The 142,617-nt window shown below is 51.0% G+C and overlaps 2 protein-coding genes across 5 annotated transcripts in view; one reads left to right on the plus strand and one right to left on the minus strand.

Moving 5' to 3' along the window:
• Positions 1–484: 484 nt before the first annotated feature.
• On the minus strand, positions 485–96,446 carry GRIP2 (glutamate receptor interacting protein 2). 4 transcript variants are annotated; one of them, XM_036073645.2, is made up of 24 exons: positions 96,373–96,446; positions 29,278–29,358; positions 28,872–29,007; positions 27,875–28,020; positions 27,150–27,236; positions 26,571–26,646; positions 25,233–25,378; positions 24,210–24,357; positions 23,927–24,096; positions 21,667–21,792; positions 21,181–21,330; positions 18,606–18,792; positions 17,970–18,115; positions 17,089–17,169; positions 15,841–15,907; positions 15,603–15,748; positions 14,585–14,729; positions 12,607–12,746; positions 11,744–11,923; positions 10,551–10,725; positions 8,786–8,891; positions 5,073–5,216; positions 4,156–4,302; positions 485–3,128 (listed from the first exon to the last, which is right to left on the minus strand). In XM_036073645.2, exons 1-24 carry the CDS (start codon positions 96,425–96,427, stop codon positions 2,970–2,972), a joined length of 3,144 nt encoding a protein of 1,047 aa, XP_035929538.1. In that variant the 5' UTR covers positions 96,428–96,446; the 3' UTR covers positions 485–2,969. The 4 variants fall into 4 exon arrangements, with proteins under 4 accessions (XP_035929538.1, XP_035929539.1, XP_035929541.1 ...); XM_036073646.2 differs by lacking the exon at positions 96,373–96,446 and adding an exon at positions 58,876–59,016; XM_036073648.2 differs by lacking the exon at positions 96,373–96,446 and adding an exon at positions 42,690–42,764.
• A 34,856-nt stretch (positions 96,447–131,302) lies between these two features.
• Positions 131,303–142,617, plus strand: part of CCDC174 (coiled-coil domain containing 174) — a 24,668-nt gene continuing 13,353 nt past the window's right edge. The window contains exons 1-5 of the mRNA XM_036073644.2: positions 131,303–131,432; positions 134,290–134,394; positions 135,060–135,160; positions 139,564–139,622; positions 141,617–141,794. Of these exons, the coding sequence (XP_035929537.2) occupies positions 131,391–131,432; positions 134,290–134,394; positions 135,060–135,160; positions 139,564–139,622; positions 141,617–141,794 (485 nt within the window). The 5' untranslated portion in view covers positions 131,303–131,390. The remainder of the gene's footprint in view (positions 131,433–134,289; positions 134,395–135,059; positions 135,161–139,563; positions 139,623–141,616; positions 141,795–142,617) is intronic.

The following is a 142,617-nucleotide window of genomic DNA, read 5'->3' on the forward strand; positions in this document are numbered from 1 at the left end:
CCAACCTGGTCTCCCCACTCTGCTTCTGGGCCTCCTTTCTCTTCCTTGAACCGACCAAGCTCATTCTCACCTCCGAACCTTTGCACTTGCTGTGCCCTCTGCCTGGGACACTGTTCTTCCCGGTCTCCCCAAGGGACTCCTGTCTTGAAGGTCTCAGCCCAAATATCACCTCTTCAGAGAAGTCCCTCCTGACCCCTGAGCTAAAGCTCTCGCCCCCCACTTTATCCCCATGACTGGGTTTTTTTCACTGCACTCCATACCTCCTGAAATAATCCTTTACAATTTGCTCCCTTGTTCACTGTCTGTCTTCCACCGGAGAATCTAAGCCCCATGCAGGCGGGACCTCCCTCATCTGTCGTGTTCATGTTGTTTTCCCAGGGGCTGGAATGATGCAGAGCCCAAGCAGACCTTTAGAATGGATGAATTAATTGAAAGTAGGGAAGATGTCATAAGATCCAAACAGAAGTTGACTATTGCCAGCCTATGATTTAAAAAAAAAAAAAAAAAAAAAAAAAAAGCACACACCACAATCTAGTTGCATTTAAATAATTTTATTTAAAAAAATCATCCCAACAGCAGCACCCCCCCCCCACCTCCTAAGTCACTGCAACCCCTGGCAGAACAGATTTATACACGGGCCCCAAAGAGACCCCAAATGGCCTTTGCAACACAGCCCCTTGGCATGTGTTTCCAAGAGCCCTAAGAAAACCCCATGTAGAAAAATACTTTACAAGGAATATGCTCTAATCTCAGCCAGAGAAAAATACAGCTTTTGGGGGTGGGAGGGGCAGGTCACAGGAGCTGTACCCAAAATGCATAGGCAGGCAGGACGCTCACCGGGGACGGGCATCGGGAAATGTCAAGTCTGGGATCTACGACCCCCATGAGAAGCCAGAATATTGCATATGAGAAGGCTGGCCACGGCTAGGGGCCACCTGCCGGGCCTGGTTGCATACGTCTGGGAGATGGCAGAGGCCTCAGCCGGAGGAGGCAGGGGGCACTGGTCGGGGAGGGGATGCTTCTTCCCACCGCCAGTCGAAGGCAGCTCTCCTGAGCAGAGAGGCCCTGGGAGTGCGGCCTGTCCAGCCCCGTCACTTGACAGAGGCCCAGAGAGGCTAGGCAACTTGCCTAAGCTCACACAGCTGCGGCTGCCAGTGGCCATGTCTCTGCTGTGGCACCCCCTGGCCCCCCAGGCTGAGGGCTCTTGGCTTTTGCTCGGTACCCCTGTGATGGGGGGGCAGTACCTTTTCACCCTGGGGCGGGTGTTTACACAGGAATCCAAGATAGCAGAGGCATTGGGCAGTCCAGCCCTGGCATGGAGGGCTCTCCAGGGAACGCAGGGAGCGGCAGGGTGTGGGGAAGTGGAGGGAGAAGAGGGAATGCAGGCCCTCAGGGAGAGTGTGAGCAGGGTGCCCAGTGGGCATGGTTCTGGCCCTGACAGGGAGGCCCGGACCTGCTCAGAAAGACTATCCACCCCTAGACTGTCCAGAGAAGGGCAGACTGAGAGGGGTCACAGAGCAACCAAGCAGCAGCCCAGAGCAAAAAGAACAAGCCTCTTGACTCCCCATCTTGTCCCTCGAGTGGAAGAGGATTTGGGGGCCTCCAAGGGACGGAAGCATGGAGGATGCAGGCGGGAGTGCATGCCCCGTTTTCCTGAGACCCCCGTTAAGAGCAAAGCAACCCCCCAGCCCTGACTGAATCCTGCCTGCCCACCTCCATCCCTGGGGCCGCAGCCCAGACCACCAGGTGAAGGCCTATGCCCTTCTCAAAATCAAAAGGATTTCTGGTCTGCGGAAAATGAGGACAACGACTTTAAGGGATGCTGGTGCTTTCAGATTTCAAGTGGGAATAAACTTCCTTAAATGACCTCTTTGGACACTGTCACCTCTGGGCATGAGAGAGAATGGCCCATTGCTTTCCTGCCTGCCTCCGTCTGTCTCTGTGCCTCCCTCTCCCTGTCTCTCCTCCTTCATGGATTTGGAGATCGAAGAGGAGCTGTATCATCTTATATGTGATACTTCTATGGTTTTCCCATCTCCACCGAAATGGTGAACGAAAACTCCTAGGTCTTCTGTCCCAGATGACTCCCTCCCATCGCGAGGGGCCTGGCCTGAGAGGGGTGTATTCATATGGATCTCTGCCTGCCCCTCCTACAAAAGAAGGAGGAGGGGCTGAGAGCCCAAAGCCTGACACCCAGCTGGCCCAAAGGGCCCAGAACTGTGGGTCTCAAATCCCGGAGGCTTCAGACCAGAGCTGCCAAAATGAAAGAATCACTCACTTTCAGAATCAACAGGCCAATGTCTCCTGGGATTCAGCCATCCCAGCTCAAGAGCCTCTTAAGCGGGGATGCCAGCAAGCCCCAAACACCAGAATTCTGGAGTAGGGAAGGGGCTAGGCTGCCACCCTGAGTGGCATCCCTCTTGGGGGGAGGCTGTCCAGAAAAGGTGGCCCCCCAGCTGCACCCTAAATGCTCCCCCTATGGGGAAACTAACTACCTGAGCCTGTGTGGACCCATTGCCCGGATGCCTCACACCTCAGTCCATGACTGCACTGGGGGTATCCGGTTCCCACTTGCCCACCTCCTGTGACAGGGAGCTCACTCCTCCCTGGCAACTCCATAGCTCTGCTGGGAGAAAGCACTCCCTATAGTAGCTGGGCTCCCTAGCCCCCAGGGCCCCTCTTCCAGCTGAGCAGCCTGTCTCAACCCCTACTGAGTGGGGCTCCTCTGGACATCTTGGAGTCCCAACATGGAGAAAGACCTAGATGTCACTCCAGTTGGGGCAGGGACCTCACTGCCTGGTACTCCAGGCACCAGAGAACCAGAGAATAGAGACAGATTCCAGTCCATGGCTCAGAGCCTGCCAGACGGACAGATGGATAAGTGAGTGGCCAGGTCTCCAGCCCAGTTACAGGTCTGGGGGCCAGGACCTACTCCCGAGGCCCCTGGGTGTCCAGACCACGTGCTGACTTCAAAGCATCCGGGGGCTGTTGGGGCCTGGTGCTCGTGGGGCTCGGCCGCTCTGGGCCAGCGGGTTGCGGCTGATGACCAGCGCCAGGACGTCACCTGCCTCCGCCAGGAGCGGCACGGCCAGGCAGCAGTCAAAGTCCCGTGTGCGAACGTGGTTGACCTGCAGGGAACACAGCCAAGGGGACAGACGGGCATCAGCTGAGCCCGGGCTGAAGTAGGTAGGAATCGTTGAGATGTCCTCCAGTGTGGGCCCGGCCCCAGCCCAGATACAGGGTAAAACTAGAGCACACACAAAGAGAAGTCCTCCTTCATGGAGCTCTCTTTCAATCCTTCTGGTTAGGTTTTATCAAAGAGAAACCCCGAAGGAGGTGCCAGGACATCCTTCCTGCTCCTCTAACACCTACTTCTCTCCTTTTCTCATGAAAGAGCAGACCACACACTCAGCTTCCTGCCTAGAATTGGCGACATTGCTTTGTTTCTGTTTTATTTTTATTTCACACTGACCTTCTATGTCAAGCAAGGGGTGCTGGTCTTTCATTCCTAAATGACACGAAAAGCTTCTTTTCAAAATAAATTTAAGTCAGAAAAACTCCACCAATTTAAAGGAAACATATTCAGTAAATGTAGCGCTAACATAGCAGAAATCACACCAAAGGAACAAAAGTAGCTGGGGCGAGGGAAAAGCAGCGGAGTGCGGCTGGGCCAGGGCTGTCCCAGAGCTTTCCCTGGGCTCACCCGCATTTCCCAGGCTCCCTTGCAGTTAGCGAGGTCACGTGACTGGTTCCGGCCAATAGGCCATGAAGGGCAGTGGCAGGTGTTGCTTCTGGGTGGAGGCAGGAAAAAACCCACGTGTGGTTTTCCAGATTCGGTTCCTAGGTCACGTGGTCGAAGGCATTTGCAGAGGGTAGAGCCCCCACCAGCCTGGCGGAGCAAGCCTATGCCGCCCCCCAGCGGACAAATAAAGGTTCGTGTGTTAACCACTAAGATTCGGGGTCGTTAGTGCAACATAACTGAGCCTAACGGGGCCCATAGGACTGGTGGTGTTACTCCCTTCGCACATGAGGAAGCCGGGGCTCAGAGAGAGAAGGTGACCGGCCTAAGGCCACTCAGCCAGGGTGGAAGTGGGGCTCTTTCCCCCGAGGCAAGGAAGGGCCACACTATCCATGGTGCCCCCAGCCCAGCATTACCTGAAGAACCCTGTCGAAGGGCCGGAGGCCCCCACGTTGGGCTGGCCCATCAGGGCGCACAGTGTGGACATAGACACCCTTCTCCAGGAGGCCGTCAGAGACGCTAAAACCAAAGTCATTCCGCAAGGGGTCCTTGTGCAGGGTCACCTGGGAGCAGAAGGAGGAGGAAGTCCCTGGAGCTCTGACATTTGTCCCCAGCTCCCCACAGCAGCCCACATCCCTTGGTGTGGGACCCACGCCCAGCCCACTGCCCAGCCGCGCTCCCTGCCACTACCACATAGCGCCCCCTCGCGTTCTCCATGGCAGCACAACCTCCGGTTCCCGGCACCAGTCACAGTGGGGAAGCCGGGGAAGGGGTTCCTTCTCTGTTCTTCTTCAATCCTCTCCCTTCCCCCCAGGAGAAAGTCTCAGTGGGGTATCGACGGGTTTTCACCCCTCTAACACTTGCTCATCTCTCAATTAACAAGAGGCTCTGAGCCTTCTGAGGGCTACTGGCTGAGAGGTTTCTTCTCCTTTGTTTTTCTATATAGTAACCTACAGATGGCAAGGGAGGCTGGCTTCTCCTTTAAGGAACTGATAACTGATATATATGATATATATATACACACACACACACACACAAATACATATACATGTATCATATATAAACGTGTTCCTATTTTATATACACACACACTATCTTAAGTGGGGAAAAAGTCTACTTAAAGAAAAATATTCATAGCAGCCCAGTGTGTATCACAGGGGTGTGTGTGTATCACCCAAATGGTGAGAATTTGACAAGTTCCACCTAGTACAAAATTGTGTTTGGTGGAGGAAAATGAAGCCCAGAGAGGGGTGGGCCCATCTGGAGCCCCTGGTGGGTCCTCACGACACCAGGCCACGCATCCAGGCTTCCCATGCCCAGCCCCAGCGCCCACCTTGTGCATCTCTAAGGGTGTCGGCAGCAGCAGCTCCTGCATCTCTTCAGGGGACGCTCGTACCTCCTGGCCCCTCCGCCAGGGCCGGTGGCTGGGCCTGCCCTCGAGGGCCACACTCTGCACCGTGCCCGTCATGATGGATGCCTGCGGACACAGAGCCCTTCACTCGGATGCTTGTTTGCTCGCTGTTTGTAGTCAGCATCTGTGGACACCTACTATGTATCAGCCTTCAAGGTCACAATGGTGCACAGCATAGACAGGGTCCTTGCTCTCCAGGGGCTCCAGTCTGATCGTGGGCGCGGGGGGGGGGTCCTTGATCACACCCACGATCAGAATACTAATTGTTGGCACTGAATGGTTAACACTTACTCTGTGCTGAGCTCAGTTCTACTCACTATACACACACAACTCATTTTGTCCTCTACGATACTACAAGAAAGACAGGCAAATACCATTTTGGGGGTCCATTTTACAGGTGAGGAAACCCAGGCTAAGAGAAATTATGATTTGAACTCAGAATCTGGTTTCAAAGTCAAGGGTCTTAACACTCTGCTATCTTGCTGATCATAAAAATAAATAAGATAAAATCACACACAAAACCTAGAAGAGTTTACCACCCCAAGATTGTCACTAAAAGATCTTAAAGATGAACTCAGAAGCAAAAAGTAGAATGCAAAAAGCAACAGTGAGCAAAGAAATTAATTGCCTACAACCCTAATGAGTACTGACTAAAATCCCACATTAACTAACTTCGAGCAATTTGTAAACAAGCAGGGAGACTAGAGGAGAGAGTTTAGAGGGAAATGGAAGCATTCTACAGGCCCTGTCTCCTTCAGAAGGGGGGCCAAAGGCATTGATTCGACTTTGCTAGAAAAAGCAAAGCGAAGATAGTGAAAATTCAAGGCCAAGTCAGTTGCGCCTAGTCTTTTCAAAAAGTTAGCGACATGGTCTACCCATAGAATGGAATATTATTCGGCCATAGAAAGCATGAAGTACTGATACGTTCTACAACATCAAGCTAAATGAAAAAAGTCAGACATGAAAGGCCACATACTGCATGACCCCATTTATAAGAAATATCCAGAACATGCAAATCCATAGAGACAGAAAGCAGATAGCAGTTGGGAGATGTGGGGTTTCTTTTTGGGATGTTAGAAATGTTCTGGTCATGTATACGCAACATCATGAAAACACTAAAAGCCCCTGAATTATTCGTGATTATCCTTAATTAATTCTTTTTACTTTTATTTTTTTTAAAGATTTTATTTATTTATTTGACAGAGAGAGAGAGCACAAGCAGGGGGAGCAGCAGGCAGAGGGAGAGGGAGAAGCAGGCTTCCCGCTGAGCAGGGAGCCCGATGCGGGACTCGATTCCAGGACCCCAGGATCATGACTGAGCTGAAGGCAGATGCTTAACTGACTGAGCCAACCAGGCACCCCTACTTCTTTTTGCTTTTAATATTCAATTTACTTTAACATGGTAAATTTTATGTTATGTGAGTTTTATCTTGGTAAACAAAAATTTTAACTTAGCATCATTAAAAAGGCACTGGACTAAAATTAAGAGAGACTGAAAAAGCATAACAACGAGGTGCCAAGCTTTGATTGGGCACCAGCTTAGCCAGACCAGGTATAAAGGGAAATTTGGGGTCAACTGTGAAAACCTGCATATGACCTTGGTATTAGAAGAAATGAAAATGTATCAGATAGTTATTTCCATATGTGGGGGAAAAATGGGGTAGCTGACAGAAAAAATGCACGAAAGAGCATGTACATCATGGTTTCACTATCCTAAAAATACATATACACTCACTTAAGCAGTAACAGTCATGATCTATGTGTAGTGGGAATGTTGTGTTCTTATGTTTTATTTTGCTTATTTTAGTTTTGATTTTATTTTGTTTATCTAATTTTGCACCATCCACATATATGGCTCCTGTAATAATAAAAAATTTGAAATTTAAAAACTGAATATTAAATGAATTAAGGATAATCACTAAAAGAATAAAATTATAAAATGTCCATTTTGGTGGTGGAGAGAGTAAACAGGAATAAAAGATTTATCAATACAAGAACAGGAAAGATAGATCAGAAGTATAGAGTAAGTAGGATACATAGAAAGTATAAATTATATGCTAGAATTAAGTTTAATTATATTAGTAATCACAATAAATATAAATGAACTAGCTTAAAAAGGAGACTCTTGGATTGGGGGAAAAATAAGCTACATACAGCATATAACAGATACATTTAAAATGATAAATGTACACACTTAGTAATACAGTAAGCTTGAAAATAAATAAATTGGAAAAAAGACAGGAAACACTGCTAAAATAAAGCTGATGGAACCATATTATTATGAGGGAAAATGGAATTTAAAGTGGAAAGCACATAGATCCAGATAGAGATACTGATTAATAATAAAAAGAAAAATTCGCCAAGAAGTTATAGCAAGCATGAATTTATATGAAACTAACAATATAACCTCAAGGGATAGAAAACAAAAATTGACAATGTCAAAAACTTGCCAAATCTCCACTCATGACGGGAATTTTATCATACCACTAATAAAAAAACTATAAAGATAAAGCATATAACATTTCATAAGGATGCAAACTCCAAAGAATTCATAGCAAATTGAACATATTTTCTGGCCACAGTATATATGAATTAAAAGCAAATATGAATTGGTTTTAAAATGTGGGTTAAAAAAAAAAAAACTCTCCACTTCTGTGTAATTCAAGGGCTTAACTAAAATCGTAATAGAAATTTTTGAAATATTTGGAATTGAATGATCAACAAAAGCATCACAAATCAAAATTTGTGGAATGCAGCCAAAGCAGTGCTTATGGGTAAAATCATAGCTTAAGATGCACTATGGTAGAAAACAAGGAAGACTGAAAATGAAGGAGCTAAGAAACCATTTGTGTTATTTAAATAACACAAATAAAGTAGAAGCTAAACACAGAAATGAGTAAGATAGAAAACAATGAGAATTAACAAAGCCAAAAATCAGTTCTTTGAGGAGCCTAGTAATTGGCAAGACTGATGGAGGAAAAAAATGGTACCAATCAACAATTTAGGGGCAAAAGCACAGATAAAGTGGAAGTTTAAATTATTGCTCTCAGAGCATGAAAGAGCTTCTGAAATGATCAGTCGGATCCTTCCTAGACCTTCCCGGGCAGCCTGTTCCAAAGTGGGCCATGCTGACCTCACACAAAGCTGTATTCACTTCTCAGCTCCCCTGACCCCTCATCCCCTGTGCTGCCTGTCCCTGATGCTCACATCCACATGCTTCCACGGAGCATGCCCACAACCACGTCCCCAGACTGCACCTGCACACACACACACACACCAAAACTGCCCCTCAGCATCCAAATGGGCGCTCAGACACACCTGTTCTGAAAATACCCTCAGCATTTGTGGATACATGAGCATGCTCACACACATGCACACACGCATGCCCCCGGTGCGCACATGATGATGCCAGACACGTCCGTATGTGCACATACCTCCACGTGCCATACCATGGTGCTCTCAATCACACCTGCACGTGGGTAAAGACGCCTTTACACGGAGGGTGCCGAGTGAGTGCATGATACACACTACACATGAGCAGGATCCCATCAACATGCTTGCTTCCCACGGGCACGCACGTCGGTGTGTCCATGCACGGGGGCCCCCAGGAAGGTCTGTGGGGTGGGTGGCCCTACCTCCAGTTCCCTCAGCAGCTCTGACTGACCACATGACTCCAGGTCTTCGAGCGCTTCCCCGAACATGCGCCAGAAGCCCTCCTCACGGGCAGGGCCAGGGGCTGGGCTGTAACGTAGGAACCAGAGAGCGTCAACTCCTGGCAGGCGGGTGGGTGGGCAGGCGGGCTGGGGCCTGAGGAGTCTTCGGGGCCCCGGGGCCCAGCGTTGGGCTCGAGGGGCCATAGGGTGGGCGGGCAGGCGGGCGGGCAGGCAGGCGGGCGTCCTCGGTGGCAGTGCTGGGGCCCCGGGGCAGTGGTTGGTGACACGGAATGGGGGGAAGACGCAGTTAGGGGCGACCAGGACTGTCGGTGGCCAGTTAGAACAGGGGCAGATGAGACGGGGTGGAGAGCGGTGACACAGGACGCCTGGGAAGAGAGACAGACGGACGGACAGACAGACAGACAGACAGAGAGGAGATCCATGGTGTAGCCCCAGAGGACGGCCCCTGGCCCCACCCAGACACATGGCATCATAGCACAGTGACAGGGACAGAGCTGGAGCCAGCGAGGACACAGATGGATGGAGAGGAGAGTGTATCTGCGCTTGGGGAAGGGTCCAGGCCACCCCACAGCTTCCGTCACAGGCTGTACGGGCCCGTCATCAGCTCTAAAATCGAGGCTCGTTAGAATGGTAACAAGTCACACTTGCACACTTCATAGTTCACAAAGCCAACTGCCACCTACAAAGTCCTGGCCGCTTAGAAAGGATGGTTTGCAAAGCACTTTCTTACAAAGGCCCACGAGCTTTTCTCTGCTAGGGAGACTCAGGGAGGATGACGGGCAATAGTTGCCTCCTGTCCTTCCCATTTTATAGATGAGAAGACTAAGGCTGAGGATATTCTCTCCATTCAAACCAATTCTACGAACATTCCCCAGGCCAGGGCTCCGCAGGGCCTGGGGCTACGGCAGTGAGTAAGGTGTAGCCCCTGTTCTCAAGGAGCTGGTGAGTCAGTCACAAAGTGTGCAGCAGTCCCCACTGGGTGCCAGGCACTCAGCGAGGGGCGCTACGCAGAAGGGACCGCAGCCAGGTCATGAATCAGGTGGGCACAAGGCAGCCAGTGCCACGAGGAGGCTCGCAGTGGCGGCTTGGGGACCAGCAGAGGGAGGGATGCCTTCTGCCTGAGAAAGTCGGGGGAGCCTCCCGGAGGAGGCGGGAGAATGTGAGCTGGGTTTGCACGGCCGCACAGGCCTTGGCCAGGAGACAGAGGGAAAGGCATTGGAGGCAGAAGGAAGTGCCCGATCCAAAGCACAGACACTGGAAGGGTGGCTAGGGCTGGGTGAGGAACAGCATTTCTCCACAGGGCCTGCTCTCTGCGAGAGCCTCCTCCAGGAGTGATGCGGTGTCCTTCAAAGCCAACCGCTACCAAACCCACCACATCCACGGCCAGGGCGGGTGCCTGGGACCCGAGGGCCCTTGCAGGAGGCCATCAAGCAATCTGGGCTAAGTTAGGAGGGTCAGGTTCAAGTTCTGAGCTGTTCTGAGAATGGGAGATTACCAGACTCTGGAAAGGCAAACACCTTCCACGCCTTTGCCACTGCTGTGCCCTCTGCCCGGCACACCGTTGTCCCCATCTCAGCCTGGCTGAGGCAGCTCTGCCCGATGCTTCCTCCCCTCTCCCGGGAGGCGCCCCTCCTCGGGAGCCGGACAAGACCCCTCTGCTGCCCCACCGCTATGGAGACCAGGAGACCATGACTGCCTCCTCCCTCGTGGCATTCCCACCACAGACCTAGTTGGTGGCTCCCAATCCTCCTCTTCCTCCTCCTCGGGGAAGCTCTCGTCCGTGGGGGCCGGGGTATAGCTCGTCCTCCGGGGCTCGGTGGGTGGGGGGCTGCTTCTCAGCCGGCTGGGCCGCCACTCCTGGGGGGTCACGCCCCGAGCCACCGTCTGCGGAGTGTAGGAGCCTGCCAGGTGGAGAGGTGGGTGTCTGTATCCACTTCAGCTTGCCCTCCTTCCCACCCCTTTTCCAGCTGTGCTAGATGACCCTGGATAGGTCTTGGCCCCCTCTGGCCTTGCGTGACTACCCAGAGTCCCCTGAGGGCCCTGCCACCTAGTCCCTACCCCCAGAACCCCCCAGAACTCCTGATCCCCCAGCAGAGGAGTTCATGGCCAGGGCTCCAAGACCCTGTCCCGGCTCCATGGGCTTAGCCTGGCTGCGTCCTACCTGGGGAGGAGGCTCACCATTGTAACCATTCCTCTCTGCCTGCCTTTGGGAGCTCTCAAGACCCTGCCCCAGGGGTCAGCTAAGAGATGCTTATCAAGTACGAGAGACGGGGAAGCGGAGACCCAGGGAAGGCAGATAGATATACAGCCAGTGAGGACCAGGGCTGGGAGCCACCTGAGGCCACTTAGAGGCCTTGCTCCACTAGTTCTCTGAGCCGGGCCTTACAGAGGCCAGAAGGCCAGCTGCTAGATTCAAATGCCCCCCAAACCCCGAGGCCACCCATGAGTCTCAACATGCCCGGGCAGGGGAGCTTGCGTCCTCAGAGGGCAGCCTGGACGTGTCCACCTTAAGGCAGGGTCTTGCGGGACGGGGTGGGAAGGGGCTTTCTGCCTTCCCATCTTCAACTGGATGCAATAAACACTGCTTGGGCGCCTGCTGTGTACAGGGCACCGGGCTAGGAATGAGAAAGACAAAGGTGAGGCCAGCTTGGTCCCTAACCTCAAGGTGGGGAACTCCATGGTGCTATGGATGCTAATCAAAAGATGTATGAAGGCCTGAGGTCCATGCTCTGAGCAGTGAGGGGCCCTGCGAATGGCTAATGGGGCCCAGGCGGGTCTGCCTCCAGGAAGTGTCCCTGAAGGATGGAGCAGGGAGAGGAGGAGGGAGGATGAGGCCGAGGGAACAGCCCCTGCAAAGGCCCGGCAGCTGGGGCAGCCCAGAGAGAGCATGTCACTTGGCCTAGGGCCCCGAGGCGTTACCTGGGCCCCCGAATCCACCCTCTGTGGCCGAGCTGTCCCAGGACTCCACAGCACTATCCACACTGGGCACAGCGGATGAGAACCGGGCTGCCATCAGGCCTCCTTTGAGTGCCTCTGGTGGGTCCTCATCTGCATCACTGGCCTCGCTGAGGCTGCCCGACTTGCGGCATGGGAGGGGGCCTGGGACAGAAAAGGGGTGTCACCACCACTGGCCTCTGACCTCAGAGACACAGAGACACTCAGTGAGCCTCAGTTTCCCCACTTCAGTCTGGTTTGGGAACTCACAGGCACTGAGCGCCCCCTCCACACTCCCCGAGCCTGCTACTGAGCAATCTGATAGGAGGAGAAGGGGCACACTAACGGGCAAACCCATTTCACAGACAGGAAAACTGAGGCTGAGTTCTCTGAGCTGGGCCCTGGGGAGTCCCTGAGGTTCTGGGTCTGCACAACACGCCCAAGGTCACATGGTGAACAACAGTGGAGCCCAGATTAGAAGGAAGACCCAAAAGCTCAGGTTCCTTCCCTTGCAGGTGGTGGCCTCCCTGCCAAGGTACAGGGTGCAAATTCAGGGGAACTGAGGAATGTACAAACTTCGGCCCTAAGGCAGAACAAGCAGCCTTGAGAGGCGGGAGGCGATGGAGAGGGTGGTTCAGACCCAGACTCTGCCCTACACAAGCTGTGACCTTAGGACCACCACTCCCCTCTCTGAGTCTGGCCTCCTCAGCTGTCCCAGGTGTCTCCCCACCTGCATAGGATTTGGTGAGGATGCCATGGGGTTGGGCACATGAACCTGGCACAGAGGCACAGAGGGATTTCCCTTCCTAAATGGGTGGATGGCCCCGGGGGGAGGGGGGGAGGCTCACGGTCTAGCTGCTTCTTGATCTTCAGTGTGACAGTCTCGCCAGCCACCTGTAGGAGGTGGATGGCCTCACTCAGAGGCCGGCCCTTGAGGCTAACGCTGTTGATGGCCAGGATACGATCCCCAACGTGGATAGCGCCAGTCCTGGGGAGGGGGCACAGGACAGAGAATGAGAGACATTCAAGGCTTCAGGGAGGGGGTCTGCCCTCAGGGAACTCAGGAACCCCAAGGCACAAGCCTGACTGACCTCAGTTAAACCCAGCTGTAGCAAAAAGCAAGTATCATCTAAGGTGGCATTAACAAAGGTATAATGTCTAGAATTTGGAGGATGCATGGTGGCTAAGTCGGCTAAGCGTCCGATTCTTGATTTCGGCTCAGCTCATGATCTCAGGGTCGTGAGATTGAGCTCTGCATTGGGCTCCGTGCTGGGCATGGAGCCTGCTTAAGATTCTCCCTCTCGCTCTGCCCCTCCTCCCACTCTCTTCCTCTCTAAAAAACAAAAAATTTAAAAAAAAATTAAGTCTAGAATTTGGGGCGGGGGAGGGGACTGTTCTGCCTGACTCTAAAGTTAGGTTCTGGAATCAGTGTCAAGCATGATCTGGGGCCCCGTTTCTCAACTTCCCTGAGTCTCAGTTCCTTCATGTGTAAAATGGGAGTGATAAACTTACTTTATCTAATTGTAGTTGAAAGATGGCTGGGTGGAAGGGATTCGTGTTTCCCTCCAGCAGAAATCCATGGGGAGCCTTTCCTTTCCCTGGGCCTGTTTTCTCACCCAGAGAATGAGCACAGGGTGCCCAGCTGACCTCACAAGGGGGTGCGAGGGGCTGATAGGGCCAGGCAGTAGCCTTGCTCTGGCCCAGTGGGGTCTCTACCTGGACACCATTAGAATTACCTGAGGAGCGTTTTTAAAAATGTGTGCTGCCTGGCCCTGACCCCTGGCCGATGAAATGGTATCCCTGGGAACTGGGCTGGGGAAGGTGATCGTGAGACACCAGCCCCATGTGGCTACTGGGTCCCGAAACGTGGCTGGCCCAAACTGAGATGGCTTGACTATAGAAAATACACAACGGGTTCTGAAGACACAGTATGACAAAAAAGAATGTAAAACATCTCGTTATAATTTGTATCTTGACTACACATGTTAACATAAATACGTATTTAAGATTCATGTTATTCTTTTCCTTTTATTTTTCTAATATGGCCACCAGAAAGTTTATACCGAAACGTGGGGCTCGCATTACATTGCAGTTGGTCAGCACTGAGCTAGATCAGCCCGGTGAGGGCAAGGGCACTGTCTGTTGCGTCCTCAGCTCCCAGAACGGGCTGGCACCCGGTAGGTACCCAGTCAAGGTGGGAGTGGATGAATACACTTGAGATAGGAACCGTCCACACTGGCCTTTGCAGTGGGCCAGCAGGGGGCGCTCCAGGAACAGGGAGCCCTCCACCGAACCTCAGTCCCCTCCATCCTATTGCTGCAGCCCACCACCATGTGGGCCCTCCTGCTTTCATCCTCCTCGGGGGGCCCAGCCTGTCCCACCCAGGCCTGGCATCCCTGTGACCCCTGTGGGGCCCTGTTCCACCTCTGGGCCCCAGATTCACCTGCTCCCCCCAGGCTGGACAGCCTGCGACACCCTCTTTCTCACAGCTTTCCCAGAGGAGAGGACAGCAGGGCGGCCCCTAATGCCTCCTGAAAAGCCCCAGGCTGTGCCAGGATTGAAGGACACAGCAGGCGCTCCAAAATGGCTCACAGTGCTGACTTTCCAGACGCGCGAATCTCCAGGTTGGGAGGGAGGTCTGCCAGGGGGGCTGGTCTGCCTCTGTGGAACTGAGGCTCAGCGAGGGAAGGGACAGGCCTGATGTCACCCAGGACATCGACGTTGGAACCGAGGTCAGAATCCACTTTGACCATTCCCAAAGCCCAACCCCTGCCCCATGAGGGTCCCCAGGCCTGCCCTGTGTGTCCCCACAGAACCCCAGCTCACCTCTCAGCGAGACCACGCTTGGTGAGGCCTGAGATGACAATGGGGTCAAAAGGCTCCTCTGTGCCCGAGATGGTGATGCCCAGGGGACCCCCGTAACGTTTCAGTTCCACTGTGTAGCTGATCGCCCCTGTGGTCTCCTGCTCATCTGCAAAGGTGGCAGCCATCAGGTGGGGCGCAGTGGAGCAGGACCCAGGGGAGCTGGATGCCCCCAGCCCCCAGGGTCCTGATGTACTTATCCCTCAAACTCATCCATCCACTCATTCGTTAATCCACCTATCTGCTCGTGCCATGACTTCAGATGGCACTGCCCGGGGATCCTGAGGCCACCTTCTGCCTCCACAAATGTTTTCTTGCACCCAAACCCCATGGAAAAAAGAAGAAAGAAAAGAATCGTGAAACCAACATTCTAAACTATAGATTTCACCCAGGACACAAAATAACAATCATGAGGATAAGAAGAAACCAGACTTCCAGCTTTTCTTTAAAAAAAGATGAAGAAGAATCTGCCCACAAGAGACCATCCTTCCCAGGGCAGGAGTCGGCAGCTGCCCCTCTGAATAAGGGATTGGCTCTCCAGGGGCCACAAGCCTCACGCCTCCCTTCTGCCTCCCCAACCTGCATCATTTTTTCTTACCTTCTGTCCAGGTCACTCACTTCTGTCACCTGTCTGGCCTCAGAGGTGTTAGAGTTGGCAGTCTTTACTTCTTCACTCACACATCACCCACGCAGGATGTATCCCCCTGCGGCATCCCTGCCCCACCAACCCCTCTGCTCACTGCTGCCCCCTGTGGGCCTCCTCTGCTAGGCATTGTGCTGGCCATGGAGGATCCAGGCAGCCCCGGGGACCAGGAGACATCCGAGTGCGGGGCTGCCTCCCTGCATTTGCTCATTCAAGGAGTCTCCACCAGCAGCCTGCCACCCTCCCTCCTCGGCCAGAGGGAGCCCCACATTGCAAGCTGGAAACTGCTGATCCCGTGGGGGGACCGAGAGAGGTGGCAGGGCCGGGTGAGGGCCATACCAGAGTTGTCCTCATCCTTCCGGATCTTCAGCTTCACCAGGTCCTCACACTGCCGCAGGATCTGCACAGCATCCTCCATGGGGCAGTTGTCCAAGCGGATGTTGTCGATGGCCAGCAGCTTGTCGCCTGGCTCGAGGGTGCCAGTCCTGCAGGAGCAGGGGTGGGGGACACAAAGAGCCTGGCACATGTTACTCCCCATGGACGGCTCCCCTTACCCTGTGTCCAGGGCCATCCCTACCTGTGTGCCACACTGCCCTTCTTGATGTCAGAGATGATCAGGGGCTCTCCTCGCTTCCTGCTGGTCGCTGGGGGGAAAGAAGCCATGAATCCAACCTTTGATGGCCTCAGCCTCGAGGAGGGGGGCTGGGAGGGCCCAGGAGTTGGGGCATGAATGCTGAGCCACATGCCCTGCTCTCACTGCTTCCTGCCTGGTGACCATGAGTAAATCAGCCCCCCTTCTGCCTCACTTTCCCCACTGCAAAATGGGGATGGCACCACAGAACTCATGGAGATGTCACGAGATTAAACTAGACAAGGCAAAACCTAACGTGGATCCCGGCACATAGTAGGTGCTCAATCCACATCAGCCCTTTGCCCTTCTGCTCAGCCCATCCCCCAGCAAACTGTGAGCCCCTTCAGGGGCTGTGTCTGGCTGGCACTCCCACCTAGCACAGGGTGGGCCCCAGAACTAGGTGACCCATCCACAGTTGAGTTTTCCCTTCTCCCAGCTGCAGGGAGTGCTGGCTGAATGGCTCCCAGGGGCCTCCGTCTCTGGGAATTGCCTTTGGCCGAGAGAACGGCCTCACCCAAGGTTGTACAGCTCCTGGGAGCGGCCTGGTCCACACAGTGGTGCAAAGGCCTGGCTCCCAGCCTCATTCACGACAACTTCCAAAGCCTTCCTGGCCCAAGAGCTCTCCGTGGGACCGGCTGCATCACAACCAGCTTCTCCGTCCACCCAGTCCCACATCCCTCACCTGGCACAGGTGTTGATTCCAAGGGCCCTTCTCAGTAAAACCCCCCCGAATGTAACTTTGTCTAAGAAGCTCTTTCTGGGGAAATGTGACCTAAGACAATGGGTGTTACATGAGTAGCTACATTTTCTTGCAAAAAAAGTCCATCTGGGCTAATGGGTTTTCCCATTAGTGACCAGATGGTAGGAGCCCTTTCTAGCCCATGTGGCATCTTTGCAGATAAGACAAGGGCGCCCCTTCCAATTAGTCCATTGAGGAAATGATGTAATAAAATGGTAAGTCTACCTCAGATGGGCACCCTAATGTCATGTACAACTTGTGCAACTGTATCTGGCAGCCCTATCTGGAGTTTCCTGGGCTAGGAGCAGCTTCTCCCCTCCCAGATTGCTTAAACTCCCACCTCCATTGACTGTGGAGTCTGGGGTAGGAAGGGGCTGCACCAGGAGCATCCCCCTCCTCCAGGCTGGAGGTGTGGCTCGCTGGGGGTGGGGACTGGACAGCGGGGAGGGACTCACAGCCAATGGTGATGCCCAGCTCCACGCCTCGCCTCTTGGGCAGCTTCACGTGGAAGGTGCCACTGCTCGGGATGACGGACTCTGCATGCAAACACACGTGGACGCGTGTGAGACCCAAGGGAGGAGATGCAGGGAGTCCCAGCTCCCCACCCATTCTAGGCCAGCTGGGAGAGAATGCAAAGTCACCATCCCAACCCTATCCTGACAGAGGAGGAAACTGAGGCATGGTGAGCTGACATCTGTCTCAGACAATCAATCCGATCAGAGCAGATTTGGGGCTGGCACCTAGACCCCATGACTGCCATCCAGGGGGTTCCCCAGAGGCAAACCCAACCCAGTTCAGATCCAACAACAATTTACTGAGCACCTACTACGTGCCAGGCGTTAGCTGGGTGTTTTCACACGATTGATCTCATCTAACTCAAACAATATCCACTGTAGTAGAAGGACTCTATTCAGTATTTCACAGTTGGGGAAACTGAGGATGGTGGTGGGCAAGAAAGTCCTGTCCAAAGTCACAGAATGTCCAAATCACAGGACCAGAGTTCTAACCTGAGTTTGTGTTTGGGGTTCTTTACCTAAGGCCTGCCGAGGGGCATGGGATATTTTCAGCTCCCCTCTGCCCTCCCTTAGGTCCTGTTTTGGCACAAAAATCCCTCATCAACCCTCAGACTGGCGTGTGGGATTCCCGCCTCCCCGGCCAGGGCCTTCCCTGCCACCACTAGTCCTCAGGTACACACCGCAAACGCTCTGGCAGAGGGTCACCAGGCAGGGAGTGGGATGGGGCTGGAAGAGCATGTGCCCCGGGCAGGAGCAGGATAAAGAGAGGAGGGAGCACAGGGTCCCAACGCATGAGGAGGTGGGTAGGGACACTCACTCACCTGCCACATCAAACTCGACCTCCAACACGACCTTGTGGGCCAGCGCCGCGTCCCGCAGCAGCTGGTTGGCTTCCTCCATCGTCCCGTCCTCGGTGGCAATCCCGTTGATGGACAGGACCCGATCCCCGACCTGCAGCAGCCCACACCTGAACCCAGCCCCACAGAAAGAAGCAGCTCCGTTACCATCACGGCTATTCCTGGGGCACAGGAATGCCATGTGTGGGCAAGCCTGGGTCTGACTCACAGCTCAGCCCTGGGCCGGCTCTAGAGCCTCAGGCAACTAACCCCGTGACTCTGGCTAAGGGGGTAAACTCGCTGGGCCTCGGTTTCTCTGTCTGTCCAAGGGGGATGACGCTGTGCCTTACGAGATGTGTGTATAGAGAACGCTGACTTCAGACAGACAGGGGTTCAAGTCCTGGGTCACTCACGAGCTGTGTGACCCTGAGCAAAGGAATCAGCATCTCTGCGCCTCAGTTTCCTTATCTGTAAAGTGGGGTTGATGATGGAGTGGATGGGATGGTTAGGTGAGAGACCCTCGTGAAGCCAGGCTTGGCATATGACTCAGTTTCCCTGGCTGTCTGTGAGCCCCCTGAATTGGAGAGTGGCAGGCCCAGGGGGCGGGGGCAGTTGGCTCACCTCTCTGCCGGGCTGTCGGGCTCGATGAAGCGCACGAGGGGCGGGGAGGACAGGGTCTCGGTGGCGAAGATGCCTCCCTGGAGCTGGAGGCCAAAGCCGCTGAGGGGGTCTCCGCAGAGCACGACCTCCGTGGTCTCCGTGTGCACGATCTGTCCCCCAGGCCCCACCGTGCTGGAGGCCAGTGACACTGCGGGACAGGCGGGCACGGCTCTCAGGTGGGCAGTCCCAGAGAGCCCTTCCTGCCAGCACCAACCCACGCCCAGGCCCAAGGACCTAGAATCAGAGGGGCGAGTGGGTGGGAGCCCTGCCTCGCCCTGCGGAGTGCAGAGTCAAAGTGCACTCTGAGCCGTGCTCTCCCCGTCTGGCCCGCGGGTGAGTCCCACCCAGCAGGGCCGTGACAAGGATGAAGGAAACCAGCTCCTGGGACTGCCACGTTATAAACAGAGCTTCTGAGGGTTGTGCTGGTACGTGATGTTAGCTTTGTCAGAACGCTCTCATAATACCACATAGTATGCTAATTTTGGTGCAGCTTTATTGAGATACAATTTACCTATTTTTAGAGTGTACACGTCAGTGGTTTTTTAGTATATTAACAATGTTGTGCAACCATCAGCACAATCGATTGTAGAACACTTTCATCACCTCAAAATAACAAACCCTGGTCCCTTTAGCTATTGCCCCAAATCCTCCCATCTCTCCTGGCCCTAAGCAACCACTAACCTATTTGCTTCTGTGTAGATTTGCCTCTTCTGGGCATTCCACATAAATGGAATCCTATAATCTGTGGCCTTCTGCGTCTGGCTTCTCTCACTAAGCATAATGTTTTCAAGGTTTCTCCATATTGTAGCATGTCTCTGGAATTCGTACCTTTTTATGGCCAAATAATATCCCATTATATGAATACACCACATTTTATTTATGCATTCATCTCTTAATGGACATCTGGGTTGTTTCCACCTTTTGGCGAAAATGAATAATGCCGCTAAGAATATTCATGTGTAAGTTTTTGGGTGAACATGACATATGTTTTCATTTCTCCTGGGCGTATACCTAGATATGGAATTGCTGGGTCATATGAAAACCTTCTATCTATTTGATATGTTACTTAATGTATATCGTTTTATATTCCATATATAAAATACATTTGTATTATTAATATGGACATTGGATATCATTTATTAAATATAATTTACCATATTTAATTCTACTACTAATTATATTAAACTATTATATCTTTATTACTATTTTGTTATATTTATATTACACATTACAATACACATGATATATTATATTGTTACATATGTTGCGTTATTGTATTTATATTTATTATATTTTCACAGTTACATCCCTAATAATAAGAATGGTGCCTGGTACATAGGAGGTGTTCAAATTGTTCAATTAAATAATTATCATCAACAATAATAATGATAACATTTTATTTGTCATCCATCCTAGGAAAAGGACAGATAAGTGGTCACGAGAGCCCCCAGCCTCCACATGCCCCTGCCTATGAACAGCATTTCTGAATCTTTTCACCTACACACTCCCAGCTTTGGTGGTTGACAAAGGTGGTTGGTAAAGGCATATTTTACCTCTCATCTGACTCTGAAATCTGTTTCCCTTTTCACCTTGGCTTCCAGGAAGCTCATAACCATATTTCAGGTGCCAGGTGATTTGTACTCCTCGTTTCCCTCTTTTGGCTCAATTCCAAATGGCCCAGTTTGACCTTTCATCCTTCCTGGAGGCCTCTGCAGTTCACATGGCAGGAGGCTGGATAGACTTTCTACATCAGCAAAGCAAGGACTTTTCCCAGGAGACTTCAAAATTCTTGGCATTCTCGTGACTTTTGCTACCTCCACATTATCATTCACTACTATTTGTCTTTCCATTTATTCACTTTGTAAAATTCTTAAATACCTTCATTTCAAAAGGGAATTATAGACATAGTGATCATAAATAAAGAGAAATGCCTATAAACAAAAGGGAAGTAGAAATATATGTGTGTATGTGTATGTGTGTATATATATGTAAGTGTAGTATATATATACATGTACATATATATACACTATATATATGAGATATATATAATAAAAGTGAAAATTATTATAAACTATTACATCCTGGATGGCTAGTCTCAGGCCTATGTGTCTTTGTTTTAGGGGAAATTAAAAAATGTCAGAGAAGTGGTACAGACACAGCTACACCACACTCAGACTTTCTCTTTGAATGCATCAGAATGAATCATAGAATGAAAGAAAATGAAATGGAGTTACTGTGAAACCTTTATGCACATCTGAAAAGGTATCCTTTCCTGAGACACTGTGTCATCACCTGCTGGGAATTTTCCATAATCAAAATATAAGACTAAAATGTACAAAGTGACTGACACCCCTCAGGTGCGTCCTTGTGCAGCACACAACCTGCCCAACCGTCCATGGCAGCCTGGTGGACCACTCATGCTATTTAATGAGCCTACACACACCTGGGACCCTGTCCCAAATACCCCCATCCTTTGGCAAATCTCTCAGCCATACAGGCAGCCCAAAGAGGAGGGAAGAGACCATGGCTTACTTACATGTGCTCTTGTGTTCCCTTCTTCGCTGCCTCCTCCGCCCCATTGTAGTCCGGGGGCTCATGGGGTGGGATCCACGGGGAAGGGTGCTGGGATTGGTGCAGGGAAAGGCATGATTCATGGTCGGCGAGGAAAAGGGAGTCGAGGACAAGGCTGGGGAGATGAGAGCACAGCCCCGTGAACCCCAGAAGGGTCCCCCACCCTGCCACACAGTGGGTGCCAGGCAACCACCCCACGGAAGAGAGACACTGGGACGCCTTCCCCCTTTCACCTCAAACACTGGCTGTGTGACCTCAGACAGGTCTCGCCCGCTCTGGGCCTCAAAGACCGCAGGGTTTTCACAGACATGGTGAAACCCAGCTGCCAGGGATAGGGGCCCATCTCATCACTAATGTGCTAGGTAACGCTGGGCAGACTTCCTAATTTCTCGGAGTCTTGGTTTCCTCCCCTATGAAACATGCACAAGCCACAGTGAGGTGGACACATTACATCGGCTCTGGTCCTGGCCAGCAGGTGTGGCCCAGGTGGGCGTCCTGCAGTGGCCAGGCCGGGGGCTGTGACAGGAGAGCACGCAGGGGTCCCAGCGGTGTGGTTGATCACTCCTCTGCACCTTCACTGTGGCCCAAGGAAGAGGAGAGATAAGTGCAGGCGTCAGAGACTGAGCGAGTCGGGACTCAGCACAGCCCCCTGGAGCCACGCTCCCATCTGCGAGATGAAGTGAGGAAAGCAGGACCAGACAGCCTGAGTTTCCCCCAAGCCAAGCCAAGCCAGGCATTCAGATGCTGCTTGCGTGTCCCGGACGCCTACTATGAGCCAGGCACCGTGCTCAGTGCTCAGCCAAGCAGCAGCAGGGGCGGGAGGGAAAGTAGCCCCGGCCTGAGACCCGGCGCATCAGCTTTGAGCAGTGCAGTTGGCAGAGGCCGTAGGGCCCCTGCACCTTCAGGATCTGCAGTAGTGCTGTAGCCTGGGCAGCCTTGGGCACAGGGGCCAGGGGTCAAGCACCGGGGGCACTAGGGCTTGGCCGTTTCTGCCCCCCGCCCCCTGCGGGGCCCTCGGAGGCAACCTATGCTCCAGGGCCCCTGTGGGGTTGGCCGAAGTTTGCTCAGACCTACGCTGCAGACAGGCTGCTCTGGCCTCCTCCCCTCCAAGCTTTCACACGGTTTCCGCCCAGATGAATTCTCTGCGCTCCTTCTCCATCCCCTTCCCACGGGACCCCAGAGATCCTGCCTCCCCTACCTGCCCCACCTGATCCTCCCAACCACCTGCCATGCAACACCTTCTCCCAGTCTCCCCAGGTCTTGTCTTAGCTCTTCCTTCAGCTTCGGGGCTTTTGAGGGGTCCAGGCTGGTGCAGCATATCCATAGATGGATGAGGGGCTTGGCCAGCCTGGGAGACAGCTGCCTGGTCCCTGAGATAGGTCCCTTGGTCCCTCTGTGCCTCATTGTCATGATCTGTATAACGGGACTAAGATAGTGGCTGCCTCCTCGGATAATGGGAAGGATCTGGGTGTGTTAAGATGTAGGATGTGCCTCGAGCAGTGCCTGGCACCTAGCTGAGGCCACTTAATGAGGGCCAGGAAGACTGTCGCAGCCCTGTGCCCTCATCAGGCACTGTGCTTCTCTGAGCCTCAGTCGCCTCTGTCAAGTGGGATAACAGCAAAACCGCCCTCACAGACTTGTCACGAGGATGAAAAGAGATGACCCATGGGAAGCCCCAGCATTGAGCCCAGCTCACAGCAGGTGCGTTGTAAATGGTGCGAGAATGAGTCACTCTAGTTCAAGCCCCAAAGCCTCCTGTGGCAGGCCCTGGCTGTGGCTTGATCGGGCCTCTGCAGACCCCGGCAGAGATGTGTCTGCACAGAGCCACAGAGACGGACCGTCCCCAAGGCCTGTCTCCCCACATTTTATTTGGGGGATATCTTTCTCTCCCAGATGATCAATTAGGCTTGCAAAGGGTGGGGTGGGCTGACTCCATCCTTGCCCATACACGGTGTCCTGAGGGCTGGAATTCACAGCCTGACCACCCAGACCACAGTCCTGGGCTGTGCTCTGTCCTCTACCTCGTTTGACCCCTCCCAAGGCTGCGCTCCCATCTACAGATGAGGCAACTGAGGCTCAGAGGCATAAAGCACCTGTTCAGCTGGGGCAGGGCTGGCATTTGTACCCAAAGCCCAAGGTTTGGAATGTTGGACGCACTTCCAGGCTCTGAGCGGGAAGCTGCCTCCTTGTGACCACCCTGCCCCGGGTTCGGCTCTGCCCTCTGGTCTCTTAGATCACCGGCTTCCTCTGCTCTTGGACTGCCTAGCCCCCAGCTCCCTGCTCTGGTCTGGGAGACCCCAACTCCTCAAAAGGTAGGGGGGGCCTTAGGCCTTCCTGATTCCCTGGCTGCCTCCTCTGGACCTGCTGAGGACCCCGGAGCTGAGCCCCAGATCTAAGCTCTGAGCACAGAAGGACTGTCCTCTCCCTCGAGCTAGCCCTTATACTGCTATTAACTTAGCAAAGAGTGATGGCGCTAGCTTTGGGGCATCCACACCAGCAGACTGTCAACTCAAACATTCAGGCTGTTCCTCTGCCCCACCTCCCTGCCCTCAGCTGCTGCACTTGACAATCTGAGCTTCCCAACAGGAATGGACATTTGTTCTAATACATTTTAGTCTGCCCAGGGCTTCGGTCCCAGGCCTCTGGGACCTCGTGCACCCCTCCCCATCAGCTGTCAGGTTTGGGTCCTGAGACCTTCCAAGGGGACCCACCTGCCTCTGAGGGCTTCAGGGGCCGCCGACTTTGGGGTGCAGGCAGGATCTCCAGCCGCACTCTCTCCACCACACTGGCCAGGAGCTTGGTGGCCTCAAGCAGCGAGCAGTGTTCCGTGCTGGTGCCGTCGATGGACAGGATGTGGTCTCCAGCATGCAGGGCCCCACTCCTGGCCAGGCGGGAGAGTGAAGGGGGAGGCTGGTCTGGCCAGAGGGAGCTCTGGGCCGCCTCTCCCCCTGTATCCCTGCCCACTATGGTGGCGGCACCCAGCGTGTGCCTCACCTGTCCACCACGCTGGCCGGCTTGATGCGGTCAATGGTGATGACTGGCTTGTTCCGCTGGGAGCCAGTGGTGAGTGAGATCCCCAGGGCTGACCCAGGCATCTTGGTTATCTCCACTATCAAGGGCCCCGAAGCATTGGCCACCGTATCTGGCACAAGGAAGGAAAGAAGGGTTTGAAATGCAAATACTGAGCACTTGCCTCCCCAGCCTCACTCTGCTAGCCTGGTATTATCCTCACTGCTGGGGAGGGACTGTTGCACCCATTTTACAGATCAGAAAGCTGAGGCATGTGTAGGCAAAGGCCTTGTCCAAGTTCACACAAGTCCTCAGCAGCAGAGGCGGGACAGGGATTCGGCTCTGAGGGACTCGGACCCCAGGGCTCTGCCAGACGACACTAACATGCTCACAGTTTTGGAGAGCCTGCAGTTTGCCGGCTCCGAGCTGCATGTTCACTACCACCTTTCTGCATTCAGAAACCACACCCCCAGGAACCCACCCGGTGGCGTGAAAGCAAAACTTAGCTCCTTCTGCTCTTGCCCGCCCCCACCCCCCCAACCCCTGCCACCAGGTCCACATGTCAGCAAATCAGACCCCATTGACTTTCATCATTTCCTGAATGCGACCCTTCTGTGCTTCCTCGGCACCCAGCCTGGTGGGGCCCCCATCACCTCTCTCTCCCCCAGCCTTTCCCTTCCCTCCCTGATTTTTTTTTCCCCAACAGCACTTACTGCCATCTGACAGCCTCTGTATTTGATTTATTCTGTTTACTGTCCCTCTCTCCCAACCAGACGGTGAGCTCCATTAGAACCGAGATCTCGTCTGTATCGTTCTCACCTGGATCCCCAGGGCCTCCAACAGTCAACTGGCACATAGCGCTTACTGCCCAGAGAGGCTCAGAGAGGCTAGGTGACTGGCCCCAGGTCACACCGCCTTTGCAGTGGTGAGGATCTGTGCCCGCTACCCCCTCCCTCAAGCCCTGGGTCTCGTCCTGCCCCAACCCAAGTCCTCGGGCCCCCGACTCACCTGGGATGGCCACGTCGTACTCCACTTGGAAGAGCGCCTCGTGGCTGCATTGCCGTAGCGTGGCCAGGGCAGTGGTATGGCTGGCCCCGTGCAGCGGGATCCCGTCAACGCTGAGCAGCCTGTCCCCCACCTTCAAGGAGCCCTCCCTGCAGGGAAGGGCCCGGTCAGCCAGCCCGGCCCCGTGCGAGCACCAGCCACAGCCCTGGTGAGAGGCTGAGAGGCCGCTGGGAAAGGTGGGGTGGCGGGGGACGGAGAGGAGCAGGCAGTGGGTGAAGGAGGAAGGGGCGGCGCAGTGAGGGAGCGCATGGGGGAGGCTCTGGGGGAGCAGCTAAGTCAATGAAGCGGGGATGCAAACAGAGCTGGGACCAGCTCTGACATCTCCCACCCTGCTCGATGCTTAATACAGTCAGAGCCCCGGCTCAACCCAAGAATGTCTGCGTGGGGATGCCCCGGGGACACTGGGGACTGCCAGGGCCCAGAAAGGACAGCAGCCCTGCCAGGGCCACACAGCGTCAGGGGTGGGGCGGCCTGGAGGCTTCGCGCTGCCCATCTTGAGGTCCCTTCTCACTGCCCCCACTCTGGTTTCTCAGCAGCGAGTCTGGCCTGGTGACAAATGCGCCTGGGAACGAATTCGGCAGGGGCCCCCGGAGAAGGGCTGAGCAGGGGTTCACCTCGGTTTGGGTCAAATCCCCACCCTGGAATGCTTGTTCCAACAGGTGGCCAAAGCTATTCTGGGAGGTTCTATGAATAGCTCGTCACAGGGCCCCGTCCCAAGAACGGGTTTAGACTTCTGACAAGGCTGTTCCAGGCTTCTCTTAAAATGGCCAAGAATCTCCCACTGGGGAGGTCAGGGGGTCGGGTGCTGGGAACTGGACATGTTCCTCTCCCACATTCTCTCCTTTTGGCCCTGCCCGCTCAGCCCAGGCAGCACCAGGCGGGATGGCACAGCCAGGACTCAGAGGCTGCAAGACAGAGGCCACAGTGGTGCTGCTCACGGTGCCCCAAATCTCTCACGGTAACTCCTAGGAGCTGCAGAATCAGACCCATTCCACAGATGGGGGAAGAACAACATAACACCAAGGCTTGCTTCCCTCCCCACCCCTGAGACAGTAGGATGCCAGGGAGGAAAGAGCTTGGGGTCTCTCTCATTTGGGATGGAGTCCTGGTTCCACCAACAATTCTGAGTGACTCTGGGGCAACGGGCATCCTCTCTTTGGGCCTCAGTTTGCTCATCAGGAGAATGGGCACAATGGCTTCTGGTCTGCCTTCTTCACAGGGGATCTGGGCATAGTCAGGGCAGGGAAAGGCTTCCTCCAGCTTCCTCCGGCTCAGGCTCACCTGTCAGCGGGGCCACCAGGCCGGACGTAGGTCAGGACAAGCGGGCGGGTCTTGTGTACATCTTCATGGGCACCCCCTGGACAGAATTCAACAGGAGGTGGCAGTCATCTACCCACTCTTTCCCTGACACCTAGAGGACCTGACTCAGCCCTAAGCCGGCTCCCTTCATTAAATCTGTTTGAGGACCTGTCCTTGCTATTCACAGGCCCTCTTATAAGATTCCAACTATAAATCCCCAGAGTGTGACAGAAAGTAGGGACATGACTGAAATCCTCTCTCTCTCTTAAATGGTTTGCTTCCCTTCCTATGACGCCATCCTATTTTCCTTTTTGCCCTGGTTCCGAGGCAGCTCTAAACTTTATTCTCAATCTCACTCCCAGCAATCATGCACACTTCATTTCTTGGCAAATTTTTCCATTTAACATTTGACTTAATGGTCCTCACTTTTTTAAAGTCAGAAGCAAGAAGCTATCTATCTATTAATCTATCTATCCATATAAAGCAAAACAGAACACACATGGAATAGGCAATAGCCTCCTTCCCTCCCCTTGACCCCAAGTGTGACTCTCTTACACTGACCTCTGAGGACAAAGCCAAAGCTATTGCCTTCCTTGTACAGGGAGACGTCCACTGTCTTTGTGATGATCCCTGGGTTGTTCTCAGGGGCTGGGGAGAAATGGAGGGCTCCTTTGAGTCCCTCAGTCACATCATCAAGCCACAGACATCCCCAAAGCTCATTCCGGGAGAGCTGGGTGACCAGTCACAGAGATTACAGGGAGGGTAAACTCCCCCCACCCCCACCCATTTACAGGTAGGACAAGTAAGACTTCAAGAGTTCTGCTGAACTCAGACTTGAGTCCGTGGCTATGGGTTCAGGCCAGGGTTGAATTCTAGTTATTCAAATCTTAAGACTTTAGACCAACTTTGAAAATTCAGACCTAGGCTAAACCCTAGGCCACTGTACTCAATGCAGGCTGGTAGGGTGGAGAGAGCAGTAGGACAGGGAACAATTTTTTTAGCCAACATTCCCCAAACCTTCCCCCCTGAAGGAAAAGCATCTGAGCACTAAATATACAAAATGACACTGGTTTATAAACAGGGCCCTGCCACCTCCTGGTGACAGCATACTGCAATTGTAGGCAAAGTCCCTAGGTGCGGCTTAGATGTTTGTGGCCAATCCTCAGGTCCCACCCACCCAGGTCCCCAGCTGGCATGGACCCCACCACCCAGGTGCTGGTGGGGAGATGGCTGTATCTACCCACGACTAAGGCAGTGGAGAAAGTTCCCAGTCCAAGGGCACCCACCGGGCGGGGGCAGCTCATACTCCACCTCCAGCACCACGCGCTCGCCCACATTCTTGAGCAGGGTGATGATCTCATCATGGCGGAGCCTGGTCAGATGGATCCCATTCACTGACCGAATATAGTCGCCCACGTTCAGCAGGTCACTCCTGGGAGCAAGGAGGCCAGAGCACATGCATGGTGGCAAGTGCCAGCATCCACACCCGCTCTTCTGTTGAATCATTTTGATCTCTGAATCCCCATTTTACCGATGGGGAAGCTGTGGCTCAGAGAGGTCAGACATCATCCAGGGTCACACAGCGAGTTAGTAAGAGAGCGTGGGTTCTAACCTGGACCTGTCTGACACCCAGGCCTGGCATTTTCCCCTGCTGGGGTGTTACCCGCCTGATGAAGGCTCTGATCAGCCCCAAGGAGCCTGCAAGAGTGGCCAGATCATCTCCCCCTTTGCTAGTTCCTAAAGCACTCACCCTGGCTTCTGACTACTAATCTGTTCTGTTCCACCGGACACTTACCAGCGCCTGCCCTGAACGAGGCCCAGAGAGGCTAACCCCTAGGTCTCATGGAATTCATGGTCTAAGGGAGCCACATAGGTAAGATGACAGGAAAATCCAGAGCAATGTGTCCAGAAGTGGCACCCAGGGCCGTGTGAGCAGAGCAGGGCAGCTGCCTCGCCCTGGGATGGGGGGCCTCCCAGAGGCAGTGTGGGTAGGGGTGGGGGTGAATAGGAGTCTGCCAGTGGGGAACAGGCCTTCCGAGAAGGTAACTGCTCGTGCAAAGTTCTGGAGGGCCTGGCAAGAGTGGGATGCTGTGGCCAAGTCAGCCCCTTACGTAAAGGGAAGAGAAGCTGGGGCCCAGAATTACAGCCTCCACTGGACGCTTCCGTCCGAGAAGCACTTGGGTGCTCCTAGAAACACCCACCTAATCGCTCTGCCTACAGCCCTGGTCCATTTTCCATTGGCCCCTGGCCCTTTCCTACTGCCCCACCAAGCCCCCTCCTCACCTGGCGGCGAGCCCCCCCGGTCTCAGGTTGGAGACCCTGGGCTTCCCATCCTTGTCGGTGCCACCTGAGATGGTCAGGCCCAGCGTGCTGCCTTCCTTCTTGATCAGCTCCACCATGGTGACCCCGCGGAACTCCTCTGTCAACAGATGGGGGGTGAGCAGGCAGCATGGGGCAATTCCGGACCCCCAGCTCCAATACAACTGAGACCAACACTCGGTAAATGGGGCACCTGGCCACAAAATGCTGAGTAAGATCATCTCCCTTTTACACCAGAGGATCAGTGAAGTTAAGTGACTGGCCTAAGGTCACAGAGCGAGTTAGCGGCAGAGCCAATGCCGTCTGACCCCGACTCTGAGCTCTCCGCGCCTCCAGGACAGACAAGGAGGAAGGAGAGGAGGCTCCTTACCTGGAATGCTCTGTCTGCGGCATGCCAGGGCCACGTCCGTCCCTCCCGCATCCTTGCCTCCTTTGGAGTAAGGCCCATCGTCTGCAGGCAAGAAAGAGAAAAGGCCCCGAGTTGCACTTTCATTTCAGTGCAGGAGAACCCTTTCAGCCTTGGGAATCTTCTGGTTCGCGGATGTGGCCTGGAAGAGGGGGTTCCTTCTGCCACCAGCTCCACCAAGTCTCCGCTGGGGCATCCTCATGGCTCCCCCCCCCCCCCCGCCAGAGGCTCCATCTCTGCCCTTGGGCTGAATAACCTTCTGAACAGCGATGATATACAGGGAGCTTCACAGCTGTTCTGTGGGTAACCATCTCCACAACGTAATTATGGGCAGGATTATTCCACCGTACAAATAAAGGAGCTCAGGATCCCAGCGGGACTACTCAGGCCCCCAGGCACACAGCTGGGGAGTTGTGCAATTTGAATTAGAATGCAGGTCTGCGGACTCCACTGCCCGGGGCGTGTTGCACGCCCGCTGGGACAGGCAGCTCTCTCACGCACGGGTACCACCGCACATGTGAGACAGGGCCCACCGTGAGCAAACTCAATCTTGAACGGACCCAGTTAGTGCTCCTTCTTGAGGACTGAACTTTAGGGTTTACAATTCATATTCTCAGACATTCTAGGCAGCCAGAGATAAGTCTGTCTCCTTTAGTTTTAATTCTAGAAAACACTCTCCTATTATTTCTTTAAGTGTTGTTTCCTTCCCTCTCTTACGAAACGCTTAATGGATATTCCTTGGGACTTTGCATTTTTCTCTCCCACGACCCATCACCTCTCTCTATCACATTTCCTACTTCTGTCTCTCTCGGGGATGTCTCATTTGCAGTAACATTAGCCTTTTTAATGCTTGGAGAAGTTTGTCATAGATTTCAAACATAAGGAAAATAGACTAGTACAACGCAGAGGTTCTTAAAGGAGGGTCCCTAGCCCAGCATCATCTGGGCACTTGTCAGAAATGCAAGTTCTTGGGCCCCACCTAGGACGGAGTAAATTAGAAACTTGGAGGGTGGGGTTCAGCAATCTGCAGGTGCGTATGTTTTAGTGTATTACCCTAACTTATATTTTCATCTATTTTTAAAATCTTATAGACATTAAAATTAATTCTTTGTGGTGTGCTTTTCTCTGGGTTTTGGGAAATGTGTCCTGACCACCACCACAGTCAGGATTTAGAACATTTCCATCGCCCCCAAAATTCTCCCTTGCTGCCCCTCTGTAGACAGACCCTGCCTCACCCCCGCCCCCAACTACCAATGGTCTGTTTTCTCTCTAAATAATTCTGGCTTCCCTAGAATGCCATATAAATAGAATCATAGTGTGTGGGCTTTGGAGTCTAGTTTCTTTCATTTAGCATCATCATTTGAGATTCACACATGTTTTTTCATGGATCAGTAGTCTGTTCCACTTTATTGCTGACTGGTGTTCAATTGCAGGGATGATGTACTGTGTGCTTAGCCATTCACCTGTTGAAAGACATTTCCACTCTTTCCAGTTTGGGGTGATTTCATAGGAAGCCGTAATAAATATCTGCATACAAGTTTTTGTTTGAACATCACATTCCATTCCACCTAGGTAAATATCCAGGAATGGGATTCTGGGTCATATGGTAAGGATGAGGTTAACTTTGTAAGAAACTGCCCATCTGGTTTTCAAAGTGGCTGCAACATAGAGGGGAGCATGTCCCCCAGTAATGGATGAATGCTTCACATTCTCACCAGCATTTGGCAATGTTAGTTAGGGTTTTTTTTTTTTTTTTTTTAATTCTAGACATTCTAATAGATATGTAGAAGTTTCTTATTGTGGCTTTTTTTAAGATTTTTTTTTAAGATTTTATTTATTTATTTGACAGAGAGAGACAAAGTGAGAAAAGGAACACAAGCAGGGGGAGTGGGAGAGGGAGAAGCAGGCTTCCCGCTGAGCAGGGAGCCCGATGTGGGGCTCGATCCCAGGACTGTGGGATCATGACCTGAGCCGAAGGCAGATGCCTACTGAATGAGCCACCCAGGCGCCCCAAGATTTTATTTTTAAGTAAACTCTACACCCAGCGTGGGGCTGGAACTCACAACCCTGAGATCAAGAGTCACATGCTCCACCAACTAAGCCAGCCAGGCGTCCCTCTTATTGTGGTTTTAAATGTGCACTTGCCTAATGACTAATGATGTCGTATGCTTCTCCTTATTTGCCATCCATACATATCTTCATTGGTGAAGTGTCTATCCAAAGTTTTTGTCCATTTTTAAGTTGGGTTGTTTTCTTGTTATCAAATTTTTATATATTCTGGATACAAGTCCTTTGTCAGATACAATAATCTGTGTTTGGCAAAGGCGACTCTGTTCACACTGAAGTTTGAGAACCACTGGTATAATGAGTCCTATTTACCCAACATCTAGTTTTAACAATTATTAACACTGTCATACTTATTCCATATATTTTTATCTATGTTGAAATATTTTGTTTTATTTATTACATTTATTATTTTTTAGAGATTTATTTATTTATTTGCTAGTGTGTGTGTGTGTGTGTGTTTGTGTGACCAGGGGAGAGGGGCAGAAGGAGAGGTAGAGAGAGTCTCAAGCAGACTCTGAGCTAAGCACAGAGCCCAAGGCAGGGCTCCATCTCATGACCCTGAGATCATGACCTGAGTTGAAACCAAGAGTTGGTCGCTTGACCCACTGAGCCACTCAAGCTCCCCTCTATGTTGAAATACTTTAAAACAAACCCCAGACATGATGAAATTACACCTCTAAATATTTCAGTATGCATTAAAAAAAATAGGAACATATTTCTTATCCAACAAAAATACCATTATCACACCTTATAAAATTAAAATGATTCCTTAATTATTAATTTAATACCCACTCCATATTCAAATCTTCCCAATTCCAATGAGCTTTTAATTTCAACGAGTACATTTTTGGTTTTGGAAAGCTTTGTTTGGTTCCTTTGCTTATATTCTCATTCTGCTTTCATATGCTGTTCTGTCCTTTTCTATTGTGCCTTTTATGTCTCTAATAATTTTAAATCTTTCCAATGTTCATCTGTTACTCAGCCTTCTATTATCTCAGACTCTTGAGGGCTGTTTCTGCTGTCTGGGACATCTGATGACTCTCCCTCCCAGGGAACTATTTCCTCATGTGTTTGGTAATTGTTAGATTGTGAGCTCATCTTTAGTGGGGCTTTATCTGTGGGAATCTTATTCAGCCTGGTTGCGAGCAGGTCCCTCCAGGGTCCAGACAGCATTTGCAATTCCTTCCCGTCAGTGTCTGCCAAGGCATCATTACCAACACCTTGGCTCAGGGATTCTGGAACCAGGGGCGTAGTGTGAATTACAACCTTCGACAGAACCAAGGGGCACATCTCAGGTCACACATTCTCAAAGGAGACCACCCAAGACCTAGTTGAGACAGACAGGCTCTCTCTTTGGTAGATGCACGGATATTTTCTAAATCCCCACTTTCACTGAGAGTATATCTTTTTAAAGGTCCTGGCTTTCTGCTGGGGTGTGAGTTCCAACTGGGGAAAGTATAAGGGGCATCATCTCCTGTATCCTTAAGCTATTAAAACCCAAGCCCTTGGTTAGAGACCAGCTAACACCCTCATTCCTGCTACCACCCCAAATGGGAAGCCTCAGCGTCAGCCTACACTCATCCTACCATTTTTCAGTTTTCTCTTTGTTTTTTGATGAGAAATGTATAGAATTTATAGACCAATCTGTGGACAGGTGACATCTTTACAATACTGGGTCTTCCAATCAATGAACATGGTCTATTCTTTCATTTATTTTTGTCTTCTTTAATCTCTGCCAAGAATATTATGTATTTTCATGGGCAAAGATCTTGTACATCTTTCTTTAAATATATTTCTAGATATTTGAAGTTTTTTTTTAATAAAGATTTTATTTATTTATTTGACAGAGAGAGACACAGCAAGAGAGGCAACGCAAGCAGGGGGAGTGGGAGAGGGAGAAGCAGGCTTCCCGCTGAGCAGGGAGCCTGATGCAGGGCTCGATCCCAGGACCCTGGGATCATGACCTGAGCTGAAGGCAGATGCTTAACGACTGAGCCACCCAGGCACCCCGATATTTGAAGTGTTTTAATGCTATTGTAAATTGGATTGTTTTTCAAATTTAATTTTCTAATCATTTGTTGCTGGCATATAATAATACAGTTAATTTTGTATTCTGACCTTTAAAATCCCCATATTAATTCTAATCATTTATCTGTAGGTTCTTCAGGATTTTCTGTCATCTGTGAAAAATGACAATTTTATTTCTTACTTTCTAAACTTCATACTTTTTATTTTTGTTATTTGCCTTTTTGCACCGGCAAGACATCCAGTACAAAACTGATAGAAGTGGTTATACAGCCCATGCTTATCTCCTCTCCAGCTCACCCTCTTCATTTCCTGTGAATTCATCTGCGCATCTCAAAGGAGTTTGAAGCTGGAAGGTTTCAGGTTACCTGCTCTGTGAGAATGCCAGAGCCCCTGCCTCCCCTCAGCACCTCCTTATCTTAGGCACCATGCATATTCTGAATTCTCCTGAATGCCCTGACAGGTAAGGGAAAGGGGGCTCATGCGTTATGCACCAACCATCCACACTACCCCCTTCTATCTCCTTCACTTCTCACAGTGGCCCTGGGAGGAGGCAGATGCTATCACCGTCACTTCCACTTGACAGAGGAGAAAACTTGTGACTCAGAGGGGCAAAGTCCTTAGCCAAGGCAGCTTCTGCAAAAAACCAGGACCCGACCCCAGGCCCCTTGCCCATGCTACCCCATGTTCCAGGCTCTCTGGACCAGTTTATTTTTTTCACACTCCTTCTCCAGGTCCTTTCTCAGCACAGGACTGAGCTGAGCAAAGACAAGTGACAAACCATCAGGCTGGCAGGTTCTCCCGTGCTGTCCCAGGGGGCCACTCCTCCCAGCACCAGGTATGCTCCTTGGGCTTCCACAGCTTCCTTGAGCCTCACTTGAGCCTGCACACGCCCCCACCTGCTCTGGAAGAAGAACTCTCCAGCTGCCCTCATCCCTGCAGCTCTACCCTAGCCCAGTGTTAAGATGATGGGCTCAGGGTTCAGCCCAGCCCGAGGGCAAACCCTGGCTCAGCTATTCACCAGCTGTGGGAAGGCCACTCCTCTCCCCAGGCCTCTGGCCATGGCGAGACCTAACTCGCAGGACCTATCTTCCTTCCTCGGTGGAGGCATGAGGAAGCAGGGCTGGAGAGGAAGCAGGGCTGAAGAGGACTCAGTCCTGGCCAGGGGCAGAAGCTGAGTATCCCATCCCAGCCAGGTCCTTTTCAGGAGAGAGAGGATCAGATTGGGTTTCAGTGGGGGGTGGAGTCAGCCTGGGTCAAGGTCAGGGCTCAGCTTGAGGTCAGGGTCAGGGCTCAGTCAGAATCAGGGACAGGGTTCAAACTACAGCAGGTTTCTCGACCTCTGCACTATTGACATCTTTTTTTGCTAGATAATTCCACGTCGTGGTGGTGGGGGGCTCTCTTCTGCATTGCAGGATGGTCAGCAGCATCCCTGCCCTCTAACCACTAGATGCCAGTAGCACCCCACCGCATCATGACAACCAAACATAACTCCAGACATCGCCAAACATCCCCTAGGGGAGCAATATTGCTCCACCCAACCCCCCGCCTTGACAATCACTGCTCTAGAGTCTGGGTGGGGCCCAGGCTGGGACTGGGTCAGGTTCAGCATGAGGTCAGGATCATGGCCCAGCCAGGATCTCAGGAAGATGAGACCCTTCACCACCTGCAGCTCTAACCACTGAGAAACCACCCAGCTCCCCCAGCACTCTGCTTCTGCAGACCAAGGCTAGGCTCCCTTTGCTTTCCAGAAGGTAGTTAATAACAAATCAGACAGCAGTTAAGCCCAGAATCATTTCCAGGGCCCCTGGAGTTGGGCCCCCAGCAGCTTCGCTCACTAGCCCCCCTCCACCTCGTCCCCCAGGCCCCTTATTCACACCAGCCACCAATTCAGGCAACACGCCATTAAGTATAATGCCTCCCATTACGGTTCCCTAATTTGCACTTCATTTAGATTCAACAAGATGTTAGCTAATAAAATTAAAAAGACTGGGTTCTATCAGCTATGTGACAGTGAATATCTCTGGTATTTCACGTGGGCAATTCTGGAATTAAAATTTGTCTTATCCCCTGCAAATGAGATTCTGCCACTGGAAAATCCCTCTCTCCTGGGCTGTCCTGGGAAGACCAGAGATAAGCTTGCTGGCTCCAGGTTTGAGTCTGGGGAGGGGGGAGGGGGAAGATTATCTCCTAAGGAGAGGACAAGAAAGCAGAGGGTCAAGTTCACCAAATTCAGAGCAGTAGGATCCCAAAGAATGGAGCATGAAACAACAGTGAGTTAAATGTGGTGTTTGGAACCCAGATATTAAAAACAAAAAAATCCAGAAACCTAGAGTGAGGAACAGTGGGATCCCCAAATGTGGACCCCCAAAGCCTGCAGGATGTTGGCTCTGAAAGACAGGACCCATGTCCAGGGTGTCTCTGAGGTGTCCTCCACATTTGGCTTCCAGACTGCCCCTCTTCCCCATCTACACCTCAATATTCAGATTTTGCTCCGCGGAAGTGCACGGTGCCGAATTGGGCTGCAATGACTCCACTGGGTCAGAAGTGTCCGGTGTGCTCATCTCAACACTGAGTGATCCCAACTCCCTCCTTTCTACAATTTGTTGCTGGCTTTGGGGGCAGGCTGTGAGCATCTCTTTTCCTGGTCGTCAGGCAGGCTGACTGTGTGCTGCAAACCAGAATTCATACAACTGCGTGCAGACAAAGAGCCGGCGGGGGCGGGGGGGGGGGCGGCAATAAATAGGGAGTGGACGGAGTCCTCTCTAGGGAAGGCACGTGCATTTTAGTGTGTGGCTTTGATGAGCTCTCTTGGAGACTGAGGCCACTCAGGACAGCTAATTGCTAGATAAGAGGCTTCTGGATATCCAAGACCCCCTACCATATTCAGGAAGGCACCCTATGAGGAATGCTACCATGTTTGCAGATGCCTGTTCACCAACACTGCCCCACTTTCATGAGCATCCCAGGGTGGGGGGAAACTGAGGCAGCATTCAAACCAAGAATCAAGGCAGGGCCGGAATTTCCAATTGGCTGTATGATTTGAGTCTCTATCTCTCCATCCATAAAATAGGGGTGTATCCCCCCCATTGCAGGCTCCAGCCAGCCCAGGCTTGAGAATTTGAGGGAATTATTTTATTTATAGAAAACCCCATGGGGGTTCAGACCCCAGTCCTCCTCCCTCACAGAACCTGCTCGCTCTCTCCCGCTCTGTCTCTTTTTTGTTCTGGGACTTGGTAATTATATGCTTAGAGATGAAGGCTTTTCAAAAACATCTTTCCCACCAATTTTCAGCTGGAAACGTGCATAAAAACAGAGATATTTTTATCCGCATGTTTCTTTTTTCCCCGTCTCCTCCTTCCAGCAATGGGCAATTATGAGCTTTTGCCTTCAGTCAATCCGTCCTGTAAGAACCCGCTTCCGAGGGAAATGCATTTCCACAGCGATGCCAGCCTGGCCCGGCAGATGCGGGCTGGCCCTTCGTCGGGGGAGCCGAAGGGAGAGAAGCAGTGCTGAGAACACAGGGTACACCTGGTCCCCCGCCCCGCACTGCAGCCAGGGGTGGGCGGCTGCCTTTCTTTTTTATTTTATTTCTCTTGAAAGCTTTGCTAATTTGCCTTCATTATCCCCGTCTCTCTGGGGCCCCAGGAAGCTATTGAGCTTTGACAAAGGGAAAAGGAAGTCTGCCCCTGGCCAGGCTGCCTTTGCCAGGATCCCGCCTCAGCAAGAGAGGGGCACGGGAGGGCGGGGCCACAGACTCAGCAGTGACTGAGCCCAGCTCTCTGGGCCTCCAGGAGGCAGCATTCCGCATCTTGGGGGGGGGGGGGGCGGTACTGAGAAAACGAAGGCCCAGAGGCTCAACCTGAGGAGAAGAGGAAATGACTGAAGGGAGGGCCAGCCACCAGCGGGGCCAGCCCAGCCCCACGCTGAGGAGGAGAAGGGGGCTCCTGGGTCCACCCTTCACAACTGTTCCCAGTGGCCCACGGCCGCCTCCGGGGGCAGCAGCTGCTCGCTGTGCCGACACACCCCCAAGGGATCTGCCAGTCCCAGCTTGGTTGTTCCACCTCGGCAGGCATTGCAGGGAAAAGGAAGGATGGACTTTGGACTTAGGCCAGCTTCAGATTCTGATTCTAAACCTTGCTGCCCACTGGCTAGGGATCCGGGACAAGTCACTTCTCTCTGAGCCTCAGGCTTCTCCTCCGCACAGTGCGAGGGCTCACCTCCTGGGGCGGTGTGAGGAATTAGTGGGATGATGGGGTATACACAGAAGCCATGAAACTCAGGAGTTCTCTCCCTGCCCCCATCGCTGACCTTGTTAGAACGGTTTTCGTAGATTAATAATGGTAACAACTCCTTCTGATTAAGCGCTGGGTGTTGTGCTAGGTGCTTCATAAGCATTGTCTCGTTTCATCCTCACTACCTTCTGCGATGGTATGATCATTATTCCCATTTTACAGAGGGGCAAACCGAGGCACACAAAGGTTAACTGACTTCCAATGGTAAGGAGCAGGGTCGAGATTTGAACCCAAGCCATGTTCTATGACCTTTAAAATGATTACCACTTTATCCTCACGATAATCCTATGTGGTGGGTGCCATTATCATCCCCATGTGATAGATGAGGAAACGGAGGCACAGAGAGGTCAAGGGAACTTCCCAGCGTCACACAACTCCTAAGTGGCAGAGCCATGGGCCCCCTCCAGCCTCCTCCTCCCACGCCATGACAGTCCTGGGGAGACTCCACCGTCATGCCTATGGCTCTGAGATCCCTGCACTCCAGGCAACAGCCCAGCTCCTTTGGGCACTGCCCACAGAAGGACGCCCCTCAGGCCATTGCAGGCTAGACCAGGGCAGATAGCTGGACGGGGACACATCCGGTACAGGCCGACCTCGGAGGGACAGCCCCGATCCCTGATCCCCACAGCTGACAAGTCTCTCCAGAGGCTGCCTCCCACGGAGAGAGAAGCAAGGAAAGATCAACTTGGCAACAGCATGACCCCTCCTTCTGTTCAATGCATGTTTTTAAGGGAAGCAAGAAATATACCAAGAGATTTTAAAAGTAGATGCCCGATTCACTTGCTGCCAAGGATTGAGAAAAAAGAACATGAAAAAGGAGCGCCAGGCCCACACTTTCCATGCACTAACTCATTTAACTCTGCCGAGAGCGTCGGGAGAGAAGCTCGCCGACTTCCTCATTTTATAGATGCGGAGACTGAGGCCCAGAGAGGTCACTCAGCTGGTGAGCTGCAGAGGAAGGACTGGAGTCCAGATCTTTCTGGCCTCCCAGCAAGCCACATCCTTACCCCTCGGCTGTGCGCTCTCCCTCTAAACACAAGGCTAAGGGACCCAAAGGAGTGGCACCAGGGAAGCCAGGGCCAGCCTCCAGGAGGCCCCGAGGTAGGACTCAAGCACCCAGAGGCTGGGCACAGCAGAGTACCAGGGGCCGTGGGCATGATCTGAAGAGCCTGCCAGTCCACTATCCCCCCTCCATGAGGTGTGTGGGACGCCTGGCACTGGGCCCTGAAGCCACGCTCAGGCTGACATCCCTGCCATGGCCCTAGAGCCCACGGTGACCCCAACATCATGTGGGATGAGGGTGCAGGCTCGAGTCAGGCCTCGGCCTTCTGCCTCTTCTGGGCCGAGGCTCTCCCGCTTCACCCTGAAACCAGCAATATTGAGGAGCATGACCTTAAAACTGGGTCATCAATGGAACCGTTTTATTTCCTGACGGTGGCTGCCTGGGGCAGTAAAAAGATTCATTTCACTCTGTGAAGAATAAAAGCAAAAGTTCTCACCACAATTGACAGTCCCTCGGCCTCCCTGACGTCACCTCCTAACACTCTCCCCTTCGCCAGCTCCATTCCAGTTCCCTGGTCTTCCTACTGTTCCCCACACCAGACTTGTGCCCACCCCAGGGCCTTTGCCTTGGCTATTCCCTCTGCCCAGAAGGCTCTTCCCCAGGATTCACAAATTCCCTCCCTCACGTCCTTCAGGAATTTGTGGAAATGTCATCTTCTCAGGAAGGTCCTCCCCAATAAACTTGTTGCACAACCCCCACCCCCCCCACACACACATACCTCTAGCACCTCTCATACACTCCTTTCCTGCTTTATCTTTTTCATGCACTCAACACCATGTAACAGACCTCACTTTTTAAAAAAATGTCATGCTCTCATTTACTATCCGCCTCTGCCCACCAGGATATCAGGTCCAGAAGGCTGGGTTACGTCTGTCTGCTCACTACCACGTCCAGCATGGAAAGTGTGGCATACGGTAAGTACTCAGTAAATAATATGGAATTCAATTCCTACTTACAGAGTAGGAGGATGGGGATCAAAGAGGTGAAATAAGTTGTTCAAGGTCACAAAATCAGGAAGAGGCAGAGCCAGGATGCAAAGCTGGACCTCCCTGGTTCCACACTGCGGCCTCTGTGATCAAGGGCCTGGGGTTTCCCCGTGGCCACAGCCCCTGCCGTGGGGTAGGAGGTCAGGCCTGCCTGACGATCTAGGCAATTATGGTGAGAGTCCCTCAGAGGATGGGCGGCCCAGGCCACAGCGGAAGGACTACCGTCCCCTACCCCCGTGACATGCATACACAGCCTGTCTGAGCCTTCCCAGGACCTGGCTGGGCGGCCGGTGCTCACTGAGGCCCAGTAGGCCCTGGGAACAAAGACCACTTTGTGGCAGGGAGGCAGAGAGTGAACACTGAGGGGCTGGGGGGTGGAGCTTCCTGCCAAAATCTCTATTCAGGCCTACTGTGCACCCAAGCCTGGTCACATCCCTTTCCGCAGGGGCTTAGGGTTAGTGGGTGGTGAACAAGGCTCCCAGAAGCAAGACAGGACATGTGCAGGCAGGAGTCCATCAGGGGCAGAGAAAGGGCACTGAGCAGTGCGTTTCACAGACCCCAACCCCAAGCCTGGCTCTCACTGAGGAGCTCTGCAAGGGGCCTGACTTCTCGGGGCCTCAGCCTTCCCTGCAAAATGTGGAGAGTGTATGGAGTGGCCACCTGTTGGCTGCTCTTGTCCCCCTTGCTCTTGTCCCCCTCCCCCCAGGCCTGGCTGGTCAATCAGAGGCCTAGTGATCAGGTCAGGGGTGAGCATGTGATCCAAGTTGGGCCAACAAAAGGTGGCCCTGGGATGTTTGCTGGAACAATTGGAAACAGGTTCTCTTTCCTTAGAGATGACTGACCTGGTTGACCTTAAACTCAAGGGTTATAGGGCCCTCTGGGCACCTCAAGGAGAGGAGTGAGTCTGCATGAAAATGAAGCTTACCTAAAGAGAAGCAGAGACCCAGAGTCCTAATGATGTTAACTGAGCACCTGGATCCCACTGTGCCTAAGCTCCATCTTTGGACTTTTCTTAAAAAAAAAAAAAAGTCTCAGTGCTGACATCACCTATGGCAGATGTAATCATAAGGTTGTGTGGCCTGGGGAGGAGACTAGGGTGAGGACTGCAGTGGTGAGGGTGGGCGTCAAGTAAGTCAACAGAGAGAGAAAAAGCCAGGGAGATGAAGAAGGGCCTTGAACGCCAAGACAAGGAGCTGTGTGGGACACCTGGGTGGCTCAGTCAGTTAGGCGTCTGCCTTCGGCTCAAGTCATGATTCCAGGGTCCTGGGATCGAGCCCCACATCGGGCTCCTTGCTCAGCAGGGAGCCTGCTTCTCCCTCTGCCTGCCGCTCCCCCTGCTTGTGCTCTCTCTCTCTCTCTGACAAATAAATAAATTAAATCTTTAAAAAAAAAAAAAAGACAAGGAGCTGTGATCAGATTTGAGTTTTAGCAAGCTCCCTCCCAGAGCAGCATGGGGAGGTGGGGTGGAGGCTAGAAGGCCAAGGAAGAGACTGGGGCAAAGGTCCAGGCAGGCAATGCTGAGGTCTGAACCCAGGTGGAGGCCATAGGCCCATGAGGTGGGGGAAGACACCTCCCCGGTAGTCCTCCAGGGGAAGTCTCCAGGGCACTACTGACCTTGTGGCTCTGACCACAGCAGGACAAGGTCACCCCACTAACCTGAGCCTTAGGTCGACAGAACAGATAAATCCAGGCCAGGAAGGCAGTGCCCCCATTAATAGTGTAGTCCCCAGGAGGGAGCAGGGGCAGACTACATGGGGTCAAATCCCAGCTTTGCTACTTCTGGCTGTGTGGCCTTGGACAAGTCACTTAACACCTCCATGCCTCAGTTTCCCCAGCTGTGAAATGGAGAGAAGAATAGTACCAAACTCACAGTATTGTGAATATTAAGTGAGAAAATGCACAGAAAGAGCTTAGAACAGAGCCTGGCACAAAGTCAGATCTCAACAGCTGTCAGCTACTATTATTATTTGTGTTATTGTCTGGGGACCTGGGGGTGGCCCTGTCTCTGCCCCTGGCCATGGGTGTGGAGTGGGAGACTAAGTTCACTGGGCTATAAAAGTCATCTGGGTGCCAGTCCTGGCTTGGCCGCTTCACCGTAGCTGTGGGGCCTTGAGTGGGCAACACCCCCCCACCCCCGGAGCCTGTTTCCTCATCTGTCCATTGGGACCACAGCCCCTGCCCTTGGAACTGTTTCAAAGAGGTACCATCAAAAGTATGTTGAGTGTGGGAAGGGATCAACAGGGGTAGCTCCAGCGTGACCTGCTGGTGGCTCTTGATAAGCTGGGGGAGGGGGGAGCAAGGGAGGAAGGCAGCCCAGCAGGATGAGGCTGGAGAGACAGGCAGCCAGCCAGATGGATGGAGCAACCACGTTTGCTCCAGAGCCCCTCCCGCGGGGCCAACCCTGGGCCCTCCTAGGAACGGGGCTGCTGGAGGGCTCCTGCCGCATGCATTCCCACCGCCCCGGGCTCGCCAGCCAGACGCCGGGCCAGGGCTCCTGCCGTCTGCTAGCCGGTCCAGCCTCCCGCCTGCTACAGGAGCCCCCCCCCCCCCCCCCAGCCTGAGCTCGGCCTTTGCCCTCACATCGCTGGGCAGGGAGCTCCCTCCCGCCAGCTCATGCCCATGCAGAGGCAGGACGCGCCTCCCTGAGGCGCCTCGGAGGGGTTGAGCGCTGCCCTCTGCAGCCCCAGACCTGCCTGCTGCCCCTGCCGCACGGGACAGGGGACAGCCTGGTGGGCTCAGTGCCCAGCCGCAGGACTGCAGGACGGCAGCCAGGTCAGACAGAGAGTCCTCTCGTGCGCCCACCCGGGGCCAGGGGTCCCGGCCCTGAACTCTCTCCAGGCTTTGGGTCTCTGGCGAGTAGCCGTCCCAGTCTCCTCCCTGGGAGCAGGAGCTCCAGAGGGTTCAGCCCCATCACTCTGCCTCCAGGTCCCCAAGACTTACCCTCCTCTCCAGGGGTCTCCCGGCTGAGCCCACACAGCATGTCCGCTATTGTCTCCTCGGCTGCCCACCAACTCCCAAGGGAGCCACGCTGCTCAGCCCTCCCTCACCCTCCCTCACCCTCCCCCGGGGAGGGGCTGTGGGAGGGAAGCTCACAGCTCCCACTGGCTGGGCACCGAGTCCACCCACTGCAGCGGGCGGCTCTCTGCTTAAAGGGGACACGGCCACTGTGTGGCTGGCTCTCGGAAGTCATCCTACACACCCCCCCATGCCCACAGTCTGAGTCTCGGTGGGGAGCTCAGAAGAGGGCACGCCCGGGTCCTCTTGCTGGGTCCCCAGGCAGACAGACCCGGGGGGCCAGTTCTGCTCCTAACTGGCCCTGGGACTTTGGTAAGTGACTGCTCTCCCCAGGCCTCAGTTTTTCCATCTAGAAAAGAGGAACAGTGCCTTCCAAACTTTTTTTTTTAAGTAGCAGATTCCAACAGAATCTTGCACAGAATGCCAGAACATGAGCCAGATAAAGTGCAGCCATATGCCAGAGAGCGTCTGCAGGTCTCAGGTTAGAAACCCCTGAGCTCAGAGTCCCCTGGGGCTCTTCTGCTGACATTCCAACTACCTCCTCTCGGCCTCAGTTTCCTTTTCTGTCAGGTGGGGAGTGGGGAGGATAAGCCCAAAGCCTGCCACATGGAGCATCCCCCCAGCCTTTGGGGAACACCGAGCAAGATGGGCAGAGGATCTGCCTGCCTTGGGCTTGACGGGCAGGGGCAGCTGGTCACAACTCCAGCCCCAGCTGGGCCTCAGCCCTGCACACTCCTGGATTCCTCCACACCAGCTCAGGACTGACCCTGACAACCCCGATGGACACACAAGGCCCCTCCTCCAGCTGTCCAGCTGCTTGTGCTCCCCATCCCACCAGTGTGTGTGGGCACCAGCTGAGGGCCAGGCACCACATAGGTGCTGGGAAGAAGGGTGGGTGAGAGCCACACAGGGTCAATAGCCCGTACGCCTGACTATACGTCCCCTCCTGCTGAATGCAGGCAGAGCAAGACAGATGAGGTCCTAGCTCCCGTGGAGTTCTTGGATACATGGGAACAAGTGGGGTTCAAATTTGTTCCGTGTGCTGCAGTGAATGAAAATGTACAGCACTGTGGTTAGGGACTGGGTGCCCTTCTAGGTTCCCTCCCGTTGCCTACTTCCCAAGAGTGCCTGCTTCTTTGGGTGACTTCACGTATGTCCCGGGGGCAGGCTCCAGGTTCCAAGCAAAGTTGTTGGGTCGGCAGTGAGGTCAAGGTCTCAGCCATGGAAGGGGTGGTGAGCACTGGGTCAGAGAGAGGGGACCTGCATTGGGAGGAATTTGCTGGGAGAATGGGGGCAGGCAGGGAGGGGGGTGCAGGCTCTCAGTGTGGTTTATGGTGCCCAGCAATAGTTAGGATGAAGCTCTCAGTGAGGACCCTGACCATCAGCAGGACACAAAGGGCCACTTCAGGGTTGTCTCAGCTCCACACCAGGCAGGAAGGGACATGGCCCTTGTCAGCCTGTAAACTGCTCTTAATAGACCCCCAGTCTCTTCCCCTAAAGTCTTGTGCACCAGGCAGCCCTCCGCCCCATATTTACAGCCCCTTCAGGGTGGAGGGCTGCCTGGTGCACAAGATTTTAGAGCTACATCCGTCCCCTCTTGTAAGAAAATATTTGCTCACCCTACAGATGCATTTAAATGAGCGATTAAGATTGGTGATCTGTCTCTCTTCCTGCTCCTTTGGAATTTACTTTTGTGGATGAGAAGCTCCTGGAAAGGTCACGCCATGGGTTATGGGAGAGCTTCCATGCAGCGTTTCTCTGAATGCCTGCTGTGCCAGGCACTGGGGACCGAGAAACCAGGAGACACGTGGGAAACAGTGTCTTCCCCCTGCCCTCTGTCCCTGTAATCCCACGGAGCACGTTTTCACTTGATTTTATCCAAGAGTGGGTTTGGAAGCAACTGTTGGTCCATTTTGGAATAAGGCAGGGTTTAAGTAAACATTTGGCACAAAGGTTAAGCGACTTGCCCAAGGTCACCCGGCTATGGGGTGGAGCCAGGTTCACACCCAAGAGGTCTCTTTTAAAAGGCACTGCTGTGTGCCTCTCAGGATTTCAGGGGTTATAAAGGGGTCTGGAAGTGCCAAGGAGGAGCAGTTAGCTCTGTCGGGGGTCCACCGAGGAGGTAGGTGTTTTGAGTCTGACTTTGAAGGATGAGAGGGAATGAGTCAAAGAAGGGACAATGCATTGTAGGGGTGCGCCCAGGCACGCCGTCCTGTGTGAGCAGTGAGGACACCAAGTGGGACATGCACACAGGGACATGTCCCGGGACAGCCAGGTCACCAAGGGTTAGTAAGGCCTCACTCCTCCAAGGGTAGCCAACAAGCAGCAGCCTCCCTGGGAGCTCCTCAGCAATGCCGACTCTCAGGCCCCACCCTGGCCCCCTGAATCAGAATCTGCATCTGAACAAGCTCCCCAGGGGACACAAATGAAGTTTGAGTAGTGCTCTGTTTGGAGTTTGGCTTTCATCCTGCAGGCAATGGGAGCCAAGGATGGTTGTAGAGCCAGGGAGTAAGAAGGCTCTGCGAGGACCTCAGCCGGGCAGCACCGCCTGAGGGAGAAAGGAGGAGGGCCTGGCAATGAGCAGCAAGGGTCCCTTCTGGGAGCCGAGAGCAGGCGGAGCTGCTGTTGGTCCTGCTCCAGACGACCCCTCTCATCCAATGAACGCTGCCAAACTTCAGGGAAGCAGAGGAAGAGCGGGACAGATTGCTGCTGGGTGTGCAAGGTGGCTGGAAGCCAGGCCTGCCGGGGATCTGGGCCACAGCATCTCCCAGTCAGAGCGTTGGATTGTCCCGCATTTCCAACACTGTGAATGGGCCGAGAGGGAGACTGGACCACGTACGGGAGGTGGAAGGGCCACTGAGCTGGTGGGCACACCTCCATGTTCAGAAGAGGCCCTGCCACCCACACGTCCTCAGGTTTTGTGAGACAACTGGAGGACGGATTGCTGGGCGACCAGGAGCATGCGTCCAACCCTCTCTGGACCTCAGCTTCCTCGCTGTACAACGGGATAATATAAGCACCCACCCTCTAGGGATGGGGAGGCTACGTACTCATGAGTCAGAAAGCACGTATCCATCCATCCTCCTGTCAAGACTCTCATACCAACACTGTGAAACAGACCAGAAGGTGGCTGAGCGCACAGGTCAGGTGCACCCAGGCTCAAATCCCAGCTCTGCCACCCTTAAACTATGTGACTCTGGGCAAGTCACTTCTGCATGAGCCTCCGCTTCCCGCCCGTGAGGGCCAGAGACTTGGAAGGGCTTTGCGGACTGTGACTGTCCAGCACGTACTCCTGACCTCCTCCCTACGCGGAGCCAGGCCTGCGGGGTCCTTCTTGGTGTCTCTTAACGGGGCTCCACGGGCATCATGTTCTCTGGTGTGCCAGGCTGTCCCTGAAGGACTCGCCGCAGGACTCCTGGCATCCCTGCCCCTCCTCCCCCAGGGACAGTGACAGCCACAATTGGGAACCAACTGACCCCATGCCACACAGGTGGGAAAACCGAAATCCAGATGGGGCCATATCTGGGGACCCCCGCCAACACGGGGGGTGGGGCCTGGACCTCAGCCTCCGCCTTTTCTCTCAGACCCCAGGGCTGAGTCCACCATGACCACAGGGGAGCTGTGTGAGCCCGCCCCACCCTGCCCCCCCGTCCCCCGCCCCTGACTGACAGCCGGAAATGAAGTCTGGGTGGGAAGGAGGCAGAGACGGTGATCTGAAGACAAGACAGAGAAACCCTTTACTGCTGTTCTGTTGCTTCTTCCTGCCTCTCTCCTCACACCACCCCAGAGGCCAGGCCAGGACAATTGCTGCCCCCTGCCTGGTTGGTAAACATTTCCACAAGGTGGGTCCCCATTTTACAGATAGGGAAACTGAGACCCGATCTGTGATTCCAGCAGCCGCAGGGGAGGCACTAGCCGACCCCCTCTTAGGAGGTGCTGTTTGGCTGCAGCCCCCACTCCAGCCAAGCTGTTCCACACGCACCCCATTGTCCTTCCCCTGACTTCAGGGTGGGCTGGGGAGAGCTTCAGGGGCGGTGCCACCTCAGCGGGCTGCTCCCAGGCTGCGGCCCCAGACACCTGCCAGTTCCCAGAGCCCCTCACGGCAGCCTTCCCCCAGCCCTGGAGGGCACGGGGGCATCCGGCCAAGGGGACTCAGGTGACAGGCTATGTGCTCCGACCAAGGAAGGGAAGGCTCTGGGATGTGAGAGGAACCACAGCTGACTGTTCTGCAGAACCAGGCGAAGAACGCCTGTGTGCCGGGCCTGACTTTCAACATTTTATACTTATTTCCTCATTTCATCCCACAACATCCCCATTTCAGAGATAAAAAACAAAAAAACAAAAACAGGAGCCCAGAGAGGTGAGGCCACTTGCTCTTAGTCACACAGGGGGTGAAGGGTAAACTGGGATTTGAACCCAGGTCCTCCTAATACCATCCACACTAACACCCCAACCCCGAGCCCCCTGAGAAAGGCACACTCAGAAGCCCTCTCACCAGCCCACCCAGATTCAGGAAGGACAAAAGGTCTATGGGGTGGAGGGGAAGGGCCAAGCTGCAGCTCCTGGGGAGTCTCTGGGAATCTTTTGACTGGAGAGGGGCTAGAGGCACCATCCCAGGCCCAGCTATGGATAGGGCAGCTCCCTAAGGCCCTCTCTTGGCCTCTGTACTTCCCTTGACACCTGCCATGGCTTCCCTCCTAGAAAAGAGGACACAAGGCCACAACCGTGCAGAGGGCCTCTCTGAGCGTCAGGTTCCTCCTCTAAAGTACTGATGATGAAATTGTCCATTCAAAGGACTACTGTTGAGAAACTCAGTGAAAAAATAAAACACCTAGAAAACTGAGTACAGGGCACGCAGAAGCAGCTAGTGTGATCACAGCCCTGCCCCATCTCTCTGGCCACTCATTCATTCAAAGAATATTTATTAAGCACCCACTACCTGCTAGAAACGGAGCTTGGCCCGAGTTTTCTACAGTGAACAAAACAGATGTAGAGCCTGCCTCTCTGGCTGCCAGTTCAGGGAGGAAAACATGCAAATATAGATACATAACGAGATGGTACTGAGGGGAGTCGGGACAGCACAAGGCAGGGGGACCAGGGAGCCTCCCAGGGGAGATGGCTTTCAGGCAGAGGCAAAGGATCAGAAGGGGAGCAGTCAGGGGGCCAGTGTGGCTGAGGTCGCTGGGCGGAAGAGGAGTCAGGATTCTGCTTTGGGCACGAGGGGAGCTGCTGAAGGGTTCTGAGCAGGGTCATGTGTGATCTGACTTTCTTCCAAATGGTGGCCAGACCGAATAGGCTGCGGGGTCAGGATGCGTGGGGGGGGGGGGGGCAGGTGGAGGGAGGAGAGGAAAGAGGAAAGGCACCTTGAAGTAGGAAACCTGGAACCCAATTTTCTCTATACTCCCCGTTAACCCCTTCCTGCTCTGAGCCTCAGTTTCCCCTTCTGCCACACATTAAAGCCCTTCTAAGAACAGCCAGCTGTGCGAGTTTGGGGAACTGCCAGGTGGGAGAGGTCAGAAAGCACGGAGTCAGGATGCATCTTGCAAAACAAGAAGAGATGGAAAAATGGGACATTGTGTGTCAATGATATTCTGATAAAAAAATAATAAAAGAAAAAAAACCATTAAAAGTAAAAAAAAAAAAAAAAAAAAAAAAAAAAAAAAAAAAAACGATAAACGGGCACTGACTGAATAGGCAAGGCACCAAGCATGAAGGCAAACAGCCCCAAGTTCGTGCAGAGCTGTTCCAACCAGAGAAGTGCAAACGGAACGATAAACTCCCACTTGACCCTCATCAGAATGGCGAACATTAGAAATGCAGACAAAATAAGTGTTGGTGATCATGGGGGGTAGGTGGAGAGTCATGGACACTCCTGGTGGGGGGTAAACTGAGGCAGCCTAGAGAGATGAGGTGTCGGTGCATGCTGTCACCCAGCACCCTCACTCCTGGTGGTCATCCGCCACTGCTCAAAGGGGCAGGAATGGGAATGCTGTTGGTGAAGCTGACCTGGGTCTCCATCCCGGGGGAGGGGACAGGTAACGCGTGGCGGCCACTCCCCATGGTGTATGACACAGCAGTTAGAAGCACAGCGGATGGATTTAGGAAGCAAAGGGTCCAGTTAAAGAAAGGAAGGAAGGAAGGCAGAAAAAGGAGAGGAAGAAGGAGAAGGGAGGAAGGGCAGAGAAGGGGAGAAAGGGGGAGGGAGAGGGGAGGAAAGAGAATGAGACCTACCGTGTCATTTCGTTTATATAACTGAAAAATACACAGAAAGCACTGCAAGGGTGCACATGTGTGTAAAGACCTATTTCACAGAGTGACAGTTTCAAGGGACACACTGGGCATGGGGATAGGGGACGAAGGAGAAAAAATTAGATAAAACAGAGCCAGCGTGGGTGCTAGACCACCACAGGACCACGGGTACCACGAACCGAGGAGTTCAGCTCAACCCTTGGAGCCTGAGGTTAAAAACAAAAAATTAATAGGTGCCTCGAATGGATCTCTCTCCTGAGGACACTGGGGAGCCATGGAAGAGTTTAGAGGGAGAAAGGGATAAGTGCTTTAGAAAACTAACTTGAGTCAGTGCTAAGAGTGCCCCTGCATGGGGGCGAGGGCCTCAGCTGACCTCAGTCAACCCTCGGCCATGCTCCTCCCGGGGGCGGGGGCGCTGCTCAGGCTCTGCCCCCCTGCCCTCTCGCTGCCTTCCAAACGGAAAGAGCAAAACATTAAAATAAATGGGCAAGTTGTCAGGGCTCAGCCCTGGGAAAGAGCAGCGTTGTGCGTTCCAATCTCACGATGTCAGTACCACCCTGGCAGTGGCCCCTCCCGTCCTGCCCTGGAGAGAACCCTGGGCTGGGTGTCAAAAGATCGGGTTCAAGGTCTGGCAACTGCTCACACAGGACCTCCTCCATGCCAAGAACATCACATGTGATATCAGAACATCAGCATCTCTTGCAGAAGGAACTATACCCAAAGAGGATCTGCTATGAGCTCAAACATAACAAAGGGGGCCGAAGAGTCAGGGCTGCTCGAAGGAGGAGTCAGGGAAAGCTGCCTGGTAGAGGTGGTATCTGACCTCAGCCTTGAGGGAGAAAGGAACCAACCACTCAAGGATGAGGTTCCCACCTCAGAGGGGCCAGCCTAGGCAAAGGGTGGGAGGTAGAAAGGTGCACAGTATGTGTAGGGAAAGGCACCCACCAGCATGGCTGGGGTCAGAGGCCCCAAAGAGCAGGTGGGCTGGGCAGGCAGGTGGGGCTGGGTCCCGAAGACGCAGGGACCCGCTCTGGAGGAAGGAATGCACAGAAGGGGACACTCCTGGCTCTGTGGCTGCCATGACATTTAGGGAAGAGTGGGCTCTCCTGAGCCCCCTCCAATGAGATGCTTCGGGGGATGGACACAGAGGGCAGCCACCCGGGGACCAAGCTGTCAGGAGCAGTGGCTGGAGCCTCTGCACAGGGGAGTCTGATTACAACGACACCCCCTTGCAGGTGGCAATCGATGAGACTCTGGGAGGGGCAGGCGCAGCCTTCAACCTGTGTCCTCGGGTGACTCAGTGGAGCGGGAGACTGGCCTTGCGCCCAGGTTCAGCCTGTGGCAAACACAATGCCTGGAGTCCCACCTTCCACCCTCTAGATCAAGAATTACCCTTGTCCAAATGCATATGCCCCAGAGAAAGAGAAGGGGCTAAGGTGTATAAAGTGCCTACTGGGTACCTCACATTTGATGTTTAGTGTCTTATGAAATCTTTCAAAAGCCCTGCTGCTCCCATTTTACGAGGAGAAACTGAAGGTCCAGAGAGGAGAAGAGACTTGGCCAAGCCCTTGGGCTAGTATGGGCCGAGGGTCAGATTTCGGAATCAGGTGCTCCTTCCTTGGGTCCTTTAGATGGGCCTTTCCCTCCTTCTGGAACTCTCTCTCCCCATCTAAGGAGGAAAATGCTAAATGCTGCCTCCACCAAGAAGCCCACCCTGACCACACCTCCTTCCAGTCTTTCCTTCAATGCATTTGCTCACCTATTCTTTTCCACTAAACAGGGGACCCTTGACTATCTTGCTCATTGATTTCAACCTGACATCCAGGGGTGGGCTTTGCATGCAGTAAGTGCTAGGATGAATGAATGAGAAATAAATGATGATTATACATAATCTCTAGATTGCTATGTTGGAAAGAAACCGGTAATTCATCCCCTCTAACACTTCAATCCAACATAGAAACCCTTTCTGAGGACATTAGGAGAAGGAAGGGAAAAATGAAGGGGGGGAATCGGAGTGGGAGACGAACCATGAGAGACTATGGACTCCGAGAAGCAAACTGAGGGTTCTAGAGGGGAGGGGGGTGGGGGGATGGCTGAGCCCAGTGATGGGTATTAAGGAGGGCACGTACTGCATGGAGCACTGGGTGCTACACGAAAACAAAGAATCATGGAACACTACATCAAAAACTAATGATGTACTGTATGGTGACTAACATAACATAACAAAATAAAATTTTCTGCTTTCTGACACAGCTAGTATACCTCCACAATTGGGGAGCTCACCAACTCATAAGCAGCCTACCCTATTCCTGAGTAGTTGAGGGATGAGTCCCTCCATTATCCTGAGCTGGAGCCTGCCTCCCTGTGGCCCCCCCAGAGCTCCAGGACCCCCTGCCCCAGAACTGCCCTGCATAGAGTCAGATGCCACATCCGGACACAGGCCATGGCCTCTGAGCCCTGGCAGAAGAGCCCAGAGTCTGGATGTGGCTTCCACCATGTGTCCCACCAGCTCCCCTCCCATCTCGGGGACCTCTCCTGGGTGTATGGCTGGAACGAGTGGGTGGCCACGCACCCCAGTGGTCTGGGGCCATGCTCACACATGTGCCTTTAATCCCAATTTCTGCATGCTTTCACCTCCAGTGCATCTGCACGAGGCCCACGAGGCTGGGATAATCACCTCTTTTTACAGATGGGGAAACTGGAGTCTAGAGGGGCAAGAGACCGAGGAACTCGGGTGTCTGGCTCCAAAGCCTTAATCACAGTCCAGTAGACATATGTTCTCAAAAGGGCTTTGTGTGAGAGCCTCATTTTATTTCGCTTCCTCCTGGTGGACCTGAATATTGAAAGAGAACCCTACAATCAGGGGCTGATGTGAAACCTCAGGCAGGGTCATAATTTGGGAACGTCCACCCAAGGGTCCCACACAGCTCATGAATATGCCACGAGAGCCAGGCAGCAGGTCTCCCACTGGTGGAGCTGTGGGGTGGGAGGGCCCTGCAGGGTTGGGGATGGGACCTGGCAGAGGCCCCTTGTTTGAGGACAAGGCTTGACCCTGAGATTTCTGGGCCCGTGCCTGCTGCCTGCCAGATGAGGCCTCCCATGTCCCATGGCCCCTCAGCACTGTTTAGGAAGAACCACTGGGAGGTTGCCAACCCGTGTCCAGAACTGGCTACCCCCCCTCCAGCGTCGCCTCCCCCCACCCTGTCCCCAGCACCATGTATCCTGAGCCATTTCCACCTCTTCATGGTCCCCCAGGAATGCCCCCTCCCTCATCCCTTGCCTGCCTGGCCAAATGCTGCAAGTCCCCACTGTCTCTTCCCCCAGGAAGCCTTCCCTGATCCTTCAGCTGGCTGATGCCTCACCTGGGTCCCCAACACCCTCGGGTGCCTCTCAGTCCCAGTTCTGTCAACTCAACCAAACATCCCACCCTCTTCTTTGCCCATCTACCCCCAGATGAGCCTGACACCAAAGTGGTGAGGAACATTCTAGACTGTCCCCTCCCAGCTTGTTAGCACCTCGTCCTCCAGCAGTAATGCCATGGGAATCTTAGTGGAGCCCTGGGTTCAAGTCCGGATTCCACCTCCAACTGGCTGGGTGACCCTGAGCCAAAGTGGCCTCAACCTTCTCATGTGTAAAACAGGGGTACATGTGTGGGCTGGAGCCAGAGTTGGACCTGTGGTCTCTGGGGGGCTATTCAGCTCCAACCTCAGCTAGCCTGGGGCCACCTCACCTCAGGCTCCAGCTGAGGCTCTAAATGATCCTCAACCTTTTCCAAACACCTTCCTCGACAGACCCATTCTGCAAATGGGGCACCAAGACTCAGAGAGAGGCAAAGACCTTCCCCAAGGTCACCCACAGGGACCCCAGCTGCCCCAGTTGTGTGGCTGTGAGAGGTTGCAGAGTATGTGGCCCCCCGGCCCGCCCACCTGCCCACACATCTGCTTATGAGTCACCGTCACCTGGGCCAGGACAGCAAAATGCGGGGACTGGAGAGAGAAAGTCAGCCCAAGGAGAGCAAATGGGCAGATGGGGGTAGGTAGCGAGGGGGTTTCCAGCTGCTGGAGAGCATAGCAGGGGCAAAGAGGGGAAACTGAGGCCAGGAGGAGCAGCCACTTGCTCAAGGACCACAGAAAGTGGGGTCGGCCTTGGCCTCCTGTCTAATGGACATTTTCTGCCCCATCGGGCCATTTCCTCAGGGAGGGAGACAGGGCCCACGGCTTTCACAATTATCCGGGCAATTAAGACAGGCAGATGGTCCCGCTGGACTGAACATTCAGGCTGACACATGGAGACAATGCTGGGACGTTAGCTGACAAGATCAGCACTAGTTCCGGCGGTGGGTGACACGGGCAAGGCGAATGAGCCATCGGGACCGTCCACTGCCCGGAATCAGGAAGGGGCCCGGCTATTCCGCCTGCTCAGACTTCCCCAGACGCTGGGCTCAACTCTGAGCTCTGCCCTCCGAGAGGGACCCAGACAGGTGGGGGCATGGACAGAGTTGGTGACCAGGTGGGGAGGGGGGAGACACCCTGAGAAAGGGGGCTGCTCAGCCGGGAAGGGCAATCTTGGGGAGCTCTACTGCTGACTCTGCAGGGCTATCTCGGGGCAGGGGGGGAGCAGAGGGAGGGTGGAGAACCTTGAGGGAGCCTGGGGAGGACAGACCAGCAGCCACACACTGGGCATGCAACAGAGCGGTCCCCTGTTGCTGGCAGGGCAGCCAGAGAACTGACCACTGAGAAATGCTCCTGTGGTGAGACACTTGGGCTTGGAAGTCAGACTGTGAGGGAGGTGGGGGAGGGAGGGCACAGATTCCATTTCCTTCCTAGCTGAGTGACCTTGGAAAGTCACTTCTCTGGGCCTCAGTTTCCTCACCTGCAAAATGGGGCAACTTAGGTCACTACTCACAGGGCCATTGTGAAGATAAGAAAGTACATGTGAAACACTTAGCATGGCACCTGACATACAGTAAGTGCTCAATAAATGCTTGGGGAACAAAGAACAGGTCCAGAAGTTTGTGCCTTATCTCTGCCTTCTTGATTAAAAAAAAAAAAAAAGAAATCCTGTGGTCTCTGAGACACCGCAGTTGATCTGAACCTCTGATGCCCGCCCCCACCGCGGAATCGAGGAGGGCAGGGGCCTGGGAGCCGGGTGCTGCTCGGGCACTGGGGGAGGGGCTGGTTTCCACACCGGGAGTCAGATGTGAGACCTCAGTGCGGCTGCTGCACTGTGAGAAATGCCAGGAGCCGGATGGGGAGGCGAGCTAGAGAGCCTCATTACAGAGGGGAAGGAAGGAGTAAATAATTCATCACAGATGTGTACCATGGAGGGGGCACAGGCAAAGCTCAGGAGGGCATGGCACGGCTGCTCCCTGTGCTCAGGAGGGGCCCTGTAGTCAGCAGGAAGATTACTATCCTCAATCTTGGGATAACCTCCTTATCCCTAAAAATCGCCCATTGCTCCTCCAATACATCCACTGGCCTGGGAGGCCAGATGATACACCCTTGCCCAGAACCTCGCTGAGCCCATGTCCTCCATCCTCCCTCTTCAGCCCTTCTGCTCTAGCTTTGCCAGCCTGGGAACCCCCAACATGTTCAAACCTCAGGACATTTGCACTGGCTGTGGCCTCTGCCAGCCACATTCTTCCGCTGGATAGCCACATGATCTCCCTCACCTCCATAAGGGCTTTGCTCTAATGTCACCTTCTCAGTGTGGCCTTCCCTGAACACCCCACTTAAAACTGCACACCACCACCCACACACCCCAGCCCCTCTTTCTGCTTTATTTTTCTCCACAGCATGCATCACTGCCATACATTTTCCTTGCTCCCCTGCTGTCACTGTTAGCCCCACAAGGGCAGGGATTTAGGTTTGTTTTGCTCCCTACAGTACCCCCAGGGCCTAGAACAGTACCTGGCACATTATAGGTGCTAATAGATATCTGTTGAATGAGTGAATGGCAAAGGGTATTCTGCTGCCTCAACATCCATTGATTCTGCCCCCTATAGCCCTAGCCTCTCACCTCTCACCTGGACCCCACCCCAGCCTCCTCCCTGCATCCTCACCTGTAGTCTGCACAGTAGCCAGAGCCTGTGCTAACACTTGAAGCTGTCCTCCCCTCTCTCCTACTCAGGGACCTTCCATGGCTCCCACTGACCTCAGAACAGAGTTCGAGCTCCACAACCTCCTGCCTCCTCCACCCCAGCTCCCCTCTCTCCTTATACTTTTCACACTGACTAAAGTTCTCAGTTCCCCGAGTCAGATCTTTGAAGCTTCAAGGTATAGCTTCGAGGTATTTGTACAGGCTAGTCCCTTTGCCTAGCAAACTCCTATTCATCCTTAATAACCCCACTCTGGGAGATTTCCTTGACCTCCCTCAAAGCAAAAGCAGTGGACCCATCCACCCCCCACACCCCCCACACCCCACTGAAGTGCTGACATCATCTACACATCATTTCTCCCTCCCCCCAAGCCCTCTGGGTCAGGAACTGCAAGTAATCCCCTCTGGGGCCCTGACACCTAGCACTCTGAAAGTTTCACCTCAGTTGTCCTTGCAGCCACCCAGCAAGGAAGATTCTAACATTAACTGTTTTGCAGACGGGAAAACTGAAGCTCAGAGAGATGAAGGCACTTTCCCCAGCTGCACAGCTGGGTTTATACATGGCAGTTGGCCCCAAGGCCTGTGCTCTGTATATCCGGCCTCCCTCACATCAACACACATCTAATGGAACCCCTCACTCCTTAAATTGAACATGACCATTTTATGCCCCCAGAGGCCAAGCATGGCCCTGAAGGAAACCTCGTTGATCTGATCTCCCAGGGGAGGGGGAAGTGCTGTCATTCTGCCCAGGCTAGGGAGGAAGGCACTGGGAATGTCCGTGTTCTCTGCGGGCCCTGGGGTCCAGCACATGCACGTGAGAGTCAGGCCAGCGCCTCGGGCCCATCCCCTCCCCAGGCCTCCGTTTCCTCACTGTCCAGATGTGGGCGGCAATGACACTATCAGGACTGTCTGAGACCACGCAGTGGTGTGCTCCCATCCGTGCATGCGCAGTAGCTGTCCCCCCTCCTCTTGGACCCCTGACTGAAACCGGGGGAGCTGAGTCAGGACTGAACACTTCCTTCCCCCAGTCCAGCCTGGGTGGGGAGTACGGCTCCCAAGTTTGAGCAAAGCCTCAAACCCCAATCAGAGGGACACAGGAGGGGTGTCATCAGGCCAGAGGGCCCAGGGACCCCCTCTCAAGCAATCACAGGGTAAGGAATATAAGGGTCTTACCCAGAAAAGATGGGAAACAGAAAGGCCTATTAGAAAATATGGGCTGGAAATGGGAAGATGCATCTTCAGACATCTAATACAATAGTTTGGATGCCTGGGCGGCGCAGTCAATTGAGCATCCCACTCTTGGTTTCGGCTCAGGTCATGATTTCAGGGTCCTGGGATTGAGCCCCATGTCAGCTCTGAGCTCAGCAGGGGAGTCTGCTTGAGACTCTCTCTCTCTCTCTCTCTCTCCCCCTCTGCCCCTCCCCACTGCTTGCTCTCTCTCTCTCTCTCTCTCTGAAATAAAACAGTATTTTGGAAATGAAGACTGAAGAAACACCTCCCCTTCCCCCAATCTCTTAAAACCTTCTCCCTTGAGCTTTTATATTTTCACAAACGGTTGCAGAGGCTCACTGTAAGGGCAAACAAGTTCTCTGTGCCGCCATCAGAGCCCCCCCCCCCCCTGCCAAGAAGTGGAGATGCCAGACAGGAGCCTGGCACACACCAGTGCACGGTGTGCCCCCAATCACGGTATGCTCCCCTCTGTTTTGTTAGGGGTTCGCTGGTCCCAGGCATCACCACCCTGGGGTCGGTGGTGTGTATACGGGGGAAGGGGGGAGGAAGCAAGAGGCTGGGCCTCTGATGAGAAGATGGAATTCAAAATTACCAGGTGTCTCCTGTGGGCCAGGCCCCGCCCCAGTCTTCCCAGTCATCACTGCAATGCCAGGAAGGTGGCTTTTCTTGGGTCCATCTTACAGATGCGGAAATGGAGGTTCTGAGTGAGCCACACAGGAAGTAAGAGCTGGGGTAGGATGTGAATCCAGGTCTGTTGGGGACGATACAAGTATTTCTTGCATCTCCAAAGGCGCAGAACCTGAGCCACAGTATTTAGCTGGCTAAATAGTAATACTAGGGAAGCTCAAATCTGGAGCAGCCCTTGATGTATCTATCCCTCCAGCCTGGGAGGATCCCACCAGGTTCTCAGGGTCTGTGGACCTGAAGAGGACAACAGCCTCGAAGGGGGAGGGGCTTCTCCCTTGGAGGTGGTCCCAACACAGGAGTCCCTGGAAAGCCCCAAGGGAAACTGTTTCTGGTACTCTCCAAGCTTCGACTGCTCCGTTGTGTGGAAGGGGCTTCCAAAGACCTCTCGGGTGTCAGACCACCAGCGGCCTTTGGGCCAGTGCAGAGCCTAGAGTCCCTCCGTGGTCCCAAAGACCCTGCTACCCCTCCCTCTGCAGACTCCTGGGAGTCTAGAAAATGTTCATGGCAGTTATGAGAGCGGGCTTGAGAGAGCCTCTGTATGTCACCTGTGTAACCTTGGGCAAGTTACCTAACCTCCGTGTGCCTGTTCCCCCATCCGCACAATCAGGATAAGGATAGCACCAACTTTGCCGGGTTGTTGTGAGGAATTACTAAGTGAATGTACTGCCTGGCACACAGCGGTGCTGACCTGATGGCAGTCACTGTTGTTCGTTGCATGCTGTTGCATGATTATTCTGAGTTCTGAGGCCTGCAGCATAGAAGCTGTGAACCCACCATCTCCCACCTCCCCTCCACATTGTAGATGGAGAGATGGCAGCACACGGAAGCCACAGATGAAACCTGGGGTCACATGGCTTGGGCAGCTTGACTCCCAGCTCGACCCTCCTTCTACCCCGACTCCCACCCCAGCCTTTCTCCCATCCTGAGTCTCCTCCCAGGGCTGCCGGTACAGGATGGGATCCTGCATACAAGGGGGCGCAGCATACACTCCATCTCACCCAGGGTCAAGTCCTGCCTTTGCACGTGACCCCCCCTACCCCGAATGCCCACACACAGCCACTGGCCCTAAACACACACACACACACACACACACACACACACACACACACCCCTGCCGGCCCAGTTCGACCAGGACAACTTCATGCCCCAAAGAGAGGGGAAAGAAAAGACTGTCAGGGACATGCCATGTGAAGGGGGCAACGAAGGGGACTGTGGCACAGGAAGGCAGAGAGGGAGAGGGACACTCAGGTGCAGAGAGGGACCATGACAGAGACACAGAGGGAGAGGGACGGAGAAGAGCAAGACAAAGAGGGAGAGAGAGACAGGGAAAAACAGGTTGGGGCAGAGAGAACCAGATATGAGAGAGAGAGAGAGAACCATACAAAGAGAGACGGAGACAGAAAGAGGCAGAGAGAAAGACGGAAGGACAGAGGGCAACAATCAGAAAACAATATAGTCCATTAAATTAGATTAACAATTAGAAAAAAAAGGACAGAGAGTTAGAGAGACTCAGCGAGACAAAGAGATGGGGGTGGGGGCGGTGGAGGGGGCACAAAGCAGAGAGAGATGGAGAGATGTGGAAGATGGCAGAGCCAGCTGGGCAGAGAGAAGCCAGACACACATACAGATTCAAAAAGAGACCCAGAACCAAAGCGAAACCCAAACAGCACCAGAAGAGATGGGGCGGAGGCAGAGCCAGGGCAGGGAGGGGGGCCCCGAGGCCCCAGGTGCTGGGGAAGGGGGGGTGGGAGCGCCCCCAGCCTCTGCCTTCCAATCAGATCCAGGTCCAGCCGCCCAGCCCCTGGGCAGGCAGCAGGGCTGCCCCGTGCCCGGCCTCCCCCCTCGGTACCTTTGGGCCGCCGCCTCACCACGCCCAGCCGCCACTTGAGGGACACAGCCAGCATCGCCCCCTCGGGCCCTTGGGGCCCAGGGCCAGGGACACACCCGCCCAAGCGTGCTGCGCTCCTGGAACCCGGCGCTCCTCTGTGCACTCCCGAGCCGCTATGCTAACTGGCAGGGGCTGGGCGCTCCCAGCCTCCACCCTCCCGAGTTGCTAAAATAGATAATCCTCCCCAGAGCCAGCCGCGGTGGCATGGGTGGTGACATCTGTGGCAGCGAGTCCCTTCCTCCAACCACAGCCCCAGCCTGGGGAGTGAAGCACCAGGGCGTTCCGAACACTGCGGCAAACCTTCACTGGGTGCTCGCCCCCCACCCGCAGCAGCCCTCTTCCTCCCAAAGAGCTCCCCTCCTGCCCAAACCTGCCAGTCCGCCCTCCCGCCCTCCCCAGGCTGTGCCGTTTGAGGCCCCCAGGCCTTTCCACTCGCAGGGCCCTCCACCTGGGACACCTGTCCTGTCTGGCTTGGCTCCATTGGACTTCTCTGCCTAGGAATGTTCGCTCAGCCTTCAGAGAGCCCTGCTTGCGGAAGTCCTTGCCTGCTGGGTCTCGATAATGCTTTTCAGACCAGGTAGAGGCTGTCCATCTATCCCCGAAACCTGGAGCTCCCAGAAACCAAGGATGGGGTCCACTTGTCCCGTCTCCCCTACAGTCAGCACAGACATTTGCTGGGGTCATCGGTGTACGATGAGACCTAGGCCCTGCCTCTCCACTCATCTCTCCAATTACCCTTGTTGGAAACGTGGGATAACGAGAGAATCCACCCAGCTGGCTGATTGCGTGGAGTGGACAGGAGTACCAGTGAGTGTTCCAGGCATTCAGCAAGAACTCAATAAATGCATCTGGCATCCCTTCCTCTTGCTAGACAGAAAAGCTCCGCCTAGCAGAGAGAGAGTGAGGGGAAGCCTCACAGAACACAAGTCTTTGGAGATGGGCAGACCCGAGTTTGAATCTTACTTCAGTGTGCCCCACGAAGCCTGTTTGCTCATCTGACTAATGGGGCTAACAGTCCCTGTCTCCGATATGGTGGGGCCTGTATGAAATCCTGTGCAAAGAGTACTTAGTTGAGTCTGGCACACAGTAGGTGCTTAATAAATAATAAGTAGCAGCTATTAATATTGTGATTATTCTGCATGGAGCCCAACCCCTGTGTGTGAGTGGAGACAGGAAATTCATTGAGGTGACGGCCTGGCTGAAGTCCGACAAGAAAGTCAGGAATCCAGTGCTTTCCATGAACATCACAGTGCTCCAGGGGTCATCCTCATTTTTCAAGTGAGGAAACTGAGGCCGAGAGAGGTACAAGATAGCCCCGGGCTCATCCAGCGTGCAAGGGGCAAAGCAGGGTCTGATACCACCCACCAGACTACACCACTGCCCACATCCAGGCCGTAATGAAGCTCTTGCTCAACCCGTACTGTGTGCCAGGCTGTGAGGAGCACTCTGCCGGCTCAGCGCAGGGAAGCGAGGCTGCCCACCCAGCGTCATGCACACTGTTGAGCAGCAGACCTGGGGCGGGAGCCCATGCAGTCCGAGCCCAGAGCAAGAACTCTGGCCAAGAACGAGGCTGCTCCCCACCTCCGTCCCTGCCTTTAGTGAGAAGACAAATGGCCCCAACAGTCTCCGGGACCAGTTGAGACAGACACGTGGGAAGTATAGCAAGTATAGCAATAAAGAAGGATGCGTAGAGAGGCGGCACTGGGCACCAGGGTGGGGAGAGATCCAGCAGCCTGGCCCAAGAGGATGTTCTGCAAGTATTGCACGCCCCACAGGGGAGGACGTCCCAGGGGCCAGATCCACACATGGGTAGAGGTGGGTCAGCCCAGCTGGAGGTCCCACTCTGCCCACCCCAGAGCCCACAGGCTGAAGGGCCCACAGCTGGAGCCTTGAGACTGGGGTCACACACACACACACACACACACACACACACACACACACACACACACCTGGGGATGAAACCCAGCTCAGACACTCCCCCTGTGTGGCCTTAGGGAAGTTTCCCTTGGTTTCCTCAGCAGTGAAATGGACACAGTAACTCGCCTCACCTGCCCCCAGGACTGTGCTAGGTCAAATGAAGAAAGGGAGCTCCGAGGGCAGTAGGGGACTGTCCACGACACCTGGCACAGACAGAGGGCCTGAGGGTGTTCAGTGCTATGGAGTGCAGTCACGGAGTGCTGAAGGCCATGCACTGTGGAACCAGCCCACCTGGGTTCAAATCCCAACTCCCCCACTTTCAGGCTGCATGACGGGGCAAGTCACTTAACTTCCCCGAGCCTCAGGTTCCTCACCTGTAAAACGGAGATGATTATAGTGTGTACCTTACATGTTGTGAGGACGAAATGAGCTAAAGCAAACATAAAGCTCCTAGAACAGTACCAGGCACACGGTAAGCACTCAGTAAGTAATACATGTAAGCGTTATCAGTAAGAGGGCTGTGGTGAGGTGTAGCAGGGCTCCAACTTCAGTTTAGTGGAATTCAGGGAGACCTTGGTGCCTTGGGCGAATGAGCAGGGCAGCTGAGCTGCGGGGTGGCCTGGGAAAGAACTGATCCTAAAAAGGAGCCAAGGGAGAGGAGCGCAACCCCAGAGTCCCTATGGGTGGGCCCCTGCACGTTGTGGGGGCTCTAGAGGAAGGACTATGGGAAGGAGTAGGTTTACTTCCTTATCTCTTCCCAAGTCCAGGGCGTCATGGGTCACCCCCATCTAGAGGGCACAGGAGACACCCGGAAGCCATGCAGGCCCAGCCCTTCGGAGCTGATTTGGGAGGTGGCTCCATGAGGCCCAGAAGACCCAGGTCCTACTGAGAAGCTCCCGGCGCTGTGCTGGGTGCCACCCCAAGAGCAGAGCTGAGGAGGACACGATCCCTACGCTCTACGAGCTCCTAACTGAAGATGCTGCTTCTCCCTGAGTCTCCCTCTCCATGTGAAGGCAGGGGACAGGAATCTGCACCTCATGGGGCCACAGGGAGGAAAAGATGATCCCACATATCACAGCATCTGTATGCAGTAGGTGCTCAATATGCACCCCCTTTTCCCCATGTGCAGGCCAACTTCTCCAGGTGGTGAGCTCTCTGACAGCCGGGGGTCTGCACAGACCCCTGGTGTCCCACCTCCTGTTCCTTTTCCCTCCCATTTTCCCTGGGGAGCTGCTCCCCTCCTGCACTCAGTCTGGGTAGAACTTGCCCCCCAGCTCCAGGAAGAGCCCTTGACCCAGAGCTTGCTGACAGCACCCTCCCCACAGTGACTGGCTCAGGGGTGAGCACATGACCCAAGTCAATCCAATGAGAGGCTATTCTGGGACTCAAGGAAATTCCTTCCTCGGGCGGGGGCACAGGGAAGCGGTGTCAGTCTGGAGCTGAGGGTGGTAGAGAGAGAGGAGAGGGAGGACTGAGGCTGTCATCATCAGGCACCCTGATGATGAGGTCCTCCCGGCACCTGCAACCCACCACACCTAAAGTCGGTAATACCCCTTTCCAGCTGCTTTAACCAATAAATCCCTTCCTCTGCTTAAGCCAGTTTGGGTTGGATTTTTGGTAACTTGGACCCAAAAGAGTCCTGGCTCATCCAGTACCCTCCTCATCTCAAGAGCCCCAGATTCCAGCACAGACCAGGGGTTCAGCAAATGCACAATGAATGAATGAATGATGAACAGAATATGGATGGACATGCTCCCTAAGCTGCCTTCAGCGGTGGCCCCTGGGCCCTGCACCTCAGTCAAAGGAGGCCACAGCTGGATGATGGATTCCTAGCCTCCTCCCCTGAGCAGTTTGCCTGGCAGGCCCGGCTGACAGCAGAGTCAGCAGTCAGGAATGGAGATCTGGGGTTTTGGTTTCCAGGCACTTCCCACTTGTCTGTTATCTCGGCCGCAACCTGCCACGTGCCCTCCTTCTGTGGTCCCCAGATTTTCAAAGGGCTCCTTTTACAGAAATGGCAGCCCCAGGGAGAGGGTGGGAGAGCACAGGACCTCTTAAAGGAGATGCGACCAGGGGTGAACAGCAGATCAGCCCAGAGGGAGAGCCAGGAGGCCTGAGTTCAAGTCCAGGCCAGCCCTGGACTACAATGTGGCCCTGGGCAAGTCTCTGCCGTCCTCTAGCCCCCACTGGGTTACACTCCAGGATCCCTGCTGTGCTCACCCTCCAGGTGCCATCTTGCTTCCTCTGTCCCAAGGCCCAGAGAGTTTCCTCCTATGGCTGCCACTGAGCCAGCCAGGTCAGGATTCAAACACAGGGTCATCGGACTCCTCTCAGAAATGAGCTGACAGAACGCAAGGATGGACTAAAAGAAGGACACGAATCACAGAGGGATGCAGACCAGCCTCTAGTCCTCAGATTCTGTTTTTTCCATTCCTGCCTCAGCCTCACAAAGCCCCAGAGGCTGGGGTTGCTGCCACCCCCACCTGCTTCCAGAAACAAATTAACATCTCATCAGACATGCCTTTAATCTTCTCGGGGGCTGGCCCTTTCTTCCCAATGGGCCAAGCGGTGACATTTCTGCTGCCCAGCTCTGCGGATCTAAATAAGACAGAGGCCCCCAGGCTCTGCATGCAGGGGAAGGGGGGGGGCAGACCCCTCTTCACCACTTCTCCAGGCTGGGGGAGGAAGAGGATGAGGGCCATCTATCCATCCATTCACTCATTCAATGAACATTTATTAAGCACCTTCTGTGTGTCAGGCCCAGAGGTACAGCCATGAACAAAATCAAGTCTTTGTGTACATTCTAGTGGGGGAGGCAGAGAAGAAATGACAAATGTAATGATTAGGTAAATGTTGCAATATGTTAGAGCTGAAACATGCTAGAAATAAATAGAGAAGGGTGAGAGGTATCGGGGTACAGAGGGAGATGCTGCTGATTATAAAGGGGTGGTCTCTCCAGAGCCCAGACTGTGGTCTCTAAACACCTTGTCCCACTAAAAGGGCCCCCAGGGCTCCTCAGAGAAGGGGCTGATCCCAGGACTGGGGCGGGGAAAGTTACAAGATGATCCTGGAACACCTTTGTGGCGCCGGAAAGTAAGGAAATGCTCAAAGTCTGATGAGCAAAGGTTGACAGGACACAGAAACCAGCTTGAGGGGCTCCTACTGGCCGACTCTGGGTCACTTGGAGCATCAGAAAGAATAATGACCGCAAAACTATAAAGATCCATGTGCTTGGGATTCTCAGAAGAAAAAAAAATCTGCCCCCTTGGAGGTAGTTATGGTACCAGTTCCTTATTCTATAAACAGAAAATGAAGGTAAAAAATGAAGCATTTATCCTGTCCTTCCGTATGAATAGCATTTGGGGGGAACCTAATAAGGGAAAGTCATTCTGTGCAGAAAAACCACAGCAAATAAGTGTAGAGGAAATGAGAGAATTGGAAAACCACCTTTTTGCAGTCCTAAGGAGATAAAGGATCCAGCATCGACCATCCGTCGAAGGTTGAAAGAGATCCTATGACGGAGAGGCAAGCAGACAGCCCTTGAACCCCTGGACCAATCTTAGCATCACCAAAAGTGGAACATTCTGGCATTATGTGCCTCCTGATAGGATGTGGAAGGAAGCCCACAGCACCATCCATGACATATTCCTGCCTACAAAATTAGACCTGAATCAAATCCAGCTTTAGACTCAAATACCAGTTGACAAGCAAGTACAGGGGACAGAAGAATGTATGAAATGACACCACGAGGCCTTTCTACAGGACAAACAACCCGGTTTCCTCAACAAATAATTAGGGTTAAAAAAACAAAACAAAACAAAAAAACGGGTGGGGTAGGTGGAAATGGTTGTTACAGATTAAGGGAGAATTAAGAGATCCATCAACCAAATACAATCCGGGGAGCTTAGCTGGACCCTGATCTGAATAAACCAAGTGTGACAAGACATTCGGGAGCCAACAGGGGAAACTGCACAAGGATGGAGTATCAACTGATAGGGACGAATCCTGCTTAATTCTGCTGGGTTGATGCTGTTCTCGTAAGTACGTTTAGGGAAAAGTCTATCTGTTGAAGATACAGACGGAACAAAAAAAGTCTGACACTGTGCCTTTAAGATGCCCCAGGGCTATTCCTGTGTCATATGTGCCATTTAGAAGTAAATAAAAATTTCAAATAAAATAAAAATAAATGGGGGGCATAGAAGGGCTCATTGAGAAGGTGACATTTGAAAAAGTCTGAAAAGAAGGAGGGAGCCATGGGAGGGAAGGCGCTGCTCCAAGAGGGAGAGGACAGAATAGGCCCGGAGTATGCGAGCGGTGGGAGAGGGGGTGTAATGCAGGGCCTCCTAAGGCCTCTGGCTTTCCTCTGAGGGAGGTGGGAGCCACTGCAGCATTTGGAGCACAGGAGGGACATGGTCTGACTATGATTTAGCAACATCCTCTGGCTGCTGGCGGGGGAGGGTGGAGGCAGGGAGACAGGGAGGAAGCCACTGCTGGAGGCCCGGGAGCACCAGTGGCCACTGGACCGGGGGTGGGGGGGGGGGTGGAGACAGAAGCAGTGACGACATGGGCAGAATCCGGTTTCTTCTGAAGGTCCAGCCCCTTCCTCTGGCCTTCCTCTGCCAGGGTTAAACGTTGGCAGAATGGCAGACAGTCTTCTTTGGGTCAGGAGCAAGAGCCTTGGGGTCAAGAAAGCCTGTGCTAGCTGAGATGCTAGCCCCTGCTCTGTGTGTGTCCTTCCCCACTCTGGGCCTCAGTTTCCCCACTGGTAAAATGAGGATAATGATTACGGACTCGGACAATCATTAGGCAGCCTTTACTGGGTGCCTACAACAAGCCAGGCACAGAGTTCAGGGCTCTACTGGAATCAAGCCTCACCCTATCACAGGTGATATCACCTGGGGAGCTTAAAACAACTACGGTTGAATCAGAAACTTTGCGGGTACAAGGGTGGAGAATCACCGCTTCCTTGCTGCCCTGTAACACAGATGGGGCACTGATGTTCAGAGAGGGAAAGTGACTACTCCAGCGTCACACAGCTTCCAAGTGGCAGAGGAGGGATTTCCAACAGAGCCCAGCCCCTCTTACCTTCTCCAGAACCCCTCACTTTCACCAGAGCCCCCTCCAAGGCCAAGAGCCAGAATGCAACCCCACAGGAGGCTCAAACCCTGCCAGGAGAAGCAGCTCATCTGTCTGATAGTTCTGAGACGTTTCTGAGCCAAGAAATAAAACGCCACCAAGCATTTTCGGCATGGGCCAGGGTGGCTGTCTGACAGGTGCACCAACAGGGCCACCTGCCAGGAAACAGGTGGCATGCCTGTTAATATTCCTGGCTTTGCCTTCACAGCGCAATAATTAGGAGCAAATGCTTGGGCAGGCACCATTAACGAGGCTGCAGATTAAGCCGTGGGGCACTTGGGCAGAAGTTGCAGAAATGCCGCAGTTATGGCCCCATAGGGACTCCTCGTGCCAGGCCGTGCCAGCGCCAGCCGCCCTTTCCCACCCTGATTCCCGGGCCTCACTCCCCACACCTACCCGCCCCCCCCGCCCCGGTCCTAGGGAGAGGACGGCCTGGTGGGGAGGCTTAGAGTTCGACAGCGCTGGGTTCAAATCCTGCGCTGTTTGGCCCCGGCGCTTGGGTGTCCAGAAAGGGGCTACAGCATCACCCAGGCACCAGGTGGTTGTGCCACCTTCATGAAATAATGCAAGTCTGAGGCCCGGGAGGGCTCTGTGCCCAAGACCTATCTTCTAATTATGTGCCAGGCATTTGCTTTCAAATTGCAGTTTCCTGTCTGAAAAATGGGGATAAAAATAACTAGCATTTATTAAGCATTACTCTGCAGTAGACACTGTTCCAGCTTGTGCACACAATAACCCTCTCTGTCACCCCATGAGGTGGGGACTATGATTAGCTTCATGTTATGAACGTGAAGACCAAGGCGCATGGAGCAGGGCAAAGGGCCAAGGTCACATGGCTCGGAGCCTGAACCCAGGCAGGCTGGCCCCAAGCCCACCCTCATACCCACTCTGCTGTACTTTCCAAACACAGACGCCTCTGTTACGTTCTCCGTGCGAGCGTGTGGGTGGGTGTGATTAAATACAGCAAATGTGGCGAAATGAGCACTGGGGGGCACAGCCCAGCCCACGGCCGGGCTCCGGAAGCTTCCAGCAACACTGGCCTGTGGGCCCTTCCACCTTCTTTCCTACCGCCTGGCCGTCCCTGCAGGCCGAACAGCCAATGTGCCTGGACTTAGAGGCAGACGGGACGGGACCCCTCCCTGACCCTGGGCTCCTCTCCCCATCCACACTGGGGGGGCATCCACTTGGCATATCAGGGATTTGCAAAGGTTCATCCGGGTCAGATGTGGGAGCTGGTATCACATCCACTCTCTCCCCTTGGCACCAGCCAGTGAGACCCACATCTGGGAAACTGAGGCAAGAATCAGTGGAAGGGGGTAAAGATGGGTCCATCCTTGGGGAGACACGGTGCCACATGAGGGGCTCTTGTCTCCATTTGGCAGGTGAGGAACAACTTCAAGGTCATGGAGTCTGTGGAAAGCAGTCAGAACGCAAACCCAAGGTGCTGGGCTCGCAGCAGGGCTGCCCTTCCCACTGAGCAGACGTGCCCAGCGGGGCTGGTGAATCAAGCAGCACCTGGACTCCTTACTGATGGAGGGCTTCTCGGTTCCTCACAACAGACAGGAAAGGCCTCTGCCTCCACACAATAACGGAATGTGCACTGAGGGACCGGCCTGAGGTCCTGTCTGCTCCTTGCCCTCCTAATGGGGTGGACCCTATGCCCCGAGTCCCACAGACCCAGAGAGGCAGGAGAGCAGCCTCCACAAGGAAGAGGCCGTGTAACCCTTAGCTGCTCTGGGACTTGCATCCTGGGCTGTAAGTGGACAACATCACAGCACCGCCCTGGGAGAGAGAGCGGGTGGGTGGGAGGCCCCGGGAGGGAGTGATGTCCGCGGTGGTCAGCAGCGTGTGTCCCCCATCCGGGCGTACGGAAGACTCTGAGCGCACACGATGGGGCAGCAGGGTTTGTCCCCTGCTACCTTGTCACCAGCACAACCCTTATCATGCCATGCACTTCACCCTCAAAAGCCCAACCTCAAGTACAGAGAGAGAAAGGAGGGGACCCAAGGTCACACGGCTGGCTGTTAGCGGCAACTATAGATGGAATGTTTGGGTCCTCCCAAAATTCCTATGTTGAAAACCTAAGGCCCAAGGGGATGGTATTAGGAGATGGGGCCTCTGGGCAGCGATTAGGTCCGGAAGGTGGAGACCCCCATGAATGGGATTAGTGTCCTTATAAAAGAGGCCCCAGAGAGTGCCTTCTCCGTGACTATGGAAAGGTGCAAACCCCACTCTTCAGCACCCCCACCCCCTTCTCTATTTTTGTCCCTTAGCATTTCTCATGTGACAAACCCCTTTCCCTTATATTTATTTATTGCCTGTCTCCCCCACTGGAGTGTCAGCCCCATCACGGCAGAGACCACCTCCACCGTGGGCCCGGTCCCAGCACAGAGTAGGTGCTCAACAATGATGTGTTCAGTGAGGCATCGTCCTGCTCTTCGCTGGCTGAGGGGTACAACATCACCCAGAGATGCACACTTCAGGACCAGAGACACAATTCATTCCTCTCGATGGCCCCTCACATGGGGCAGATATTTGCTCGAGGTCACACAGCAATGAGACAGGGCTGGCATTAGAACCCAGGACCTTTGGTTCCAAGCACCCTTTTGATCTGTTCCGGGACACTGACAAAATATTTACAGGGAAGAAGGAGGAAGGCCCCCACAAGGAATCCTGACCACAAGTCATTCAAAGTCCTGGCCACCACGTGGGTTCCCGTTGAGTGAGGCCAACCATCCGTCATGGCTAGATTAAATGAGTTTATTAAGTGCCACGGCCTTCCCTGGGGACACTGCAGGCCTCTGGGCTGCTATGTCACGTGGCATCCAGGGAATCGAGAGACAGCAAGAGTTTCAGGCTGATGCCACTCCAGAGATAAGGAAAACCCGGGATCAGAGGGGGGGTCACTACTCTTGTCAGGGGGAGGGAGATCTTCTTGTCCCAAAACCAGAGTCTGCCTGGAGCTTGGCCAGCAGAGGCATCGAGAGAAAGATCATAATGATGACAGCAGTAACAATCTGGTACCATTTATTCCCAGAGCCCACGCATTCAACTGTACCCCATCCTTCATTCACTCCCCCACCAAATAGTTGCCGAGCAGCTCTTCCTTTCCAGTGCAGAATAAAACATGTAACACTTACATTCTACTAGGGGAGACGGACAATAAACAGAATATGCAACAGAATATAGGTTGAAATAAGCACATTGAAGAAGAATAAAGTGGGCTGAGAGAATTGTTTGTGGGGTAGACTTCTCTGAGCAAGTCTTTAGACAAATGGAAGAACTGGGGGACCCAGCCCTGCAGAGCTCCAAGCCAGACAGAGGATACAGCCAGTGCAAAGGCCCTGAGGCAGGACTACGCCTGGCATATTTGGAGACTATCAAGGAAGCCAGTGTGGCTGGTGCTGAGTGAGTAGATGTCTCAGAGGACGTCAAGGGGGTCACAGGTGCAGATGACAGATGGCCAGGGTGGGTGCAGTGAGGACCTGGGCTTTCCCTCTGAAGGAGGTGGGAACTATGGGAGGATGCTGAGCAGAGGGATGTGATCTGACTCAGGTTTTAACAGGATCCCTCTGGCTGCTGGGGAAGGATAGATGGTGGGTGGTGAGGATGGAGTCAGGGAAACCAGTAAGGAGGCCACTGCAACCATACAAGTAAGAGATGCTGGGGGCTTGGGCCGGGATGGGGGGGTTGAGATGTGGGGGATCCGGCTATGTTTTAAAGAAAACTGGTGGCTCATTACAGACATACATAGTCCTGTGAGGCCAGGAGATGAACACCCTCTTTATAGGAAAGTAAACTGAGGCTCAGAGAGGTTAAGTCACTTGCCCAACGTCACACAGTGAGGAAGTGTCAGAGCTGGGATTCTAACTCAGCCATCTGGCTCCAAAGCCTCTGCTTTTTCATGGTGACTGTCAAGAGTCTCCTCAGGGCCCATGCCTGACTCACGTGGCAGGAGGTCCAAGGTCTGAGATCAGAAGAAAAGCATCCCTATCCCATCACTAGCTCCTGGGTCCGCTGCAAAGCACAGTTGGGAAGAGTATCAGAGGGATGCTTGTGTGGGAGGGAGGGAGGGGAAGATCGGACAGGTGAGTGAGAGAGGAGGCGGCCAGTGATGTAACTCCAGCTCCCCAGGTCTGTTTGTGAAGGGCAAGGGGAGCAGGGTACAGGACATGTAGGGAGTACTCTGGAAACACCTCCCAAGGGGAGGCAGTATACAATCAGATGACCCGGGCGTCCCATCCCAGCTCTGCCTTCACTCGCTGTGGGACCTGCAGCCTATCACTTAGCCTCTTTGTGCCTCAGTTCCTCACCTACTAAATGGGGCTGCTGTGGGGGGAGATATATGGAAAGTGCTCTGGACAGACAGCAACAAGGCCCTTGGGATCCCAGGCAGGGGACACAGCAAGAGCCTCCTCCCCCGACTGCTGGCTGTCCCCACTGCCCCCTCCGTTGGAGCTTTGCCTCACACCTTTTTCCATCCTTTACAGTGACTCAGGGCCTTCTCCCTGCCCCTAATTCAGGAGTGACAGCCATGACTGCGTCGTGCCTGCCTGCCTGGGATTATGGCTTCAGGAGAAGAAAAAGATTAATGCCCCTTCTGAAACGAGGACATTGACTAAATGACGTAGTTGAAGGCTGGATTCTTGGAATCATCCTGTGCCAGAGAGAGCTCCGGGTCCAAACTGCACCCCACCCATTTTACACATGGGAGACTGAGGCCTGGCCGGGGGGTGGGGGGCGCGGGGAGGGACGTTTCCTGAGCCACCAGACTCCCAGAGACACAGGAGATCCAGGCAGGGTGATGGTGGGGGCCAGTCAGGATAGACAGGGCCTGGCTGGGCCACGAATTCATCTTCTGGTTGCGGGATCATGGGAGCTGGTCCCCGATCAATGTGGAAAGACTTCATCATTTTCATACGCAGCCACACTCTGCAAGGCCTGGGGGCTTCCTCTCCCCGCTCCTCCTCCTCCATGTATGGAGTTCCTTTCTAGAATCTGGCTCCAAGATGCGACCTTTATATGCATATTCCCTCCAGATCCTCACGACTACCCTGTGAGGGTGGAGGAGGGCGGTATTAATGAAACGACCATCAGTCACAGAGAAGTGACTGGCCCAAAGTCCACAGCCGATAAGCAGCAGAGCTGGGGGCTGAGCCCAGGACTGCCTGACAGCAAAGCCTGACCTCTTGCTGCTCTAGCCTCTACCTTAGGGCCTCCCTCTCTGGAGCTCTTCCTCCGGCTTGCTCCACTAGGCACTGGTGGCCAGGTTCTGCCTCCACGTGTCTGGGGAGCAAAATCAGCCCTGCCTAACAGCTGGCTCCAGATCTCCCCTCAGGGAGGAGACGTATCTGGGGACATCTCCGGCAGAGAGCTTGTGATGGTCAGCGGTCTGGCAGCCAAGGAAGCAGGGGACGTAGCTGCCTGAGAAAGTCAGAGGGTGTGGGGGGCTGCCCCGGGGTACAAAGAAAGGCTGGAGGGTGTTTGAGCTGCTTGGGGCCTGGATTAGGGAGTGTGAGGCAATAACAGCCTCAGCCATATGAAGAGCAGAGCTATATAAAGTGCAATCTGTGGACCTGGCCTTTCTGGAACTATTTCTCAACGGACAGCAACAGGTAAGCTCAGACACAGAATAAATGGTTAGAGACTGGTACAGCAATTTAACATTGCTACAGTATCCAAGCGTCTGGCCAGTGGCTTCTGTTTTTCATGCCTTTGTTGTTTTATTTCATTTTTCAATATTGCCGGTGTAGTTTCCACCCGTATCAGTCTCCAAGAGATTGAAACTAAACAGAAAATACTGGCCTTTCACCAGAAAGTCTGAGAAGCCCTGCTTTAGAGGAGCTAACCAGTGACAAGAAGCTGGTACCTGGCCCAATATGCAATTCAACATAAAATAAAGCTGTAACATAAAAAGTTTAGCTTTCAAAAGGACACAAATTTTTATGCATGCTGAAGCAGAAGTCACTTTTTTTAGATCACGGTTTCTCAGCCTCTCGCACCACTGACATTTTGGACTGTAGAAAATACTTTGCTGTGGGGGATATTTAGCAGCATCCCTGGACTCTACCACTAGATGCCAGTACGTCCCCTCCCCAGTTGTGACAACCAAAAGTGTCCCCATTTGCCTCTAGGGGGAAAAATCACCCCTAGTTGAGAACTGCCGGCTTAGATGGTCTGACTCTGCGTAGATGTGTGTGTGTGTATCCAGGCGATGTGTGTGTATATGTACGTGTGTGTTATCCCTGGCCCACCTTCCTCACGCGCATGGCCAGACATCTGTAGTTTGCAACCTCTGGTGTCACTCATTACTCTTAAGGGGTGCCCGTGGGATCTCCCCTCCCTAAAGCTGGCCCACAGAAGCGGCAAAACTATCACTGAGGATGGGTCTAAGGAGGTTGCCATGGGAACCAGGGCTCGCAGAGCTGAAGTCCATGCAGGGGTAAAACTGCCTTCAATGCCTCCTACCGCCACCTCCAGCTCCCAGAGTACCAGGGGCAGTAGACAAGATCAGCAGCTGGACAGAAACCATGGCGTCCAGCCAGAAGGAAGGGGCTCGGTACCTGAAGCACATCAGACTGAGCTTGAGAGGAGTGGTCTTCGAGAACCTTAGGTCAACACGGTTGGCAAGGAGGCTGGTGGAGCAGAAGCTTTGAATAGGGGATATCAGGGAGCACACAGCTTGTTCAAACCATAGGTGTCTGCACCCCAACCCTGGGAGGATACTGATTCAGAATGACCTGGCAGGGCCTCAGGGTCTGGATTTTTAAAGCTCATTAGATGATTTCGATGCACAGCAAGAATTGAGACCTCCCTCTGAGTGGATCAGAATCCCCTGGGAAGCTGGAGAAAAATATAGACTCGTGGCCAAAAAAAAAAAAAAAAGAATTTAAAGGTCTGACAACACCAAGTATTGGTAAGGATGTGGAGCAACTGGAACTCTCCTACACTACTTGTGAAAATGGAAAATGGTACAACTACTTTGGAAAGGAATCTGGCAGTATCTATTGAAAATTTTAAATATACACACCCTAAAATATATGTCAGTAAAACTGTTTAAAAAAACATGCACACGCTGGGGCACCTGGGTGGCTCAGTTGGTTAAGTGTCTGACTTTTGATTTTGTCTCAGGTCATGATCTCAGGGTTGTGGGACTGAGCCCTGCACTGGGCTCCCCACTCGGCATGGAGTCTGCTCCAAATTCTCTTCCTCTCCCTCTGCCCCTGCCCCAGCTCATGTTCTCTCTAAATAAATAAACAAACAAACAAACAAACAAACAAATAAAATCTTAAAAAAAAAAAAAACTATGCATACGCTATGGCCCAGCAACTGCACTTGAAGGTATGTATCCAACAGGAATGGGTACACCTGGTTACCAAAAGACACGTTCAAGAATATTCATAGCAGGGGCGCCTGGGTGGCTCAGTCGTTAAGCATCTGCCTTCGGCTCAGGTCATGATCCCAGAGTCCTGGGAAGGAGCCCCGCAGCGGGCTCCCTGCTCGGCAAGAAGCCTGCTTCTCCCTCTCCCACTCCCCCTGCTTGTGTTCCCTCTCTCACTGTGTCTCTCTCTGTCGAATAAATAAAATCTTCAAAAAAAAAAAAAAAGAATATTCATAGCAGCATTCTCCATAAGAGTCAAAAACTGGAAACAACCTAGAAGTCCATCGACAGTAGAAGAGATGAATAAAGATGGCGGCACATTCATGAAATGGAATACCACACAGCAGTGAAAAAGGATGCACCATCGCTACACACAACACAATGCATGGGCCTCAAAAACTTGATATTGAGTGACAAAAGCTGGACAGAGAAAGGCACACACTATAAGAGTTCATTTATATCAAGTTCAGAACAGGTAAAAACAAACTTTATTGTGTAGTGATATGTACAAGGTGGTAACACCATAAAGACAACCAAGAGAACCATCGAAAAGTCAAGATGGTGGTACATCTGGGTGGAGGAGGGAGGAGGACACAATTTGAGATGAACCTGAGGGGAACGTGCAAGAGACTGACTATGTTCTATTTCCTAACCAGGGTGGTTAAAGGGTGTTCACTTTTCACCATTCATTATACTATACCTCCATGCTATACCCACGTGTACTTTTAATGATTTTAAATAAAAGGGGAAAAAGGGGGTGTCTGTCACTCCCAGCAAAGCTGATTCCGCAAGCTGGGTTGGGGCCTTGGGATGAGCATCTTAAACATGCCCCCATTTCCACTCCTAGGAGATTCTGATTTCCAAGGTTCTGGGGCCACATGAGCTGAGAACATGTTGGGGTGAGGAGCCCAGCCAGCCCCCAACTGACAGGTCCTGCATCTCAAAGCAAGCTGGGCCAGCACAGGTGTTGAGTAGTCAGTAGCACCTGAGTTAAGAGCCAAGCGGGCCACCAGAATAGGGGCCGGGCCACAGTAGGTCCTCAGTCAAAGCTGGTGCCCTAAAGAATGGCCCTGTGGGCTGCTTGCTGTATCAGGAGTGGTCGTGGGCTCCAGGAGGGCATTTCTAAAGATGCCACCATGGGGCGCCTGGGTGGCTCAGTCGTTAGGCATCTGCCTTCGGCTCAGGTCACGATCCCAAGGTCCTGGGATCGAGCCCCACATCAGGCTCCCTGCTCCGCGGGAAGTCTGCCTCTCCCTCTCCCACTCCCCCTGCTTGTGTTCCTGCTCTCGCTATCTCTCTCTGTCAAATAAATAAATAAAATCTTTAAAAAAAAAAATAAGATGCCACCATGGATGCAGGGGAAACTGGAAGGGAGGGTGGGTCGGAGTCCATCGGTCACTGAAATCCCATTGCAGAGGGGCTGGCAGCTCAGTGTGCCCACCCTGGATGCCAGGCCAGGCCGACAGCCCCTTAAGGAAAACAAAAAGGATCGGAGGAAGCAATTAAGGGTCTGTCATCAGGGAGGCAGGGGGCATCTGCTCAGGCATCTGCCAAGACTGTTCTGTCTCCCCAGAGCCCAGGTGGGGGGACGGGACCCGGGAACCATCAGGCCCACCCTGTGTGTGACAAGCCATAGAAGACAGGGAGCTGTGTCAACATCATGTCTCCGTATTGGCCAGGACAAGCTGGCGTGGTGTCTCGAACCCACCGGTCATCACGGAAGGGAGGGCTCTAAACCACCCCCCCCCCAGCCGCAGCCCCTAATTTGTATAACAGGGAGCTCCAAGAGGCTTTCCTGGAGGAAAGATGCTTGGGATGAGGCCTGCAGGATGAGCGGGAGCTAACCAGCCAAGGCCCTCTCTCCCCCCAGGCTAAGAGAGCAGCATGGGCACGGGTCCTGAGGTGGGAATAAGAGAATAAGGTCCTGAGTGCTCCCACGTGGCAGGTTTTCCTGCACTAACTCAGTTCATCCTCATGATGATGCTCTGACGTAGGTGCTATTATTCCCATTTCACAGATGGAGAAACCGAGCCTCAGAGAGGTTAAGTAACCTGCACAAGGTCACACAGCTCCTAAGTAGCAGAGACTGGATGTGAACCCACTGCACTACACTGCCTCTCATTCAGCTTGTTTTCCCCCCAAGGAAGGAAAGGAGGCCAGTGTGGCTGGAGCCCAAAGAGCACGGGGGAGAACCGTGAGGGATGGGAGTGGAGGGCCAGCGGCACCCGGGCCACCCGGGAGGATGATGAACTGGATCCTGGCAGCAGTGGGGAGCCAAGGAAGGCAGGAGGAAGTGACATCATCAGATAGGCGTTTTAAAGATGCTGTCCAGCCAGGGTAGAGCTGAAGAGTTGAGCAACACAGAACTATCAAAAAACACCCCCTCAGTTACTCAGCATTTACTGAACACCTCAGGCACCACGATATTCTCTCCAGATGGCGTGGTCCATTTTGGCTCCCCAGTAGATGGCAGGGACATCTCAAATACAAACACATGAACTCTACTGCCTGTGATGAACATGAGAAAGAGCTTTCTGGCACGTACCCCAAAGACCCCACTTAAACCTTTGATTAATTCCCTGCAAAATGCCGTCAAACCACTTCCACATTGTTCCACTGCCATTTTTGCTTTATTGAGGTCTATTTCATTGAGATCCAGTCTTTCCTAATTAAAATTCGTAATGAAGACTTCACTCATCAATCACTCTCTTCGCACATAGCACGTACTACCGACTGTGGACAATCGCCACCAGGGACGTCCCATTCTGGCCCTGACTCCTGTCAACCCCAATTCTCTCGGGTCAGATTTTTGCAGATCTTCGTGTCAGTATGGAGATTTGATTCTCCTGTCAATTTTTAGGTCAATAACTATTCTTACTGTGCACAGTTGTAGCCGATGTCAGTTTTATTTTGTGTTCATTATTTCTACCAGTGATGTTCATGATGGATTAGATCAGAGACAAACAGTTTGTGTTTCTTTCTTAGGAAATCCATGAAAAATTGAAACATGTTTGTGAGCAGAAAAATAAAAGAAGACTAAAGATAGCAAGATCCAGAGACAGACGGGCTGACAGGGAGAGACAGAATGACACAGAGACAAAGACAGAGAGATACGGGTCAGGGGGAGAGAGACCCGTGAACTCCCAGCCACTCAGCAGTCAAAGGGCAATGTCCAAACTGGTGGGCCCTGCCTCCTCTCCTGTCGAAGTCTGGACATTCCCATCTCCTGACCCAGAAGGCCCTTCCCTTCTTGACATTCAGCTGGGGGCTTGCTTATTCCATTACTCAGGAAAGTTTTACCAAAATAAGAAAAAAAAAGTCGCTCAGATTGTGTCCCAGTAGACAGGGCCTCTGGTCAGATACTGGCCAGCTACACCACCCCAGGCCCAAGTAAGACCAGTCCCAGCCCTCAGCCTGGAGCCAGGGAAATCCCAGCGAAAGAACAGCCGACGTGGCAGAGGGAGCGTGGGCACTGGGGCCGGGCAGGCTGGGTTCAAGTTCTAGCTCTTGTCAGTTTCTCCACCTCAGTTCTCAGCTGCCTCATCTGAGAACTGGGGATAAACAGCCAGCTTGCAAGGGTGCGTGTGAGGCTGGGGCTCCATGTGGGAAGCACCTAACAGGTCCCTCTGCCCCAATGGCATCTGTGGCCCCCACGCTGCTGGGCTGGCTGAGGACGGCGCAGTCGCTCTCAGCACTGCCTACTGGCAACAGAGCAATGGCCCCATCCTCACCCCGGGGCCTGTGGGGTGAAGAGGATCTGAGCTTGGGGTCCCTCCCGGCTCACCTTCAGGCTGGTGAGCGGCCCTGCTGCAGGGCAGAGCTGGACCCTGTGCTGGTCTTGACTGCTCTTCTCTTGCCTGCTGTCTCCAAACCATCACGAGTGGTTGATTGCATGAGGTTAGGCGTTAAAAAAGCCTCTGAGGCTGAGTCAGCAGGAGAGAGCACAGCAATCAATTAGCAATATCCACCGTGGCCTTGGGCTGGAGAGCATGTCTTCTTGTCTTCTGCATCTTTAGTTGGTGCACAGCAAAGACCCAGAGCACAGATGACTGAGATTCAGCTACACCACGGCATGCTGGTGACCTTGGACAAATCCTGTTAACTCCCTGAGCCTCAGTCTTTCACCCGAGAAATGGGGAGAATATTGTGATTCATCTCACAGGACTGTTGTGAGGATTAAGTGAAATGGTGTATTTGTAGGTATTAATAAAATTTTATGAATGAATGAGGTTTTTTAGTCTCTTATTTCTTAGGTGAGTCAATAGCGAGGTAAAAGAGCTCTGGGCTGGGGCACCTGGGTGGCTCAGTTGGTTAAGCGACTGCCTTCGGCTCAGGTCATGATCCTGGAGTCCCGGGATCGAGTCCCACATCAGGCTCCCTGCTCAGCAGGGAGTCTGCTTCTCCCTCTGACCCTCCTCCCTCTCACGCTCTCTGTCTCTCATTCTCTCTCTCGCAAATAAATAAAATCTTAAAAAAAAAAAAAAAAAAGAGCTCTGGGCTGGATTGTTTTTGTACTGGGTGACCCAGGCCCACTGCTTTCTCTGACCCTCGATTTTCCTTATCCATAAAATGGGCCTGTTTCTTACAAAATATTGAATATACATTTAGCATGCAACCCAGGGTCCCACTCCTAGGGAATTAGCCCAGAGCAATGGAAATGTGTTCACATAAAAACTTGGACATGGGTGTTCGTAGCAGCTTTACTCACAGCGGCCCCAAACTAGAATCCACCCAAATGCCCATGAACAAGAGACTTGGCTCTAGAGCCAGGCTGACTGGGGCTAGAATTCAGCCTCCCACTTTCCCCAATCCACTGTGCAACCTGGGGCAAAGGAGTGGTTTCCCTTCCGGAGTCTCAGCTTCCAGAATAGTCCTCTGATTCAAAGTCAGCAAAACTCCCAGCTCTGGGCTGAACACCAGGCATGCGACTGGCCCTCATCAAACGTGGACTTCTCCAGGATCCCACCGATGGGGAGACCAGTGCCAAGAAGGGAGAAGCTCCCACGACTCACAACTCTGCAATGGCAGAGGTGGTCAGAACCCCATGCTCTTCCACACCATTCCTCCGGGCTGTGGTCAGTGCCAGACTGGGAAGTGGGGCAGGCCTGTCCTTTGCATGTATAACAGTTTCCCTGTCGCTAATTACTGTGATTCTTCCATCAGTGACCAGCAGGCCCCCTGCTCTCAGCACAGCGGCTGATGGCTAAATCACCTCGTGCCAGGGTGCTGGGAGAGCTGCCAACCCCACCATGAAACTTCATGCTGGATGCCAGAGCTACCTCCCCACCAGCCTGGGGACTCTGCAGGACAGAGGTTTGGTCTGGCCAACCCTGAGCTCTACCTCCTAGAGCAGATGCTGAGCCAACACTCCATGATAGTGAGTGAAAACCACACCCAGGTCCTGGTGGCCCCGGAAGGTTCTCCTCCCCTCTCCCTGTGCTGAGGCCATGTGGCCTCTCCTGTCCTTCCCTGAGTGGTTCTCCCAGACTTAGCTGGGAAGGGGACAAACACACTTTTACATTATCATATAATACTTACTTAAATACACACCTTTGTTGCTCTGTGATTACTCATTTTATGTGCCAAGTTGGTTCGGCTATGGTACCCAGCTGTTTCGTCAAACACCAGTCTAGCAGTTGCTGTGAAGGTATTTTTGTAGATATGATTAACGCTGACAATCAGTTGACTTTGGGTGAAACAGATTACTCTCCATATTGTGGGTGGGCTTTGTCCAATCAGTTGAAGGTCTTAAGAGCAAAGACAGAGGTTCCCCCAAGAAGAAAGAGAATTCTGCCTTAAGACTTCAGAATGGAAACCCTGCTTGAGTTTCTAGCCTACCCAAGCCGCACTACAGATTTCTCCATGCCAGCCCCACGATCACATGAACCAATTCTTTAAAATAAAATCTCTTTCAATAGATAGATACATAAATATATAGATCTCCTACTGGTTCCGGTTCTCTGGAGAACCCTGACTGATAAAACTCTGAGCCCACTCTCCTCATCCAAGTGAATGGAGGTGCCCATAGTGGACATCAGTTGTTTCTACCCATCCAACATCCAGACCTCCTCCTGGTAACAACGCCCTGATTTTGCTCTGGGTGGGGAGATGCCCTCCTCCACCCTCTGTCCATGTACTTCATGGGGCTGACCTTGCTTCCAAGGGGGGCATAGCCAGGTTTAGCCAATAGGAGCAGGACATTCTCTAGGCCACAGTGACTGGCTAAGGAACAGAATATGTGACCCAATACTGTCCAATAGGACACAGCCCCAGGCTGGAGCTATCTCTATATTCTTTCCCCATCAGAATGTAAAATAATAGGAGTCTGGGGCAAAGCCAGCAGAACAGAGAAAAAGAGGCAAGGAATGGAAAGATCAAGCTGTGATGTCATCCTTTGAGCCCCTGGACTCAACCCTTCCTGAAGCTGATGTGAGCCAGTTAAGGTCTCTCCCTGGCTTGGGCCAGTTGGGGTTGGGTTTCTGTACTTTATAACCTGGTACCACCTCCTGAAGCAGGCTTGAGAAAGAGCCTGGCTTCTGTTTTGGACACTGGTGTGCAAGCTTGGAAGCAAAGCTGATGAGCAGGGCAACAGAGGAAAGGCTATGAAGGGAAGGGAGAAGGAGTGGGAGAAGGGACCCAGCAGCAGGGCTGCCAGGGGACAGGCTGGAAGAGAGAAGAGTGGATGGCCGGGTGAATGTGACGCCATGTTGCTCTGTGGGGTGTGATGTAAGCTGCTCCTTGTCTCTCCAGGGAATCTTTAGTAAAGTGACATTTACACTCCCACTCTCAGTGCATGAAAGTCCTGCTATTCCACCTCCACGCGAACACTCAGTATTGTCAGTCTTTTTAATGTCAGCCCTTCTGGTGGGTATATCCCTGTAGTTTTAATTTCCCTTTCCCTTTGTGAGATCCTGTTGAGTACCTTTTCATATGTTCACTGGTCATTGGGATCTCCTTTGTGAAGCACCTACTCAAGTCTCTTGTCCAGTTTGCTATTGGGTTGTCTGGGGTTTTTTTCTTGTTGATTTATAGGAGCTCTTTATATATTTAGGCTATGAGTCCTTTGTAGACTATATATGCTAAATATGGCTACAGGTTGGGCACAGAGACAATAGGCTACTCATGGGACTTAGGTTTATTTGGGATGGGTCTAAAAGAGGTCTTTGGACAAATTATGAAGCTTTTCCAGCTTGGACATTATAGGAATCTCTGACCCTCACATCTAGATTACATGGAGTATTTAAGCGCAGGCCAGGGAGAGCAAAGAAGCAGGAGGGCAGTGGGAAGGAGGAAGACAGAGCCAACAAGTGTTTGCCCTACGCCAAGCCCTGTGCCAGATGTGTCACCTGCTTCATCTCACTCCTCCTGCTGCCCCGGCCTTCCCCGAACATGCCAGACTCGTCTGCACCTCAGGGCCATTGTGTGTGCCATTCCCTCTGCCTGTGCAGTTCTTTGCAGAGCTGGCTCCTTCTCTTCATTCAAGTGCATGCTCAAATATCACCTCCCCAGAGAAGTCTTCCCTGAGCACTGCAACTGAGAAAGCATTTCCACCATCTCGGTGACCCGACTCTGCTTCACTGATTTTCATTCCATGACCATTGTTAGAGCGCACATCTATCTGCTGACATGGTGCTTGGCTGGCTTGCACACAGAATGTAAGATCCATCCAAGGTACTACTCTGTCTTATTCACCACTATATCCCCAGGGCCTGAGGCAGTGCCTGGCACCTAGCAGCTGCTCAGTAAACATTTGTCAAGTGAATGAATGAACGAGCCTCACAACAACCCCGTCAGGTAAATGTCAACACTGTGCCCATTTCACAGATGAGACTCAGAGAAGCGAGGTAGCTTGTCCAAGGTCTCCGAAAACATGGCAGAGCAGGAGTGGAACCCGGTCCTTCTGACTGCACAGGCTGGCCCTGCCCTCCTGCCCCACTCTAGGTTTTCATACAGCCCTGGGGGTGGCAGTTCCATGAAATCGGGACTCTGTCTTAGAACTGGATTTCCTGGCCCCCAGATGAGCTGGGTCAGAGGCGCCAGGGAGAACGGACTACAGCAGGGACAGTGTGGAGGCTGGGACCCTACCAAGGCGCCAGTGCACGAATTGGAAAAACTAGGCCCACCACTGTGGTCAACCCATCTCCAGAGATGTCCTGAGAGTACCCGAGTCCAAATGCCCCCTCAGAACAGGAACGCTTTTGACGGCAGCCTTGACGGGGAGCTCACTACCTCCTGGGACAGTCCAGTCCAATCTTGCCCTGCTCAAGGGAAGCCAAAGGTGCTAGGGCCTGGCTGGAAGGTCTGGAGGGGGAGCCCAGCACCTCCAGAACGGGGAACAGGGAACTCAGTGCTGCTGGATCTGTGACAAGAAATTAGGTTAAAGAAGGAATCGTCAGCTCATTAACCCGCTCACCAGACTCCACACGCACACAGAGCCTGTTTCAGAGCTACACTGCCGACTGTCAGTGCCTGCCTGGATCCGGGAGGAGCAGTACCAGTACAGTATTTTAGTTATGTGTCGTGCATATTTATTAGGAAGAGGTAAATAAATTAGCTGCCTGCCATCTGCAACCAGCAGCCTACGGTAAGTTTCTTCCCTCCCTCTGCCGCCTCGGGAGGGGCCATACCAGCAAAGCCCTGGTCCTGGCAAAGAATGGGCTCCTTTCTAGTATGATTTTCTCCAGGGTTGGAGCAGCCCTGGAATTATAATTTTTCAGAGAAAATGGACATGGGGTACTTTTGTACACCATTTACCGATAGCTGATCCCCACCAGCCCCCTCAGCAAGCCTGAGAGGTGGGCATATTGTCATCCTCATTTTATAGATGAAGACAAGGAAGCTCAGAGACATTAGGTCACTTGCCTAGGGTCACACAGCAAGTGAGTGGAGAGGCTGAGCTCAAGCTCGGGGAGCGCCAAAGAGTTCCACAGTGTGCAGGGGAGAAAGGCCAGACCAGGAGGTGACTACGTTCCCGGCTCTAGCGCCAGTTGCCCTGGGGCCCACACTGGTCCCTTAACTCTCCTGACCCCTCTCTACTGGATGGGAAAGTAAAACACAACAGGACAGACTTCACACGGGGCTGTGTGGAGACTCAAATTGCCACCAATCCTGAGTGGCCTTCAAGCCCACCACCACCAATGCTCCCGACTCCCCTGCTGAAGGGCCCAGACAGACCCCACCCTGCCCTAGGCCTGCTGTGTGACTCTGGGAACACCAGGGAACCTCCCAGAGCCTCAGTTTTCTCCTCTGTAAAATGGAAAAACAACTGGGCAGGGAAGGACACAGGCTGTGAGGAAGAGCATCTCACGGGTGTGGAAAGGCTTGTAAAACACAGGTCTGGTGGGAGGCAGGCAGTGGGCTAGGGTCAAGGACACTGGGGGAGGAAGGAACCCAGAATGCCAAATGGTGCTACAAAGACCAGAGAGGGGCCATGACTTGCCCAGGGTCACACAGCAGTCGTGGCCATCAGGAGCCTCAGACTATCAGCCTCCCAGGTCACGGAGACAGCCCAGAGCGCGGAGCCCAGCACCTCCCAAGCTCAGCCTAGATCTGAATCTTTTATGAAGCATCATAAATCTCCCCAGAATCGCTCCTGCCCAGGCCCACAAGCCCTGCCTCACTGCCTCTGCCTCCCTGCAGGGCCTTTTCATTAAATTAAGTGCAGAATCTGATGCAATTGCTTTTGATTTTCCCTGAGGGGCCACTGGCCACCTCCCTCCAGGGAGCTTGCGGGGCCAGAGCTGCTGCGGGGTGCTCCCACACCCCTTCATGCAAACAGCATAGAGAGTTCTAGGTAAAATATTATTTTTTAAGATGTTTGATTTCGTATCTTCAGAGCTGACATTAGTAAGCCCCTACTAGGCACGGGCAAAACCTCCTAATAGCCCCAGGAGGAAGAATCAGCCCATTTCACACAGAAAGATAGTTCAGAGCAAAGAGCGGCCCATCAGACCCCCAACTCTGGGGCCCAGTGAGGTGGGGGGGGGGGACTCCTGATGCGCAGAGCCAGCCTGTCCTAGGGCCACTGCCAGAGGGAACAGGTGTGAGCCACAGCGAGGAGACAGGTCAGACCTCAAGGAGGTCAGGCAGCAGCCACGGGGCATTCTGGAGCAAGCAAGTTTCGCCTCTTGACTTTCTTCATGAAGAGAGAGCAGCAGTAAGAGCAGCTAGTTCCACCAGGCACCTACTGTGTGCCAGGCACTGCAAAGGCTTCCCGTGACTCTCAAAAGAGACCCAAACACCTCCCCTCCACCTGCTGGGCCTGCCGGCCTCACCCCATTCTGCTCTCCTGCTCCCCCACCGCACTATGGCCACACTGGCCTCCAGTCCTCAAACATGCAGTGTGCCCAGGGCCTTTGCCTCTGCCAGGCCATCCGCCTGGAATCCTCCTCTCCCAGCTCCTCCCTTAACTGGTCCCTGCACACATGTCACCTCCTCCAGAAGGCCCTCCCTGACCACCCATCATCACCCTCTTTCATCTCAGCCCCTTTCCTTGTCACAGGGGTAGCACTTTTCCCTATGGACTCTTATCTATTCTCTTATTTGTTTCTCCACCAGTTCATGGCCTGTCTCCCCTGTTCCATAAGGACTAAGACTATCTCGCTTACTACTGTATCCCAGCACTTAGAACCCTGGCTGGCACATAGTAGGTCAGAGTTAAACCACCACAGAATGAAAGGAGAAAGGAAGGAATCAAGCTACACAGGGTCTGAATGCCAGGACCAGGACAAGGGCAGGAGGGAAGCAGCAAATGCCTGGGGTCTGGGCAAGATGATGACAGCCCTCCCCTCCCCACTGGAGGTTGGTTCCCTGCATGGAAGGTGCTGGGGTGGGGGAGGGGTTGGGGAGGGGGTGGCTTCCCAGAGGGAGCGGGGAAGTCTGGTGGGATACGAAGAGGGGGAAATGGCCTGGCATGTGAGGAACAGCAACACTTCAGGAGATTACACAGCCATTAACAATGACAAGTGTAAGAGATAAATAACATCTGCAGGGGGGAAAAGCCCATGCAGAATTATATCAAGGCTGATGACGATCACAGGAAAGCTGAGTCTTACTGCAGCCTCATTTATAACAGCAAAATGCTGGAAACAACCTGGCTACCCAACCGTAGGGGAGCAGGTAAATAAACTCTGCCTGGTACAGACACCCCAGGGGGAACTCTGCAGCTGATCCTATAAAAGCAAGCAAAGCAAAAAAAAAAAAAAAAAACCCATAAAATGGTATACATAATATGATCTCAACAAAAATAGACAGTGGGAAAAGAGACTAGAAGGAAATGCACCCAAACTGTCCCTGGATGGTGGGTTGATGGAGGATGATTTTAATTTTCTTCTTTCTTTCCAAAATGATCTGCATTTAACAATAACTGCATACTTAATCAGAGAGAAAGTAACCTGATATAAAAGGATACTCTTGGGGCTCCTGGGTGGCTCAGTCAGTTCAGCGTCTAACTCTTGATTTCAGCTCAGATCATGATTTCAGGGCCGTGAGATCTAGCCCTGTATCAGGCTCTGCACTGGACATGGAGTCCACTTGAGATTCTCTCACCCTCTCCCTCAGCCCCTCCCCCTGCTTGTGCTAGCGCTCTCTCTCTCTCTCTCTCTCTCTCTCTCTCAAATAAATAAAATGAAACCTTTTTTTTTTTTTTTTTAAAAGGGTACTCTTTTTAATGACAGCAAGAGGGCAGAAAAATGTGTACATATTAGTGCTGTATGGAGAAGGAGGGACATTGCAATGTCTTTTTTTTTTTAACTGATATTGCTGTGTTTAATTATTTAAAATAGTTTAAACACCCAACAAACACTTTACAAGTGTTATCTTTTTTAACTGGAAACAGAAAAAGGATGAACTGTGAAACTGGTCAACAGGAGAGCTGAGAAATGAGTCCTAGCTCAGGCATGAAGTGGGGCAAATCTCTTCTCCTCTCTTGGCCTCAGTCTCCCAGTCTGTAAAATGGCATTAACCACCCCCATTGTTATGGTAGAATCCAAGCCTTGATAGAAAAGGATGCACCCGTGCCTAGCACTTAGTAGATGTTCAATAAATGTTGCCCTCTGCCCTCTAAGCAAGGGAGATCCCAGCCCAGGATCCCAGGGTCCTTCCAACTACTATAGTCCAACAGGTGGGCAGGGACTGGTCCTCAAACCCTTTTGATCTTGTACCCCATGTGTATAAAAATGTCTGTGCATTCTTCTGCAATAACACACACATATTATTTATGACTTACCCATGTGCTACCATGTCTATGTATCACTCATATTATAAACATACACAAAACTAGAAAAAACTAAAATGTGTTAGAAAACAAATGTAACTAAAGCTCTTAATACTTTTTTTTCCATCTCTTTCCCCAAGAGACTGTCCTGGGTGAGGCACCCCACCCCACTCTGGAGACCACCACCTGAGTCTGTGGGCTCCTGGATGGCGGAGACCCCTGAGATCAGTTGAGAGTAGTTCAGAGGGACGTCTGGGGTTTGAGCTGGTTTATCTCTGAAAGAAACAAAACAGCCAAAAGAAAACCACTCAAACCAGAGTCTGACTCCTTGGGTCTAAGGAACCCTGGCCTCCCATGGGACCTGTGCTCTCCCTCTCTCTGGACACAGTCTCCCCGCCTAGAACCTGAGGGAGCTGGACCAAGTGGCTTCTGAGGGAGGGTGCTCTCTGCCGTCCTCAGGCATCATCCCCTTGAGCCCCTTCCCACCCACTTGAGGGAAGCAGCCTCTCCTGGGAGGCCAGGAGGCCACACTGATTTACACCCTCCTGGGGCCCAGTCTCACTATAAAATACAGCTGTCCCCACCCTGCCTGTCCCCTAGGACTCCTGCCAACCACAGCCAGCTGCCCACAAACCCCCAGACATAAATCTTGAGGCCCAGTTCCATCAGCACAGAAGGCAAGCAGTAAACTTGAAGCTCCCGGGTCTCTGGCAGTGAAGCTTCCTGGGAGAATTCACCTTTCAGCCTAGGATAAATTATCCTTGCTGGACTAGAGAGGGGAAGCATTTGTTCATACAGTTGAAAAATGGCTGTTCGAAGGGCACCCCCCCCCATGGGGTTCCCCAGCTGGGCTGCCAGCTCCCGGGGCTATCCATCCAGGAGCCTCCAGGACAGACGTCGCTCAGCAGACCTCTCACACTCAGCCCCCTACAATCCACCCCTGCCTGTCCCCTAGCTCAGTGAAAGGCACCAGCATAACCCCCCAGGCCAGGAGGAATCCCAGTCCGGAAACTCTGAGTGTCATCCAGGCCCGGCCCTCCACATCTGTCCACTGCCACGTCTGGTCCATTCTGTCCCCCATGTCCCCCTGCTCTGGGCTTGCAGTCTGCACCCTGTGAAACAGACAGGTCACAGGCCAAACCAAAGCCACCATCTAGCCCTGAGACCTTGAACAAGCAAACCAACCTCAAATCTTTTTTCCTCTTTTGTAAAATTACACAAATCCCAAAGGGGAGTACAAATCTCAACAGCCATTTTGGAGAGCCGTGTGGCAGTGGGTACTGAGAACCATCTTTTTCTCAACTTGGGGTCTTATGTTGCTCTTTAAAAAGTACAAAATTTTTTAAAGATTTTATTTATTTATTTATTTATTTATTTGACAGGGGAAGAGAAAGAGAGAGAGAGAGAGCATGCGCAGACAAGCAGAGAGGAGCTGCAGGCAGAGGGAGAGGGAGAAGCAGGCCTCCCGCTGAGCAGGGAGCCCGATGTGGGGCTCGATCCCAGGATCCCACCCCGGGACCACGACCTGAGCTGAAGGCAGACGCTCAACCAACTGAGCCACCCAGGTGCCCCAAAAAGTACAAATGTTTTAATCACTCCTCTTTAGGGATAACAGATCTTATGATAAAAGAGCAAGATGCAGAAGGGCATGACGTTATGCCGCTATTTGTGTAAAAGAAAGGGAAAGGGTATGTATGCACAGTGCTAGGAACAGGTAGGTGACAGCGTCCCCTTCCACAGAAGGGGTGGGGGCTTGGCAAACAGGAGCAGAGGTTCGAGAAAGACCACTGAGGTGGTCGGAAGTTTTTCATCTGAGCCACATGACCCTTGTGTTCTCATGCCAGTCTGCCCCTGATAGACAGTTGGTTTCTTTCCTTTTTCCCCCCTCCATTAACACCTCAGCGAATGTTTCTGTCCACGACGCCTTATGCATCTGTGCTAGATTTTCTTCTCTAGACTAGAAAATATTTAGCATACTTATACTTAGAAAAGGAATTGCTGGGTCAAAGGGTGTAAGTGCTTTCCAAACTGCCAGATAACTTGTCAAACTGCCCTCCTATATGCCTCCCCTTCCTGCAGGTCAGCTTCGGCGGCCCCCGTGATCTCACCAACACTAGATGCTACGGATTTTTTAACTTCCCCTTAAAATTGATACTGAGCTGTTGTTTCTCTGAGCATTTTCCTCATGCTAATAGAATAATCCCCTAAAATGTTGAGGTCGGCCGTCTTTTCATTCACTTTCTGGCCATTTGTGTATCTTCTAGTAAATTCCTGCTTGAATCCATGACATTCCTTCTAGACTGTGTATCTTTTCTTATTGATTTGCAGGAGATCCTAATATATACACTGGGTATTAGTCTTTACCTGTGATGTATGCTGTAAATACTCTCCCTCCTGATCCGTGGCTTGTCTTGGAACCTCGTGAACAGTGTCTTTGGTCATATATAACTTCTACATTTTTATGTAGTCCAATTTTTCAATCCTTTCTTTGATGGCATCTACTTTTGTAGCTTCTATTTCCTCTGATAAGGCTGATAACCCGACCTTGCAGGGTTGTTAGGGGGAGTGGAGACAGTGTGAATAAGGCACCCCGCAGTGTGGAGCAGACCCTCCTAGCATGGTCATTTTGCGGGTCTCCCTGCCCCACCTTGCCTCCCATGCCCCAGCAGCCAGCAGTAGCTTCCTGAACACGCCACCCTCCTGCTTAAAAACCCTTCAGCTGCCTGAAGATGATGAAGTTCAAACTCCTTTAGTGGGTGAGTTCAAGGTCTCAAACACAAACACCACTAAGGCTGAGCAAGTGAGCGAATGCATCGGTGGGTGGACAGGGAGCAATGGCAAGCACACCCCCAGCCCACAAGGGACAGCAGAAATGTAAGCCCAGTGTTACCAGATCCTCTGAAGAAAGCTGCAGATCTTTTTCGTTATGTCAAATCCCACCCCCAACACACACACATACACACACACACACACACACTCAAAATTTAATGACAACCAATTTTTTTTACACCACTGTCAGGGTCAAGCAAGACCCATTTGTGACTGGGGTGTGGCCATCTCTACCCTCACAATCTGTCCACAGCCAGAATCGTGCCCACCCCCCCCCCCACACACACACACATAGTGCGACCAGCCGACAGGCCAGCCATGCTGCACAACTGTGGTCACACCAGGTCCTTCTCAACTCTGTGCTTTTGCACACACTGATCTCTTGGCCTTAAGTGCCCTTCTCTTCCCGGCCACTCACCTTTGCTCTTTAAAACCCCGGTCAGAGGTCAGCGCCACTTCCCCAATGCCAGGCAGAATTCCACGCCCCTTCCCTGAGTGCCCCATTGCTTGTAATTCCTGGAACCAGAATTCTAAAGGAAGCAGCCTGGGGCCACAGAAAGAGCCCTGGTTTGGGAGAAAGACATTCCTGGGGTAAAAAAATTCCTGCTTTGCCACTTCCTAGCAGTGCATCCTTGGGCAAGTGACCAACCCTCTCTGTGCCTCAGGTTCCCAATCGTGAGATGGAGATAGCAAGACCTACACAGGGTCAGGTTTCCGGGAATATAAGACAAAAGGGTATAAGAGAAGTAGCTGGCATGTAGTAGGGGCTTAATAATTGCAGAATGAAAGAATAAATGAAAAGAAGAAAAAGTATTTCCTCAGGATGCTCGAACATACAGGCGAGCCATGTCCTGCTCAGTGAGTAACTGGGCACTGCCCTCACCGTGTCAGTGGCCGTCCCACGAGCGCACCCCACTGCACAACTGGCAAAGCCCTCCCCCATCTGTCATATCTGGAACCTCACAACAGATCTCCTGGAGGCTGGTAATGCTCCCATTTTACAGAGAAGAAAAGTGAAGCTCAGAAAGACAAAGCACAGAGGTTTGTTTAGAGAATGGAATGAGGGGCGCCTGGGTGGCTCAGTCGGCTAAGCACCTGCCTTCAGCTCAGGTCATGATCTTGGGATCCTGGGATCGAGCCCCACATCCGAGACTCCCTGCTCTGCCTTTCTCTCTCTCTCGAATAAATAAATAAAATCTTAAAAAAAAAAAAAGAAAGAATAGAATAGAATGAGGCGGGGACTCTACAGCAAGCAGGGAAAGGCTGTTCTGCTCAATGGGGAGCCCCATGCACACCAGCATCTCGGGCCAAGTCACAGCCTCTCTGAGCCCCAACATCCTCGTCACTAGGCCACTGTGAGCGAAGGATGTCAACACGGTCAGCCCAGGGCCCCTTTCAGAGGAAATGCTCAGAAAGGTGTGTTCTTCCCCTTCCTTCCTCTATTTCACGCACCACTCACTTAGTGGGCACCTACTGTATGCTGGCCCATAAGCTGCAGACCAACAGATGGCCTAGATGAGGCTTCTGCCCCTGGAGCTCTGTGTGTAGTAGAGGAGACAGATGAGGAGACATAGTTATGCTCCAAAAGGAAAGGGGCCAAGACAGAAACATGGTGGGAGGTCCTCAATCTGCCATGTTGGGAGGAGGGGAACAACAGGAAGCTGCCCCTTGGCCTGGCCTGGGGTTGGAACCAGAGGAAACAATACTTTGCCAGGTGGAGGAGAGGGTGAAGGAGAGGCACTCCAGGCAGAGTGGCAGCCCGAGCAAAGGCTCGGAGGTGGGGCAGAACAAGGTCTGTGCATGACTAAGGAGGTTAGAAAGATTACTGCAGCCAGATGGCAAAGGGCCTTGAACACCAGAGGCCTCCACTCCAAAAGGAATGCTGCTTGACCCTCGGGATCTTCATTTGGATTGCTGTTTAACATTCTGGAGTTGGGAGGTGGCATGTAAAACTGTGGGTTTTTAGCTTCTCTAGAAAAATCAGATCTGTGATGCTGAGCCAGAGCTCCTATAAAGTCTATATTCTCTGTCCCCCAGACCCATTTCACTCCCTTCATCCACAAATATTTACTGAGCAACTACTATGTGTCAGGCAATGTACTGGTTACTGGAGATAAAATGGAGAATAAGAAAGACACAGCCACAGCCCTCATGGCACTTGCATACTAGTGAGAGAGGAGGGCAACAAACAAGGATATAACATAAGGTCAGGCAGTGGAAAACACTGGAAAGAAAAAGAAAGTTATGGGGCTAAAAAGCTTCCATTTTAGATAGGAGGGTCAGGGAAGGCCTCTCTGAGGAGGAGACAGTTGCATAGATCTAAATGAAGTGAGTGAATCGTGTACCTGTAAGATCAACCCAGCAGCGGGAACAGCAAGTGCAAAGGCCCTGGGGCCTTCTTCACTCATCTTTTGGGTCACTTGCCTTGCCCCCTTAGGCAGGTCAGTGTGAGACCCCTCCTGTAAGTAATGGAGCACATGACGAATGTATAAACAGATGGAAACCACCCCCTGATGTATGTTTCAGATAAAATACCTCTGACTAGTGGGGGGAGAGACGGGCAAATGGAGACAATGAATGGAAGACATGGTACGATTTGTCTCCAATAGGAAACAGGATGATGTTTTTTTTTTCCAATGACAAAGAGGCAGAGGAGGCTCATCATACATGGAACATTAAAACTTGAGCACAGGACAGAGAAACCAAGGGTGGGAGCAGGGAAATCCTCATTTCCTTTCTCACCAGCTGCCTCATCTGCCAAGCCCTGCACAATGGGAGGCAGGAGTGGGGGGAAAGAGACTAAGAATGCTGAAGCTTCTCCAGCCCTGATTGTTGCTGTTGTTGCCACGTTTTGTTTTTTTCCCAAGCTGCCCTGGTTGCTGCTGCTTTAGAAAACCCACTGCAAAGGAAACACTTTGGTGGGTTTTGCTTGTTTGTCCCCTTCCTAAGCAAAATTCAAGTGTGGATTCCTTGTCCCTTTACCCACAAGGTAGAAGAAACAGAGGGCATTGCTGTTCTAAAGAAGGAGAGGGGAGGAAAAAACAGACCTACAGTCTTCTACCAAACTTCTGGACTGGGGTGGGAGAGGCAATTCTGCCAACTGACATCACAGTCCGTGTCGCGGGACATAACTTCCGCCATTCAAAGCTTTATTTGCATTTTTAGAGATACAGGGAAACGTTGAAAATCGGCTCCAAGGTTGACATTGCAGTTATTAAAACCAAACAAAAGAACCTTTCCCAAGTCTGGCTGGTTCTTCTTAAATTTATCTGGGCCCCCACTACCTGATTTAAGGCAACGAGCAGATGTTTCACAGCAGGAAGCACATTAGCTCCAGATGCCACCGCTTTGTTCAAGACGGGCACACACATGCACTGGCAACCACACACACATTCGCATGCACGCACACACACACACACACACATACACACAAGACTCAGGGCAACGAACATTCGCAAGCTCCCCTTCAGCACTTGGCATGCCGGCATGGACCATTTGTAACCTCTGCCTGCTGTTCTGATAGAGAGATGAGCAGCGGGAGTGAGTAGCCAATCAGATCTTGCCCCATCGTCTTCCCGTTGTCTCCTAGGTAACCGGCACAGGGACACATCAGCTAGCTGGGTACCACGGACACACACACACACACAAACACACACACACACACACACACACACGTCCATAATTGCAGGAACACCAGATGTGCCTGTCAGAACCCTAGACAGCTCCCGGGAGCGGCCTTCAATGCCTCTGGTCCCCGCCTGTCTGGCAGCCTCAGCCCCTACAGCTTTCCCACCTCCGCTCCTTTACTCATGCCATTCCTCTGCCTGGCGTGCCTCTCCCCACTGCCATCTCCATCACTCAAAACCTTGCTCATGTTCGGAGCCAGCCCATGTCCTTGGTCAAGACTTCCAAAGGTGCCCAACATGGAATAAAATCCACGCTCCTTCCCCTATGGTGATCTGGCCTTTCATGATCTACCTCCTACAGCCTCACTGCTCATCACTCTCCCTCTCCCTTGCTCCTTGCTCTTCCTCCAACAGGTTAAATTGGTCCTCTCCACACTACGCCCTACAGACCAGGGCTTTTCTTGGGACTTGCTATTCCCTCGCCTACTAGCTCTGCCTTCAGCTCTTGGCAGGCCTGAGCCTCCCTGCTCTTTAGTCTCAGCTCAGAAGTCACCTTTCAGAGAGGCTTTCCCTGACACCCTTGGCTACCCTATCTGGAGAAGTTCCCTCCCCTGGGACTCTCCCACAACATTGCCCTCTGCTCTTCTGTTGCCCTCATCTCACTCGTGACTCTAGAACCATCCCAGTCCTACTTATATTTCCTTGTCCCCCGTCTCCCCTCCCTAGAACGTGAAGTCTGTTACAACAGGGACTTTGTCTCGTTCATGGCCATATCCCCAGCCCCCAGAATAGGGCCCAATAAATATTTGTTGAATGAATAAAAAGTCATTTCTTCCTCACTGCTCCTGTATTTCCCCATCTCTCTAATAAGACGAGATGACTTCTATTAACCCTCCTGGCTCACATTCCAAGAGTCCATTAGAGAGCAGAAAGGACTGGCATAAGGAGGAAAATTAATCAGGCCACACCACGGGAAGGATCTGCCAGTGGAAAGCTGACCTGCCCCGGGCTGCAGTGCCCCCCTCCTCTGAGCAGCCTCCCCACTCAGAATTGTTGCTGCCTTCAACTTCACGTTCCCCAAGCACTGGGCACCTTGAACTTTTGTTATCTGAGGGTCTGGGGGCAACTCAAAGCTGAGGACTGGCTTTCATTTTTTGGATCCCACACAGGAACCAGCAAGAGCCTGGGGGCGGCGGGGGCACGCGGGGGAGTCCTCTGGAAGCATTTACTGCAGTAAAGACAAAAAAAAAATGTGTCACTGTCTACAGGACCACAAACATCAAGGTGGAATATCATTAGAACACAAGTCACACACACACATACACACACACACACGCATGCCTGCACACACAAACTCAGAAGCATCATGAAGCTAGAATCAGAGTTCCCCAATCCCAGTGGCAGCCCGTGTCTCTCTTCAATGGACATGACTATGACTTCAGGTTCCAAAAACTGCAGAGTGATCTGGACACGTGTGCTGTGCAAGTGTGTGGGGAGCATAACAGGGAGCATAACCACGCTTTTGGCCAACCTCCTTGGGGAAGGCCAGATGGTGGATTCAAGTAGCCACATGGTAGACACAACCCGATTGGATCCCCCAAATCCTAGCTTTGGAGATCCTCAAGGTGGCTGCTCATAACACAGAAATCCACCCTGAGGCCTGAGCTACTCCACTGACCAATGCACCAGCTCATTTCTCCAAATACGAAATTAAAGCAGATGTAAAGATCAAGAAAGGAAGAGCAGGATTAGCATTTCTTGAGCATCTACTATATGCTAGGCTTTATACTAGAATCTGTTAACACTGATTCCTCAAGACCACCCTGCAAGGTTACACTTCCCACTTCATGGATTGGAAAAAAAAAAAAATGAAGCCCAGAAGAATTAAGCAGTATGCCTAAGGTCACAGAGCTGGCAAGTGGAGAGGCCTAAGTCCAGGACATGAGTCTGGTCTTCTTTCCCCAGGGCCTTAAATTATACCACAGAATAAGCAGGTAAGCTGGTTTTATTCAAAATATCCCTCCCGCTGACACTTCGCTGAGGATGCCAGGTCCACATCCCTGTCTCTGTGTCTCTCTCTGTCACTCTTGGGCTTGACTGACCTCCCACCATGAGCCTCTTATCAAGCTGGACACATATATCAAAGCCTCTCATTTGAGATCCAATGTTCCTGTGGCCCAGAGAAAGCCAGGGATTTTGTCTTTTTAAAATAGTAATTTCCTGCCAGCGCGGGTGGATGCACCAGTCACCCTCTGATTTAGTGCTGAGCTCAAGGATCAATCTCAAGTAAGATTTTCCAAGGAAAACTCAAATGCTGGGTACTTCCTGGCATTGACGAAGGGAGAAGTGGCCTCCTCTCAAAAGATGTGGCCAGTGGCATGCAAAATGACCGTAGGTATCCCAAGACCCACATGCCTCATACATGTCACACGTGAGCCTCATTGATACCCGCATGGATCTCAAACATGACACCCACATGCCTCCATGCACACCTCACACACATACACACACACACACACACATACACACACAGGGTGGGGAGTGCAAATCAGGAGCAAGAGAGCAACATCCTCTGTCCCAGGACATCACAGCTCCCACTTCAGGGCCTGCTCTGGGTTATGTGCTATGCCAAGGCCAAGACCTCATTTCATCCCCCTAGGAACCCCACAGGACAAGCGTTAGGCCCTCCCCTTACAGATACAGAAAGTGAGCCTCAGAGAGAGGGAATGACTTGTCCAAGATCACAGAGCATGCCTGTGGTTGAGTTGCCCCGTTTTCTAAAGGGCCAAGCTCAGACTGAACATTGGTCATGGGCACCTGGCTCTGCAAGATTTTCTTCTCAGGGGCACTCCTCCAAGATCTCCTTGTTGGTAACCTTATCCATCTTCCTCCTCCCTCAACCCCAGGGAAGGAAAGACCGACACCCTCTGGGCCCTATAGCTGTCCCATCAGTACCGACTCAGGTTGAAGGAGGAGAGGAAGGTCTGCCCCTCCGCTGGGCAGAGCTATCAGCCTGCCAGGGTCTTGGGGCACCAGCTAAGGCCTGATGAGGGTCTAAACAAGACTCTCCACAAGCTCTGCTTCCAGGTCCTCAGAACCTAGGGCCACAGTGGGGTAGAGGTTACAGACCAGACTTAACCCTGGGGACAGGGCAGGACGAGCAGGGATGAGTTCTCGCTGTCACCCTCCTCTTCCCCTCTCCCATGGCCCACACAGGAGCTTCTAGCCTTGGCTGGAAATGGATCCTTTCCTATGAACTGAGCCGGGCCCAACTTGGGGGGCAGACAGGAAGGGGGGTGCTGGACACCACCAAAATCTTGTTGGTCACAAAGACTTAGGTTCATATCCCTGCTCTACCACCTACTGGCCGTGTGACCTTGGGCAGGAGGCTTCCTCTCTCTGAGGCTCAGTGTCCTCACCTGTAAAGTGGAAAGAATGACAGCGCCCTCCTGAGGGGGCGGCTGTGAAGGTTAAAGACTGGAGCAGATGTGAGGCTCCGGGGTGCCGGTAAGTCCGCCATTATGCCCCCCTAAGTGAGCACAGGGTGGGCGGCTGCCATTCCCACCTCACTCTAACTCTGACTCACAGTTCTAGCAATTCCTAACTAGCACCGAATCCGAACTTTCCTCAGCAGTGACAGGGCCTGGGCGCGGGTCCTTCCTCCTCCCTACGCCACCGCGGTTCCGACAACAGGTACTGGGGTGGAGCAGCCCTGGAGGCGCCCCGGCGGAGGGGGCTGCGCCGCAGCGCTGCGGCAGGGCCAGGCCCGGGCCGGGGGCAGTGCGGCCGAATCTACCCCCCACCCCCGCACCCCCTCCCGCCTCCGGCCTCTATGCAACTTTGACGAACTGCAGCCCGTGGGGTCGGCACGGGGCTGCTGCCGGGCGTGCGAAGGAAAGTTGGGTCCCGGCGACTGCGGCGTCGGGATCCGGGTTCCGAAGTCCCCCGCCGAGAGCACCCGCACATTCCGACCCCCGGCAAACTCGCCGGCAGCCGGGAGGCACGTGGCGGCCGCGCCGGCCAGGGCTCGCTCCGGGAACCGGACTCGCGAGCGGGTCCGGGGCTGCGCCCTCGAGGGTTCAGAGGCTGCGCTCCAGCCTCCCGCGGCCGCCCTGCCCCGGGTGCCACCTCCGCGCGCCCTGCGGAGCGCCCCCGCAGGTTTCCCCGGCCAGGCTCCGCTCCGCACCGCGTGTCCTGCGGTGACCCCGCAAGCTCCGCGCCTCGGACGCGGCCGCCGGCCCTTCGCCTCCCGCGGAGACCCTCAGCCGGCGGCCCCCCGGCCGGCTTGGCGCTGGGTCCGCCCTCCGCGCCCCGCGCCGCGCCGGTGCTCACGGGCCTGGGCAGCGGCCGCGTCCTACCTTCGTCCGGCAGCCGCTGCAGGCAGAGCGCGAGGTTCCTCCGCCAGCCCCGCATCCCCGCGGCCGCCCTGCGGCCCGGCCCGGCCTTGCCAGCCCGGCCCCGGCCCCGGCCCCGCCCCCGCCCCCGCCCCCGCCGGGCTGGGCGGCGCAGCGCAGCGCTGGGGAGGGCCGCGGGCCCGGGGCGCGCCGGGCATGGGCGGCCGCCGAGGGTCGGGGGCCGCCCGGCGCTCCGCTCGGCTCGCGAGCCCGCGGCTGAGCAGCGACGCTCCCCGAGAGCGCGCGCTTTCCCCGGCGCGGGGGGGGCGGGGCGGCGGGCGGGCGCGGAGAGCCAGGCTGGAGGGGGACCCCGCGGGGCCCGCGCGCTCTCGCCCCCCCCGCTTCTCTCCCACGGCCCCCACCGCCCGCGTTTCCAGGCTCCCCACCCCTGAGCTCTCCGAGTCACAGCCTAATAACGCTAATCACCGCCAATTAGTCAATGAATGAATGAGTGAAACAATGAATGCGTTAAATAAATGGTGAAGAAGTGAGTGGCTGAGGGAATAATCGGGTGTATAGATGAGTGAGAAAATGAGTGACTGAATGAATGAATGAGTTAGTGAATTGATGAATGAGAAAATTAATGACTGACTAAATGGGTGAAGGAATATGTAAATAAGTGACTGAGGGAATAAATAAATGAACCAGTGAATCAATGAATGAGGGAGTGCACCCCGGCCTCAGGCCTGTAAGAGGGGTAGGACCCTCCACAGAAGGCCTCACCCTTGCTCTGGGAGGGAGGCCTTTGGGCGGCATCTTGCAGAGGAGACAGGGGAGGCCCAGGGAGGATGGGGCCTGTCCATGGACACACAGCAAAGGCTGGGGGCCAGCAGGAAGGAGGTCGGTCTGTGTGCAGGCTTTGTCTACTGCGCACAATCACAGTTGCCCTCCATCTACCTGGCAGCCGTTGAGCTCACCGGGTCTCAGAGATTCTGCGAACAACAGCCAGGGAAGGGGCACAGGATGGTCTTATCCTCAGAAGTCAGATTTGCTTCTTCCATGGGAATGGGTTGGAGGGGGGGAGGGGAAGGTGGGTGTGCAATCCAGACAGAGGAGTACTACACTGCCATAAAAAAGGAGGAGAATATTCTTTGGAAGAAGACAAAATGAAGAACAGTGTTTATAATATGTGTAGAAAACAGGAGGGAAGGCTCTACATTCATATTTGCTCAAATATGTGGAAAATTATCTCTAGTGGAAACACTGGTCCCTTCCAGAATGGGAATCATGTGGCTAGGGGCAGGTGGGAGAGACTCACTTTTCATTGAATCCCCTTTTGTGCCTCTTGAAATTTTGAACCCTGGAAATGCATTACCTATCCAAAAAATAAGCTAAATTTTTTAAATACATTTTTACAATATTTATTTTTTCATTTTTTTTACAACAATATTTAAAAAAACATCTATACCTCAGTAAAAGCTGTTTCCTCCCTGACCCAACAAGTCAGCCTATTTGCCTGGATACCCTCTCTCCCACATCTAGCTCAGAGAGGGAGAGAGCCTTGGTAGTCATCAGCAGAGCAAAATACGAATGTGGTGGTCAGTGCAGAGCACATTCTACCCTTTGTGAATGCTGGGAGGAAAACAAGCATCCTCTGCTTCGATCCTGGGTTTGTCAGTTTTTAGCTGTGTGTCTTTGGGCAAATTACCTCATCTTTTTGAGCCTCCCATTCCCCACCTGCAAACCAGAGATCATCATATTGTCCTACCAGAGTCCAGTAAAGCTGGAGCCAGGTACTTGAATTCCAAAAGGTAGTTCAATGGTGGAACCCCAGGCACCTTGACCCTAACAGTAAAGCCACCTAAACTTTGGCCTTCACAAGTAGCCCTTTTGTAAGGTGAGGGTAAGCTTTTTTTTTTTAAGATTTTATTTATTTGAGAGAGAGAATGAGAGAGAGAGAGCAGGAGCAGAGGGCAGGAGCAGAGGGAAAGGGAGAAGCAGACTCCCCACTGAGCAGGAAGTCCAATGTGGGGCTCAATCCCAGGACCCTGGGATCATGGCCTGAGCCGAAGGCAAACGCTTAACTGACTGAGCCACCCAGGTGCCCCAGAGGGTAAGCTTTTTATGTGATCTTAGATCCCCAATACTTCAGCAATGTTGGTATAATTAGCCCCATTTTACAAAGGAGGGCACAGGGGTTTCGAGAAGTTAACTGTCTTACCCAAGTTCGCACAGCCAGGAATTGTCAGAACTGGCGTTTAAACCCAGATCTGCCCAGCTCCAAGCACCCGCAGACAGCACTGCCCACACAGATCAGCTAATATATTTATCCCCTGTTTGTGCTCCTAAGACCCTCAGATGGGTCATATCCCAGCCCTGTATTAATTCTGAATTATTAATCACTTCAGTAAGTAGGGCGCAGGCCCAGGGGGTTAGGGCAAGGGAGGGGCGGATCTGCACTCAGGCCCTGGTCTGCAGAGTGCTGACTCCAGAACTTGTCTTAATGGCTGTGAGCTCCTGACAAGGGAGTGAGTCTCCCTGGCAGCAGAACTGTGAATCACTGCTGTCCGCACCCAGATTGATGAGCTCCACAGCCAGGCGGCCAGCTGCTCAGAGGATGACAGGGCCGGGATGGCTGAAGGGAGAGAGGCAAACTCACCAGCACCAAGGTCAAGAGGCGCCAGCAGAGGAGGGCAGTGAGGAGGGCAGGGCACAGGAGAGGAGTGGCAGTGGCAGGAGAGAGAAGTGACATGAGGAGGATGGACAGCGTGATTGAGGAGAGGGTGTTCCTGTTATCCATTGTTGCAAATCAGGCCACTCTAAACTTCAGGGGCATGAAACAACCATTGTGTTATGGTTGCGAATTCTCTGGGTCAGGAATTCGGGCAGGGCAAAGGGGCTGTCTCAGCTCCGTGATATCAGGGCCTCAGCTGCGAAGACTCGAAGGCTGGGGCTGGAATCATCTGGAGACTTCTTCACTCACTACTGCCTGAGCTGGAATGACTCAAAGGCTAGGCTCCGCGGAGACCGTGGCCCCAAGTGTCTGCCAATGGCCTCTCCACGTGGCCTGGTCTTCCTCACAGCATGGCAACCTCGGGGCAGCAGAACCTCTTACATGGGGCTCACAGCAAGGCATGCCAGAGCAGGTGTGCCGCAGCTCAAGGGAGAAGCCTCATCCCCGTTCATGGGCTAGCCTCGGAAATCGGGGAGCATCACTGCCTGTTCTTCTTAGCCTCCCAAATTCCAGGGAAGCGGCACGGACCCCCTCTTGTGGGAGGAATGTCGAAGGATCCAAGTATGTTTGAAACCCACAGAAGGGAGATGTGAGAGGAAAGAAGAGGAGGGAGGGTAATAGAGCAAGTCCTATCCACTGGAGGAGAAGTAAGAGAAAAAGAGTAATGTGAAAGAGTCAGAGAAGAAATCCCTTACTGGGAGGAGAGATGAAAGGAGTCGTAGTAGGAGGAAGGGAAGAGAAGAGAAACAATGGGTGGAGAGGTAACATTAAGAATAGTAGCAAGAAATGTAATAGCAGCCCAACCAGGAATTCCTGAACAGCGGTAGGAATGGGAGAGGCCCTTCTACAGTAGGAGAGGAGAGAGAGATAGTGTGCAAACAGAAGAGCAGCATTTGGGGCATAACAGAAAGGAAATAGTAAGAAGAATGACCGCAAGTGAGCAATCTTGCAATGAAATAGGACAGGGGAGATGTAGCTAGTAGTAATGGGAGAAGCAGCATGGGGATGTAATCAGAGAAATAGTGAAAGGAAAAGGAGTAAGAATGGGGGAGATGTGGGGGTGCCTGGGTGGCTCAGTCTGTTGAGACTTCGGCTCAGGTCATGATCCTGGGGTCTTGGGATCGAGCCCCGCATCGGGCTCCTTGCTCAGCGGGAGCCTGCTTCTCCCTCTGCCTCTGTCTGCCACTCTGCCTACTTGTGTTCTCTCTCCCTCTGACAAATAAATAAATCAAAATCTAAAAAAAAAGAATGGGGGAAATGTGAATTAATGAATGAGGGCAGGAGCAGGAGTAACAGGAGGGGGTGTGGCGGAGTGGTTTAGGACCCGGAACACTCCAGAACCTGGTACCTGCTTTCAAATCCACCTCCAAACTGTACCTCTGGTGAGTTTCTGAACTGTGCCTCAGTCTTTGTATCTGTGAAATGGGGATGGTGATCCCAATCACATCTCCCTGATGAGGGTTGGTGAGTTAATACATTGAAGCATTTAGTGCCTGGCTCATAGCGGGGCCGATGTAAGCGTTAGACATCATTCCTAGTTCTATTAATACCCTAGAAATGGGAGAGATCCCCTGAGCAACAGAAGCAGCAGGGGCTGCCTGTCAGGGAGGTAGGTCCCGCTGACTCAAAGGCCTGCCTGGCCTGTTGCTGCCTCGCTGGTGACCAGGGCATGGCCCCTCCCCAAGGGCCTAGCCCGCCACCCAGCGCACTTAGTTCATGCCCCGCCCCCCCCTCACCTCAGGGCCTCTCAGCAGCTTCTGGGCAGGAGGTAGGGTGAGGACTATAAGCCCTGCCACAGGCAGGAACCAAGAACCAAAGCAGAGACAGAACTCAGCCAAGGTTACTCACCAAGGCATGGCAGGACCCGGGCTGCACCCAGGCTTCCAGGCTCTCCCCTCCCAGAGCTCTCAAGGGAGAAGGGGCCCATGTAGGCTTGGTTCCAGGTGGTCAGGACTGGTACACTAGAACCTTCTTGACTCCTGACTCTGACTGCATTTCATGGGAACCTAACAGCCTTTGGTTGGGAGGGCAGCAAGCTCAACCTGGTCTGATGACGTGTGGGAGCTGAGCAAACCACTGGGGTGCGGGAAGGAACGAATATGACTTCTCTTTCTCCTTATTAATAAAGAAAGCAAGTTTACTGGTATTTAATATATGGACTGAGTGTAGTACATATATTTAACTTATAAGCATGTACATATTTTGGGGGTACATGCTCCCCAGTTGTTTTACCAATAGTGTGTGAGACTACAAAAGTTCAGAGAACCCTGTGCAAAGGTAATCACACCATGCAAGCCAGCCCTTCAGGGGAAGGTTAAGTGCAATCACCCGCTAACAATTGCTCTGCAATTACTGTGGGACCCCACTAGGACTCCAGAAAGACCTCTGTGTTCTGGCCTGAGCTCCTGAACAGGACCTCATGCTTCGCTTCTCTTTTCAAGCTCAAGTCTGGGATTGGCCTCCACATCATCCTGAGCTTTTATTTCACTCCTCCCCTGATTATTGCTATCAAACGATCAGTAATCTACATTTTTATACGTCCTTGCTCCTCCAAGAACATTATCCAAATAATTCCAAACGGATTACCTGGAAGCAGCATTGAGCACTGGAAAGAACAATGGCTTCAGAGTCACTCAGGCCTAGCTTCAAATCTCAACTCCACTGTTGTATTCATTTACTCGATGGTTATTTGTTGAGCACCCACTACGTGCGAGGCATGACACAAAATCCTTGCTCTTATGCAGCTTACATCCTGTGGGGACAGCTTATTTGCTGCATGACCTCAGGAGGGTCACTGTACCTCTCTGAGTGTCATTTACCTCTCTGTGAAGTGGGGCTCATAATCCCCAACCTTGCAGGACAGCTGTGATAAGAGGAGGTCTGGGACCTGGGGCATTCGACGGAAGGCATCCCAGGTGCCTAGACCTGGAAGGAACCTCAGTCCAACCCCCTTATTCTGCAGCTCTTGACAAATGCAGTCGAGAAAGGGGCAACGACTCATCCAAGGCCACTTGTCCAAGGTGGGGCAGAGCAAGAACTGGAGTCCAGAGATCTTCTCTTATTCCTCTTTCCTCCAGTCTGAAGCTCTCTGCATGGTCCAGCCAGGACTGAGGGGGACATCATCGTCCTGTGTAGAAAGAAAGCACTCTGACTCCCAAGTCTACCTTCACCTTGTGCCAGCCCCCAAAACCAGAAGCCAACTTCTCCCCCTCACTTCACCACCAAGTGGTCATTGCAGGGAAACATCCCCAGCTCCCTTTGAGAAACAGCAGCATCCAGTGTCGGGGCCAGAACAATGGCTTGGGAGCCCCAGGCAGCCCAGCGTCTGAGTCTCCCGTAGAAATGACTGTTCTTTAAATACCTACCCGGTGTGGTCACAGACATTCAGGGAAAGGCCAAACACAGCATGGGGAAGGGTGAGGAGGAGCATGCAGGGGTCAGAATCAGTCTTCTTTTCTCATCCCCTGAAGCTTGTCTCCAGCCACAAGCCTGCACATCTTACTCAGCAAAGCAAAAGCCTGATTCCTGCCCCACCCTTTTGTTAAAAGACCAGTTAGTAGGCATGCTGGGATGCCTACTCCCAAGAGTCTTGGGATATATCCCAAGCTTTTAGTTCGGATGACTGCGGGTTATAGCCCAGGAGTAAGCAGGGAACCACAGGCAGGCCAAGACTTACAAAAATTGCAAGCCAGACTTGAATCAGCTCAGCCTCTGATTGGATTAAGATGATAAGCCCCAACTCTAGCTATGTCACAGGAAAGGGCAAAGACTTATCTGGAGGTAGGTAACAACACAAAGATCCTTTTCTATATCTCATGTACAATATCTGGCCTTCAATTTAGAAAAAAAATTTTTTTCACCAGACACACAAATACACAGAACCCAAATGAAAAAAATAATAAAAAATAAAACCTGGTAGAAATAGACTCAAAGATGACCCAAATATGAGTGTTATCAGATGTGGACTTTAAAACAACTGTGATTGATATGTTCAAGAAGATGCAACAAATGAAGAATTTTATCAGAGACCTGGGATCTGTAAGAAATAACCAACTGGAAATTCAAGAGCTGAAAAACACCATCACTGAAATTGAGAGCTCAATCAATGGGTTTACAGATGATTTTGCACATCTGAAGAGAGGATCTGTGAGCTGAAAGGTAGGTCAGTAAAATTTATGCAGAAAAACATCTCCAAAATAAAGAGGAAAAAGAATGGAAAATACAGGAAAGAGATGCATGGGACGTGGTGAAGAGGTAGCATGGAGCAGAAGCACTAGTTCTGGTAATGACCAAGAATCTTCCAAAATTGGTAAAAACACACCAAGCCACAGTTCCAATAAATGCTATAAACCCGAAGCAGGAGAGATATAAGGAAAACCACACCCATATGCCCGTAAGAGTAAAATTGCTAAAATCCAAAGGCAAATACAAACATACATACATACATACATACATACACAAATAAATAACTTAAAAGCGATCAAAGGCGAAAAGACACTTGACCTTCAAAGGAACAACAGTTATATTGACAGTGAACTTCTTAATAGAAACATTGTAAGGTGGAAAACAACAGACAGCATCTTTAAACTACTGAAAGAAAACAACCACCAACCCCAAATTCTGTACTCGGAAAAAAATCCTCCAACAGTGAAGGTAAAATAAAGATGCTTACAGACAACTTAGAGAAACATTGCCAACAGACCACATGAAAAAACATTCTATAGAGTTCCCCAGCAGAAGGTCAATAACCCCGGAAGGAAACATGAACATGCAAGAAGGAATGAAGGGTACATTTGGAGTAAATTGAAATGAACTTTGTACAAAAAGCTATAGTGATGTCTTCTGGGGGTTAAAAAGTATATATCATTAAAATGCACAACAACAATGGAAGTATAAATAAGGAGTTCAAGTAGTATAAGGTCCTAGCATTGTCTGTCATGTGATAAAAGCATATTGTCATATTGAGAGTAACCACTAAATTACCAAAGAGAGTAAAACTAATAAACTAGCAGAGGGGGAAATGAAATAATAAAAATTGCTTTTTGATTAGTCTAAGATAAGGAAAGAAAACAGGAAACAGAACATAAAACTGGTGGTATAGATGGGAAACAAAGAGTAAGTTTGTAAATATAAAATGGAATCATTCAATAAATATTTTTAAAGTACTTACTAAGTGCAGAGACTGTGCTTAATGCGTAATACACAGATAAGGGAGTCACAGTCCCTTGCACCATATCATTTAGTAGGAATTTGAAAGAGAGAGAGAAATCTCCTCTTATCCTGTTGAAATTCAGGCTAGGCTTCATGAAGGAGGCGGTATTTGACCCAGGCCTCAAGAATGGGAAAGATTTTCACAGGAGGTGGAGCTGGCCTGCTAGGAGGACATGGGCAACATGGCCAAGTGGCCAGGGGCAGTCAGGAGAGCACAACAGTTTGAATATTGGCACACACAAGTCATGGGAGAAGAATAATGCAGCCCTATTGGGTCAGATGAGGAGCATCCCTTTGCTGCTAACCCAAGGGGTGAAGACCACATTCCATATCATGAAAACAAATATCTAGAAGGAGTCAGAGAGTTCATCTTCTCAACCCTCCCATTTTACAGATGAGAAAATTGGGACTTGTGAGCAAAGAGAAACTTTTTCTGTACAAGCATAACATGGACTGATATGGGTTTTAGAAACTGCATTCTTGTGGCCTTTGGTGAGGATAGATTGCAGAGGCAAGATCACAAACAGGGACACCAGTGAGGAGGTTGGTGTGATGGTCCAAGTGAGCATAAGGAGGCCTGTCCCGGGGCAGTAACCACAGAGAGAGCTGTAGGGAGAGAGGCTCACATGGGTGACATTGTGTGATATGGCTATGTTCCAGCAATGAAGGCTGGCTGAAAAACCCCATGTGTATGAGTCAGGGCTCTCCAGGGAAAGGGAACCAATAGGATGTGTGTGTGTATATATGAAGATTACATATACATATGAATAAGAAATTGGCTGATGTGATTATGGAAGCTGAGAAGTCCAGACCAAGGCAAGCCAATGATGTGAATTCCAGTCTGAGTCCAAAGGCAGGAGAAGAGCAATGTCCCAGCTCAAAGACAGTCAGGCAAAGAAAAAGAATTCTTTCTTACTCAGCCTATTATTCTATTTAGACCTTCAACAGGTTAGACGAGGCCCAGGCACGTTGGGGAGGACAACCTGCTTTACTCAGTTTACTGATTCAAATGTTAATCTCATTCAGAAACACCCTCAGAGACACACCTGGAATAATGGTTGACTAAATATGTGGAAATCCCATGACCAGTCATGTTGATGTATGACATTAACCATCATGCCATGTTAGCCGTGGGCCCTTCTAGCCAACATGCTCAGGGAGAAGTCCCGGCCTAGGCCTAGAACACGTAGTGTGAAAGTACCCCCTAGAGCTTGAGATGATGACCTTGTGAAACTTTCAGGGAAAGGAACTAGCATTTATCAATCCCTGGCAACTTTGTGCCAGGCTAAGCACAGGGCTAAAGTATGATCTTATTTAATGCTCATAAATCATCCTCAGATGATGGTCTGCATGTTTTTTTTTTCCCTTTAGAGATAAGGGAACTGAGTCTCAGAGAGGTAAAGTATAGCAGAGCTGGAACTCAAAGTTTGTCTAACTCCAAAGCTTGCATTAGTTCCCAGCATCAGCCAGGGCATACAAATGACTGAAACCCACATGTGTTTGTTACAGTAACATTTCCTGCTGTATCAAACAGACCCCCAAGTGTGTTACGGCTCAAATATGATCTCAGTTTATTTCTCACTCATGTGAAGTTCAAAACTACCTCCTCCAGGCAGGGATTCGGAGATGGAGTTTCTTGCGTGTTGTGACCCACCATCTCCACATGGTCATCTACGTTATGCTGGTGAAAAGGGAAACGGGAGGCAGGAAGGTTTGAGAGGGCTTTGGAGTCCAGGCCTGGAAGAGGCTTCCGTCGCATGAAGTGTATATATGTAGAGAGAGATGCATGATCTTAGGTTAGGTTTCCTCAAGGCAAAGCCTTAGCCAGACTCTTATGCATGCATTTATTTAGGGAGAACTCAATTGTAACTAGAAAGAGTGTGGGGGGCGGGTGGGGGGGGGCAGCAGGATGAGGCAGGAAAGAAATCACACAAAGATGTGGTTTCAGGAAAAGCCTAGCCCCAGCCTGATCCCACAAGTTGCTCTGGAGCCTGAGCAATACTGGAGGGGATGTCCCACCATCCCACGGGAAGAGTGTAACTTCCCAGAAATTCCCCGGGGAGGCTCCTGTTGGCTGAAAGCCATTCTCCGTGGAAAGGTGCAGCTGGGAGCTGTTAGCAGCCAACACTTACAGAAGCCGGGAGGCGGTGCACCACTTTGGTGATGGGGATCCGGGTGGAGCACAGGAGAGAGAGAAAAGGCTTCCATGGCAGAGAGCACTGGACCAGGGTCATGAAAGATAAGCCAGGGTTTTCTAAGAGTGGGGACTTCCCAATATTGATACCTACTATGAGATAAGCACTCTCCTCACATCTGAGCTCGTTTTGTCCCCAGCACAGCCTTGTCATACTGTATGTTAATGATCAGACTCTCACTGTCTCAACTATGGCCTCTTGAGGGCAAGTTTGGGTCCATTTCACTTTCGGTCAATGCCCCTTTCTCCAGCTCCATGCTATATGCCAGGCCCACAGATGCCAGAGTCTCTCAGACAAGTTCCCTGCCCCCAAGGTGCTGGGGGACCAGTGAGGGACACAGACAGCTAGGTAAATGGGTCACTACAAGACAAGACTGGCAGAGAAATGCCCCCAAGAGCGTTCCCAGCACTTGACCCCGTGCTTGTGCAGAACACATGCTAGGTGTTCACTGAATGAAGGAGAAGAGGTCCCCAAGGCCTAGCTCAGTCCCTGGCACAGAGTAGGCTGCTCAAGAGAAATGTGTGGAACGGATGTCCCTGGGGCTGGATTTGGGCTCAGAAATTACTGTGCTTTCTGGTCACTGATCCATCCTGGCTAAGCTGGATGTTGAGCTGAATGTGTCTATTCAGACCCTAGAGCTGCCATCCTGTTTGTCGTCCCCAGCCCAGCAGATAGGCCTAATGCCAGACCCCAGCTGCTCTCCACCACCCTCCCACCCTCTTCCTCATGTCTTTGCAAGAACCGGATATTAAGAGCCTTGAGCACTGGATAAAAAATGTTCCTTTGGTCCTTCATCCTCTGTGATCATTATCTTTGTCAGCTAGGGCTGCCACAACAGAATGCCATAGACTACGTGGCTTAAACCCCCAAAATTTATTGTCTCACAGGTCTGGAGACTGGAAGCCCAAGATGAAGGTGCCACAAAGGTCTGATGAGGGCTCTCTCCCTGGGGTGCAGATGGCTACCTTCTTACTGTATCCTTAATGGCCTCTCCCCTTAATGGCCATCGTTAACGGCTTCCACGGAGAGAGAGTGCTCTGGTGTCTCTGCCTCTCTCATCATGAGGACCCGTAGAAATGACTGTTGACTCATGACCTCATCCAACCCTAATTACCATCCTAAGTCCCCACCTCCAAATACCATCACATTGGGGTTAGGACTTCAACTTAAGAATTTGGCTGGGGGGGGGGGGGTGCAAAATTCAGTCCATAGCCGCCATCTACTATGTGTTGGCTCAGGGCATAAAAAGTCAACAAGAAGGACATAGTCCTTGCCCTTGTAGAGTTTACATTCTAGTGGGAAAGGGAGAAGAAAATGGGAGAAAAGTTAAAATATATATGAGATACAATGAGTGATGAGGAGAACATAAATCAGGGGGACGATGAGGGGCTGGTGTTAAAGCTGAGATTTGAGTGGTGAAGAGAAGGCCATCACGAGACACACGGAACACTGAGCGATGGCCCCGGCAACTGGAAGATCAGGGGGCAAGAGATGGTGGTCAGCAATGAGGCCAGAAAAAATGGCAAAGCCTTATCCCACAGGCTCTGGAGGCCCCCACGAGGCATTTGGATTTCACTCTAAGGGCAACAGGAAACCACAGAGAGGTTTTAGGCAGGGGAGAGACATGGTCAGATTTATATTTCTAGAAGTTCCTTTGGGATTCTGGGTGGGGTCCATTCTGCAAGGAAGTAGACTTCAAGAGGGATGAAAGCAGGGTGGCAGTTGGGGGCTGGTTTGGGGTCTAGAACTGAGCTAGTGGCTTTGGGAAAAGCAGTGGCATTAGGGACACAGAGAAGGTGGGGAGTCAGCATCATTCGGTCCCAATTCTCTCCCCCCTTCCTGTAGTCTCACCCTTTGTCGCAGCCTGCTCCCGCATGCTGGGCTTGGCCACGTGACTTGCTCTGGTTGATGGGACGTCAGCAGACGTGGCAGCAGCAGGGGCTAAGACAGGCCCATGCACGTGGGGTGTGCTAGTCCTGTGCCTCTGACGTTGCCATCCACTGGGCCACCCTGGTGCAGGATGAGAGATGTGTGGAGTTGCCCCCAGCCAGGGCCAGCTTAGACACTGCCCCCCTCAGCCAGCCAGCCAGCCAGCAACCTCCAGACATATGAGTGAGCCCAGCTAAGGTTAGCAGAATGGCCTAGCCCACGCCCAGCTTATCCTAGACACAGAATGTTTATTGTAGGCACTAAGGTCCACGGCTGTTTGTTACACAGCAGGAGCATACTAGGCAGCTGATACAGAAGGAAACAGACTGGAGTGCCCTGCAGGGGGAGTCAACAGGAGGTGCTGACGTTTGCATGTGAGAGTGAGGGTTGGGGAGAGGTCAAGGAGGACCCCCAGGTTTCTGGGTGCACAGGGTCCCCTAAATCTAGACAAGGAAGAGAAGATCCGGGAGGCTAGCAAGAGCACAGGTCTGGTGGAGAAGATCAAAAGTCCCATTCTATTTGCTCTGACAACAGGGAGTCATTGAGGGCTCTCCAAGCAGGACAGTGACCTGGTGACAGTGATGAAGGGAAGCCTCCTGAACCGAATGCTCTCTTCACTAAATGCCTTCCCTGCCGTGGGGCTTTCCCAGAAGGTTGAACTTAAACAAATGTCTTTTGTCCATTCTGTTCCCGGAGAGAAACAAACCATATCCCCCCTTTTCCAGTTGCTAGGACACTAATCTGTTTGAGAAAGGCGTGGGAACATCTGGTTGGTGGGAACAGTGCTTCTGGGAATTTCCTTTGTATCTGTGATTCTATTGATTCTCCCGGTGCTCCAGGGTTCGCCACCGAGGAAGGGGTGGCGGCTCACGGCCAGTCCTGCTGGCAGCAGAGAGGAGGGCAGACAGAAGGGAATGGAGTCCCTTTCAGTGAGCACTGACTGGATGCCAGTCATCATTTACCCCAGAGGGGCCAGCGCTCAGAGAGAAAAAGAGGCATCTGAGCTTTATCTTTCTTTCCAAGAAAGGTACTGGTTTTGCATCTGGTATCCTCCATCTCCTCACTAGAACATAAGTTCCATGAAGCTGATCCTTTGTTCATTCCTGCACCCCTGGTGCTTCGAGAAACGTCTGAGGTGGAGTAAGAACAGCACTTAACATTTGTGGGGTGGCTCCTAGGTGCCTGGCACTTCAGTAAATGCTTTGCATGTCCTGATTCTTCTAGACTTCAACATGACCCCAGGAAGTGGGTATTGTTTTGTCCCGGTTTTATAGATGAGGAAACTGAGCACAAAGAGATGAAATATCCTGGGGCGCCTGGGTGGCTCAGTCATTAGGCGTCTGCCTTCAGCTCAGGTTGTGATCCCCGTGTCCTGGGATCGAGCCCCGCATCGGGCTCCCTGCTCTGCCGGAAGCCTGCTTCTCCCTCTCCCCTCCCCCTGCTTGTGTTCCCTCTCTCACTCTGTCTCTCTCTGTCAAATAAATTAAAAAAAAAAAAAAAAAAAAAAAAGAGATGAAATATCCTGCCCAGGGAGTTGCAGAACTGGCAATCCCAGGCAGTCTGGCTCCAGAACCTGGGCTCAGAGCGGTAAGACAATTTGTTGACTGAATCAATGACCTTGCCCCTGTCACACAGAAAAACTGTATTCCTCACTAGGACCTCCCATCCCCCTCTCTCATACACACAACAGAGGCAGGCTTCATCTGCTCTCATCTTTGTGGGGTGTGGACTTCCTGGAGAGTGGGGCTGGGTTTCCCCACTGCTCCCCCTGGTGGGGAGACCACAGGTGGGCTCTGCTCAGAACCACCCAAGTGCAAGGTCACTGGCTTCCCTTCAGGCCATGAGCAGCTTGCAAGCTCCAGGCACTTTCATCACGGTAGATGGAGTGGACAAGTAGGGGGCTGTGCACCCACGTAAGTCAGATAGAGCCGAGAGATGCCTCAGGGCTCAGACAGCGTCCTTCCTGCTGCTTCTCTCCAGCAAGAGTCCTCATAAGGTACCAGTGAGGACAGCCAGACCCTTCAACCTTGGGCCCCTTGTGTGGACCCTGCTGACCTCATCCATCATCATGGCCTCACCTCCCCTCTTCCTCAATTCAGAAAACTCTTCAATATTCTGAGGCCCAGGTAACCTGGCTCTTCAACTGTTCTTCCCAAATCTATCGATTAGAAAATGAACCTATGCTCTGAATCAGGGTTTCAATTTTTGAAACCCAAAAGGCCAGACTCAGAAAAACCAAAATGGCATTTGAAACTTATCAATCTTGGCCTTGGAATTTAGAGTTCCTGGCATTTGAAACTCAAAAGTCTCAACTTTTCAAACTAAAAAGTCTTAGCTTCTGAAATTCTTGGCATTTGAAACCCCAAAGTCTAGACTTTTAAAACTGAATGAATGGCACTGGGAGATGGGGAGAGGACAAAGGATTCAGGGATAGGGCAGGTGTGTGTGTGTGTGTTCACATGTATGGGGGAAACATCAGTAAATATTTGTGGATAAAAAGTTAACAAAACTCTTTCCTTCTCTTAAGAACAGATTTGACCTTGGGTTAACGTACTAGCTCTGTCAACCCTAGAAACCAGATTGGCTGTGTTGCCAGGTAACATTGCTTATGTTAAAAATGGCTCTTGACCGGTGAATTACATCTAGACTAGAAGGACTATGAAGGAATTATAAGTGCCTGATGGGGATGCCATAATGTTGAGCTTTCTTATGTACAAAGATTCCTAGAACTGGTGTGTCTTTGCAGGCACCCTGGAAGCTTTGTATACAGAGCTGTTGTTACAAGAGACATTGGCTAGTATGGCATGAGTCTTGAGGCCCACACCCGCCCAATGTACATCTCATTTCCTAGACCGAAGCTGTCACCTGGGGACCAAACATGACTAGCTCTTGGACTACTGTGGAGACTCCTGGGGATAGGAAAGTCCTGGTGCTACCCTTACGCAGGCTATTTCTTAGACAGTGTCCTGAGTGACAAGCGTATCTTATGGTCAGGTGTGAATTTCCTTGTCTTGATGAATCCAAAGAAAGCCCCTCCCCCCGTGGCCTTCCATTAGCTCATGTCTCTCCTTCAGTTACAGCTAGGAAAGCACTTGGAATATTCAACTTAGCTAGAACAACATCTAAAGGGAGGGGAACGCAATGCCCACTATTTGCCTAGGACTTCCACGTACTGTACAAGAGTTCATATCATCACATATCACTCCCTTCAGATGAGGATAATCATGCCTATTTTACAGATTGGAAGACTGAGACTCCCGGAGGTAAAGAGACTTGCTGAGGGCCATGCAGAAAACCAATGGCAGAGCTAACATCTGGAAGACTCAGATTTAAGTACTGGTCTGTTGGGTGTGAGCTGGCAGGTCTTGTGGGCTATTCTGAACCTCAGTCTCTCCCTTGAAATAAGTGGATGCAATTCTATTACCATACAAGGAGGCTGTGAGGCTTGAGATAGTCCACTTTCAGATGTCAGGTGCTAAGTGCAGCAGAGTTTAAAATCTCCGCCCTCTATCCCCATCCTGTCTGCTGCCAACCCACCCCAGGAATGTACTATCTAGCAACAGTCTCTTGTCGCCATTGGCTGCATGGCAGATGTCCCCAATTCTGCAGAGCAGCATTTCCATGGCACGGATTATCCCAGAGAACAACTAGAACAGAGGTGGCGGTGTCAATAGCCAAATCTGATTTAAAATGGGGACCCTGATTGCCAGCATTCCAGAATCACCTCTGGCAACTGTGAGTAAACGTAGCTGTCGTTAAAGCAGTTAGAGAGAGTCCATTCGTTCAATAAATATTTGATGAACGCCTGCCACATGTCAGGCATTGTGAATACCATTTTCTGTGGGCACACATAATCCTTGCCCTTAGAGTTTCAGTCTAGTTAGGGACACAGACGTTAGTCAAGTAGCCACTCAAATTAATGTATAGTTTTTGAAATCTAGCAAATGTTGCAAGGCAAATTGCAGGGTACTACGAAAATTTGTCATAGGACATCTGTTGTAAACTGCTGTTGCTTTTGCCCACCCAGCCTCATTCTCTCGTTTTCTCAATTTTCATTTGGGGACTTATGTTTCTCTCTCATCAGCCCATGTGATTCAGGTGGGGATGAGTTAAAGGTAGGCAGGTAACCTCAGCCAATCAGAGTATTCCACTTCCTGACCACTTCAATGATTGGTCAAAGATTTGCATGTGACCTAAGTCTGGCCAATGAGATTCAACTCTGGGACTTTTGTAAGGACAATTAGGGAAAGTAAGTTCTCTCTGCGCTGGGGTTTCTAAACTAGAAAGGTAAAAAATCTGGGTCTGCTATGGGGACCCCCCAGGACAGCCTACCTAACCCTGAAGTCCCACAGAAGAAAGTTGAGAGATTTGTCATTAGGCAGCTTCCCGGAGGTGTCATTTGATACCCGAGGTCCAGCTCTACCTGAAGCCATTATTCCTAGGCTTTTCTGTTATCTGAACCTACTGTCATCGTTTTTGGCCCAAGTCAGTTTAAATTTGTTTTTCCACCACTTGCAATCGAGGGCTCTGCCTAGTACAGGACCAAAGGGTCTTGGAAGTCTTCCCTGAGAAGTGACATTCATGCTGAGTGCTGAAGGACGAGTAAGAAGAGTAAACTAGGCAAAGAGGCCAACTCTGAAATCAGCAGTTTGGGGCCTTGAAAACCTTGAGAAATTCAGGAAAGGGGAGGGCCCTCATCTTGTGTGCAGAAAAGGTATTCATGAAGGGAGATCATCGTGGGGAAAAGGCAAATCACAAATCACACCTAATGCTTCAATAACTCATTGTCTTTCATTTCAATAGAGACAGACATGCTCATCTCTATTCGTTTTTGATAAGACCTACCTACATTATAACGATGAGCTCCTTTTGCAGACAGAAAGACGCCCTTAGCTGCACTGGCCATTCCCCCAGAGGGCAAGGCCCAAGCCTGCCTTTGAAGCACCTCTGCTTCTGGCTTTGGAGGCAGAAGTATTTTTTTTTAAGGGAGGGGGCAATTAACATAAAAAGTAATAACAGACCGAAAATGGGGCCTGTTTCAAATGCAAGTAACCATTTCTTAATTTACCAGTTTTATAACAGTGTGTAATTTTGTGTTCTAAATTTTCTTAATTTTTAAGTGCTAGTTTTTTTTCATTAGGAAAGTAATATAACCACATTGTGGGATATGCAGAAGAGGAAAAAAAACCCCAACTCCTTATAATTCTCTCATTTCCACCCAACCAAAGTTAGTTTTTTTGGTGTTTTTCTTCTGTCTTTTTGTTTGGCTGGTTCCATGCAGTGTGTAGCTCAGTTTTTCAAACTCTGATGTACCAGCAGATCACCTAGGGATTTGTTAAAATGCAGATTCTGACTCAGTAGGTCAGAGGCAGGGCCAGGGATTTTTAATAAGCTCACAGATGATGCTACTGCTGGTCCTGGACCATGTGCTGAATCACACGGAGCTGGGGTCAACTCCAACCCACTCAGCCTTCTTGCTCCAGTTCCTAAGTCCTGGTTTTTGGAGGGGGAGGGGTTCTACCATTGACAGCAAGAGGTGTCCAAGGCACCCATGTCTAAGCACCGCTAAAATGTCACTGCGAGGACTGTGTGGGTTTGAGAAGCCACTGAGGTAGGGGTGAGATTCCCGAGAAGCCGGCTCCAGTGGGAGGCTCTAAGGAAGGTGGGCCCTGGTACCTTCTAAGGAGGGTGGCCCAGTAACTTCAGGGCTCTGTCTTACCGGGACCAGAGTGGAACTGCTCAGGGTGTGGAGCAGACACCGAAGCTGCCACCCACATCTCCCCTTCCCCTTCCCCCTACCGTGCCGCCCCTCTGTCACGTGAACGCTGCACACGGATTTCATTAATCTTGGCTGCCGAGGTGGGACAGATGATTTCAGATCTCAGCCTTGCCCCTGTCCACTGGGTGCGTTCCCAGCTAAAATCTTAGCATATTAAACCCTTAAGGTATCTGCTTAGGAGGGGGGCACTTTCAACAAGAGACGTGTATTAAGTCTCCACAGCTCTAGTGAGAGCTGATCATCTCCCTTCTGCCTACCACACACAGCATCTGCTCCTCTCCCCAGCATCCCACAGTAGAAAAGCGCCCCCTCATAGCCTGGTGCTCGACAGTCTATGATCTGACCCCTTGTAACTCCCCTGCCTCATTTTCTTCTGTCCCACACTCTAGACATACTGAAGGGCTCCCAAACCCCACTTCCATGCCACTGCCATGTTACTTCCTCTGTCTCAAATGCCCTTCCCTGCCTTGATCATCGAAGAACAAGCTTCAGTTTAACCCTCAAAACCTAAGTCATAGGTCTCCTTCAGAAGCCTTCCAGACCCTCTCATGCGGTGGCTGACCTCTTGCCCCGAGCCTCCTTCGTGTCTTGCACGGACCTGACACAGGGCATGACTCTGGGTAGCAGGTGGCTTAAGAAAAAGGCAGCGGGAGGATTCATTGCTTTGTGTAATGGAAAAGTCCGGGTGGTAGAGCTGCCATGGGGACCTGCTTCTAGCTGTGGATTGGCTCTGCCTTCCTTTGTGTGGCTTCTCCCTCACACAGCTCCCCCAGAAGCCCCTCAAAGCCCGACACCGGACCCTCCTAGCTTTAAGTTCCACGAAGACTTCACTCTCCCAGTAGCCCTGCAAAAGCCCCAGGATCGGGTCTCATTGGTCCGGCTTGGTCACGTGCTGATCCTTGACCCAATCACTATAGCCAGGGGAGCAAGAGCTCCCATTGGCCCAGCCTGAGTCACATGGCCATCCCTGGAGCTCGAGGTACTAGAATAGGGAGAGTCAGCTTCTGGACGGAAATCAGAGCTCTGGAACCAGAGGCCAAGTGGGGCCAGGCCACCCAAACCCGTAGTGCCTACCTTGAACGTCTCTTAGAGCACTTTTCACATCGTATTACTTGTTTATATCTCCCTCCTCCAGCTAGTAGGGAACGAGGGTCTTTCTAATTTATAATTCCAGAACACCATTCCAGCCTAAGGGAAAAGGAGCTTAATAAATGGTGATTAAATTGTACATTTTAGGCATTGCCTTGCTATGTGACCTACATAGCAAGTAAATCAGAACAGGGTCTGACAAAAAGTTTTGTGACATGTATATTAAGGTAATGCTTCCTGACATTTTTTTAAATCATAAATTGAGTTTTTGCTCAGTGTCAGTCCCCAAACAGGGTGAGTCCGTGGGTCTCTCGTGGAATCCTCACAACGCTGGGGAAAGGAGTGCTCCCTCCCTGACAGGCGAGAAAACTGAGAGGCCCAAATGCCCTAAGTCGATTATCTGAGGTGACACAGTTGGCTGGTGGAATTGTTGGGAGTTAATCCTGCGCAGGCTGACTTTCCAGGCCTGGCTGATGGTCTGCTGAAGGGGTTCTCAATTCAGAGGGACAGAGAGAGAAGGATCTCGGAAGCACCTTCTGGGGCTTTTTGAAAATATTTCCTTTCGTTTGGGTTCCCTCAGAGGCAAACACTGAGACGAAGATTCAAGTGCGTGCGTTTTACTTGGGAGGGGGTCCAGGGTGCGCTGCTGGGAGAGTGACGCGTGAGTCCCAGAGGGAAAGGCGGCCAATGAGCAAGTGTCAGGTGTGGACACCGCTGGGGGCAACTGGAGCGGAATGTCGTGGGGACTAGCTGAGGGTCAGGGAAGAATGGAGCTCAGAGCTGTCCCACCTGAGGGGCAGGGGATCGGGCATGTTTTCACCCTGACTCTCTCCAGCCATTGGTTGGGGCTGCTCCCTGGGGCAACGCTTTGCCAGCCTGTCCAACAGCTAGAAAAAGGCCTCTGGCCCCGCCAGATGGCCAGGCCAGGGGCATCACATGGGGCACTGACAGAGGCTGCTGCGACCCTCATCCTCCCAAGCTGGAAACTGCTCTTCAACAGAAAAACAGGCCAAAATATTTGAAATCCGGGCTATTCCAGACCCTTAACGGTGGAGCACATCAGGGGCCCGCCTCATCCCCAGAGCCTGGGAAGGCCTGGGGGGGGGGGGGGCGGGTGGCTGGCTGAGCCAGTGTTTTCCCCAAGCTGTTTCTTCTTCCTGCTCTCCCTTCACTTTTCTTGCTGTTTCCCTCAAGTTTTAATTTAAAACAAAGAAGCTCCAGGAGAGCATCCAGAGGATTTGAAATGCAGTGCCTGGGGTTCAGTAAACAACACGGCTTGAGTCTTTTTAATTTCTTCTAAGAAAATTGTGATCAAATATTTCAGACATACAAAGTGGAGGAACAGTAACGTCGCAAAGACCCATGTACCCACCCCCAAGCTTTAGAGCTAGACCTTTTCAAGCTGATTCCATTTTTTTCAAGAACCACCATCCCATTAGGGACGTGGATGCAGGACCTGAGCTTCCAGGCTCCACTCTGCCCTTCTCAGCTGTGGTCTTGCATGGTCATTGAGCCTCAGTTTCCTTATCTATGAGATGGGGATCATGGCAGTACCTACCTTAGGGGGAAAGTGAGCTGATGGGGAAACAGGCGGTCAGTGCCTTTTTTCTGGCAAAATGTTTCATTGCATTTCTTGATAAGCCTGAAGAGTCGCCATCTTTTTTCCATTTTCAATGGCTGCAATCTTCACTCATGATGTTTCTAGCACAATAGAGTTCTTAGTGAAAAATGAGTATAGGCAAGGCTGGCCATTTCTCAAGACTTGTCAGCAAGCAAGTACAAGAATACACACTTCCCACTATTCTAGGAAGGGTCACGTAGGTTGGCTCATGAGTATGAGTCTGTTCCAGTGGAAATACTCATTTATTTGTTTACAGAGGTGTCCTCGTTGTGTGTGTGTGTGTGTGTGTGTGTGTGTGTGTGTGTAAGGGGCAAAACATGTGCATGAACTTCATGTCAGTGGATACTGTCCCCTGACACACTTTTATCTGGTTACATTTTTTTCCTGTCACAGTAATTTTTGGTCATTTTTATCCTGTTACAGTAATATCCAAATATCCTGACATTACTTCAGAAATCCTCCAGTTTCTATTTTTCTCCTTACTACCAAGAAAAAAAAGACTAAAAGACCTTACATCCTAAGTCACACTGCCCAGCCCCATCAGGAACAACTTTAGAACAGAGGGGTATCAGTTAGCTCCTGCTGTGTAACAAACACTACAGTCTCAATGGCTTGAAACAGTGAACATTATTGCTCCTGAGACTACAGGTCGGCTGGATGATACTTCTGGTCTCAGCTGGGCTCATTCACATGTCTGAGGTCAGCTGAGAGTCATGTAAGGAGCTTTCTGATCTCCTCTGGGCCCTCTTGTACTTTTGGGGCTCAGATGGCTTGAAGCTAGTCCAGGATGTAAACTGGGACATCGGGGCTCTCCTCCAAGTGGTTTTACATCCAGCAGACTAACCTCTTTTGTTCACATGGTATGAGAGAGGAAGTGTGCAAGTACTCACAACTTGCACAACTCACACCATCGCTTCTGCCACATTCTGGCAAGAGCAAGTCATGAGTTCAGCTCAGATTCAAAGCGGTGGAGAAATAGACTCATCTCTCAGTGAGAGGGGCTGCAAAGTCACATTGCAAAGGGACGTGAGGACAGGGAGGCCGTTGATACAATGAATCTACTACAAAAGGGAAGCATTCTGGAATGGTCAGCCTATCCTCTGCCACTACCCACAGTTGAGGCATGTGGGTCTTCAAATTGGCAGATTCAGCCTTGCTCCAGAGAGGAAGGGAGGGAGAGAGGGAAGAAGGAAGAGAGGATTGGGATCTTGGTAACACTGTGTTCCCTCCATGTCCTTGCCAACAGCCAAGGGTCTGGGAGGGATTTGCTCTGTCACTGCGTGTTCCAGGCATCCAACTTGGAGCTCCTAATACTTAGTGAATCCCTGAGACAGTTCTAGAAGTTGGTTTAATAGGGCATTACTGGTGCATAAACTAGCAACTAATTGTTTAGCATATTTACCCACGTCTTTGAGCAACCAGATAAACACACGAAATCCGTTCTACTGTCATTGCTGCCATGATAATCATGCTCATTTAATCCCTCTTTCAAGAACTATATGGTAAGGGGTGTTCCTTGTGTGAATTTAGGGTGCCTGAGCTTTAGGGGATTCCATCAGAGGGAGTTAAAGGAGGTATCACTCTAGTCTTGCTGACCACCCTCTGGACTTCAGAGCCTCCTCCATGCCAGGTCCCCCACCAGCTTCTGCCTTGGCCCTGGCTAGGCACCAACCATCATCCCCCACACCAATTACTTGTCTACCTGCTTTGGGTGACAGCAGCCCTGGGAATCAGATTTGGCTCCAAATCCGGGCTCCGCTGCTCTCCTGAGTTGCTTTGGGACATTTTTAAAAACCTCACTAAAACTCAGCTTTCTCATCTGGAAAATGGGCATCAGATGACCAAGATTGCTGTTGAGGTTCACTCAGAGTAAAAATCAAAGATGGTAAAGGTAGGATAATCTGGCCCCTGTTCCCTCTCTGAACTCATCCTCTATGCAGCACCCCCTTGCTCATTTTCCTCTAGCTATGTGGGCCTCCTTGCTCTTCCAGGCAGGCTGCTTCCTCCGGGCTCTTGCATATGCCATTCCCTTGACCGGCAGTGCTCTCCCCCAAGAGAGCCACCCCTCCCCTCCTTCCTGTCTTTGCTGAAACTCACCTTCTCCCTATCTGCCAGGTCTGTCTAGAGAATGTAGCCCCCACTCTGCGGCACTCCCCATCCTGCTTCCCTGCTTGATTTTTCTCCTCATTACTTAGCACTGTATAATTTACTCCACAGCTCATCAAATTCACACATCGTCAAAAGCAAGAGGATCCATTAGTTTTGTACCACAAAGGAGGAAAAAATACCACCAATTAAACTGTAGAACAATGCGAAGACACCATTGAAGGTAGGAAACACCCTGATTTCAGACATGTTAAATGGGTGGAAAAAATCCACATCATAGAATCGATGAAATAGGATGTATTTTACTTATTTATGTGGTTTCTTTTCCGTTCTCCCCACTGGAATGGCAGCTCCAGAGGACAGGATCTTTGCCTGTTTTGTTCAGGGCTGGGTCCTTGGCACACAGGACACTCACTGCCTGGCACATGGGAGGTGCTCGCACAATATTGTTCAACATTGAATGCTTTCTCTTCACCCCCTACAAAATGCAAAACCTAGCATTGCCTTTATACTGCCCAGATGGGCTGTATGAATCCCCGATGTGAGATGCAGCATGTCAAAAAGGTGGGAAAGCAGCCCCCTGGACAGTGGGAGGGAGGGAGCTCTATGTACCAGCACAGCCTCCGGCATGTCGTAAATGCTCACTAAATATTTACTCACCGGATGCGTGATTCGATGGTCTGAGATGTCTTGGATCCCAAACTGAAGACTGGTGTGGGGCCACTCCAGAGCCTGGGAGCAAAGGGCTTGCCTCTGCAGGAACTCATTGCTACAGTGTGGATTGCACCCCCTGGGGTTGGGGGGCACAGCCATCCTGGCTTCATGCCTCCATGTCCCCGGGACGGGACCCAGTGAGAGAGGGGTGTGAACAGTGAACATGGTGACTAATGGGACCTGTCACAGGTTGCGGAGTGGCAATTCATCCTATCCTCACATTTACGTGGGCCGGAAAAGAATTGTAAGTTGCCCTGAGCTGCTGCCACACGATGGCGCCACGCCAGCCGGAGACACGGGTTGCCTCTGTCTTGTCCTCTTGGGTCTTGAATTCTGAGGGTTGAATTATGCAAGGTCTTCAGCAACACCTCCCTCACATACTCCTTGCTGTGTTGTTCAAAACCTTCATTCGTTGATTTGTACCATTTAAAATATATCACTTTGTAACACCATCTCTTCATTATTTGGTCTATCAGGAGGCCCCAAACACGGAAATGGCTGAGTCTCTGGGCTCTGAGAGGCCCCAGAGATTTACTTTCATTGACCCAGAAGAGGCAGCATCTCCTTCCGCCATCCATACATCCCTGGAGACTTCCATGTGCACATGCACAAAGCAAATACTCCCCAGCACATACCCTAGGAAAGGTCTTGTACTGGGAAGCAGATGTCAGAGACGGACCAGATGGGCTCCCCAGCACCTAGAGGCTGGGGGCTCCCAGGGGAGGCGTTGTGGAGCAGATGATGTTTGAGCCGAGTCTTGACCTTTATTAGGTTGAGAGTGTGAACGTGAACATGAAATTATTAATTACCCACCTAAGTCTTTGTCTCAGTGGCTGAACTACGAGCTTCTTATGGTTGGGAAATACATTTTATTATCCATTTTTCTGCCCTTCTATTTAACATAGGAACTGGAAAGTGAATTAACTGTGCAAAGCCCTGCCTCACACATAGTAAAGACTGTGTAAGTGTTAGCCGCTGTTACTGGTCATGTTGTTATGTTGTAATTAACCAGAATCAGCATAAACAGAATCAACGAGTGGTGTGGTGGCAAAAGGCTCAGATCAGAGACCTAAGGCTTGGATTCGAGTCCAGGATGTGCCCCTGACTAGCTCTGGTCCTCAATGCAACATCTATAAAGTGGGGATAATAAAACCGTTCAGGCCTGGTATTTTGATGGTGAAATGAAGTTTGAGAACATGGACAGAAAGCAACCAGCCTGTAGAAGATGCTCCATGCTAATTCTGTTCACCCTTCTCATGTTATGGCCCCCCAGAACCTAGCACAGGACTGGGCATGTGTACGGGTTCAATAAATATTTATTAATGGATTGATAAGGAATATTCTCATTGCTTTAAGAATATTAGTCATGAGGGGTGCCTGGGTGGCTCAGTCGGTTAAGGATCTGCCTTCGGCTCAAGTCATGATCCCATAGTCCTGGGATCAAGTCCCGTGTAGGGCTCCCTGCCCAGCAGGGAGCCTGCTTCTCCCTCTGCCCCTCCCCACAGGTGCTCATGCTCACTCTCTCTCAAATAAATAAATAAAATCTTTAAAAACAGAATATTAGTCATGAGACATGTTCAGTGTCTCAAACTCTTAAGCAGGATTGGGAAGTATCTGACATATGAAGTTCTGCTTGCTGCTCATGACCCAAGGCAGACATTACTAATCAATCATGAGATTCTACCAGTCAGGATTGGCCAGCTAGGGTCATGTATCACCTGCAAGGTGCCTCAGGTGAGGGCAGTCAACAGAACTGGAGTCAGCCCTCCTGTTGGTCCAGGGGAAGAACAAACAGAAGCCTTGCATACAATTCACTTTGGCTTATTGTCCAGAACTGGTTGTGAAGAAATTCTGTGTTGATTCACTTACATAAAGAGAAACCCAATTTCTTTATGATAAAGTACCTATCACACTAATGAGTCTCCCGAGAGCCTGTAAGAGTTGGGATTTGATTTGGTTTTTTGTTTCCTCTAAATTACCAGGAAGACTTTTTTTTTTTTCCTTTAAGTGGCAGGAAGCATCATTCCATCTGAAAAAATCATCATCATGATGCCTCCCTTTCCTGGGTGGCTGACTCACTTGCTCGGCTCTAGGAGGTGCTGCCACTCAGTTCTGGTTAGGGGCTGTGTGCGCACGAGTGTGTGTGCACGCCCACAAACCACGGGCATACACACACACACACACGCACACACACACACACCTGCCAGGAGCACAAACACGCCATGCTTGAAGGGGGTGTGTCCCCCACGCCTGGGGCTGCTGACAGAAGCCATTCGGCAAAGGCTTGTTAATTCTTAGATGGCGGGGTGTGACTATTGTCTGACATTTCTAGCGCGTCTTCTCTGTGCTCCGTCTCGCCCACGCTGAACCATGCACCTGCAGAAGGGAAGGCGAGCGTGCTTGTAGCAGATGTTGTGTGCCCTGGAAATGCTTAAATATGTACTCTAACGAAGGCGTTTGTTACCCAAACACAGGACCAGAGGGAGGAAGAACTGGTGGGGGGCATTCCTCTGGCTTCCCCAAGTCTATGTCTGGGTGACCTGGGTGGGTAGCCTGTTAAATCCCAGCCTTGGATAAAAACAAAAGGCTATCCTGGCTTTATGTTTTAAAACAAGCTCAGGGAGATGTTAGAGTTTATTATATAGAAAAACTCCAAAGAACACATGGACTGTTGAGTCAGAGAAACCTGACTTTGAGTCCCAACTCTACCATTTAAGCTGGGTGAGCTTAGGCCAGTTGCTTAGCCTCTCTGAGCCTCCTCACCTGATATCTTAGATGTATTTACTTCTCAGGATTGTGGTCAAGGCCTGCTAGGTTAGTGATTCATAAGCTGGAAGCAATGTTGGATATTATTTTCTTTACTTGAGCTTTAAGTTAAGGGTGGCTTGTCAGGGCAACTTTGTCCTGATATTAGAGATATTAAGAACCTTTTCTAGTTGGCCCCGGTTCTCAGCTTTCTGTCCCCAACTCTCGCATTCCTGTGCATCGTGGGGGGGTTCCACAGATACTCACTCCTGCAGATCCAGCCCCTTCCCAGGGCTTGAGGGGAAAATGTATTATGTTGCTCAGTACTTTGCTGGTTGCAAGTGATGGAAATGGGAACTTACTGATTTGTGTAATGAGAAAGTTCAAGGAGTCTATCTGACTTCCTGAGGGTAGACACAAGGCACAAATAGGCCATCTGAACTTGATTTTACTCTGTCTCTGTCTTTCTTCTCCACTTTCTCCAGGTTGGCTCCATTCTCAGGATTTTCCTCCCGGCCACAAGGTGGTTGCCAGCAACATTGGTTCACACCCAGCCTGAAAAAGGTGAGTCTCTGTCCCAGCATTCTTAGCAAAATCTTGAGACTTACTTTGACTGAGCAGGATGAGGAGACCATGAACCAAGCACCGTGGCCCAAGGAATGCACCACACTCACTGGCTGACACTGGGCAGGGAGACTCAGTGTGCAAGGCTACCTCCCCAAATAAAAATTGAGGGTTCTTCCTCACAAAGGAGCGTGGGATGCTGGCAAGACAAACTGCAACCCTCTATTACCTGTGTCAGCCTAAAGCTGCTGTGGTCCAAGGAGCCCAGCATTGAGCCTTCTCATTGGTGTGCTCCCCTGGGACCCAGCGTCCCTGCTCTGACGACAGGCCCATGACTCAGATAAGTGTTGGGAAAATGGAATTAAACTACCTGCTTGGGTGTTGTGAGCCATCAGCGGGTCACTGTAAGTAAATGCGTAGCTCCTTGTGTGGAGGCGGTGCTTTATGCCACCAAGGGCATGTCCATCTCCTGGGTGCACGAGGAAAGAATGCTCCTGCCTCCCTGCAGGTAGACTGGGGCCACGGGACTGAGTGCTGGCCAGTGGACTGTGGGTGGGAATGGCATACGTACTCACATCCAGCCTGGCCACTATCCACACTGTCTCTCTTCCCTGCCTGTCAGGTGGAAGCAAAGCGTTCTGAGAAACTGGAGCCACCTGCTGAATAGGTCCTCATACCTCAGTCACTGTGTGGAGGCAAGCCACCCAGGAGAGCAACTGGGCCCAGCGACACTGGACTTTGTGAAAGCAACAACTAAACCTTTCATATGTTAAGTCAGTGGTTCTCAAAGACGGGCATTTGATAATATCTGGAGACATTTTGGTAGTCACAGTGAGATGTGGGGTGGGGTGAGGAAATGGCATCTAAGGGGTAGAGGTCAGGGATGCGCTAAACATCCTACAATGCCCAGGATAGCCCACCGCAGAGAATTACTTGGTCCAAAATGTCAACAGCGCCAGGGTTAAGAAACCCTGCTCTAAAATGTGAGCACCTTGAGAGAAAAGATTTGTTACGGCCCTGGTTAGAATCCTCCAACAGCTTCCATCACACCCAGGATCAATTCTGGAGCCCTCCCCTTGATCTACAAAGCGCTGTATGACTGGGATCCTGCCCACCTCTCCTACCTTACATCCTGTACCCTCCCCCTCCCTCACTTGATGCTAAGCACCTTTGCCTTCATCTGACCTCTTTTAGACCTCAGGGCCTTTGTACATGCTGTTCCCTCTATCTTAAATGCATTTCCCCCTGCTCTTCCAATTATCCAGGTACAAGTTACATGTCACCTGCTCAGTGACACCTTTCCTTCCACCACCTCATGATTCTCCATTATCACACCACATCACCATTATCTTATAAGTGATCATGACAAGGCTGATCTACAATGCAGTAACGCACTGGTTACCCAGGAGGGGAGGGATCTGTTTTCCCTGTGGAACCGGAGGACATGAGGAGAGCGCCATGCCTGTGTCATTTATTTCTGTCTCTCCGGCACCTAGCACAACAGCTGGTGTGCATGCAAAGGTAAAAAATAAATGTGTTGAATGAATGAGTAGATGAGTAATGGGTAGAAAGAGCAAAGTCTTTGCAGTCAGCCACCCCTGAGTTGAATTCTGGCTCCACCACCAGCTGTGAGTCATCTTCCCTCTCCAAGCCTCCATCTGCTCATCTGTAAAATGGACATAAGAATCCCATCTCCCAGGCTGCTATGAGGATGAAGGAGGACAGCATATGCAGAGCGCCAGTATGATTCCCAGCACAGAACAGGCCCTTGTAAGGTGTGCGGTGAATATCAGATGCTTGGATAAACACACTTCCTGTGTGCTGTCATTTTGAGGATGAACACTGGGAAGGAAGGAAGGTAGGAAGGAAGATGGAGGTGGGATGCCAGAGCCCAGTTTATCCAGCAGCTTCTGCTTTTCTCTCTCTCTCAATGATCCTATTCTATACCCGTAAGACCATGACCCTAGGTCCCTCCACCCAAAGTCACAGGACCCAGGCTGATGCCCCAGTTTTCCTGCAGTCTGTGTCTCCCTTGCAGGATCCAGGAGCGATGCAGCCATCACTAGGGTCCCTCTAGTGAGATTCACAGCACCTCCCTGTGGGTGCCTGTCACTCCCTGCCTCTATCTGTGTCCATCTAGACCATGCAGGAAATGAAAGTAGGCAGCAGGTCATTTGCAATAAAGAGCTCCGTGATACCCTGTAATGTCTGCAAAAAGGAATGTGATTCGGGGCCTCTTTCTTTCAAGTACAGTCTCATAGCAAACTTGGGGCCATAAAGAAACTCTGAAGAGTGGGGACAGCAGACAGGACACAGAGAAGGGGTGAATTGGGGAGAGGTGGGTGCAGGAGCCCCATCTTGTAGGAGAGACAGGTGTGTGAGGTTGGGAGCTCCCGCATGGTCTCAGTGCGGACACTGAACCTCCCTGAGTCTCATTGCCTTCCGCTGTAAAATGAGATGGTAACAGGCCCTGCCAGGTTAGGTCATTGTGAAAATCCAATGAGGTAAAACTTGTACAGCCCTACTTGACAGTGGGCTGACCCAGGTGACTTGCTTCCAAAGAGTTAGGTATGCAAAGGGTTAAAGATGCCTTACTAGTAGAGAAACCTGCAAATCCGGCCTCAAGCCAGGTGATCAAAGTTAATGTCAGTGATGAGTGACTTCAGCAGAGAGACAGGCTTCGCAAGCTGGCCTCCAAGCAGCCTGAGCTGGATGGGGGCGTACACACAAACCAGCATTCTCTTGTCCCGTCTCTGCAGCCAGGCTCTCTGGCCCTCCTTCTGCCCTTCTTAACGAAGCCCCAGGCTGTTTACAAACCCCGGGCTCTCTGGGGTAGAGATTTTAGATTCCTTCCTCCTAGCCAGCACCTTGGATCCACCGGCCGTCCTTTTCCAGACTGGCCGTGGAGCCTGTTCTGGGTTGAAATGTGTCCCCTCCATCAAATGATGTATTGAAGTCTGAACCGCAGTATCTCTAAATGTGGCCTTATTTGGAAATATGGTCATTAACCGATGTAATCACTTAAGACAAGGTCATATGGAGGAGGCTGGGCCCCTAATCCAAAATGCCCAGCAGCCTTAAAGGCGGCTATGTGAAGACAGAGACACAGGGAGAAGGCCAAGCAAAGACGGAGGACTGGAGTGATGCATCCACAAGCCAAGGGACACCAAAGATTGCCAGCAAACCACCAGAAGCTAAGAAGAGGTAAGGAATGACTCCCCAAGAGACTGCAGGGTTGTGGCCCTGTTGGCACCTTGATCTCAGACTTCCAGCCCCCGGAACTGTGAGGCAATGTCTATTGTTTTAAGCCACCGGGTTTGGGCCTGGGAAACTAACACGGGGCCAGAAGGAAGGGTCTGCTTCTCCCCACTTCATGGCCTTCACCATCCTCTGAGGGATACCCCCACCCAAGCATTGCCAGGTCCCTGACTTGCCTTCTGTGCCCCTCCTTGGAGCCCCTCACTTGGCTTCAGGCTCTTCTGCTCCCTCCCAGCAGTGGGGCTGGTGTGGGGTTGAGTGTGGTAAGGCATCTTCCCCTGTTCTCCTCAGAGCCACTGGTTGAGGTTGGGGGCAACACTCAGGCCCCAGTGATGGGCAGTTTCCTCCAGGCCATAGAATTCTTTGTACCTCTTGTGTTCAACTGTGGCCTCAAGCACCAATTTCCCAGCTGGCAGGACAAGCCCCACTCACCATCCTGTTATTCCAGACTTGCAAGCTCAGGTGGGTTCTCCAGGCCACCAAATAATCCTTGTCCCGCCCCAGCCTGCACCTTCAGGCCTCTCCTGGCATTCACCTGCTCGGCCCCTTCCACCTACAGTGACCTAAGGACAGGTGCCTTCTGCAGAAATATTCTGGGGTCCGTTCTTACATAACATTTTCTCCCTTCCTCGGTAGGTTTAAATGGATAAATGAATAAATTAATGAATGGAAATCCACTGGGGGAGGACAGTGTGAGGTTCTGGAACTAGGCTGCCTGGGTTCGAATCTTGGGACCAAGACTAGGTATGTGACCTTGGTCAAGTTACTTAACTTCTCTGGGTCTCAGTTTCCTCATCTACAAAATAAGGAAAATAACAACACATACTCTTGAGGTCGTTGTGGGGATTCAATGTGGTATTTTGCCAACAACCGATTTTGTGCCTGATGCCAATAGAGGTAAAGCTTCTTTGTCATCCAGGGTCCAAGCCTCATCCTGTGTCTGTGCTTAGAACCTAATTTCTTTAGGTCCAACCTAATCTTTTTTCACCCACTGGCTTTGGCTAATTCATCCGGTGCTGAGTAATTTATTATCACAGGCAGTGCTCTGGAGACAGAACAAAGGTTAAGATGCTACGGGCTGGACGCATGGGGGAGAGACACATTTTTAGTCTGAGGAAACCAGATATGTAGAAAAATGGTACACATGCTGAAAGGGGGCCTGGATGAAATTAAACCTCTTGACTTAACTGCCGATTAAAGCCCTACAGCAGCAACACAGGCTGCAGCCTGCGACTAAGCTGCTCTGAGACTTCGTGTTGGAAAAAATGACTCCAGGGCCCGCTTTAAAAATAAGAGCATGGCTCGGTGGCCGTGTCCACGGGGAAATAGCTGCTGTGTGTTTCAGAAGGTCTCCTCTCTCCCCCTTCTTTAAAAGGCCTAGGAGATTTGACAAAATCCACTTAAGAGATGAGCAGGAAGAAGATAATTGGTCTCCCACCCAGTCCCACCCCCTGGGGACCCAGCAGGGGGACAAAATGGACCTCAGAACACTGCAAAATATGCAGCGTCATAACACAGACTGTCTTCAGGTGTGTGCCTTCTGCTGTGAGAAAACTGGCGCTGAGCAAAACTTCTGTATCCTGCAAGTGATGCGTGCACAGCGCCTGTCAGCAGGCAAGCCATTTCTGTGCTCTGTATCTCAAACATCCTGTGGGCCCAACTAGGTACAGGGGCTGAGGCAAACAGGGGTGAGGCAATGTTCTCGAGGTAGCTGAAGGGGTGCAGCTGGGGCTGATCCCAGGCTCCTTGGAGGGAAACCTGTGCTCTCTCTCACCAGGCTAGAGTAGCCCCTGTCCGCCTCTTTCTTCCAGAGTGAATCCAGGTCCGTGATCTGAGATCCGGAGGAGAATGGCCTGGTAAAGAACATGAGGGTGGCCTCAATTTTTGTATTTGGTAGCAGAAGGCAATTCCAGATTGACCCACGTTTGGAAAGCATCAAAGGAAGAATTTGAGGAAACAGGATATGTGAAAAATCAAGGGTGTGCTCAGAGGGCATTCTGGTCAATCCAAGAAGAAGCTTTCCCTGCTTCTCCAGACCTTGAAGTGTGTAAAGCTGGGGTAAATAAAGGAGATTCCTTGTTTTTTTTTCTTGGTAATTTCAACGTCTTGGTAGGTAATTAAAATCAGCTGGATGCCACTCTGGTGAGAACTTCTGGTAAAGGTGATGGTATAAACCTGCCTAATGAGCATGAAGATGACAGCAAAGGACCATGACAGGCATTACACAGAGAAAGCTCAACTCTTGAGGTCTTCTGGGCATCCATAAACAACTAAAGTTTCTTTCTAGCTGCCAAAGATCAGAACCCTCTGAATGGCATCATTGCTGGGCAAGAAAACTAAAGTTCATGGTTTCCAGTTTGTCTTTGTCTTCTCCTTCTCCCCTCTTCCCTCTTTCTTTTATTAATTCCTCTCTAGCCATTTTCAGATGGTTCCCCTCTTTACAAGGAAATAGCATGCAAAAAATTAACTCAATGTCTTTGAGTTATTCTTTGACTCTAGGCTCCAGCACTAGCTAGCTGGCAAAGGCCCTTTGGTGCATCACTTAACCTCTTGGTCCTTGTTTTTCTCCTCTGTAAAATGGGGATAATAGCTCCGACCTCTGAGATTATTCCAAGGATTAAGCCAAATAGATAACCCATGAAAAGAGTTACACACATGTCTGACATCCACTAGTGCTACCGCTAAACTCATCATTTCTATCAGTTTCCTATGGTAACTGTCGTCGAAAACTGACCTCCGTGCCTCAGAGCCAAAATATAACGCACGAAGACAGAGTTTGGGGTAAACAGGAACAACAGCTTTATTGCTTTTGCCAGGCAGAGGAGGCTGCAGCAAGCTAAAGCCTTCAAAACTGCAAGCCCTCCCAAAGGTCAGGGCTGGGGTGCTTCCTAGGGAAATCAGGATCTAGCTGGTTTTGACAGGAATTGTTTATATGCTGCCAGCCTCATTTGCCATGTCTTCGGGGTGATACGGGGTTCCTGAAACAAAAAAGCTAAGAAGAGAGGAGGGGAGGTTTGGGGAAGAGAAGAAAAAGGTTGCTTAGTTTAAAAATCGAGACTTGCTGAAACATTAGTGCAGCCATTTTGATTTTTGTTCAACTTCGTGCTTCTAAGCCATTTCATAATTAATTACTACAGATTTACTGGCTTAAAACAACACAAATTCTCCTATTTTTCTGGAGGTCGAAAGTCTGAAATGAGCCTTACAAGGTGTGATATTGTGATTTATAATAAATGTATATTTGGTCTTCAGCCCAGTTCCTGGCACAGAGCTCCTAAACCCTTGGAATTTCCTAAGGGAAGACAGCAATAAAGGGGTCTTTTGTTATGTTGATGATGACTTTTGGAAAGCACCTAAGGATAGGGGCTGGTTGCTAGGAGAACCATAACCCACAGTGTGATTAGAGAGTTGGAAGTTTCAGTCCCACCCTCTGACCTCCATGGAGGGGAGAGGGGCTGGAGATTGAGTTCAATCACTAATGGCCAGTGATTTAATCAATCATGCCTACGTAATGAAGCCTCCATAAAACCCTCTAAAAAAGTTCGGAGAGCTTCCAGGTTTGTGAGCATGTAGAGATTTGTGGAGATTTGTGGCTTGCCCAGAGAGGTCAAGGGATCTCCATCCCCCTTCCCAAATACCTTGCCTTAGTGCGTCTTTTCCATCTGACTGTTCTTGAGTTACATCCCTTTATAATCTAAACCAGTAATCTAGTAAGTAATATGTTTCTCTGAGTCCTGTGAGCTGTTCTAATAAATTAATCAAACCCAAGGAGGGGTTCACTGGAACCTCCAATTTAGAAGCACAGGTCACAGCCTGGACTTGGAATTGGTATCTGAAGTGAAGGCAGTCTTGTAGGACTGAGCCCTTAACCTATGGGATCTGAGGCTATCTCCAGTTAGATAATGTCAGAATTGATTTGAATTGTAGGACACAGCTGCCATTGAAGAATTGCTTGGTGGTGTGGGAAAACCCTCACACATTGAACTGGGGTGCAGAATCACTACAAGGCTAAAATCTAGGTGTCATGGTGCTGCACTCCTTCTAGAGGTTCTAGAAGAGGATTTCTCTTTTCCTTCTAGAGGCTGCCCGCATTCCCTAGCATGTGGTCTTTGATCCTTCTGCCTCCTTCATAAGGACCCTTCTGATTACAACCCTTCTGATTACATTGGGCCTATCCAGATAATCTCCCCATCTCAAGATCTTTAATTTAATCATGGCTGCAAATTCCCTTTTGCCATAGAGGTAACATATTCACAGGTTTTGGGGATTAAAAGACAGACACCTTTGGCAGGGGGTCATTAGTCTGTCTAACACAATCAATATTTTTATCAAGACTAGCTCATTTAACTTATTTCATTCTCATTAAATCCCATGAAGTAGATAATATTTTATTCCCATTTGGAAATTGAGGCACAGAGAAGTTAAGTAACTTTCCCAAAGCCACATGAACAGTAAGTGCGATTGGAAGCCAGGAAACTGGCCTCTGGAGTTCATGTTCTTACCAGCTGAAATATGTAAAGTGGCACATAGTAAGCACTATATTAATGCTTTCTATTATTATCATTTCTACCAAGCTTAATATAATAATCCTATATAATATAATCACATATGGTTCTTGTGAGAATTAAATAAGTTAACGTGTGAGAAGCACCAGACAGTGCCAGTCATACCGCAGGTCTTCAAATGGCATTTAGATCTTTCCAGTCCTACCAATCCACCTTTCTTTTCATCACGAACATTTGTGGTCACTACGCCCTCCCCAAGATGGCGCCACCCCAACACCTAATCTGCCCCACTCAAGATGGCGTCCATTGCTCTGAAAGCCACATTCCGCCCTTCTCAAGATGGCGCCAACACTAGCCCTTGTTATCCTTCCTCTTTCTTCAAGATGGCCTTAACACTGGGCATTTTTTGACTCTCTCAAAATGGTGGCAGACGCAATACGCACAACATCGGACCTTTCCAAGATGGCGCCAGCGTCGCATACTTATCGTCGCTATTATTACAGACACTTCCGGTTGTGCCGAACGCAGGCATTTGAGGCCTGCGGGAGACTGTGCGGCGTCCAGCTTTGCGCTGAGACGCTCTGGCGCCAGAATGGACCGGAGGAAAAAGCCTTTGGATGTTACGGCCTCCTCGGTGAGTGCGGGCACAAATGACGCTACGGGGCTCCGAGTTCTCCTCATGTCCACTAGACAAGAATCTCGACCTTGTTTCTTCACTCGGGAGACCCAGACCTGGCCTTCCCTCAAACAGGAACCCAGACCTGGCTTTTCTCAGTTGGGGACCCGGGCCAACTTTTCTTACTTACAGGACCCCGCACTTGGCTTCTCCCCTCGGACGTACACCCGGACCAGGATTCCCTCCTTAGATACAGACCTGAACCTGGTGTCTTTTCCCGTTTAAGAGTGTCCCTGCCTCCCCTCTGCGACAACCGGGCCAGGCCTCCTTGCCAGTCCTGTCTCCCTGTGTGCTTGCTGTGCTGACACATTCCCCTTCCTCGTTTCCTTTCCAGTCCAGGGACCAGCAGGGTCCTCCCAGAACATGAGAGAGGGTGACTTATTCCCCGGGATCCGAGAGCGCCCAGCGTCCCGATCAGGAACTAAACAGTTGTGAATGCACCCATAGGTTGCGGTGCCTGCGGGCTGTAAGGTCCAGCAGGATGTAAGCAGTTTTGTTAAAGTAGCTACTTCGAGGAAGAAAACCTGCTCGGAGTACGTTTCTGTGCATTGTCTCATTGAATCCTCTCAGCTGCTTTAGAGAGTAGGTGCTATTAATATCCGTGTTTTATAGCTGATAAATTTGAGGCCCAGTGAGGGAAAGTGGCTTTCCCCATCTTACATACAGAATTCTTAGTGATAGAACTGGCGCACTCAGGCTGTTTGTCATCAGAGCTACTGCCTTTTCTGTTACATGAGAGCAAATTGCCTAATCTTTGATTTAATCTTCAATTACCTGCAAAGTATTAGGATGCAAAGGGAGTGCAAAGGAAAACTACTATGTGTCCCAATATTTGAGTCTCTTTTCCTTGTCTAATATTGAAAATTAGTACTGGTTATTATGGTTGCGCGTAAGGAATCAAAAAGCTATAAATATTATTCTATCCTGACAGGTTAAAATTTAGCAATAACCGTAGTAGAAATGCCATCTGGAAATGGGCAGTTTTCAGAGCATCTTCCTTTTAAAACTCAAAAGTAGTCATAGAAGAGGAAAATGTGTGGCTAGAAAATTGTTACAGTGAAGAAGGCTCAGAAGAAGGGTCTACAGTTTTTGTGTTTAGAAACTTAGTATGTCTGGGATGAAACTGCCCTTAGCGTTATTAAATCCCTGCCAAGGCTGCTTTTAAATTGACGTCTTCCAAAATAGATCATTGAACTCAGTCATTTTGATTTCCCTTAGAAGTCAGTCTGTGATGCTGGGCTTTATAAGTATCTGATTTATAGGGAGCTGTATCTGGACCTTTAAAAAGGGAATTGTCATTTTATCTTTCTTTGCGGAGTACACAGTGGTGATTGGTACAAGTGAGAGATAGGCATGGATGTTCACCCAACTGCCCTGTTCCCTTTGCCCTGGCCTTTCCTGTTCTTGAACCCTATGATTCAACTAAACTTAAAGTTTCTAGAACATACATAAACTTGGAGCTCTTCTCATTCACTCAATCCACTTTATTTCTAGCTGTTGAAATCTTGCGTATCTCTTTTTTTTTAAGTTTTATTTATTTAAGTAATCTCTACACCCAACATGGGGCTCAAGCTCATGACCCTGAGATCAACAGTTACACACTCCTCTGACTGAGCCAGCCAGGCGCCCCTTGCCTATCTTTTAAGGCTCAGCTCAAAGTGTCTCTGATCACTGTGGACAGAAGGAAATGCTCCTGTAGCTGAACTTTTATGCTCTTTTCTTCTACCACCTCCCCCCACCTTTTTAAAGATTTTTTTAAGTAATCTCTACACACAATGTGGGGCTGGAACTCACAACCCCGAGATCAAGAGTCTCATGCTTCACCCCCTGAGCCAGTCAGGTGCCCCTGTTTTCTTCCACTCTTGAAGTCATTTATTACATTTTACTGGTATTATAAGTTACCTTTTTTTTTTTTTAATTAGGTTCTAACTGTTTGAGGCAGGAGAATGTCTATTTCATGTTTGTATCCTATTCTTCAGTGCTTAGATAGTTGCTGAACAAAGACCTTTTTCTGCAGAAATAATAAATTTTGATGATTAAATGAGATTACAGTATAAAAAAGCCAAGTACAAGGGCGCCTGGGTGGCTCAGTCGTTAAGCGTCTGCCTTCGGCTCAGGTCACGATCCTAGAGTCCTGGGATCAAGCCCCACATCGGGCTCCCTGCTCGGCGAGAAGCCTGTTTCTCCCTCTCCCATTCCCCCTGCTTGTGTTCCCTCTCTCGCTGTGTCTCCCTCTGTCAAATAAATAAAATCTTAAAAAAAAAAAAAAAAAAAAAGCCAAGTACAGTGTCAGGCAGAGAGAAGGTATTTAAAGTTGTTAGTTCATTTTTTTTTTTTTAAGATTTTATTAATTTGTCAGAGAGAGACAGAGAAAGCACAAGCAGGGGAACAGCAGGTGGAGGGAGAAGCAGGCTTCCCGCTGAGCAAGGAGCCTGATGTGGGCCTTGATCCCAGGACCCTGGACCCTGGGATCACGACCTGAGCCGAAGGCAGCCACTTAACCGACTGAGCCACCCAGGTGTCCCTTAAAGTTGTTAGTTCAATCTGAATCTAACAGATGCAAACTTCATTTACTTTGCTTAATCACTCTCCCCTTAGCCCAGTATTGAAGGTTAGGGTAGAAATACATTACCAACAGAACTGGAATGCAGTATGACTTGGTTTTATTTTGTACATTCAGACATTTAATTTTGTATCCATTATTGTCCATTTATAGGAACTTTAAATCTTACTTTGAGAATTAGAAGAACTTGGAAATCTAGTCAGTCATTAGAATTAATTAAATGTTTTTGTTTGCTTATTGGTTTTATTCTAGTTGGTAGACCTTAAGGCTGAACTCTTCCGAAAACAAGAAGAATTCAAACAAGAAAAACTTCTAAAAGATTCTGGCGTTTTGGGAAAACCAAAAACAACTAATAAGGTAAAAATAAGATCTAGTTATCTCCATTAATTCCAAATATGGGGGAATTATACCATACCTAGGTTTTTTGAAAATATCCTGGTCTCTGCTACATATAAAAATTAAAGGAAACTCCCTTGTAGCTGACCATCTGCATAAAATGTTTTATATTAAAATAGAAATTAGAGCATTTAAAAGAAATTAGAGCATTATAATACTGTAATTACTTAGCTCTTCTTTTGGAAGAGTGCATGTTTTAATTAGTGGTTTGTGTACATTCTCATGGAAGATCAGCTGTATAGGTATTATTAATCCAAACAGGTAAATAATTAGATAATACAGCAATATAGCAGAAAATGTCAGGGTCTTCAACAGTTGTGAGTAGGTTGTGGTATTTATTACTTATATTACTAAATCTATTAAATTAAGTTGTAATCATTCAGGAGATAATAGATAAGTAACTGTATCTTGTAAAGGAATTCTTTATATAATTTAGGGCTTTTTTTTTTCAGCACTAGCTTTTCCTTGTATAGTCTATTTGCACGACATAGGTTGGCTGTCAGATCTAGTTTTCTCCATTGATTCATAAGATCTAATCCGTTTTTTTTTCTTCCGATGTGTAAGTAGAGATTTTTGTTTTGCAATCACTTGGTTCTGTTTTGTCTTTTTAAATAAATATGCTGCAGAAACCAAGTATCTGGAGCAAACAGAATGCAGGAGTTTCAAATCGAGCTGACAAGGATGCAGAACAGAAGATCGAGGAACAGAAGACTTTAGACAAAGCAAGGTAAAGTTAAGCTCTGCTAACTGTAGTTGCCTCTGAGGCTACCCAAGCAAAGAAGTGAGAGTTCCACTTTTACGCTTCTGGATTTACAGTTTTAATTTTGTCATCTTTTCAGTCATATGCTCTATAAATATAAAATAGACTCTAAGAATAATATAATTTGCAGATGTATTTGTAGTCTTAAGAGAATACATAACTGCAGTCTGAAAGATGAAACAGAGTCCCACTTTGAGCCTTTGTTAGGCTCTAAGATCATCAACAAGTGTTTAAGAAGTGTCCGCGTGGTGGTGTGGCTCTGGGCTACTAGGTAATTTGACAGTAGCATTTAGAAACTAAATTTTCCCCCTAGCTTTTTATTTTGAAAAACTTGAAAACAACAGAATAGTTGAAAGAAGAGTACAATGAATCTTCTAATACTATTTACCTAAGTTCACCAATTAATGTTTTTCCACATCTGCTTTTGCTTCTCTCTTTCTCTCCTCTTTGTGTGTGTATAGAGAAACTTTGTTAAACATCATGATACTTTGCCTCAAAATATTTCAGTATGTATCCGCTAAGAGCAAGGACATTCTCCTACATCACTACGATAATGCTGTCATACCCAAGAAATTTAACACCAATAAAATAATATTATCTATTATATGGTCTATAGGCAGAGTTCACCAATTATCTTGATACAATTAAGTCCTTTATAGTTTTTTTTAAATTTAATCCAGAATTCAAAGATTGCACATTGAATTTAGTTTTCATATTTTTCTTTCTTTTTCTCTTTAAGAGGGAGACATTTTGGTTATAGCATGGCTTTCTTTCTTTCTTTATTTTAAAGTTTTTCTCTTTTTTTTTTTTTTAGTAATCTACACCCAACGTGGGGCTCGAACTCACAACCCTGAGATCGAGATGTACACTCCTCTAAGCCAGCCAGGCACCCCAGATGGCATATTTCTTTAGTCTCTTTTAATCTAGACTAATTCCCATGCCTTTTTGTTGTCTGTTATACCATTGCTGTTCTTGAAGAATCCAGACCTGTTGATCCGCAGTGTCCCATAATCTGATTAGAGTCACATTAACTGCTTTTCCTTAAGAATATGATGTACATGGTGTGTCCTTCCTGTTGGATCACAGCAAGAGGTTCACAATGTCAGTTTGAGTTTTTATTGGTGATGAAGTTTGATCACTCAGTTAAGATAGGCCTGCTAGATTTTTCCACTGTAAAGGTGCTTGTCCCCATTTGTAATTAATAATAATCTAAGGAGGGAAACTCTGAGACTATGCTTGTTCACCAACATATTTCCACATCGTTATTACATTGATGATTTCAAAGTGATGATTTTTCTAATTCTTTTGTTCCATCTTTATTTTTATTTTTCATTCCATTTATTAGCTGACATTCTTCTGTAAAGAACTCTCCCTTATTTGCAGTATCACTCTAGATTCAGAGAGAACCCCAAGTTTTAATGTCTGTCATGACTCATGTGCTTTTGGATCTATTGCATAATAAAAACTGCAGTAGCAAACAGTGGTCGCTAAGGTTGCTCAGCTCTTCTGGGTCTGAAAAAAAGAGGCAGGATATTAGCACATTTGGGGGATTGTTTTTCTTGGCATTTGACCTGTTCCCAGCAGACATGGGATATGTTAATTTTTGAGACATCTTTCTCACCTACTGGACATATTCTCAGAATTCTAATTTGTTGAAAGGTACTGTAATCTTTTATTCTTTATAAATGTATAAACTCTGTATAACAGTTTCCCCGGGTACTTTGCTATGATTTTTTTTCTGTTCAATGACCTGTTAACGTAATACTTCGGCTTCACTGCGCTTGTGAGGAATCAAGTCTTTCCTTGGTCTGCAGGACTTCTGCGTCTCCCCAGAGCTCAAAACAGGCAGGGACAGTCCCATGAGGGTGTAAGGCCTTAGGCAAGTTACTTCTCCATTGAGATTTTTCTTATCTGTGAAGTGAGGCAGTTTATACTCAGCTCCTGGAGCTCTTGAGGGGATTAAAGGAGTTATGTAGTGTCTGGCACATAGTAGTTTCAGATAAGTGTCCCATGCTCTTGCCCTCTGAATTCCATCTTTCTTACTCGACTGAAGAAATTGTTCCTTGAAGTCTCTAATGACTTCCTCATCTACTAAATCCAGTGGCCATTTCTCTGATATCTTGCTTGATCTCCATTATTCCTTTGTAGACTCTTCTGCCATCTTCTTTCTGTTACACTGCATCCAGACTCCTTATCCTTTCCCACACGTTCCTGTCCCTGCCTTTCTCTGTCCTTATTTTGTGCCCCTCTCTCCTGTACTCAGCATCCTCCACCGCTCTGGTCTCTGCTTGAACATACCAAGCTCATTCCCACCTCCTCTTTCCTCTGCCTCACTTGCTTTCTTCCCAAGATCCTCTCATGGTTGGCTTCTTGCTCTATAAGCCTTAGCTCAAATGTCACCTTCAGAGAGGTTTCCCTGGGCTTCCTTTTCTAGCTTAGTATCCGCCCGGTTACTCTGTCCTGACACCTGTTTTTTTTGTGTTTTGTTTTTTTTAATTAAAGTTTTATTTTCATGAAAAAGTAAGAGTCTATAATGACAGAGGTTATTACATTAAGCCCCCTCTGATATAGGGCAAATTAACCTTTTGGAAGTTGAAGGGCCTCCAGTGGTGACAACTGCTTTTATTTCTTCCCCTTGACAGCACTTGTCTGAAATCCTCGTTCTCATTGATTTGTTACTGTCCTTCTCCCCTTCTATAACAAGAACTCTATGAGCGTGGGGACTGTGTCTTGTTGACTGCCGAGCCCTTGGTGCTTGAAACAGTGCTTGGCACAGAGGAGGCCTGGAAGCAGTGCCCGTGGAATGAATGTGTAAAATGGGAGAGGAATCTTTCTGACCCAGATGGCAGAGAAGCACATGCCGTAACTGACGGCAAGCTTTCGGGTGTGGTCTAGGTACTCTTCGTGGCCACCCTAAGAGGGAGTGCTGTTTTTTTCATCTATTCCAGATTTAGGAATTGGGGGCACAAGAGAGGTGAGGTAGGTCGCTCCAGAGCACACAGCCGTGTGACCAAGGGACTTTGTTGTCTCGGGACGCCATTAGAAATGAAATTTTCCATTGTGATTAAGTGTGATTCTTCACAGGCAAAAGCTCAGATGACCTTTTTGGGGCTTCTCTTTGCCATCATTAAGTATTTCCAGAATAAAGAATTGCCAGCCGTCTTACTGCGTCTGTACCCACTAAAAAATAAACGTCATCAGAATTAATGTGAGCAGAGAGGCTGCTTTATTGAAATACCAGGGTTGATGTTTGTTGTTTATTAGCTATGTGTCACAAATAAATTATTCATGCTTTGTATAAAACAGATACATATATATTTTTTAACATTTGTAAAATATAAATTCCGTTAATTAACATATAATGTATTATTGGTTTCAGAGGTACAGATCTGTGATTCATCAGTCTTAGACAACACCCAGTGCTCATTACATCACATGCCCTCCTTAATGTCCATCACCCAGTTACTCCATCCTTCCACCCCCCTCCCCTCCAGCAACCCTCAGTTTGTTTCCTTTGTTTAAGAAGAGTCTCTTATGGTTTGTCTCCCTCTCTGGTTTTGTCTTGTTTTATTTTTTTCCTCTCTTCCCTGATGATCCTCTATTGTCTTTCTCTGCTTGACTTATGTCACTTAGCATGTCCTCCAGTTCCATCCCTGTCGATGCAAATGGTAGGTATTCATCCTTTCTGATGGCTGAGTAATATTCCATTGTGTATGTATACCATATCTTCTTTATCCATTCATCTGTCAATGGACATCTGGGCTCTTTCCACAGTTTGGCTATTGTGGACATTGCTGCTATAAACATTGGGGTGCAGGTGCCCCTTCGGATCACTACATTTGTCAGATACTATATTTTTAAGAGACTTGTAAGAAGTTGGTCTTTAGCTACCTTAGAGAAGCCTAATAAGCCATGGATGACCAGGGACCCTTGTCTGAAAACAGTAATGCAAAGAGTTTACACTGAATTTGGTGATCTATTTGGAAGGTTGTGTATAGAAAATGTTTTTGTTTGGACATCTCTCTCCTTTTTTTGGCATTTAACGTAGGTTGTACTTGGCATTTGCACCTGGAATCTTACTTCATTATTTATTTTCAGGTACTGATTGAGAACTTGTGCCAGGTATTGTTTTAGGCCCTGGGCTACAGTCATGAATAAGAGAAACATGGGCCTGTTCTCACAGAACTGACATTTAGTCGACAAAGCGGGCGTTGCTGGGTCTGAGGGTCCCCTTAGGGCGGGGTGGTCAGCTCGAGGTACAGCCGCTGCATCATCAGACGGGCCTCTTGTGCAGGGCACGACACGCAGGCAGCCTTAGCAGGAGTGGCAGGTGTTGGACCGTTTCTAATACTTGTCTTTTTTTCTCCTAGGGAGAAATTGGAAGAAAAAGCCAAATTATATGAGAAAATGACTAAAGGAGACTTTATAGGTAAATACAATAATTTATTTATACTTCTCTATTTTCTGTAACTTATACAGCCCTGTAGTATTTTGTTATTTGTTATTTGTAATACAGATGACTTTCTCTGCTGGCATGGAGACAAGAAAACCCGCAGTAATTGTTGACTGCCTAGTGTGTGCCAGCCTGGGTTAGGTGCTCTAAGGGGACAGACAAGGGCAGTATAAGCCAGATTCTCTGCCTCTGCCCTCAAGGGGGTCGTCATCAATGGAGGCTAATGATGCAGAATGAAGCAAAGGTAGGAAACGAGGTCTAAATAGACTATCATTATAAACTCTTATAGCTATGTTAAAAAAAGACTGGGAGGAGTTATGGGTATATCAGCGTGTTGGAGTTATGTTTCCTTTTCTTTATTTTCTATTTTTTCTGTGATGTGCCTGTAATTCCTTCTAAAATAATAAAAAAATCCCCCTTTCCTCATACCCTCCAGAAAAATAAAACCCAGCCTACAGTTAGATAGCAGAAGAGATTTTACAAGGCAGTGTGTATTTCATCGCCAAAAGGCATGTAGGGAAGTCTTTAGGGAGAAGGTAGGCTCTGATAGGGTCTTAAAGGCTTTGGATAGCTGGAGAAAGGGATTCTGCAGGGGGAGAGTGGTGAGAGCAGATCCTCAGAGGGAGGAGAGGGCCAGTGTCGGCAGGACAGACTAGCGTGGCTGGGCCTGATGGGCTGGGAAGGGGGCAGCAGTAGAGAGGCAGGGCTGGAACCCTGGTCATTGGCTACCCAGACAGCCAAACTCTCTCTTCCCAGATGGCAGAGGCATGTTCCCTGCATGGCAGGGAGCCCCGTGGGGGAGAGTCAGGCACTCTCAAAGCTAGGGGACATGGGGAGAGGCCATGTCTTTTTCCTGAAGAAGCAGCAGGGTGTCCTTTAACCGGGAGGCCTCACTGTTATGTGGTCTTATAACTCTGCTCTGGGAATGCACATCTCTTTCTCATGTGAGTTATTTTGTGGCTTTAGAAAAAATTAAAGTCTTTTACTTTTGATGCAGACTTGACTTGTATTGTTAATCAAGAAATTAGGTCCAAAGACCCGTGGATGTGGGGATTTGGTTCTGTCCAAAACAGCAGGCCCTGATGGGCATAGTGGCCCCGCGTGTTTGGGCAAGTTGAGTTTTGGAGCCTCAGTTATTCTCCCCTCTACACTGGGGCTCAACACCAGTACTGGGGACATGGAGCCTAGTGTCTGCTCCATACAGCTCGGTACTGTCCTCAGAGAAGAACTGAAGTGACTGTCTAAAGTCCAGCATAGTGAAACTTCACATAAACCTTATTTTGAGTACATCAACTATCTTGGGTTAAATTAAAGTCATGGATTGTTATTTAACTTTCAGTGTATGTTTTAGCTCAGGCAGATCACAAGCCACACGTCTCTGTGTGCCCTGCAGATCCTCGCACTATGCCTTGCCTGAAAGTGGTGTTCATTGGGTTGAAAAGAATTCAGATGACTTCTTTTACCCTATACAGTGATCCTTAAAACCTATACCACGGCAGTATAATTAGGGCTAAGTAATGTCGCCTCTTAATTGGGGAGGACTATGTAGCAACAAAGGTCTATTGCTCTGGTCTGGCAACATGAGCATTGCAGTCCTGCTTCGGCATTTTATCATTGGGTGGATGAGTCTCTTGAAATCAAAAGGTTTGATCTTAAAATTGCATTCCAAGACCGTATTGCTCTCTCATTCTGTTGAGGAGGCAACAGAAGACTTTAAGCACTTTTAAGACTTTTGTGTGTGGTATGTGTTTCTGATGGCCTATTTGCAGCTTCCCTGTCAGGTCCATGGTGGCTCTGTGTCTTTGAAGTGTTCAGGGGGTGCTGGGGGTGGTGGATGCATCGACTAGTGAACTGTCCAGGGCCAGTGTAGCTGCCCAGCGGTGAATGTGACTGCTTCATATCAATTCCATCTGTGGTTTACTTCTTTGAAAAGAATGTCAAAAATCTGAAAATTGATTTTTCTGTCTTAGATGAAGAAGTGGAGGATATGTACCTTGTGGATTTCACGCAGAAGATCATAGACAAACACAAAGAAATGGAGGTGTTTGGTGCCAATAGAGATTCTAGAAAGGCAGCAGAAAGAGATGATGATGAAGAAAATCTTTCTGAAAAAGATATACCTCCTCCGCAGGACCCCAGTGAAGAATGGTTGGTGATAATGACACAATTTGGTCATGTTAACATTCTCAGACTTGCATTTACTGTTTTTTTTTTTTTTTTTTTTTTTTAAGTAATCTCTATGCCCAACATGGGGCTCAAACTTACGACCCCAAGATCAAGAATTCCTTGTTCTCTCGACTGAGCCAGCCAGGTGCCCCAACTTGTATTTATTTTCCAAAAGTGTATTTGTTTGCGTGTTATCAAACCACTTCTCCTTATTCTTTCTCAGTTTTCTTTCTTTTAAGATTGGATTTACAGATGTAGAAACAGTAACTCCAAAGAAGAAGTAATTACAAGACTGAGCCAAGTGCAAAAGGCATTAATACACCTGTTTCATTGGCATGGAAGAGTTGTTTAGACAGAAGCATGTTCCTTTGTTACCCAGGCTGCTGCCCATGTCATTATTCAGACAGGGAGAGTCACTGTCTAGCCGTTGGCGATGTTCATTTCCATAGACAAGAGGCAGGCAGAGCCGGTCCAGTAAACCTTACTGTGGCTGGGACCTTTTCCAGCAGTGAGGTAGACGCATTGCGGACCTTGGACCTGCGTAGCACTGGCTCCATCTTTCACTGGCAATATGACCTTGATCAAGTTCCAGCCTTGCTGAGGCTGTTTCCTCACCTGTAAAACAGGTGATTGTTTTGCCTTAAACTCCCTTGGAAATCAGAGTATTCTAAGCTACCCAAGAAACTGCTGTCTGTGGAGTATAAGCAGACCTTTCGTAAACTTTTATTGAAGTTATCCTGAATTTTATCTACGTGTAGGTGAATGATGGGGAAGCCAAACTTGTCTTTTCTTTATGAGACCAATA

The sequence above is a fragment of the Halichoerus grypus genome, chromosome 1 (assembly GCF_964656455.1).
Source record: "Halichoerus grypus chromosome 1, mHalGry1.hap1.1, whole genome shotgun sequence".
NCBI lineage: Eukaryota > Metazoa > Chordata > Mammalia > Carnivora > Phocidae > Halichoerus > Halichoerus grypus.

Excerpts from the sequence above, each read along its gene's own strand:
- GRIP2 (XM_036073645.2), bottom strand. The coding sequence starts at position 96,427 with ATGCGGGGCTGGCGGAGGAACCTCGCGCTCTGCCTGCAGCGGCTGCCG. Across the intron at positions 25,379-26,570 it reads CCTGGTGGCCCCGCTGACAG|GGAGGGCTCCTTGAAGGTGG; the intron begins GTGAGCCTGAGC and ends CCTTCCCTGCAG. Across the intron at positions 17,170-17,969 it reads GGTCGAGTTTGATGTGGCAG|AGTCCGTCATCCCGAGCAGT; the intron begins GTGAGTGAGTGT and ends GTTTGCATGCAG.